General features: G+C 52.4%; 1 protein-coding gene across 2 annotated transcripts; it reads left to right on the forward strand.

Annotated features, from left to right (window-relative positions):
• Positions 1-1,763: 1,763 nt before the first annotated feature.
• Positions 1,764-112,371, forward strand: PPARGC1B (PPARG coactivator 1 beta). Of its 2 annotated transcripts, XM_059174013.1 has the most exons (12): positions 1,764-1,916; positions 80,065-80,238; positions 86,530-86,751; positions 90,143-90,259; positions 91,286-92,438; positions 93,334-93,370; positions 93,959-94,023; positions 95,145-95,937; positions 98,977-99,052; positions 101,042-101,163; positions 103,677-103,831; positions 104,755-112,371. In XM_059174013.1, exons 1-12 carry the CDS (start codon positions 1,839-1,841, stop codon positions 104,853-104,855), a joined length of 3,093 nt encoding a protein of 1,030 aa, XP_059029996.1. In that variant the 5' UTR covers positions 1,764-1,838; the 3' UTR covers positions 104,856-112,371. The 2 variants fall into 2 exon arrangements, 1 of the variants encoding a protein (XP_059029996.1); XR_009353792.1 differs by lacking the exons at positions 98,977-99,052; positions 104,755-112,371 and having other exon boundaries at positions 103,677-103,814.
• The last annotated feature ends 3,104 nt before the right edge of the window (positions 112,372-115,475 follow it).

Here is a 115,475-nt window from a genome sequence, read left to right on the forward strand (position 1 = left end):
ACCTCTTCAATCATCATAACATCTCTATGAAGTACGTAATTCTATGATCCTCACTGATGCAGATGAGGAAATCGAGGCCTGAAACTAGATGACTTGCAAAGGTTCAACATTGGGCAGTCTGACCAGGGAGCCCATGCTCTTGACTTCTTGAGTTGCCCAATATGGAGACAAGATATAGCAGGGCTGGCCCAGGATCCAGGACACCTGACTCCCAGGCTAGTGGTCCAAGGCTAGATGGAGGCTCTCTGTTGGGAATCATTGTTCCTTAAAAGCCCGCTGGCCTAAAGCCCAAAGAGTGAAATCACGCCCTGCGGTTCTGGGAACCTCAGACTGGAAAAGAAGGAAGTTCTTGCTCTGGTGTTCAAGTCTGAGCAGGTGGACTGAGGACTCTCCCCGTTTCCTCCTCTGGCTGGGAGGGAGCCCACGCAGGGTGGGCCGGGTGGGGCAGCCCTCTGGAGTGCCAGAGGGGAGGAGAGCAGGAGGCAGGCGTGCCCAATGAAATAGGCCTAAATCTTCCCGCCTTTATGCCTTTATTCAGGCGGTGCCCTCATCTGCTGCCTGGCAAACAAACAGGAGGGCATGATGGTGAGAGTTCAAGGTTGCAGTCAGGAGTCTGGTCCTGGCACCACTGACTCTGAGCAGTTTTCTTATCTGTTCAGTGTGTGGTGCCAGTGGTGGGGAATCCTAATCCTCTGGGTTTTACAGTTAGCACAGTATTTATTAAGCACCTACTATGTGCCAGGCACTGGAGACACAGCAAATGCAAAGCAGATTCATTCCCTGCTTTCATGGGTCTTAGAGTCTAGTAAGATCTAATCTTCATGGGAACAAATGTAAAATGGCAGCTGTGGCCTGTGTTTTAAGGGAAAGGTCTGCAGAGTTAAACCCATGACACCCAGGGTTGGGGGCCGGGGGGCGGGTGTGGAGAGAAGGAATGGATTGACTGTGTGAGTGGCAGTAGGGAAGGATACGCTGACGTTACTAGGTGAATGGGCTCTGTGCAGGGGACAGAACTCTGTGTGTGTAAGCCCGTTGTGAAATGGTTCATCGAAGGAACTGGGAGGCCAGGGGGCCTGGGGAAGCCGACAGGAGCTTGGGCACCTCAAGTTATTGTGGGCCATGGTAACATAAGTCATTGAAGTTTGGTGGGGGGCGGTAGGGGAGTGAAGGAAAACTTGAGGGAAACGGTCAAACTTAACAGAATATGGATCAATGCGTCCTTCGAGGTAAAGGGAAAAAAAAAAGGCCACCCCCTCTTTGAGCCTTCCCTGATTTCTCTACCTTTGACCTATGGTGTTCCTCCCTCTCTGGGCTTGCAGCTCAGGTAGAGAAACTGGAATCGTTGGGGCAGTCAGACCTGAGCTTTGTCTTCCTGCCACTGACATGCACCGTGACTTCACATACAGTCTACCTTCTCCGGCCTCAGTTTCCCCAGCTGTGCAGAAGCAGGTTGTCTCAAAGGACCCGCCCAGCGCTAACGCAACGTGATTCGCTCCGGCAGGAGCAGGGGGCTGCCCGCATTGCTGCGCAGGCATCGGGCGGCTGTCTGGGGCATCGTCACCCGGCTGCGGGCGCTTTCCTCCCGGCCGTGGGCTGCGGGCGAGGACCGCGGAGACAGACGTGGCGCAGGAAAGTGGGGGCGCGACCCCCGGCTCGCGCGGGCACCGCGCGGCCCCGCCCCCGCAGCCAGCGGCCCTGCGGCAGCCCGGGCCTGAGCTCCGCCCTCCGCCTCCCGCCGGCCTCGCTCCCTCCTCCCGCCTCCCTCCCTCCCTCCCTCGCTCCCTCCCCCCGGCCGGCTCGGCGCTGACTCCGCCGCACGCTGCAGCCGCGGCTGGAAGATGGCGGGGAACGACTGCGGCGCGCTGCTGGACGAAGAGCTCTCTTCCTTCTTCCTCAACTATCTCGCCGACACGCAGGTACGGCCAGCAGGGGCCGTGGGCCTGGGGCCAGGGGTGCTGAGCTGCGGGGGCTGCCGCCGCAGCCGCGGAGGCCGGGAGGCAGCGGTGGGCGCATTGGGGGGAACGGGGGTGCCCGCTGCAGAGCCCCCCTTCCATGCGCCCTGCGATGCTCTGTTACAGAGGCAGGGAGTCGGAGCCCCCCCCCCCCCCACGCAAGCCGGAGCGTGGGGGCCGCTACGGCCGCCGGGGAGGGTCTAGCCTCGCTCGCTTGGATTCCGCTCCCCCCGCCAGCAGAGGTGGGGGGTACCGCGTTTCCTTGGGGAGGTGGAGCAGCGCCAAGGTGTGGGGGGACCCTGAGGCTGGCCCTGGGTGCCGGAGGCGCGCCCTCAGACTCCCGGCACTTGCTGCCGTACTTTCACGTGGACTTGGGGCCCGGGCTCAGGCGCCTGTCCCCGTCCCCGGAGTGCCCTGGTCCTCGGGTCTCCCGTACCCCGCGTGCTGCTGCTGGCCCCCCGCGGCTCCCCGTCCGCGCCCGCAGCGCGGAGTTTCCTGCCAGTTGCCGGCTAAGGGCTTAGGGGGCTGCGGGGCACGTGGACATGCCGGCGGAGATAGAATCTTCCTGGTTTCGCTACCGGCGGAGCCCCCCGGGAGGAAAGCACGGCAGGATGGGGGTGGAAAGACTGTCTGGGGGCGCCTGGGTCCCCCTGCGGCGCGCGGCCCCGGTGCGCGCTCGGCGATGCTGGGGGAAGGGAACGCGAGGCGGCGTCCCGGGCTCTGGCTGCGCCTGGGAGCCCCACCGGCGACACGCGCGTGACAGGAGAGGGTGCTTTGGTGTGCCGGGGTGGGGGGGGGGTGTGTTTGCGAGGGCGCTGATGACTTAGAGACGAGGTGGGGGGGGGGGCTGCTCCTGGGACAAGCCGCCACCGAAAATGCCCGCACAAGGCGTGTGCGCCCCCCACCCCTTCCTTGGTTTTCCCCACCCCATGCCTGTTGCAAGCATAAAGTTTGGCCCCATAGTTAGGGTTTTTTCTCTGGGCGTCTGGCTGCGGGTGGCCGGGAGGCTGGGGATGCGGCGGAGGTGAGAAGGAGACCCCGGATGCGGGCGCACCGCTGGACGCGGAGAGGGGCCGCCGGGCGGAACCGGGCGCGGCTCGCGAGGGCTGGTTTGGTACCTGGAGTCGGAGCGCCGGTGCCGGCTCGTTTTGCATAACACTGGAAGGGAGGGGGAAGGCGGAGGGGGGGCGGGCGGTGGGTGGAGAGAGAGGGAAACTTTGCTTCTTGTTATAATCTGCCTGTCTTTGGGCGGCAGCAGCTGTCATGGGACCGGGTGGGCGGGGAGAGGCTTGCAAGCTGACTCCCAGCCGTGAGACGCGACTTGGAGGGGACGCAGCAAGCCGAGACGTTCAGCTCCGGGCGGCGACTCCCGGCTGGCGGCTGGGACGGCGCGGCGTGGCGGGTGTCGCCGAGAGGAAGCCCGCCACGCTCCGGAGAGGGACGGCCCTCGCTCGCTGCAGACATCCATGCGTCAGGGAGCCGCGGGGCCTCGTGGTCGGTGGCGGGCGTGCTGGAGTGGTTTCGGGGCGGGGGCCGAAGGGGTGGTGGCGTGTGATCGCGCATTCTTCGGGCCGGGGGGGTAGTGTGTGATGAGCGGTCTGCGCGCGCGGGTGTGTGTGTTTGTGTGCACACGCCGCGCGCGCCAGGCGCGTACCTTTACCTCTGACGAAACTGCAGTGGAGCTCCCGCGGCGGTCACCGGGCGCCGTCGCCAGCCCCGCGCCCACGTCTGCTCGGATGGCAGATCCCAGCCCCAGTACCACCACCGCCCTGCTGCCCGTCTCTCGTCCAGCGTCCCCTGTGCCCCCACCCTCTACCCCTGTCCGGCAGTCGGGGCTAGAGGGACTGGGTGCGGGTGGGACCGAGTTTCCCCTGGGAAAGTTCTGTCCTCAGCCCTCCCATTTGCCTGGACTGAGACTCCGGTGAAGGAAGCCTGAGATAGCTGGAGACTTGTTCAGGGACCCCTAGCAGGAGCTGTCCGTTCTGGACCCTAGTTTTAGCTCCATCTTTGTTGTTCTTTGGCTCACCAATAATTAACTATTTGTCCTCTTAGGCGCTCAGCGGGCTTACTCTGCAGGGATATTTCACCCAAGGAAACTAGAAAATTGGGTAATCAGGTGTCAGCAGAAGCAGCGCAGTGAAAGTTAATCTGGGACGTTTGCTTTTTTTATTTAACCACGTGACAGGCTGAGGCTCCTCCGGTGATCTTTGCCGGCCCAACTTGGGAAATGTAATTGATAGGGGAGCTTTGCAGCCACCCCTAGAAGGTTCATAGAGCCCAGCCGGAAGAGGACCTGGGCGGGCCATCACGTGCCTCCTCATTTTACAGTTGGGGATAGAGGCTGCGAGGGGTGAGCGGCTTTGTACAGGACCACGCAGCCAGCGGGTGACAGAGCCACCCAGGGCTCCTGACTCCAGGTCCTGTGTGTTACCTCGAAATAGCACTGGACTTGGAGTCAGAAGGCCTGAGTGGAGTCGCCTTCCCCACTCTCTGGCTGGGTGACCCCGGAGCAAGCCATTTTAACTCTCCAAGCCTCCTTTCCTCCATCTGTCAAATGGGGCTGGTGTTGCCGAAGAGAAGACCAGGTCGAGGTGGTGGGGGTGAGCAGTGCTTGCATGTGAGATGTCTGGGTGTTCCGGTGACGACTCCTCCTCCTCCAATCCCTCCCTGACCCTCCCCTCCATCTCCCCCTAGGAAGTGGTGGGGAAAGTGAATAAAAAGGTAATTTATTGTCTTTATCAGAAAGGCTTGTCTTCACTGGCTAATCCAGAGTCAGATAGAGCGAGGAATTCTGTTTAGGAGACTTAACTTTTACCCATTCAGGCCAAAGTTCAGAAATTCTGCAGACCAGGGATTGTGAAAGTTTCTTGGACAGGTTTGGGGCATGTCTCCCAGAGGACTTTGGGTTGGCTTCACCTTTGCCCAGCCTGTGCCCCTTTCCTCCAGTGCCCTCACCCCCATTCCTGCATGGCCTTCTCCAGCAGGCCTTCCTTTCCCAGCTTGCCCTGCTTTCTCTTTCTTTTGGTTTTCTTAGTCTATGTTATGCAACCAAGTACTTTTTTGTATGTGAGTCCTGTGGCCCAGTAGGAGTCTGGAGCTAGAGTGGTGCCTTTTATCTCTTTGTGCCCCCATGGCACCTGCCACCATGCTGAGTTCCTTTGCTCAGCCCTTGGCTAGGCATGTGAATTACAGACAGGGGAAGAGGCCAGGGTGGCCCTGAGACAGCTGGGCATTGAGTATGGGTAGAGAGGAATGCAGAAAGCTATAGCTGTGGGCCATGACTTTGGCTTCAGAGGCCACACAGTAAGCCCACACTAAATATGGGTTTTTTGAAGTCACTTGGGACATAGCCATAGATGCCCCAAATGTCAGAGTAGGCAGCAACTTTATAAATCATGTGGTCCAATCTCTTATCACTGAAACATATTTAATAGTAGAGTTAGAAAATACTGGCAAGTATAAAGAAAATATTGAAAACATGTAATCTTATCCAGAGGTAACCACTATTAATTTTTATATATATTTCCAGACTTTTCTTTCCTATCGATTCCTATGGATTCTTTTGGTCACACAAAAATGAAGTCTTTCATTATATATTCATTGTAACTTGGAATCATACTGTTGTATTGCTTTTTTTCTCCTCCAGACAATATGCTGTGATTGTCTTTCCACATCAATAAATACTCTACTTCATGTCTTAATATCTGAATGGTTATATAGTATTTTATTGAGGGTTGAACCACAATGTATTTAATCAGCCCTTTGTTGTTAGTCATTTAATTTGTTTATAATTTCTGTTGTGCTTGTAAGCCACGATAAACGAATGTCTCTGCATATGTCTTCTTTCCTTCATTGAAATTCCTAGAAGTGAAATTACTCTGTCAAAGGAACTTTGCAGGCTTTTGGTAAACACATTTCTGGATTGCCTTCTAGAAGAATTGTGCTAATTTACACACTTAACCAGCGTTGTGTGGGAATGCCTGGTTCCCTGTAGCCAAATAACTCTTGATATTTTAATTGTTTTTCATTTTTGCCAGTCTGTTCATCAATAAATTCTTTTACCCTTTTGTTTTAATGTGCATTTCTTTGATCACTTGTGATGCTTCCCACCCCCCCTCCCCCACCCCATAATTATGGGCCACTTTGGTTCTGTTCTGTGAAATGTCATGTTTGTGAATTTGGCCCATTTTTCATTTGGGATCCTGTCCCCCTATTATTCTGAAACTGGATCTGAGTATTCAGAAGGGGCCCCTCACCCAGAGAACTGGGCAGGTGGCTTGAACATCTAGTGTCCAGTTCCTGGGTCTGCAGTGCTGCTGTTCCCACAGCCCCTGAAGCTGGGGCTAACTTATTTTCTAAGCCAAAGTTCCTGGCTCTGGAGGGGCAGGTGGAAGGGTCGCCTTGGCTGGCTGTCTTTGCCCACCCTCCACCTGTGTGAGAACAGACCTGAGCCCAGAAGGGGACAGGTTTGTTGGCCTCCTGTACCTGAAGCAGGGGCTCCCCTCTCACTGGGGCTCCCTGGCTGGTACTGATGGTGAGGATGAACCCAGAGAGGCGATGGCCCAGCAGCAGGGCCCTGGGGCTCCTACTTCCCCTTCACCTTGGGGCTCTGCTCTCCCCAGCTGGTGCAGGCCAGCCAGAAGCTCCACCGCCATTGCTGGGGGATGAGTCACCCTTTTCCCTCTCTCTCTGGAATAATAGAAGGGATACTGGTTTGAGTCAGAAGCAGCCTTGCAATGGGGGCTTGGGCTTGGAAGTGAGGTCATAATGTGAGCGTTGCAGTGTTCACAGCTAGCTCCTCCCGCATGGTCCTCCACATTAGAGCCCCCTTTATAGATACCATGTGCACCACCAAGCCTTTTTGCATGGTTGCATTTTATCCTTGTAAAGATTCTACAAAGTGAAGGTGCCATGACTGTTACCATTTTAGAGAGGAGGATTTGACAGTTTCAGAGAACTCATTGGCTTGCTGCACATACCCTACTTGCTACCCTGCTTTGGAGTGAGTAGAATATCCAGGATCAGAGGCCCGGTTCCGGGACCACATGACTCCAAGCTCAGAAGGCAGGGGCTACTCTGTTTCTGTGCACTGTATTTCTAGCACCTCAAGCAAAGGAAGGAGCATTGCACAGAGAGAAGACAACTCATAGGCCCTCTGCTTCTCTAGGCCTCAGTGTCTCAGTCTCTGAAATGGGGATCATAGGCACTAGCTCTTAGGGTTGAGACTTAAATGTATGTAAAACGAGGAGCAGCCAGTCGGCTGCTGAGGAAACTTGAAATTCTCTTTGAACGTCCTTTAGAAGGGCAGGATTAAGTATAATGCAAACTCCCCTTCGTGCAGTCTTTTTTATGCAAAAAAGGGAAGCATAATTCCTTGCGATCTTTTTTATGTAAAAACGGGAAGCATAATTCTTATTCTGTGAAGGTGAAGGAAACCCAGATAAAGTCATTTGGAAGAGAATGAGCTGGGCCATTTCCCATTTCTCTTCCAAGGTACTCAGGTGTCACTCAATTGATGCACAATCAATTGGATTGAATGGCTTTTCGCTTCCTCTCCCCTTCCTCCCGTCTAGGTCCTTGTCCTTTCACGACTATGGGAGTCCTGCAGTTACTAGAGTGCGTGTCTGATGTCACTCCCTTTCTCACACATCACCCATGGCTGTCCAGCACTTTTACATTCAAGCCTAAACTTGAACCCTGATGTTCAAGGGCCTTCGGGTACTTGAAGCCGGGAGAGTAAGGCACTTTATCCTGATGGGTCTGCTTTCTCTTTGGGATGTGCCCACCCCATGGGTGTCATGAATATTCTTCCTGGAAGTGTGAGCTTCTCTGTCTCCGTCCTTTGCTTGGCCTCCACACTCCCTTGGAGGGCAGCCTCTTCCCGGGTCTGCTCTTTGCTGGCTGTGAGACCTTTGGTGGGTCACATAACCTCTCTGCCCTTCCATTATTTAACTGTTGTGAGAAGTCCACGCAAACCCAATGGCGACTGGATTTAAAGCACCTAACACAGTGCGTGCCGTGTAATAAGCACCAAATAATAGACATCTTTCCTGGTAGAGGTCCCATGAAGTTTAATCATTTAGGGAATCGCTCGGGATTGTCAGGCTCCACGAGGGCAAGGGTTTTTGTCTGTTTTTGTTCTCCGTTTTTCTCCCCACAGTGAATAGACAAGTGCCTGGAATTCAGGCATTCTACATTTTCTCTGAGTGAATGAGTGTGCTCCCCCCCCACACCGGAGTCCCTTCAGGGCAGACACCGCTCCTCCTTTTGTTATCTGTAGCTGGCTGTGTTCCTGAGAAGGGGGAGTGTGATAAATGGTTGTGGAAAGGCCTGGAATATGCGCCCCCGCCCCCACCATTCCACCCCCACCATTTAAAGGCATTCATAGCTCACCTGCACTTGAAGCTCCGCCCCGCTCCCCATCCCCACACCTGTCCTCTAGGGAGAGCCTAACACCAAGTGTTCTGACTCTGACTCTGACCCTCATGTGGACGCTACTTCCTGTCCCCTTGGGGTCTGCGCGCTCCGGTTGACAGTCCTGCGAGGGCAAAGAAGTAGAATTTTTATCCTGAGCTGACTCTGTGGTTACCCATTAAGTAGATGATTTTGGGGACAGAAGAATGTTTTAGATGATTAGATGTCAGGCTCTCTGAAGAAGAGTTTTATGTGAAACACGTTCCTGTGGCAGATGCCAGCACGTAGAGACGGAGCGGTGGGGTGTGTGTGTGCGTGTGTGTGTGTGTGTGTGTGTGTGTGTGTGCAGAATGGTGTAGTGAGTTCCTGTGCTCCCATCACCTGGCTTCAGCCATTTTGGACGCATGGCCACTCTTGTTCATCCACCCACACACCACGTCGTGTTATCCGTGACTGTCTCGGCGGGTATTTGTGGAGAGACTTTTTAGTACTAGCACACGGTTTCTCCCTACAGCCAGGAGGTTGGTTCTGTTGTCCCCATTTTGTAAGCGTGCCGGGATTGGGTCCACACATAGGGTTTTGCAGCACTTGAGGGGCTAACCTGGAACACTGGCCCCTGAGCTGCTCGGGAGGCTGGCTGGAGAGGATCCGTTCTCCCCCTGCCTTTTCCAGAAGAGGGTCACGGAGGCACAGAGAGAAGCCATTCTAGCTGGAGGAGGTCCATGTGCCAGGCTCTCAGATCCTTTCTGTCCTAGGATCAGGACTTGGGGGTGGTGGTGGGGTAGTCTCCGCTTTGGGGGATAGCCAGGTGGATAGTGTTCAGAGAGACACTGTTGCCCAGGTGGCCCGGTCAGAAGCCTAGGTTCACAGGACCAAGGGGAGACGTCTGACCTGAAGCCCACAGCCAGGTGGGGCACAGGGTCTGTAGGCCCATGATGGCAGCTAGGCTTCCTGGGGTCCCCACCCTGCCCTTTCTTTACTAAAAATTTTCCCGCACCCTGCCTGTTCTTCAGGGCAGGGACTGATTTGCTGCCCAGGGGTAGGGTAGGAGACCAGAGAGACTTATAAATGGGAGGCTAAGGTAATTGATTAATTATCCCCAAAGGCCTGTAATTACTGCTCGGTCTTTTAGGTAAGAAAACAAACATTTGCTCTAATTATTTGTTTAGGTGGCTGAGAGGGCTTTGAGCCCTGGGGTCTGGTCTGGCTCTGCTTGAGGCAGTCCTGTGCCCTTGACACAAGGCTTCTTTGTGTCTGGAGTGTCCCTCCTGGGAAATGGGACTCTGAGCGGAGTTTGGAGGGCTTCAGGGCTAGTTGAGATGATGCCTTTTAAAGTGCTTAGGAATGTTCAGTCAGGAGGGGCCATTGTCGGTAAGAAAACCGACACACCTTGTAGAGCCTGCCATTTATGTTCCCACTGAGCTCTAGGTCCTTGATCCTGTTGAGGCCCTGAGGTTTCTCGTTCAAAGTATTGTGTTTTCTCTCCCCCTGTGCTTCTGGGGGAGCTGAAGAGGAATCCCATCCAGCCTTAACAAGGACGCAATATTGACTTTTAGAAAACCAAATCCAGTTAGATGCTACTTGAAGAGAGAAGAAGTATCAGAAAGTGGTTAAGAGCTCTCTTACCTTTGGAGTTTAACTGCCAAGGATTTAAATCCAGGTGCCTACCACTTACTGGCTGTGTGACCTTGAGCAAGTGTCTTAACCTCTCTGACCCCAATTGACAATGTAAACACCCATGTAAAATTGAGCTCTAGGGGAGCTGGGTGGGCCTTACAGACCATCGGACTCAAGTGCCCTTACCTTGAAGTGTGGAAACCCGCTGGGAGCAGACCCTGTCCTTGGCTTCAGATCACCTAGCCGAGGTGCAGGACCGGACTTCGAGCTCCTGTCTGCGTGGGCAGGGCTGGCTCTGGATGGCAGACACTCAGCTGTCTGGGACCCACTGTCTGGGAACTCAGCCGGGCGAGCCCTGCTCATCTGAGATGGATGTTCCCCAGCAGCTCTGCGGCCGTGTTTTTTCCCTGTGCTTGCCTGGCAGAACACAGCCATTTAGCAGAGGGAGAGCGAGGAGACGTTAGAAACCAGGCCCTGAGCAGTCGCGGCAGCCGGCCCACGAGTGGCTCCCTGAGGTTGCCATGGCAAACAGCCTTGGCAACGTGGCTGCTGGAGCCTTTATTTCTGGTCCCAACCTCCTCCCAGGAAGAGTGGTACCCAGGGCCCTGTCTTGGCTCCGTGACACTGTGGATGACCGGGTCTCGGTGCTGCTGGCGATCCCAGGCTGCAGCCCCGACAGCAGAAAATGTTTGTAAGCTTACCCTGCACAGCCTGCTGAGGCGAGCTCCTGGGTCTGGCATTCAAGGCCTCAAATGCCTGTCCATCTGTCAGTCTGTTCCTCAGCTAGCGGAAGACCACACAACACTGTATCCCCTGCTGCAGGGATAGACCAATACCATATTCTTTATTTTTTTTTTTTTTAAGAGTTTATTTATTTGTCAGGGATAGAGGGAGAGAGAGCGAGCGAGCACAGGCAGAGAGACAGGCAGAGGCAGAGGGAAAAGCAGGCTCCCTTCCGAGCAAGGAGCCCGATGTGGGACTCGATCCCAGGACGCCGGGATCATGACCCGAGCCTAAGGCAGCCGCTCAACCAACTGAGCCACCCAGGCGTCCCCAATACCATATTCTTAACATGGGCCTGGGATCAGGGGCTGGCTTCAAGGTACTTGGTCTGGCCCTGAGCTAAGTTATTCACATAAATTATTCATAGTCACATGTCATCTCCTAGGAGCCCCACTAGTAGTCCCCACTCTTCATCTCACAATTGAGTAGGTTGAGGCTGACTTTGGAGGTCATGCTGTTGTGCCACTCTGCAGTTCCTTCCCTGTACCGGGGGCCACTAGGACTCCTCCCATGAGGAATCTGTCTCCTCTCCCCACCCCTTCCCGGCCCAGCACGAGTGCTGCAGCCTCTTCTTACCCCTCTTGCAGGTGTGCCCTTTCTGCACTGCGATCCCGAAGTCTGTTAGAGACCTCTCGTGTACTCTGTCCCCCTGCTGAGTTTAGACCTGCCCTCCCACCACTCCAAAGGATAGACAAGGAACTTGGCCCAAGGGGAGAGCTTTGACCATCCTGGTCAGGACTTTGCACCTGGCAGGCAATGAGGAATCAGCTAAGGTTTTCATTAATATTGTTATTAATTGCAGTACTCATAGAAGACTGCTCACGTTTGATGACCGCTTGGTACGTGCCAGGTGCTAGGCACAGCCCTTTGGGGGCATCATCTTGTTAAGTCCTCAGGTTGAATCCATCCGGTGAGGTTGGAACTATGACAAACCAAAAATGAGTGACTTACCCCACATCCCTCAGGCAGAGAGTGTGGCAAGGCTGGAACTTGAGCCTCAGGCACTGTCTTAACCTCTCTGAGCACTCAGTCTTAACCCCTGCAGTGTGGCTAATCCTGCTTGGCTCAGAGAGGGGGCTGGAATAGGGGGTATGGGTAACATCTGCACTTGGCCTCAGTTGGGGGGGGCTGGGCGGAAGTGATGTGGGATGTGGGTGAGATGGTACGGAGTGCAGGGGGCTCTGCGGTACCCCTACAGTTGAGGTAGGGGCGCTGAAGAGGAGTCGCTCTGGGGGAGGATTTGTGTGGGGAATAGGGGCCCACTGTCCCCACCCCAGCCTTCCCCAGAGCCTTGGTAAATGTGAAACTCTGGTCCCAGCTTGCGATAACCTTTGTTTATGGGTTTATTCTTGCCTGTTCTCTCTTTTACCCACTAAGGACCGGAGATCGCTAAGGAAAGGAACTTCATCCATCTGGGTCACCATCAGATCCACCCCCCCCCCCCCACCCCGGCTTAACAGCTGCAGGTACACTGTAGGCCCCCAGGAAATATTGGTCGATTGACTGACTGAATGAACAAAATGCTATTTGCTCTTTCAGGAAGTTCACCAACTGTTTGCTTGGCCCCAGAGGCCTTTTCTCTGCTTGCAACAGTGCTAGGACATGTGGGTGAGGGGAGTTGGGGGAGGTTTTGTACCAGTCCCCACAAGGGGCCTACTGCCCTTGTCTCCAAGATAAGCCTTGCACACAAAGAAATCAAAGGCAAATATTTTTTGGAGCCTCCAGAACCCCCTATCAGAACATGCCTCCCGGGGACGGGTCTTTGTAGAATGTTAAACTGCTGTTAGGAATCCAGACTGTTCCAGGGCATTGCTCTGGTTCAACTGGGGAAGGCCTCAGAGTCTTAGAATATGCTGGGAGGTGTCTGGTCAAATTTTTCCGCATCTTCCAAGGAGATTGAAACCAGCACCTTACACTGGACCTTATGTCCCTTGCCCCTCTGCTTATTCCAGAGGGCCTGGGGTGGCTGGCCTCTACTCTGGAGGAAGAAAAGAAGAAATACAGGGAGGTGAAGGACGGAGGGCACACTTGGGGACAGTGACCACACTCTGTGCCCAAGAGGATTAATTAACTCGATGTCCTATCAGTCTCGCCTGGCTCAGAAACCACTCAAGGACCCTATTCTATATAATATCACCCCTCACACTTCTTACTTAGGGCCAACTCACTCTTAGCTTACACACAGTTCTTACAGGCTTGGCGGTCCTGTCCACACCTCATGACTTCAGGAGCAGTATGACAGTTCTGTTACTGTGTGTCTGGGCAGGCATGGGATGGGCAGGGGGTAGGGGGATACAGTTCTGCCAGAGGCAGAAACATGTGGACTGCAGCACTGGGAGGCAAGGAGGCCCCTTGATGCTGAATATGCCATACGAAGTTACAAATGAGCTCATGGGTCATAGAGACAGGGTCACCCCCAAGGACAGGTACATTCTGTTCAGTGTTCTCTTTTGGAGGAAGCAAGGGAAAGTGAAATAGATTCTGGTGTTACCATCTATAACAGGAAGTCAGTGAAAAGTGGAAAGTTCCAGAGTTATCTACAAACTTCGCTTCCTGTGAGCATAAGTTATCCCCCCTCCCAGTAACGCTGGGTGAATAAGGAATTGGTCTAGCCATAAAAGCTTCTTTGAAAGTTAATGTTGTCTCTTAATGTGAGATGTTCTTTTTTGTATTTACAGGGCTGTATGAGGTAGCAGAAGTATGTAAGACTGGTTTCAAGAAATTATGTAGCCTTGGGGCACCTGGCTGGCTCAGTCAGTGCAACTCTTGATCTCAGGGTCGTGAGTTTGAGCCCTATGTTGGGTATGGAGATCACTTAAAAATACTAAAAATTGGGCGCCTGGGTGGCTCAGTGGGTTAAGTCTCTCCCTTCGGCCCAGGGTCCTGGGATCCAGCCCCACGAAGGATCCCTCTGGGGTCTGGCTCTGCTTGAGGCAGTCCTGTGGCCTTGGCATAAGGCTTCTTTATGTCTGGGGTGTCCCTCCTGGGAAATGGGACTCAGGAGCGGAGTTTGGAGGGCTTCAGAGCTAGTCGAAGCCCCTCACAACCCTCCTCTCTGCCTACTTGTGATCCCTGTCTGCCAAATAAATAAATAAAATCTTTAAAAAAAATACTTAATAAAATCTTTAAAAAAAAACCTTAAAATTTACTTAAAAATAACATTAAAAAAAAAAGATTATGTAGCCTTATGATTAATGAGAGCAAACTGTCTGCTTCAAATCTTAGCTGTGTGATCCAGGAGTTAGATGGCCTCTCTGTGCTCTAGTTAGCCAGCTCCCACATGGGAATACTAATACGTCCTACCTTCCAGGGTTGGTAGAACTAATCAGTGGTTCTCAACCATGAGTGCGTATCAGAATCAACTGTGTAATTAAAAAAAATAATAATTATACGTCTGGAGCTATCCCAGACTTGGTGAATGAGAATCTTCGAGAGCAGGCCCTTAAGTTTCTGTGTTTTTAGAAGGCTTCCTCTCATGACACCCCTGCTTTGGTCCTAAGCAATTAGATACTATTTTTAAAGTGTCTGGCATTTACTCTCATTCCCTCCCGTCTCTGTCCTTTCTGCTTAAGCCCAGGCCACAGGGTAGCACTTAGGATACAAATGATCCAGAAGCAGATAGAAGCCCCTTTCTTTCTTTCTTTCTTTCTTTTTTTTTTTTTTAAAAGATTTTTATTTACTTATTTGACAGACCGATCACAAGTAGGCGAGAGGCAGGCAGAGAGAGAGGAGGAAGCAGGCTCCCTGCAGAGCAGAGAGCCCGATGCGGGGCCCCATCCCAGGACCCTGGGATCATGACCTGAGCCGAAGGCAGAGGCTTTAACCGACTGAGCCACCCAGGCGCCCCTAGAAGCCCCTTTCTAATACCTGCATAAAGCAAGGTGGCTTCCTTATCTGGCATTTCCATTTATCTTCCCATCAAATTCTGTGCCGTAGGCAAGAGGAGGAGAGTATTCCCATTTTACAGATGGGGAAATGGAGCCTCAGAGAGTGATTTGATAGGATCCTGCAGCAAATCCGCTTTCACATATTGCCTTCATCCCTGTATCTGTCTTCCTTGATCCCCAGCCACCTACCCACTCATGGGGCCAATTAGGGAGTGGGGAGTTGGGGAGCTGGAGGAAATCATGATTACTTTGAGAGGTGGGTGGGTTGAAAGGAGAAAGGAAGGAGTTTGAGGGCGTGTAAACCATCTACAGACCCTCAGACCAGGGATCATTTGATTTATCAGGATGTTTAAAGATCAGAGTGTTGGTACATGGTCCCAGACCATATGGTATTTAGGAGAAGCAGTGGGATTTGAACCCCCGTCTTCTGATGCCCAGCTCGCTGTCCTCCCAGCTGTACGTGCTGCTTCTATGGAGTGGACAGGGTGTGGCTTGAGTGATAATAAAAGTAGTCTTTGGGTTAGTGTAGTCAGGTCTTTGCAAAGGCTGTTCCCTCTGTCAGGAATCTTCTTCCCAGGCATCATGGCTTGCTGTTCCCTCTCCTTCTAGATCTTCAGAGACATCATGTCCTCAAGAAAGACCTTCCCTGCCCCTCCAGTCCTGTCCAGTTTCTATCCCAGCACCATGTTCTCTTTTCTTTAAGGCATACACCACTCCCAGATACTTTCATGTTTATAAATTTGTACTCGTTGGTTGGTGGCCTGTCGCCCCAGTGGGAATGGAAGGCTTGGTCTGGACATCGTCTCTCTGGTTCCCACTGTATCCCTAGCACCAGGACCCAGCACATGATGGGCACTCACTGAGTATTTCTTTCTTTCTTTTTTTTTTTTTTTTCAAGATTTTATTTATTTATTTCACAGACAGAGATCACGAGTAGGCAGAGAGGCAGGCAGAGAGAGAAGGGGAAGCAGGCTCCTTGCCGAGCAGAGAGCCCGATGCAGGGCTCTATCCCAGGACCCCGTGATCATGACCTGAGCTGAAGACAGAGGCTTTAACCCACTGAGCCACCCAGGTGCCCCTCACTGAGTATTTCTTGAATAAATGAATGAATGGATGGATGGATGAATGAATTTGTACCGGCCACTGTGGTAAGCTCACTTAAGTCTCCCAGCAACCCCTGGAGATGAAGCCCCATTCTTCAGGTGAGGGGCCTGAGGCTCAGAGAGTAAGTGGTGGGGGTAGGGGATAGAGCTCCTTTACTGATCAGGCCCTCCCCATCTGGGGCCAGCAGATAGGTGTGACCAGGGCCCTGTCCTGCAGGAGTCAAGCCTGGTGTTCCAGTGACCTCATACCACTTTCTCTCTAGGGTTGGGCAATAGCCCTTCTTTGTCCCATGGGTATGGCCATGTGTACCTGCTCAGCAGCGCCCTGGGCCTCCAGCCTTCTCCAGCACTTGCTCTTTGTTCCAGTGGCTGAGGGAATGGGCTTGCCTGGCTTATACTTCGTGGACCAGCTGCCAGCAGGAATGTGGTGGTCTCCCACCTCTGGGGGTGGGGGCGGGGTGTTCTGCACCCTGGGCAGTGTAGCAGGTGGGTCTAGAGGACAATGGTGGTCTCTTGCCAGAAGCGTCTCTCCCTAGAGCCACAGTTGGCCCAGATTAGTGGATCAAGTCATGGGGAGAGCAGAGTGGGCTCAGGGATGAAATGAAAAGCATGAGAGGGAATAGGGAGGTTTAGAATCCACCCCAGAACCAGGAGAAAGGCCTCCTTTGCTCAGATGACCTCAGAGTAAGTTTTCAGTGATCCAGTTTCGGGACAATGAGAGAAGGAGCAGTACCAGCTGATTCCAGGGGATGGACTCAGCCTGGGGTTTGGGTTTGGGGGTCATCAGAAGGCAGACTTGAACAGAGGTTAGTTAAGACTACAATTTTGAGTCAGTCTGAGTGCAGGATCTTTAGCAGCAGAGCTACGTAGAGCATGTTACTTAATTTGCCCGGGCCTCAGTTTCCTTACCTGCGCAATAGATCAATCTAAGCATTTCAGTGGGTGGTTGGAATGAGAAGGCGGTGATGTTTGAAGAGAGTGCTAGGCCTGGGTGATGGTGGTATCAGTAGTAATGACAATCAGTGACAGATTGGTGGAGGAACCTGGAAGACCCTCTGAATTACAGACCGTAGGTTATCATTTGATGCCTCTTTCTTTTTCTGTCAGCGCAGCAATCACTCCCTCTCTGTAGGAAGCTGGGATCGCAGATTTGCATAAACCCTGCTCCTTGGCCTGGGGAGAACCGATGATCTGCAGATGGCCAGTGCAGAGGGAGTGTCCAGACAGCCTGTGTGGCAGACGGAGTGTGGAGGGGTGAGCTGGAGCTGGCTGACACAGTGGGGAAGGGCATCCCAGGGAGAGACCAGCTTGTCATAAGGCCCAGCATGTCCTGCGGCTGCTGAATGATCAGTGAGTGACTCGGAGGAGACAGGAGCTCCCTCCCCATAAGCGGAGGATTTGAGTTGGCCAGAGGATTCCTGGGAGGGTGAAGAGCATAAGGGATGGTCCAAGAGTCTGGAACAGTTACAAGTAGGAGCGCTGAGATTTCCAGTCTGGGAAGCTAGCGGGAGGCTGCTCAGGGTCCTGGGGAAGGTGCCTAGGGCCTCCCAGGCAGGATGGATGAGTGGCCTCACCCTGTGGTCTACAGGTGTTCAGGCCCTAGGCACGGAGCGGAGACACAAGGCAGAGGCATAGCTTCTCACCTGCGTCCTGACCAGAGGCCTTTGCCCAATAAAGCCGAGGTCCCCATCCCGGTGGGGCCAGGCCTCACCCACCCACCCAGGTACTTGCTGGACAGGGAGAAGTTTGGTAACTTAATGCAGTAAACCTTGCATAGATTTAATGATGGTAATGATAGATACTGCCATAGTAATAAGTATTCCTACTCCTCTCACCACTATAGATTTTTTTTCCAAGATTTTATTTATTTATTTGACAGAGAGAAAAGATCACAAGTAGGCAGAGAGGCAGGCAGAGAGAGAGGGGGAAGCAGGCTCCGTGCTGAGCAGAGAGCCTGATGCGCTTGATCCCAGGATCCTGAGATCATGACCTAAGCTGAAGGCAGAGGCCTAACCCACTGAGCCACCCAGGCGCCCCACCACTACTGTTACCCCTTTTAGCATATTGCTGTGAAATTCTCAGTGCATTTCACATGCATAATCCATGTCCTCAGGAGGTTTTCATTTCCATTTTACAGATTAAGAGCCTGAGGCCAGGGATGTTGAAATGTCTTGCCCAATAGGTCACCATTGCAGGAACTTGGCAGGAATGTGGGACTTGTGTCCCCCCCAAGGGGAAAGTGGACTCAGGGGACCACAAGACCCACCTGGTCAGGATGGGATGGTTTTGGAAAGGGGCTCTCAGCGCTTCCTGTCTGTGCCTTGTCTTAGACTGAGTTCCCAGGATTATTTTGAATTCTCCCTGGAGCAGTGATTCCCCCGGTCTTCTCGGAGTTGCAACATCCTTCCGTGGTGTGATTTTGCAATAGTTGCTACTCCCCCAGAAAAATGTAATTTCCATTGATTCCTCTAAGTTAGAGTTAGGGAAGAGAGTTGTTTGGAGAAGTTTGTATGGGTTCTTGGTTGGCTCAGTTGGTTAAGGGTCTGACTGACTCCATCTCAGCTCAGGTCTTGATCTCCAGGTTGTGAGTTCAAGCCCCATGTTGGGCTCCATGCTGGGTGTGAAGCTTACTTTAAAAAAATTCTATATATATATTAAATAATTAAAAAAAATTAAAAATTATGTATATACACATATATTTGGGGAAAAGTTTGTAGCTGGAGATCAAATGCCGTGGTGACAGCATTGTACTTGGAAAAAGGTCTAGGCTCGATCCCTGCCCATCTCTCTTTGCTGTGTGACTTGGACAAGTCTGTCCTCCTCTCCAGGCTGTGAGTTTCCCCATCTCTCCCATCTCTGCCATGCTGTGACTCATTATTTTTTCTACTGTGGGGGCTGTCTTACCCATTCTGCTTGGGGTGGAACTGCCAGGTACTGGAGAGAGAGGGAGAAGGTTTGTTCCTGGGGACAGATGGAGCTAGGCAACTGTCACGGTGGGCAACGTGATTTCCCTACATCCAGTAAGCAAAGCCTGGTGCAGGTTCCTAACTTCCCAGGTTGTGTCCCCTTTCTGGGTGACAGGTGCTGACTTCTCTTTGAACTGCACGTTGGAAAAAATTTATCACGGGATCATGTGCCTTAAATGAGTGGGTTTGGAAGGAGGAGAAGGCGGAGGAGGAGGAACTCCAGGCAAGAGAATCCCCGATTTCCAACCTCCCCAGTGAATCACGGAACATTGGGTTAAGTCACTCATGGGGGTGGAAAGATTGGGTGAAAAATTAAGGAACTTCGGGCCAGGTTTTTTTTTTTTTTTAAAAGGAGCAAATTATTCAGAATCCTTTACTGATAGATTATATCTAAAATTGATTTCTTCCTTTTTTCCAGAGTACTGTTTTATCCATCTTGAATGATTTTGTAGTCTATAAAATTGTCTTTTATCTCTCTTCGTTTCAGTTAAGAAATATTTTGGTAGGGGAGGGAAGGTGCCGGTGAGTTCTGAGATACTGTGGGGGTCTGCAGACACGGCCGTGGGTGCTCTTTGAGGCTGAGATGGCCATCTTTGGGCCCTGAGCCCTGGTGTCTCTCCCGCAAGCTCTTGCCCGGCTCTACCACGAGGTCTGTAGTTATTTAAGGAAAGCTCACATCAAGTGGAAAAAGAGCGACCACACTAACCATACCATGTGGCCAACAGGCAATTCAACACCAGAGCTACCCAACCCCCTCAGGCCCTCACCAGCTGCTGGATTTGCAGCCGCATGGATTAGGTGACTGCAGGCCTGACAGGCAGGGCCATATGCACACGCTGGGTGCCTGCGCGGGCAGCCTGGCCCACTTCAGCCCAGGAGACAGGATCTGCCTACATCCAGGGGGGGCTCTCTTCTGAGCCTCACAGAGCAAGTTACTGTAAAAGTTGTTTTTTTCAGGTAATAAAGGAAGCTTAAAATTGTGAGACTTAAAAACAACCATTTTATATCACTATAACTCAGATTTTTGTTTAACTGCTCCATAATTTGCTGTGTGAACCTCAGAATGTTATGAAGAGCTAACTTAAAATTCCTTTTTCCATTTTATATTTTGTTTGTTGGCTCAACAGATGTTATATACATGTATTTTTAAATTATTTTAAAATATATATATTTATAATTCTTAAATAATGTATTTTAAAACATTTTTACGTATCATGAATTTATAAATTATTATATTAAAATACATATTTTCAGTGAACATTAAAATTTTTTACTTAGAACTTTTTAAAAACAATATTTAAAAAATTTCTAACATTTGGAACTAACTCATCAGAAAAAAATAAGGTCACTGTCCTCTTGTAATCTCTTAAGAAACAACCAGTTTTAGCAATTTGGTGTGTTTAAATGCCTTTCAACCAAATATGAGATTATCTGTTTTAGTTTCATATAAATTGTATTTTCTTGTTCTGAATAAGCTGCAGGTGTTAATTTATTGAAACTTGAGAGAGTACAAATAGGCAAAAGAAAAAAAAAAGTAATCCCAGCACCCAGAAATAACCAGTCAAAAGCAGTGCCTTTTTTTTTTTCCCTTTAAAGTAACATTGTAGGTTCCCACCTCCAGCCAAGCTGCCCTCTTTGGGCATACTTTCCCTGCCTTTCAGCTGGCGTTTGTGAGCCAATTTCTGCCTGTGACCTTGAGAGGGGGAGAACCTCAGCTCCAGGCCTGGTGTGACTGTCGCCCACCATGTGACCTCTTTCAGCCTTTCATAAATGGGAACAGTCCCTGCATTGCTGTGAAAACGCACATACCATGGATTTCAAAGCTCGTTGCAAGTGGTGGAGACAGGCCACAGCAACTGCCTTTGTTTTAAGTGCAGACCGTGTCAGGTTTGGACAGTATCTGATCACCTCTAAGTATTCCACAGGACCGAGAGCTCTTATCCCAGGATTTGATCACTCCTGAGGTCTGGCTCTTGGTCCATATGACGTGCGCCGCCTCTGTCTATCTGTACATTTGTTAATATGAACAGAGCACGATTAACACCCTTGCTGGTGTAATAAAGGTATTCCAACCCAGCCTTCCTGATTTAGAATCTGTTACTCAGCTGGGCTGTTCGAAGTGTTAACTGATCCCCCTTGTGATTCGGGCTGCAGTTGGATCCTGGGCGAGGGGAAGGGATTGGTGGGGGTCCCTCGGAGCAGGCCCCCGGGAAGATTCCACTCCTTGACAAGTTCATTTCGTACTTGACAAGTTTTATAACTTGACAAGTTTCATATTCATTTCAACGTGCAGCAGCAGTGTTCAGTGGGAAAGAGACAATAGATACGCTTTTGTATTTCTTTTGAAAAGGTAATGCTCAAGCCTCCTTGAGGAAATTGTCAAAGTTACAAATGGAAGGATCACTCCTGTTTTGGTATTCCTGTGCCCTGAGGAGCCCCATTACCAATTTCTAACATGTTCTTCCAGAAAGAAACCGTGCAGACACCAGTATACATAGGGTCTGGCTTCCTACCTTCATTTTTTTGCACCAGTGGTAGCAAGCTAAGTACATTGCCGTGCAGCTTGCTTGCTTCCATTTATTTTTTTATTTGTTATTATTTTTAAAGATTTTATTGATGTGTTTGATGAGAGAGAGAGACAGGGAGAGAAGGAACACAAGCAGGGGGATTTGGAGAGGGAGAAGCAGGCTTCCCACCGAGCAGGGAGCCTGATGTGGGGCTCAACCCCAGGACCCTGGGATCATGACTGGAGCTGAAGGCAGACGTTGAACCGACTGAGCCACCCAGGAGCCCCTTTCTTCCACTTAATATTGTATCCTGATGATCGTTTCATATCAGTATATTAAAAAAGATCTGTTTCATTTTTTTGCCTCGAATGTAATTGATTTAACCAGTTCTCGGTCGAGCGTTGAAAGCTTTCCTAATTTAGGCCTGCTGCTAGTCTGCGGGGAGCATCTTTGTGTGAGCGTCGTTTTGGACGTGTGTGATGGATGTGTGGGAAAAATACCTCCCAAGGGCAGTTGCTGGGTTAAAGGGTGTGTGCATTTAAAATTTGGATAGCTGGTAACCGTTCCCTTTCATAAAATTTTACAGCTTTACATTCCCAGAGAGACGAATAAGAAATGCATGTTTCCTCACACACCTTACGGCCTTCAACTTTTTTGATCTTTGCTAATCTTGTGTTTCTTTGGAGTTTTAATTGCCGACTTTCTCGACTTTCTCTCCTGGTTAAGTCACTTGCCGTTTCCTCTCCGAAGAACTGCCTGTTGTGTTGCTGATTTTTTTCTTGATTTATATAGGTCTGCTTGTTTTCCCTCACTTACCCTCACAATACCCTGGGGTCTTGTTGGGCTCCAACCTCCCTCTGGCAGCCTGGTTGGAGGAGAAAGCCCACTGGAGCAGAGTTGGGATCCAGATCCTGGTCCTGCTACCCTCTCGCTGTGTGACCTTGACGGAGTCACTTAAAACTCTCGAGTCACGGTTTCCCACCCTGTAAGTGAGGATGTTAGTTCTACAGCAGGGTTGTTGGATGAATGAGATGATCAGAGTAGAAGTGTTTTATAAACCGTGGAAAGCCATAAAAACACAGTCCTGCATTAATATTCACTTAGTTTCAAGCAACTGATAAAGAGTTGAGATTCCTAAAACTTTAGAGGCAAATCGTCTGGTTAAACAGGTGGGGAAAGGGAGGCCTGGGGAGAATGGATCTGCGCGAGTCGTAAGGCAGAGGTGGGCCTGACTGGGAGTGGGGTCCCAGGTTGTCTTGCTGTCATCGGAGCCACGGGTGACATGCGGTTTCTTGAAGAGCATTCTGGTTTTTATAGGAAATGATCCCGACTTCCGCGGGAATGCAGTGTGGCTGAACCCTGAAAGGTTGCCCTTGAGAACTGAAAAATACCTAGATTGGGACCCCATTTCTGCCAGCTCTTTGCTGCAGCCCCTAACGCCAGGTGACTTCACTTTTTTGGGACCGCCGTTAACCTTACCTTCTCTGCGGAGGGCGGCGGAGGGATTACTGAGTCTGCAGTGGTCGAGCCCTGCCCGTCTGGCGCCTGATGGGACTTGGTAAATGGTGTCATTATCTGTTGTTTGGCTTTGCAGGAGGCTTTGCAGGAGGCGTGGCAGCTGGGGAATCAGGGGGCCAGGCTCTGACACCCGGGTTCAAGGCCTTACTCTGCCCTGCCTTGCTGGTTGGGCCGCTTACTTCACCTCTGACGTCATCACCAGAGTCCTCGCTGCAAAGCTTTGATTTGAAGAATTAGTGGACTTTGAATACAAAGTGCTTATCACGTAGGAGGTGTTTCTAAATCAGTTATGAAGAAAGGACTTGTCGAAGCACCAGGATGTGGCGGGCAGTGGCCCAGATGTTGGGGATGTGGCAGGAAAGAAGCAGGGTCGCTGGCCTCGGGGAGCTTGTGTCCCAGATTCTTGTTTATGCTGATCGTTGTTCTTGTTCATGGTAATAGCAGTCTGGTCAGTGTCCGTAGATGCTGCCTGGCCTCAGTCTAGGAGATTTAGAACACACACTCTGAGGGGATCCGGGGATTTTCCCTGCTCCTATATACTCTGTGGATGACTTACTTCCTATGAGACGCTCTTTTTCCATAACTCTAGGGAACTTGACTCAGCCTGTCCCCCTGACCCCCTTATAAGGGCTGGGGGCTGAAGCCCTGTGGTCCAGTGGCTTGTTTGACGTCCCACCAACCCTGGACCTGGCTTCCTGTCCCTTCAGCCTGGGTCTCTTTGCTTCATGCATTGTTGGGCCACCAGAAGCTCCCCTCTCATCCAGCCCCTATTGAAGTCCATTTCATGTGTGCCTGCCACTGGGCTTGGGTCTGGGACACAGCAGCGAGCTCAGTCCTGCCTGCCGGGAGCTGGCACGGGGCGGCAGGAAACAGACGAGATGATTTCAGCTCACGATGCTCCCCAAGAGAGAAGCAGTAAGGCTGAGGATCTCACCCTTGCCTCGATGGGGGTGTGTGAGCTCCAGCGAGAAGGGTGGTCTGAAGGCCCGTTTGAGTGACATTCATGCTAAGGCTGAGAAATCAGAAAGAGAGTAGGTTGCTGGAAAAAAAAGATGCTCTAGGCAGTAGGGACAGCAAGGGCTTGTCACTCCCAGAATGCACTCGCTGCCTGTGCAATCAGGATCCAAGGGGAGGCCATGTAAAGAGAGCTGGCGTGTTTGAGCATCTTTTCAGAGCAGGCAGTGAGGTTGGTATAAATCAGAGCAGGCCCCATCTGAGGGCATCGCCCTGTCCGGCTGGGTGCGGTGAGTGAGCAAATGCATTCTAGACCGTGCCTTGAGCTTCAGTATTTGGAGCTAGTAGAATCAGCAAGGCCTTCGGAAGTGGCAGAATCGAGGCATTCCTGGATTCGGAGCAGCCCTGGCAGGCCCTCCTGACAGATGAGGACTTCCTTGCCTGCTCACCACCTCATGGTGTCCGTGCCCACAGCCACCCTCGGCAAAGTCAATTTCCACTCTTGGATCTGTGATTTAATGCCCCGCTCTGCAGAGAGCTGAGGTCAGGGAGCTAATTGGGGTGCTTTGTAGGAGGGAGGTTCTTAGAATTGGAGTATCTGGGCCCCGGGCAGGGTCATGATGCAGAGAAACCAGCAGGGCTAGACCAGGGGCTGGGCTGGCCGGAGCTACTGGTCACTGAGCCAAAGTGACAGGGAATAACATGAGGCTTTGGATTCCCCAGGGACGCCACTGCTCTGGGAGGGCATCCTGGTGCCCTGGGAGTTTCTGTTTTAGAAAAAGGCCAGATGGGCAGCTTGGGGTATTTTCTGTCCTGAATTAGTCTCTCCCAGCAACAGCCTGGGTGGTGGGGACATCTTTCCTTTCCCGCCCCCCTTAGACCATGACCCTCATTCCTCATCCTGCACACGTACTGTCTGTGGTCATCTCCAGCTGCTGTTGGGGATAGAGCTACCGCAGAATGGCCACGTTAAGGTACAGTTTGTGGTAAGGCTGAAGGTCACTCGGCCAACTCCTATCTGTATCTCTCTGGGAGGACTCTGTCTGGCCAGGCAATCCCGCCCTTGTTCTAGGTCAGAATTCACTTGTTCGATCCATTCATTCATCCGTTTGCTGGTCCACCTAATCAGTCATGCATTTGTTCCTTTGTTTATTTACTATGGAGCCATAGTTCAAGTCAGGCTCTGGGTTGGGTGCTTGGGGGCACAGTCTCGACAGGGCAGACTGCTCACTGTCTCAGAGCTTAGAGTCCATGGGCTGAGAAAGAAGCAGATCTGCGCCTTGCACACATCATCATCTTCATCATCATCACGGTTACCCTTGTCACTGAAGCTGCATGTCAGTGACTGCTGGGAAATGTACCTGCAGAGACCTGTAGTGGGGCCTGGTCGAGGGATCTGAATCCATGTGAGGGATCTCCTTGTGTTCCTATGCCCCTGGCAGCTGCTGCCTTTTGGGAGCTCATTGCTGTGGGATTCCAGGATGACCCCAGGCCGGTTCTGCCCATGGACGTGGACCTTCCTTCCAGTACCAACGGTGTCTTGTGTTTTTCCGACGAGTTTATATCATGCTTTAAAAAAAATTCACCTGATGGGGCGCCTGGGTGGCTCAGTGGGTTAAGCCGCTGCCTTCGGCTCAGGTCATGATCTCAGGGTGCTGGGATCGAGTCCCACATTGGGCTCTCTGCTCAGCGGGGAGCCCGCTTCCCTCTGTCTCTCTCTGCCTGCCTCTCCATCTACTTGTGATTTCTCTCTGTCAAATAAATAAATAAATAAAATCTTAAAAAAGAAAAATTCACCTGCTATTTAAGCATTATACTTTTTTTTTTTTTTTTTGCATTTGACTTCCAGTTTTTACTTTAAAGCAGATATAATTAATTTGAAGAATTGGCTATTAATTTTATACCTTCACACAGTTCCTTTGGGTTCACATAAGGGTAGCTTGCCCTGTTTTGTTTCAAATTTTGTTTATTTAAAAAATATTTTATTTTATTTTTATATTCATTTTTAAGGATTTTATTAGACAGAGAGAGAAAGATCACAAGTACGCAGAGAGAGAGAGTGGAAAGCAGACTTCCCGCCGAGCAGAGAGCCCGATGTGGGGCTCAATCCCAGGACCCTGAGACTATGACCTGAGCTGAGGGCAGCAGCTTAACCCACTGAGCCACCCAGGCACCCGATAGAAAATATTTAATTTACTAATTTGTCAGAGAGAGAGAGAGAGAGAGCGTGCTCACACAAGCAGGAGGAGTGGCAGGCAGAGGGAGAAGCAGGCTCCCCACTGAGCAAGGAGTCCGGGTACAGGACTCCATCCCAGGATCCCAGGATTGTGAACTGAGCAGAAGGCAGACGCTTAACTGACTGAGCCACTCAGGCATCCCTCCTGCTTTTTTATTTTATTATTATTATTTTTAAAGATTTTATTTATTAATTTGACAGAGAGAAATCACAAGTAGATGGAAAGGCAGCCAGAGAGAGAGAGAGGGAAGCAGGCTCCCCGCTGAGCAGAGAGCCCGACGCAGGACCCGATCCCAGGACCCTGAGATCATGACCTGAGCTGAAGGCAGCGGCTTAACCCACTGAGCCACCCAGGCGCCCCTATTTTTATTTTTTTTTAAAGTTTTTATTTATTTATTTGGCAGAGGGAGAGAGAGATCACAAGCAGATGGAGAGGCAGGCAGAGAGAGAGGGGGAAGCAGGCTCCCTGCGGAGCAGAGAGCCCGATGAGGGACTCGATCCCAGGATACTGAGATCATGACCTGAGCTGAAGGCAGAGACTTAACCACTGAGCCACCCAGGCGCCCCATCGCCTGCTTTTTAAAAAATATAAAATAAAAATCTATGTGAACAAAAGAATTCTTTTACAAAAGAATAAAATATTTATTGAAGAAAATAACAGAAATAGACACACCCTCCCAAAAGGAACAGAAACCCTACCTAATTTCACTGTCTAGAAGTGACCACCATCAACATTTCTTTTTTCTTTCTTCCCCTATACATTTATCCTTTAAAAAAAAAGAAAAAGCAGATCCTGTTGTCTTTGTGACTTTTCCACTTAGTGTTATATTGGGTAATGTATTTTCATTAAGGTCTTACTAATCTTTATGAAGGTTTATGGAAGGTGTTTTCCATGGCCTTAAATTTTTTAACTCACCTGTTTGATGACAGCAGTGTAGTTTTCCTTGTGGCTTTAGCTCGAGATTCTGTTTTGTGGTTTGCTCTGTCTTAAGAGAGCCTGTTAAGTTCTACTCACAACTTCAGGCAAGTGGTTGAGTTCTGTTTGCTTATTTATTTCTTGGTCAAAGTCGAAACAACGGTTTCTCCCCGTTGGCGTGCACGTCCTGGTGCCTGGTGTGTGCCTGGACCACAGCTGCTATGGGGGAGCGGGCGAGGAGGGAGGAGGGCTTGGTGTCCGGGAACAGAACCTGCCCTAGAGGACTGCTGAGCCGACTTGAACTTGAGCAGCATAGAAAGGGCAGTTCAGTGTAAGGAATGGAACTCCTCCTCCTCCACTTCTCACAAATCAGAGGAAGTGCATTTGGTTAAGAATAACCCAATACTGGGTTATTTTCTGTCCTGGCATGCTTCCAGCAGCAGTGTGGGGCAGCTGCTAGGCTGCTCCTTGGGGATTGGTGAGGGGCCTGGCCTGCAGGGGCCCCCCAAACCCAGGGCCACCCACACATTTCCTGCATATGGAGGCTCAGAGAAACTGAGCTGTCGAAGTCAGGCAGGAGGTTGGTGGCAGAGCTGGGATTTGAACCCAGGATTTTCCTACCATGCCTTCCATTTTAGGCTCCTTCACCTGCTGGGACGGCACATGTGTTATATGCAAGGAGCTGTGGGGGGACAGAACTGGCGCACAACTCACGCTGGAGATATGACCATGGTCAAGGAACCCAGTAGGGGTGTCTGCTGGCTCGTTGCTTCAGTGTGAGCCGTGCCAGGCCCTGTGCTTAGCTCCGCGGACATAGCTTTGAGCACACCGACTGCTCTGACCAGTAAGCAGCAACCTGTCAGCGGGTCGAGGCTGATGAGCCCAGTGAGGGAAAGAGCGCTGTGTAGACGGCAGGAGGCTCTGGGCTGCAGGCCCTGGGAGGAATTGCTGGGGGCGGAGCTTCAGCTTGGGGTACTCGAACGGCGGTGCCCCAGCAGCTAGGGGAGGACCTTGGCGTTGAATGCCAGCCGGTGGTGGCTGGGTCTGAAGATTCTGTCAGCTGACATGCTGTGTCACCCTAGGCAAGTTGCTTGGCCTTTCTGAGCCTCCTACCCTGGTTTCAAAAGGGTGTGAGAATGAAATGATAATAAATGGACCCAGTGTATCTGCAGCAGCCGTGCTCGTCATCTCCAGCTTTGTGGCCGCGGTTCCTCGTGGCCATGGCAGCAGGTGTGCAGAATGGACCTGCCACACCAATAAGAGAGGGACTGAGGCCTGCACACTTGGCCGCCCCTTGCAAGATGAGGAGGAGAGGAGTCATTTCGGGAATGTGCCCTGAGGTCTAAGAGGATTCCAGAGGATTCCATTTGACCTGGTCCCACAGCGCACACTGAGCATTCCAGGAGAGCCTGGCGGTCCTTGAAGTAAAGGGCAGGGGGGCGGGTAGGGAGATGCGGGAAGGCTTCTGGAGCCAGGCAGTATTCTGCTGCTCTGGCTATTAAAGTCTGGGGTGGGGGGTGCCTGCGTGGCTCAGTGGGTTAAAGCCTCTGCCTTCGGCTCAGGTCATGATCCCAGTGTCCTGCGATCGAGCCCCACATCGGCCTCTCTGCTCAGCGGGGAGCCTGCTTCCTCCTCTCTCTGCCTAGTTGTGATCTCTGTCTGTCAATAAATAAATAAATAAAATCTTAAAAAAAAAAAAGTCTGGGGTGTCTGGGTGAAATCGTTAGGGACTGATGCTGGGGGGGCGGCCAGCCCGTACCCATGCTCCATAGTGCGGCTCTGCTCTGTGGGCCTGGGAGGGACCCCTCGGGGTCCAGTCCTGCTTCTATGGCCCACGCACTCGACAGGCTGTGGGTCCCCGCTGTCCGGTCTCCTCACACATAACCAGGGGAGTGCGTGGTATTCCGGGGACAGCAGCAGACACATGCCGGTGGTTCCATCCTCATCAGGGCATGGTGAAACTCAGAAAGACGAACTGCTTAAAGGACAGAGCTTAGTGCCTGCCTCTGTGAGCCTGCGGGTTTGCTCTCACGGGTAGGATTTGTGCCCGGACCCTGCTCCTGCCTCCCTAGCTCGGTCTGCTCCCCATTCTCCCTGGGTTCCCATGAGGACTTCTGTGTGTGTGTGTGGGGGGGGGGGGATTGAGAGGGGGGGTAAAGATTCCAAGGAAGAATCCAAGGGTCTCAGGAATGGAAGAGATTGTTTTATTTTATTCTATTTACTTATTTATTTGAAAGAGAGAGAGAGAGAGAGAGAGAGCAAGTGCATGAGCAGGGGTGAGGGCGGAACAAAGGGAGAGGGAGGAGCAGACTCCCCCCTGCGCAGGGAGCCAGAAATGGAGATATGGGACTCGATCCCAGGACCCCGAGATCGTGACGTGAGCCGAAGGCAGACGCTTAACTGACTGAGCCACCCAGGCGCCCCCACGGCGAGATTTTAGAGGGCATCTTATGCAACACCCCCCCAGGCAAGGCTTGGATCTTCTAGCTGCTGCTTGCGCACGTGGAAGGACGGGGTGCTCACTGTCTCTGGAGGCCCCGTTTTTGTTCGGAGGACAGTGTTGGTAATGTGTGGGTGGGTGCTGAGCTGAATCGGGTTCTTTTGTCCCCTGTCTCTCTCCATGGACTGCCCCCCCAGTCCCCTGGGGTCCCTTCTGAGAGGCGGATGGCCCTCTGGTCCTCCCTCTCCCTGGTCCTGCAGCCTCCCTCCCTCTGGCCCTTGGCCCTGGTCCTGCAGTTCCCATTCTGGGTTCTTCGGGGGAGCTGAGCCCTCACTGGGGCCCCGGGTCCTGGGGTGACTCTTGAACTTTACTTCTTTTCTCCTATTAAGGATAACTCGCTTTTGCTCTTCTGTTGAATAGAAGGCCTCGGACACTTGGTGTGATTCTTTCTTTTCTTGTGGCAGGGGATGTTGGTCATGGAGTTCAGGGAGAGGTGAGGGTGCTTTAAATCTCTTATTGAGGCCCCCTGTGCTCTGGGTCCTGAGTGTGTGAGAGAGAACCAGAAGGCTTTCAGAGACCATCTCCACCTGGGGTTTTGGCTGTTTTGGGGGCAGAGTCCCCCTTCATTCTTTATATAAGGAAGTCAAAACAGAAAGGTTGGCATGTGATTTCATGGACCCTGAATGAATGCCACATATAAGCCTGAACTAAGAGCTTCCTTCCACTTTCATTGTGCAGACAGTGAAACTGAAATTCAGAAAAGTACCCCACACTTCCACTTATTAGTCGGCTGGCAGAGAAGGCCTAGCTAGGAGGAAGCACTAGGGGCCAGAAGTGTGGGGATCAGGAGCAGAGGGGAGGTGGGGGACTCAGCTTAGCCAGAGGCAAGGGCTTGCGGGCGCGCGCACACAGGAGCAATGTTCATGGGGAGATGAACGAGGAGGACTCGGAGGAATGGAGGCCCCGCAAAGGAGGCAGGGTCAGTCCTGGAGGCTGGAGAGGAGTGGTGGGAACGGGCTAGCGATGTGGAACCGGTGAATTCGTGGTGGAATCAAGACAGACTCCAGTACAAGGATGACGTGATCCTTGGCCAGTAAAGGTGCCAGACCCAGGGAGACCAGGCATTGTGTTGGAAGACCTCAGATGCTACTGTTCAGAATTTTCCAAGGAGGGGAGCTGAGGCCAGCAAGGGCAGGAGGCCGGAATGTGCCTGTGAACGAGTAAACTCAGAGTCTTAAAGTGTGTGGCATGGGTGGTCTGCTTGGTAATTTGGGATGGCAACCTAGCACTCCAGGATGACAGATGGATTTGGCTCAGGCTGACCCCTGGGCCCTGAGGATGGGCCCCTCTTAGGGCAGAGGGTACAATCTAAGTAAGTACTCATGCTCCTCCTTTCTTTCGGGGTGGGCTGCTCCCCCAGAATGGTGCTGAGAAGGAGGTACTGGGCAGATTGGAGCTACTCAGGGGTTTTCCTCCAGGACCGGAGCCTAGGCCACTTCTAGCCCGTTGGTGCACAGTGGGCTCCGGCCACAGATGTGGGGGCTGGGGTCCAGTCTAGGTTGCCCCTAGCTCTGCTGCTGAGAAGACGGGAAGGATGGGTCCGCACCCCCTGCTGATCTGTGCCATCTGGTGGCTGGAAGAGCTCCCTAGAGCCTGTCCAGCGATGGGCTCAGGTCGGTCTCTGCTGTCTGGGCATGGAGGGCGCAGGCTGGCCACGTGGTGACCCACGGACCAGAGGCTGCCACCGGATAGATAGCCGGAGAAGGTGGAGGGGCTCTGCTTGGGAGGTCCGGTTGGTTCAGGGGGTTGATTAATTAATTAATCTTTAAAAAGATTTTATTTGAGGGAGAGAGAGTGCACACACACACAAACACACACACACGCATGCAGAAGAGAAGGGAGATGCAGACTCCCCCTTTCTCCCATCTTTAGCAAGTAGCCCTGTGCCCTGCTGGGTGACCCTGAGATGGTGACCTAAGCTGAAGGCAGAAGCTTAACGAACTAAGCCACCCAGGCAGGCGCCCCCAGGGTTTTCTTAATTAAAAAGATTACTAGTATATTTTGTTTTTGGCTTGAAGGGGGTTGGCCCAAAGAAGGAGATCCGCTGGAAAACCTAATTCTTAGGTTACAGGGCAGCCAAGAAGGATGGGCTGCCGTGTCTTTCCCAGGTTAACTACAGAATACCAGACCTGACAGAGACTTAATGATCTGCTGATTTGTGTACTTAAAGGTACCAGTTATTACGCTTTCTCTTAATAGGCCAGGCAGTTTGATTCCAGTTTCCTTCAGACTTGGCTCTAAGGGCCCCTCAGAGAGGCCTTGCCAGGCCGTCCCTGTGCACCCCTGACTCAGCCACCTCACCCTGTGGGTCTCCTTCAGGATGATGTCTGACTCACTTGTGCATTCCCTGCTCATCATCTCTCCCCCCACCAGAAGGGCTGCTTCAGGGGCTGATGGGGGAGGGGGCATGAGAAAGTGCGGAGCTCTGCATGGTGGAATCATGGTTACTGATAGCCAGAATGCTGGGGAGGGAGTTTCCTTCTAGGATCTGATAGAAGGAAGCCAAGTCAAATCTTGATTCAAGAAGTAGGGAGGTACTAAGGACGTGCCCTGAGATAATCCAGACATTTCTTTTTAAGGCAAAGGAATCCTAGGTACAAAAAGGAGGAAAGAGCCTGCTTTTTCACCTCTGTTTATTAAATAAGAGGAGACCTCCTTTGGACTGGGAAAGGACAGACCCAGGAGGCCTCACATCAGCCTGGCCTGTGTTGCTTCCCATCTGGAAGGCACTGAGGCAGCCCACCAGCATCTGGTAAATGGCAAACCAGGTTTGGTAAATGGCAAACCAAGAAGGCCAGAGGATCTTGCCTGGAGCGCTTGGGATTGGAGCCACCCAGAGCTGAGGGCAGACCCTCAGGGCAGGAGGGAAGAGGTGCTCTTTTTTTTACCTGAGTCCTTTAAGCAACACAGGGTGTGTGGCCTTGGGCATGTCACTGAACCCCTCTGAGCATTTAGTTCTTTATTTCCAAAAGATTTCCAGAAATGGCAATAATAATGCCAACTTCTACAGGGTTGTTTTTAGGATTAAATGAGATTAAGCACCTGGCAGTATCTACCAAGAAGTTGCTGGGTATATTTAAGGCTGTTATTTTAAAAAAGATATTTTAATGAATGCATGAAGAAATTTCATGATGACTGATCTGTGTTATGTGAGCAGAGCTTTACCTCTGAATTATCAAGCCAAGATGGGGCTTTATAGTAGACCTTGCCATTGAGAGATCTGCCACCTTGTAGCCACTTACCCAAATTGCAGGTTCAGTGTTTTTTGTTTTTGTTTTTGTTTTTAATTTGAAAAAGCATTTTTTAGTATTATCATTGTTATTATTGCATTTTGGTTTTGGTTTGAAAGGGGTTGGCTTAAAGAAGGAGATCAGGTGGAAGAATCTAAATTCATAGGGCTACAGGGTAACCGAGAAGGATGGGCTAAGGTATTTTTACCAGGTTAACTACAGAATACTGGACCTGGCAGAGACTTAATGTACCAGTTATTAACCTCTTCCTTAATAGGCCAGGCAATTTGATTAGCACTTTGCTACATCCTTTGTAGTCCTTTCTAGATGGCAAGGATCAGCATTATTGGTACCATTTTTCAAAAAGGGAAACTGAGGCTCAGAAGTAACCGAGTAACTTGCTTGCCAGCACAAAGCCCACGTAGAGCAGAACTGTTACTAACCAGGCAGTCTGATTCCAAAGGCCTTGTGTGATCTGAGCCTTCTTACTGCCTCTCAACCAAGAGCAGGCCAAATCCCAGTTGTACTTCTGGACCCTACACACCCCTACAGTCAGAGGGTTGTGTTCTTGGTTTCTGCCCGCAGATGACCTCAAAAAACAGTATGTCACCCTGGCACCTGGGTTTATACCCTATAGTCCTGTTTGTGTGCTTTATAGAACACCCATCAGGATTTCACTGGGTCCCACGAAGGCGGATGTGAGATGATGGAATGATCTGTTCATCTACTCGCTCCCCCCTCCACCCCCACCCCCAAGGCAGGTGGCTGGCCTCTTTGGGAAGGTGGATGTTCTGTGCAGGTTTTTTGCTTGCACTTTTGAGAACCTGAGTGTGGAACCCGCCCACCATCAGCAGGGAGGTGGCAGGAGGGTGAGAAGGAAACAAAACCAGTGTGTTTCTTTCCAAGTCTGTTTGGCGGATGGTGCAGGCCTGGCATAGCCCATGTGGAGATGAGGACCAGTCCTGCGTTGAGTGGGTGGAGAGCTGTCCTGGCAACTCCCTGGCCCCCGGCAAGGATATCCTCCTGGGCCAGGGGAGGAAGTCTGCCCCAGCTAGGCGACAACAGGCTTCTTTCTCTAAAGTTGGACGCCTCTGCCTGTTTCCCACGCTGGCTTGGCTGGCAGGGAAGGGTGTGGGCTGGGGTGTAAAGTTCATGGCAGTGGGCTGGGACCTGAGGGGGTGTTTGTGCAGAGAGGTTCAAAAGCCCAAGGAGGCAACCCTGTACCTCCAGCCTTTGCGCCTGCTTCAGGATATGTGTCTGGGTGAGGCCGGCTGGAAAGATTCCCTCGTAATAAGATAATTTTTTAGAAATGATGGTGTATTCAGAGCTCCCGGAGGGGGGGGTTGTCTTCCTGCTATTGATCTGAGTCCATGGATTCTAGAAAGCTCTGAGGATGTGTGGAGAGTTGGTACGGGGTCTCGGACTTTATTGAAGGGGAAGGTCAGATTTTACAACTTCAGGGGAATCTAGAGCCTTGCTGTCAAGGTAAAATACCTAGAAATCTAGACCCTCTTAAGTCATGAATTTATGGATCTCCTTTGGTCTGAATTTCTCCCATAGTGAGAACAATTCTCTTAGCATTCCTGGAAGACGGTGTACCCACTCATCTGTGCGCCTCCGGGGACAGAACATTCACTCCCATGGTGGAGGGGGGATCCCGTCCTTTTTGGACATCTGATAGCTTAGCTCTTCCTTTCATGGAGCTGAACTCTGCTCCCTGGAACTTTCTAGCATTTGTTTCTAGCATTCTTTTACATAACAGCTCATATTCCACTCCCCCTCCCTCCTCCCGCCACGTGGGACAGGTGGGTTCTTACGGGGACCGGAAGCCCATCGAGGATGAGGAAATCCCCGTGCTTCTCCTAGGGTCCTTGTCCACAGCTGAGTGGCCCTGGGCCTCTTCCTTCTCCCGGGCTTCAGTTTCTGTACTTGCACTTGGATTAGGGCTTGAATTAGCGTTCTATGCCGCTCTAACAATTTCACACCGACGTATGGCTTAATGCAATACACACATATTGTCTTCTCATTCTGGGGGTCAGAAGTCCAGAAGGGGTCTCACTGGGCTAACATCGAGCTTTTGGCAGACTGTTCTTCCTGGAGGCTGGAGGATAGAATCCATTTCCTTGCGTGTTCCAGCTTCTGAAGACTGTCTGTGTTCCTTGGCTTGTGGTTGCATTGCTCTTCTTGCTTAATCACACCTTCTGTGACTATGACCCTCCCCTGATTACGTGGGACCCACCAAATAATCCAGAATAATCTCCCATCTCAAGATCCTGAGCTTCTGTCTGCAAAGCCCCTTTGGCCCTGTGAGGTAACCACATTCACAGTTTCAGAGGAGGAGGACACGGACGTCTTTGGGGGATGTTGCTTGCCGTAGGGACGGACTCTGTCCATCCTCTCCAACCCCCCTCAGCTCTGCGCCAGCTCAGCGCTCCCCCTAAGCTGCTCCTTAGCCTCCTTCCTCTCTCAGGGTTGTGGGAACCCCCTTCCTTTTGCAGAGTCTGGCTTCCTAACGAGGAGAAATGCTACGGTCCTGCAGGTGCCTTCTCCAGCTGTCAGATTTTATTCAATTTCTTATGACTCAAGTCAAAAAAGGACTGCCTTCTACCTTCCTTCCAGGAGGCTGATTTCTGTTGTCTGGTAGCCCCTCGAGGTTCAAAGAAATACATTATCTCTGCTCTCAAAATAAGCCGATCATCAGTTAGGAGGAGACGTGGGCCCCCATGCAAAGTCAAGGCCATTATTCGCTATGTGACCTTGGGAGGTAACTGACCATCTCTTAAGTCTCAGTTTCTCCATCTGTTAACTGGGAATAGTAGGACCTTCCCTTCCCCCTAGGGCTGTGTTAAGATAAACATCAGAAAATATTATGGAAATAATAAGGGTTTGTTGGAATGGCGTGAGATCCTCGAGTGATATTGGAGCAGTCGTTAATGACTTAGTGATTAAATGTGACGCAGAATTCCTGTAGGGGAAGCTGGCTGTGGTTGAGGTTAATGGGGCCCCTCTTGAAGATCATCATCATTGCCAGATTTCATGTTCTTGAACCTTGAAGAAATGGGATGGCTGGTTTATTTAGGCAAAGGCGAGAGTACAAATGGAGGTCCCCCTCCTACATGGGGGGTGGTTCTCGTGCACACACATGTGGTGCCCTTGTGTGTTCAAGCCCCCGTCCGCCTTTCTCCCCGTAGCCAAGCAGTGATTAGTCACCCCTCGGGCCTAATGCGTGCCTGCCATGCAGTTGTCCCCTGGATGGTGGACCCAGGGGAGACGCCTGCACAGGGCCTAGGTTCAGTGCCATTTAGGCAGGGCATTTGGAGTCTGGCGGAGGGCCAAAGTGATGCCCTCTAAGCAGCAAAGCCCAGAGCAGGGCCCCTGATTGCCCTGGTCTGAAGAGCTGTTCAGGGGGCAGGCTGGTGGGCCGAGGCGTAGAGGCGGGCACTGGCTGGGTGTGGTCTCGGGCCTGTGAGGTTGGATTTTGAGGGTGGGGAAGAACCCACACAAAAGCATAGAGTAACTACTCATCATGTGGCCCTGTGTGCTGCATAAATTATAGTAAGAAAAGTGTTTTCTTTTCTTTCGCCAATTTTGCATAGAAAGACAGCAAGCTGTATTTCTTTTTCTTTGTTCTTTCTGTTTGCCTGTCTTGACAGCACCGAATGGACAGCCCTGTGCTTCCTCTACCTTACATTCACGGGTGTGCTGGGAAATGGGGAGCAGCCAGCTCTGGGGCGGGCTGGGGAGGTCCGAGTGTTAGGATTTGCCCGTTTCCGTGATGTAAACTTCCCTACCGTGGCTGGTTTCGTGCTGCCGATGTGATGCCACTGAATGCTTCTCCACCCCGGCCCAGCTTTCGTCTGCTTTACATGTCATTTTAATCTTTATAGCAGTCCTATGGGTAGGTGCCATTGTCCCAGATTTGCTGACAGGAAACAGACTCAGAGAGGTGAAGGTTTCTAGCCCAGGCCTGCCAGACTCTGAACCCATGGGTGCTATACTGAGCCTTACCCCTGCGGTGGGCTTCATTCCATTCCCCGCATCATTAAAATGAAGCCCTCAACCCCAGTATGGCTGGGCCTTTAGTACCGTCATGAAAGTGGGCTCTCTGCTGGGCTGGTTATCCTGATAAGAACAGCATGAGATGCCAGGGAAGAGACCGTGCACAATGCACAGCGAGAAGGCAGCTGTCCATAAGCCGACTCCTCCCCAGAAACCAGCCCTACGGGCACTGTGGTTTTAGACTTCTGGCTCCTAGAACTGTGAGAAAATAAACATTGGTTGTGTAAGGCCCCCAGTCTGTGGCCTTTTGTTATAGCCGCCCTAGCAAGTGAATCTGTTCTAGTAGTAAGGTCCTAAAGCCCCAGGGCCATAGCCTGGTATTGTCCATTGATTCATTCTGCCAGCTTTTTCCGCAGGAGGCTTGGCCTTGCAAGAGGTGCTGGGGAACATCTACGCAGCCGGGACCAACTCGGATGGTTAAGCCAGGATAGACGTCCCCATTCTACAGTCAGGGAAACTGAGGTCACCCTTTGGGTCCCTTTCTGGGTGAGTGCTGCAGCCTCTGCCAGACATTAGGCCTTCCCTCTCCCAGCCCACCAAGATGAGCCAGGGCTAGACCTCTCCCCAAAGGCACAGAGGGTTGTAGGGCCACTTCTGTCCTCAATCTACCACATGGCTCTCAGGGGGGTGGATTTAGTGTAGGAGACCCTGGGACTTTTTTTTTTAATACTCTAACCCTTCTGGTCTGCTGGCCACTTTCTGAGGTCAGCAAGGGTGACGGACGGCTGGGTGTATCTGGAGAATGTGACTGAGACTTGGGGTGCGGGTGGGGAGGAGAGGGGAAGGCAGGTCCCAGAGGGGCCAAGAGCAGCACTGGGTGGGGGGGGCAGTCAGACTGTCTGTGGCTTCTGACCTGTGGCCGTGGAGTGTGATCAGTGTGGACATCGTCCAGCGGGAGTCAGGAGTCAGCAGAGAAACACATCGGGGTCACGCTGGCCCCACACCGGTGATTGAACAGAAAGCCTTCTGAGGGCGGCACTCTCATTGGCTCTGGGTTGGGGTTGCCACGTGACCTGTGATGTGTGGGCGCATGGGCGAGGCTCGCTGTTGGGTGCGAGTGCGTTTCAGCAGCTTTGGTGGTGAAGTCCCGTGCTGTGGCTTGCCGGGTTGCTGAGGGTGTCCTGTCGCTCTGAGGGTGTTTGGGGGGCCCGTTACCTGCCTTTTGTTAACACAAACAGACCCCAAAAGAAACACAGCTGTGCCTGCCAAGCCTGATGCCCCCTAGTGTCCCTGCTATCCTGTCAGAGTCTCTGCCCCGGGGTCTTGGGTATGTGACTGAATCTGGCCGTTGCTGCCCACCAGAGGGAAAACTGCTCTGGCTCCTTCTCTGGCTCCTGGGCTGGAGTAGGGCAAGGGTGCTTCTCCTGTCCTTGCCAGGCTGCTCTGCTCCAGCCTGGCCCCTCCTGGTCCCCTCCCTATGAAGGGCAGCTCCCCCTCAGCCTTGGGAGATTTGAAATGACTGTTGAACTCCTACTCACTCTCCAAAGCCTAACTCCTCTTCCAGGAAACCTTCCCTGATGGATTTTCTTTCCCCACCTCTGATTGATCTCTGCCCATTTGGGTTTCTGTCTCCCAGCTTTGCATGTTGCCTCCCCAGTAGGATTTACTCCTTGCCTGAATAAGCAATATTTATTGAGTCCCCAGCATCTACCAGCACTGGGCAAGTGAACAAGATGGCATCCCGCCTTTGTGGAAAGGGATGGGGCGGGGGGAAGACAGACAATAATCGAGTATCCAAATCAGTGTGCGTGATGCATTGAGTGAGTGCTGCAGAGCTAACAGATGTGGTGGCGGGAGGCTGAACAGCCAGGGAGGCCCGCCGAGGTGGCCCAGGCAGGGTGGCTTTTAGCCTAGTTGGAGGCAAAGGTGAGGAGGTGGAGGCAGGTGGCGAGGTGGGATCTGCCTTTCTGGGAGGGAGCTGGCTGTGAACTTCTAAAGGAGGAGACCTGATTGCCTGGGAGTCTCTGGGACTGGGTGACAGTGGACAGGGCCTGGTGTCCCAGACCCTCCTGCCCTTCCTGGTGTTTCTCTAGGAGGCTGGTGTGCTGTCCCCAGGATCCCCCGCAGCCTGTGTGGGGCCCTCTGGCAGCTGGTGTGCCCAGTCCATCAGAAAGGAGGGGTCTGCAGGTGTGACTCAGGGCCCTAGCCCAAGCTCTGCCGTTTTGGCCATTTTAGCACCAGTTCGGAGAGCAAATGAGGGCTTTGTGCTGGGTTCCCCTTTCAGCTCTGACCTGAAACTAAGATCAGTAGGGGCATCTGAGGCCCAGTGGGAAGTCCAGGGGTGGGCGGTCCCTCGTAGCAGCCATGAAGTGGAGAGCCTGGCGAAGCCCCCTGCCCCTCTCTGTTGAGAGGGCACTGTAGTGTTGCTGCTGACTAAGTGTGTGCACTGAGCCCCAATTTCCCCACCTACAGAGTGGGACTAAAAATATTACATACTTGGGGCGCCTGGGTGGCTCAGTGGGTTAAAGCCTCTGCCTTCAGCTCAGGTCATGGTCTCAGAGTCCTGGGATTGAGCCCCACATCGGGCTCTCTGCTCCGCAGGGAGCCTGCTTCTTCCTCTCTCTCTGCCTGCCTCTCTGCCTAGTTGTGATTTCTCTCTGTCAAATAAATAAATATTTTTAAAAAATTACATACTTATTGGGGGAAGGGACATAGTTCTTGCAAAGTTTAAGGGGGATGACACCAGAAGAGCACTCATCAGGGGACTTGAGTAAGGGCTCAGGAAAGATTGGCTCCTGCCATCCTCCCTCTGGAATCTGGTCCCATGATGACCTGGGTGACCACCATTGTCAGAGCTGAGCATTACAGAGTTCTGGGGGTGATCTCGCAGTTCTGACATCGAAGCATTCATTCAGCTTGCAGGCTGCGTCCCAGGTAGAAACCAGGCCTTTCAGGGTGCCTGGTGTTTAGGGATATGCATGACTGAGGGCCTGCCCCACGTGTGAGCTGACTGCTGGGCAGGATCTAAGCCTCACCCCGTGTCCCCTCTGCCTCTCCCCTGCACTAGGCCCTGTTGGCTTGCTCAGAAAATGGCTGCAGTTCTCCACTACCTGCTCAGAGAATGGGGTTGCAGGGTTGAGAGCTGAGGGCTTTGGCCCAGGGGTTGGGTTCGATGCCCAGGTCTGAGAGTCCTCTGGAGAACTGGTTTACAGTGTGGATTCCAGGCTCCCTCCCAGGTATTTCCTTGGTCTGGCATCGGGGTTGGCCTGTGTGGGTTTATAATTCTCGTGGGTGGGTTGCTTTCATGTAGCTCCTGGTCCACAGACTGGCATTGGGAGGCCATGAATCTGCACTGAACAGAGAGGAAACTGAGGCTCAGCAGGGGAAGTGGGACTTGGCCAAGGCCCCAGAGTGGAGATTGATTGACAGAGTTAAAACCTCACTCCAAGACTTGAGGACTCCAAATCCAGTGCCCCTCGCCATCCAGCATAGCCTTTTGGAGTGGTTCCTCCACCTTCACTCCTGACAGACCAGGAGCTGTGGCCCAGCTGAGCGACCTGTCGCCCGTGTCAGAGAGCAGGGTGAGCTGCGGCTGGTGTTCGCAGCTGCTGCAGGGTGGGCCCTGGTGGTGAGCTATTTACACGGCTTCCCCTGCACTGGCCTCCCCTTTCTCCTTTGGTGGGGCGTGTTCATGCATAGTGAAGGGTGTGTGTGTGTAGGAGTGGCTCCCTGCCCCGAGGCTGCTGAGAATACATTTCTGTGGGACAGGGGCCTGGGCATGGCAGCAAATGGGGGACAGATGGAGTCTCAGGTTCTCGCCTCCTTTATCACCCACTGACTCAGGCAGTGTCCCTGGCCTTCATTTCCTTATCTTCGAAGCAGCTCAATCATCTGTGCCCTGCCCACTGCCCAGGTTGCTTGGAGGATAGAGTGAGGCCTGCAGAGGCTTCCTGGAAGGGAGAAATTCATGTCTGAGATGTCACACAAGGGGAAACTCCCCTTGCAGTGCCCGGGGCAGACAGAACTAATCAATCACTACTCTCTGTCCTCTGAGTCTGGACAGATTCCTTTGCCAAAACAGGGCTCTAGGCAGTCTTCCCAATCAATTGGAGCCGGCACTTGAGACAGTTTCTAAGAGATCTAGAAAGGGATGCTGAGTCTGCAGCTGGGCCTGTCTTGTGTTGAAGGCTTCAGCTAATGATACCCACTTTTCTTCCTGTCCTAGGATGGGAGCCAGGAAGTACTCAGGGCGCTGGGTCACTCTGTGGCTTTCTGGTCTGCATCTGTCTTTGGACCCCTTTCTTCCCTTCCCTTGTTCCCTCCCCCGTACCTCTTTCCACAGTTGGCACAGAAGGGGGTTGTGGTGCTAGGTGCACTAGACAGTCTATAAGGGAAGTAAGTCAGGTGACATGGAGACCAGTTAATAAAGATCTCCTTTCTCTCCCCACTGCCTTGCCTCCCCTTAGTGGTCTGCCAGTCCAACCAAGCTGCCTGATGCCAACATTGCCCCCTAGTGGTCAGCAGTGAGCATGCGCTGACTGCATCACGTACTCTCCATCCCTCCCTTTCTTCGCCGCCAAGCCGTGACCCCACCACTTCCCCTCCGTTTTCATTGTTGGCTTCCCTTTTGACGCCTTCTAGGCTTCCCTAACTCTGATGGGGATCACAGAAAAGATAGCAAGAGCATAGGCGATGAAGGCCACAAAGGGCTGCTGGACGGGGGTTGGGGTGAGAGGAGCTGTTGGCTCATTTCCCATTGCTGGCCTTCTGTGTGACCACGCCAGATCCCCTCTGTGGGCCTTAGTTTCCCCATCTGCACTATAAAAAGTTGGCTTATGCTCATTGTTTCCCAAAAGGGCTGTCAAAGGCTTTTTAGTCTGGACAGTTTTTCACTGCACAGGACTGCCCGTGCATTCAGGACGTTTATCATTGCAGGGCCCCAAATCATTGTGTCAGCCATGCTTGGCCTCCATAGACCAGCGGGTCTTGAGATATGTCTGAGGTGGACACCACAGCCTAGGACGCAGTGAGTTCACTCAGGGGCCTTGGGAACGGGCCTCCCAGAGGCCAGACTGGAGAGTCATAGGGAGACTGTGGCTTAGTGTTCAGACCTGTGTTCATATCTGCGCGAGCCACTTACCAGTCCTAAGTCATCAGGCAAGTTTGAACAAGACTGTGGTTCTCAGGTGAGGATGGAAATAGCCCAGTAACCTTTCCCCTTGGCAGCAGATAGGGGGTGAGGCACTCTGGGCTCCCTGTGCTCTTGCCTCGTTCCTGCCCCTGCCTCCTAACCCCCCCGCTGCCCTGCCCCTCTTCCACAGGAACAACTGTGTCTGGCGTGCTGTACTTTTTACGTGGCCAAGAGGGAGGCTGTTAATCCCATGTGCAGGTGTAGGACCTGAGGCTCAGGAGGGTGATGTGACTCGTCTTAAGGAAGCAGCAAGGTCAGGGCTAAGACTTAGTCTGAATTCATTTTTGTTGTTGTCATTATGGCTAAGGCAGTTGTGGTTTGTTTTCATCTCCTAGTTATCGAGCATTGAGTGTGTGCCCAGGACTCTAGAGTACTTTCCCAGTCATCTAAAATACACGCACACACACACACATACACACTTTCTCTCTTCTCTCTTACTCTGCCCACTTTACAGATGTGGAAGTCTCAGATTTATGCCGAGGCCTCCCAGGTGGGCCCAGCCAGGATCCAAGGCCTCTTCCTCTGTCTTCAGAGCCCTCTCTCCCTGTCCCCCCTTACCCCCATGTTCTTCCTACCTCCTTCCCAGAGCCCCCTACCCCCGGGGCCATTGCCGGGCCGCGCTCAGTAGTAAGGCCTGGCCTGAGTTGAGCTGACAGCTAGGAGTGGGAGGGGGCGTGCTGGGCTCTGTGCCCAGGAATGTGTTGGGAAATTCCTCCGCTGTCCCACGCTACCCTCCCACGCTGGAAGGGAAGAGTTAAGAGGCTGCCTCGTCCCTCATGGATCAGGGAGGCCTCTTCACTCCTTTTACAGCCTGGGTCTCCTCAGGAAACTGCCTGTGGCCCCCCCCTCCCTCTCCATCCTCACTTTTTGCCTTCTTTGGTCCTCTCTCCCCGTGAGTACTGCACCGCCCCACCCTCTCCCCGGGCTCTAGCTTCCCAAGAGGGGAACACTTGGAAATAGGGATAGAGAACTCTCTCCTGAAAACACACGTAGCGTCCAGCTGCTCACATGCACGGACCAGCCTCCACGGGCTCCCCGCACTTGCCTCGTGCTCATAGGGGTGGCATGAGGAAGGCCCTCCCCCGGACCCAGAGTGGTGAGGAGGCCCGTGTTCCCGGCAAGAAGGCTTTCACCTCTTTCTTACCCCAGCCTACGACTTGGCGGGAGGTGAAGGCTCCACCTGGACCTCCCGGGACCAGAAAGAACCCTGATGGCAGTAGGAAGAGGCTCAGAGCTGGGCTGCAGGCTCTCGGGGTCAAGGGCATTTTCAGGGCCATCTCATTGAGCCCACCCTCCAGCCGGTGCTTGCCATTCCACCAAGCAGGCTGTGTTTGCATACGCCCAGTCACAGAGCCCTCACTACCTCTAAGGCTGTCTGGAACCCTCTTGGGGCAGCTCTGGCTGTCCTGGGGCTCCCTCAGGATCAGTGAGCCCCACAGTGTCAGCTTCTACCCTGGGCCCTGGCTCAGCTTCATGGGATCTCAGAGAAAGAAGCTTACCCCTCCCGCTGCAAGTCACAGCCCTTCACACCCCATTCCTCCCAGGCCCCCCCACCAATACACTGAGGCCAGACATTCTGGATCGGTAACTGTCTGGCTGTGGCTGGCTAATCTCAGACAAAACCTGGCATTTGTGGCCTCAGTTTCCTTGTTAGAAAAAAGGGAAGGGTGACTGTGATCTCCGAACCTTCCCTCCCCATTTTCTAGGAGTCCATGGAAAGCGATTATCCAGAAGGTTCTAGAAACATCACATAGGGGAGATGGCTGGTGTCCGGTGTCTGTGTTTGACAGCGAGTCTGTCAAAGTACATGCAGACAGTCTTCTGGGGACTGGTCCTCACAAGACCTAGTGTTTGTCACAGATTTAAGGGCCTTCATAGGCCCCTCCTCAGAAGGGTCTTCCCTAGATTTCTGTCGGCTACTAGATAATTTCTGGTTCCTTCTCACAACACTAAAGGCCCGTCATGATCTGATCTTCGCCAGGCTCCAAGTCTGAGGACGCTGCCGTGAGAGAGTCCTGAGTTTTAAGTCCCGGCTCTGCTGCATCTTGGCTACACACCGCAGACAGACCGGGAAGCTTCTCTGACCTCAGAGCTCGAGTCTCCCCAACTTTTAGATGGGGTTGGGGGGGTCAGGGTTGCTCAGATTCCATGGGATGAATGCATGTTCCTTAGGTGTCCAGAAACTGGAAAGCAGCAGGTGTTCCTGGAAGGGGGGAGTGGCCTCCTTTGCCCTCACAGTCAAATTTTGGTGCCCCCTTTCTACCAGTGTCGCTGGATCGCCTCACGTACCACACAGCACTCAGGGCTTTAGGTTTTATTGAGCATCTGCTGCGTGCGGGGAGCTGAGGGTATAGTGATGCATTCACAAGCTCTCTCGAGGCCCAGAAACGAGGAAATAAATCAGGAGATCGCATGGGGGCAAGTGAGTGGTCAGGGGATACGCTGAGCCCCCTTTGTTGCAGTGTCCTGGTTCTTTGGTGCTCTCTGATGTTGCCGGAATGTAGCTAGAGCCAAGCTCCCAGGCCCTCTGCTTGGGAGCTGTCCCGTTTCCATTGGCCTTTACTAATACTCTGGTTGGCAGCACCCGAGTGACCATTTCCCTGTCCCCAGGCTGAGAGGAGATCTGGGTGAAGGGCCTTGGGTCCTGGGTGGGGTGGAGGGGAGGGACCTGCAGTGAGTGCCTGCCTGGGCCTGCAGGTGGAAAGCCTGTACCTGCTGCAGACTTTGGGGGGTGGGTGGGTAGGAGTTGGGGAGCAGAGCCATGTGAGGTTGGAACGTTGACAGTGCACATGCCCAGGAGGTCGAAGCCCCGAGCACAGATTCTACTACGGGAATGAGCCCTATGCGGAGAGCAGCTGGAGCCAAGGGTGGCCTGAGGCCTGGCCCCAAGCCTACAGGGTTCACATTCTCATCCTGGCCTGTCAACAGTTCTCAGTGTGACCCACGTTCGCTCACCTGACCTTGAGTTGGGTGCAGGATTTCAAGGCAAACATTACCCAGTGTTTGGTGGGCAGAGTCCAGGACTGGGAGGAGGATACGAGGGTTCTGGTCTGGCTCTGTCTACTCTCTTGCCATTGAAGCTGGTAGGACCCTTCTCACTCATCTGTACACGAGAGGCTTAAACGAGGGATCTCTAAGCCCCTTCTTACTCTGATACCTTGTAATTCTGGTTTATTCTAGTTTTGCAGGTTGTTGGCAGAGGAGAGGTTTTGGGGGGAGGGGAGTATATGTAGTATGAAGCATAATGAGTCTCTAAAACTTAGTGATAGTTCTAACATTTGGATATATTAATAGAAGTCTGGGCTCTAGAACTAGGGAGGAGATGGTTCTGTCACCACCATAGGCAAACAGATATGCTGTCAGAGGAGGAACATAAAGCAAGATGACTTTAAACTGTGTATTCTTCCAAAAGGTAGGGCCCATAGCCGTGTGCCACGCAGAGGAAACAAGAGTCCAGTAAGGGCATGACATTTGCCTGCAAATATTTGAAATTGGAAAGGGTGGTGCTGGTAAGTGGAGGTCGTGAGAGGTTACAGCTCAGGCTGAGGAGGAGCTTCCCAAACATCCAGAACTGCCCCCAGGTGGAGTGAGCTGGCCTGCCTTGGATGGTAGGGTGTTTCCTGTCATGGGAGATCCGAGAGAGCAGGTGGGACAGTCACCTGGCAGGCTGGCTGTCCTTTGACCTTTGGAGGACTGGACTGGATGATTCCTGCCAGTTCTGGATGGCTGCCATTCTGCGAACTCGGTTCAGGTTCAGGTCCGAGCCGGCCAGCTCCTCCTGTAGCATGACCCTGGGATATTCCCTCAACCTTCTCATGACTCAGTTTACTCACATGACAGGAGAGAGAATACCTGTGTACCCCTCAGGCTTTTTGTCCAGATCAGTTGCAGTGTAGATAGAGTCCCTTGTGTGGGGCCACCACAGATGTGAGAGCAAGAGATGATTGTCATTTTTTTTCCCATTTGCATTGTCTGCTTGCCACCACGCTGACATCGGGGCAGGGGGCTGGGAGGGAGGAACCCCTCTTTCACAGCTTAGGTGACTGATCTGTATAACCGAGTTTGGGCTTTAGGAATCTAGTCTTCAGGGGTGACAGAGTGAAGAGTAAACACTGAAATGGATAGTAAAAGCTGATCCGAGAGCTGACATGGGCACTAGCTGAAATAGACATCACCAGTCAGTCACCACATTCGTCCTTCTGATTTTGGATATGGCCTCATAATCCTTACACACATGATGATGGCAAGTACTTTTAGGATAGGGCCTGTGAGCTAAACTCTCTTTGCTACCTCTAAATAAAGGAAAGTAATTATTAATGCCGTTTTTGGTCAGTGCCAAGCAAGTGAGTCAGTAAATGCATTAAGGGGAGTGTGTGCTGGCAAGGAGTAGGGATTGGGACAGCTCTGAGCTAAAATAACTTAGGCTGGGATGGCTTCTTGGTGAAGGTGGTAGTGGGCTAAATCCAAGAGTGGTGAGAGTAAGAGAAGAAGAGAGAAGCAGCAGGGGCATTCCAGGCCATTGGCACAGTGCCAGCAGAAACCTGAGTGGCGGTGGGCTGGGAGTCTGGTCAATGATCTGCCACCCTTTCCCTGTGTGGCCTTAGGTAAGGCCCATTCCTTTTGTGTAAGGTATGGAACACGTGTTCGTCTAATGTCCTTCAAGCTGTTAAGAAGCTCTCAAAAAACATTTCTGCCAAGACCAGCATCCCTAACACACACACACACACACACACACACACACAACCCCTCTCCCCCAAGCAGTGGGTTCCTAATGAATGCCTTGTTGGTGGCAGCATATTAAAGTGTGATCCAAATGACTCAGAAATCCGGGGGCTGGAAACAGTAAGTACACCAGGATAGTTACTGGAGAAAGAAGCAGGGTGTGGGCTGAGTGGTGCTTGGGCTTGACAGATCCCTGGATTTCCAGAGGCTCGAGTATTTTCCCTGAGGTCAGCAGCAGGTTCGGGTCCGGAGCAGCTGAGCTGGGTATCTGGGCCTCGGCATCATTTCAAGGCGCCCTTTCATTCTTGGCCAAGAGCGAGGGCAGGCTGGGTATGGGCAGGGGGGCTGACAGGTTTTCATCTATTTATAGCTGGGATTTGGGGTCACGCGGTCCTGGGTGCTGGGATGGCCTGATGCCTGGCTTTGCCAGCCAGTCACAGGGCGACTGGCCCCAGGGTCCTGCACATTAGCAGGTGCCCTAATGTGAACCCACAGGGCTGGCCTGGGCTCTGGCCAGATGCTCAACATTCCCTCCTGACTCCCAGCAGGCCTCTGAGGGGCTGCCAAATGCCGGCTGGGGTAGAGGTGGGGAACAGGGCAGAACAGAAGGGAAGAAGAGCTTGTGTGAAGGCAGCTGGTGGGGCTGTCCCAGCTGATGGTTCCAAGCTTGCAGGGTTGTCAGAAAGTCAGGGTGCTAAGAGCAAAGGTCCTAGAATGGGAACTAGAGCTCCTGGGTCCCAGTATGAGAGTCACCCTGGAATAAAAGAGAGAGAGAGACACCATTAGCCTACTCAGGCCTTCCTCACCCTTAGGACACATCTTTTCCCTTCCTGCAACACTGAGCACCTCAGAGCCCAATTAATTAATTTCTGTCGAGACGCACAGCCACCAACAGGATTGGGGAACTTGTCTTGGCGGATCAGCACATCTAACCCCCATCTTGCCCTGTTGGAAATTCAGTTAAGGTTGTGCAGAGATTTTCATAGAGAGAGTAGCATGGCAGGGTAAAGAGGGTCCATTGACCTTAACAGTGACTGCCTGGAGCCTGGGAGACAAAAAGCATGGGCAGGAGTCGTGACCGAGGGGAACTCGTCCAACCTTTTTGGCTCATAGGCTCCTCATCTGTGAAATGGGGAGAACTCACTAGGATATTCTGAGGACCAGGTAAGAGAGTGTGTGGATCTGCTCTGTGGCATTAGACCGGAGTATGGCTGCAGTCACCGTCGTGCCGGACGCCCGTGCACACCTGTGCGCTCGTGCAGTCAGGGGGCGGCCTACCTGGGCAAGGTGGGTGGGAGAGATTCCCTGACGTGCCTGCCCGAGGCTGGCTGCACTGCCCTCCTGCTTTTAGGTGCCCCACACTGAGCGTGCCCAAAGCAGAGCTCCTTTTCCATTTCACTCCCTACCCCCAGCCCTGAACCAGGGAGCCCTCCTCAACTTTCCCTTCTTCCTTACTCTCCCCACAGCCCAGCTGTCACCAAGTCTGTGCACCAGAACATAGACCACCATAGGTCCAGGCCATTTGCTCCTTTTCATTTTACTTCCGCCCAGAGGCTACTATGTCACATTGGCCGATGAGACAGTCCCTCATTGGGCCTCCTGCTGCCATTTTGTCCCTGTCTCCATGTGGCAGCCAGAGCACAAATCTGTCTTGTCACTGTCCTGCAGAAGTCCCCGTCCACGGAGCCCCATGAGCTCAGGGCAAAGTCCAGTCTTAACACAGTGGTTAGAAGTCAGGGTCTGTCTGTGAGGACTTCAGTCTCATCCCTCCTGGTCTCCCTGGACCCTCACTGCGGCCAGCTTGGCTTCTCTCAGTTTCCTCTCCTTGTGTTCTGATCACCCAGGCCCAGGTCCAGGAGCGCCCCCATCTGACTAGATGGCGGGGACCCCATCTTTCTATCGCCGCTGTATCCCCGGATGCATGGCGCGGTTAACATTGAAATAACTGTTCAAGAAAAAGGAACGTGGTTATATTATATACTCCCAGGGCAACAGGGAATTCGCCATACTGATATCCAGGGTCCAGAGGTCTGGGGAGAAGCCTCACCCAGGGTTGCAGGAAGCCTGGGTCTCGTGCGGACCTCATCCTCCGAGGCCTCAGTCTCCCATCTGTACACCAAAGCATTGGATCAGGTCCCCTCATCTAAGGGCCCTTTTAGTTCTAATGGTAGGACAGAAAAAAGGCAGAGGCTGGTGTCATGGACACTATTGCCAGACAGACCCAGGTTCAAGTCTTAACTTTGATCACTTTTTGACCTTTCTGAACCTTGGTTTCTTCATCTCTGAAGGGAATGAAGATAATCATTTCTGCTGTCTCCAGTTATCAGTGCCTGACACTTAGTACACACTAGGAAGGGGGCCCCTTCCTTTTTAGTTTACAATCCGACAGTGAAACGTGGCAGTTCAAATGACTCATTAAGAAAAATTCTTTTCCCCCCTTATCTTGTAGCACTGAGTATTTGTAGAGAGGGTGCTAGGTTCCTGGTCTTGCCCTCTGCTCTGCCTCTCCTGAGATCCCGGTTCCCCTGCTCTGTACACAGGCAAAGACTTTTGTGGTTTCCTGGTGAGGCCATGGGAGTGGTCCAGCTATGTCTGTGAAGATAGTGTTGTGAATGTTGGGAGCTGGGGTTACTCCAGCCCAGGTAGTTACTCCAGCCCAGGTAGGCACTGAATGAAGACTAGAGAACCCTTGGCCCACATCTGTGAGGTTAGCTGGGCCAGGCTTGGCTCAGCGTGAAGGTGAGCCAAGGGAAGGCTGAGCCTGACCCCCATTCCTTTTTTTGGGGGGGGCAGGGGAGGTTAAGGTTTTATTTATTTGTTTATTAGAGAATACAAGCAGGAATGATGGGTAGAGGGAGAGGGAGAAGCAGACTCCCTGCTGACAAGGGAGCTGGGCTCAGGGCTTGATCCTAGGACTTTGGAATCATGACCTGAGCCGGAGGCAGATGTTTAACCCGCTGAGCCACCCAGGTGCCCCTGTGACACCCATTCTTGATGGGAAGATGCCCCAGGGGCAGGAGCTAAGACTCAAGATGGAGGCAGGTGTCTGTGCAAATGCTTCCCAGACTCCCTGTCACAGCGGTTGCCTTACGTTCAACCACAGCTGCTTGCCTGCTGCGGACTGCAGAAACTGGACGTGGAGGTGGTTGGGAAGGAAGATCTTAGGTAGTAGAAAAGGTGAAGGAGAATTCAGAGAGTTGGAATGGGGACCATTAAACAGCAGTGAATGTCAGCAAAATGAACAAAGGCACAAATGAACAAATGAATGAATAAGAGTATTTTCTCCCTGCCTTTAGAAGCAGAATCCCATCCAGGCCTCAGAAGCACAACCTTAACCCCCTTGGCTCAAGCCTCATCAATTTTATTAGGTACCTAGAGTAGAGAAAAAATGAGAAGGAAGCCATAAAGTTAAGCTCCGTGATTTTCAGACTTTATACATCCTGTCCATTGTGCATGTTGGAAGCCCAGGCTTGCTTGCTCCGCATGCGTGCCCAGGTTACCAGTTGTGGCATGGCGAGGAGAAGCTGCAATGGCCATGAACTTGCCAGATTTCTTTCTTACCCATACTGAGTATTTAACCATCAGGATTGTTTTGGGTATAGGTGACAGACTGCTGACTCAAAGTCAACCCCTAAAAAAGGAATTTGTTTGGTTCCGTAAGTGAAAATGTGGGGCTTAGGTTCAGTTGGATCTAGAAGCTCCATCTTTCAACTCTACTTTCTCCTTTGTGGAGGGTACCACTTTCATATAGGTTCTCCCCAGTCAGTGGAAGAATGGCTCCAAGGCTTCTCAAGGATCAGCGTTGTAACCATAATAGGAAGAGAGCATTTCTTTTCCAGTAGCTTCAGCTCATTGTGGGATTGACTCTGGTTGTCTGGACTGGGGGCACATGTTCACTCTGAGCCGATTATGATGGCTGGGAAACAAGGGCCTCGGATTGCCCAGGACTAGGTCATGGTGCTTGTGGAGCAAGAGTGTGTATGTGGGTTCAGCGTCACTGACCTATGGGACCTAGAATGGGAAGGTACTGTTCTCCAGAGAAATGGTTAAGGGATAAAAACTCCTCATGCCGCTGAACGGCTCCTGTTTACATTAAAAACCAAATTGTCCTCCAGACTGGGATTTTTTAAAAGGGATAATAACTAATCATCTGCCACACCTTTCACTGGCGCCATTTGCCACACAGAGGAGGCCTGCTGATGTGGAATGCTGAGAGCATCTGCTTCCCCCACAAGCTGACATGACTGCCAGTCACAAAGGCGAGGCTGTGGGGCCAACTCTAAGCAAGACGTCCATGTTGAGCAGTTTCTTGGATGTGGGGAAAGATGGATGCTGCTGGGACCCCATTCTACCCACAGGGACACTATAATCTATGACAAGGATCTGCAGGGAGGTTGACGTGTAGTGAGTGATGTGATGGCTGTGGGAACCCCCGTCTCCCGATCATAACTAGGTTTGGAAATAACCCAAGTTTGGATAGAAAAGTATCTAGACAGTAGAAGGGTTGGGCTTGATTATCCACCATCTGTGATCAATTGGTAATGACTGTCAAGAGTGCTGTGTTGGAGAGTCCGAAGATGTGCTCTGGCTCAGCAGGAAGGAGGTTGGTGATGAATTAGCATTGTCTGCCATGGGCAAAGGCATTGAAGTGGTGGTGTTCGCCATACGATGAACGTTGCTGTACTTTTTTTTTTTTTTTTAAAGCTGTCTCATTTTAGACATGAATCAACAGAACAAATGAAGGCGACATCCTTCTTCTCAAAGGAGAAACAAGTGTAAATGTGGACTTGCCTTGGGAGTGACTTGAGAATTCAGAAACCTATACCATTAGCTATGTGTTCTCGTGGAAGTCATTTTCCCTGTTGAAGTTCTCTTTTCTCCCCTGCAAATGGGACAAATGATCCTGCCCCCATGAACCAAGTAGGGTTGTTATGAGGATCAGATGAACTGAGAAATATGAAATCATTCTATCTTAGAATTATAACAGCAGTTAAGTGACACTTTTAATGTTCCCTCTGAGGTAGTTGCTCTCGCTAATCCTCCTTTTAAAGGAGACAACACTTAAGCTTGGACGTTAAATCCCGTATCCACACACAGGAGGCTTCCAGCCCAGGCAGCCTGGGTCCCAGCGGCACTGCACTGAATCCCCTCGTTATGGTGCTTCTTACTGTAAACTGTGAAGTGCTGTACCTGAAAGGGATTGCCTTTCAGGTAGAAGGGAAGAAGCAGTGCATCTAATTTCTTTCTTGCCTAGGAAATGTCCCACTAACCCACTCCCTCCTTAACACCCATGGAGGTGAAACTGGTCTGCTCTGGTCTGTTTCAGGGCTCGATGACACTTTTCCAAGACTTGGTAGGCAGGATGGAAGGGAAAGCAGTGTAAAGGGGTCAACCCCTGATCCCCAGTCAGATCTCCTGGTTCTAGCACTCCCTGGCTGGGTGACCTCGGGCCAGTTACCTAACCTCTCTGAGCCTTGGTTTTTCTCATCTGTAAATGGAGATGATGATCATATCTGCCATATGGGATCGTCGTGGGGACTACACAGCATAACATCAGAGATGTACCTGGTCACATACTAAACAGTATGCGTCGTAGGGGTAGGGACTGGGAGTGTGGGTACAGAGGCTAAAGGGGACCGGAAATGGTGGCCTGGGCTGCCCTTCCCAGGACTGGGCCAAGGACCAGGGGCTTTCTGCAGCAACATGTAGGATGCTTCCCTGGACAGCTCTGAGCAGATTATCTCCTCCTAGATGGAAGCGAGCACCCTCCACCCTCAGCCCCCAGATATGGGGCTCGCTCACCCCTCTGGAGTGTGCCTCTGCTCTCACTGGCTCTCCCCCTGCAGATGGCTGCCCCACCCCTGGTCCATGCTGCGGCAGCCCCAAACCAGCCAAATCTAGAGTGAGCTAGTCTGCAGCCTGCTCTTCCTGGGGACCTTTGAGGCTTAAACAATTCTAATAAAAGGAGCACGGTCAGAAGCGATTCTGATACTAGGTGAGGCGTCTGGGAGTGTACAAGTGCCCTTGTTCTTGGACCAGAGGTAAAAAGCAAAGCAGTAATTGTCAATGCTCATTGGTGATTTGCTTTCCCGTCAGTTGGTCTGGGTGCTTTTCCTTTTCTTGGTGGTGGGGCTCAACGACCCCACTGTGGAATGGGACCAGGCAATCTAGGGGGAAGTGTGTGAAATGGACAGCCGCCTCGGCTGGGGAGGAATCTACACAGTGGACAATAGTGGTTGCTTCACCGCTCCAGTGCTTGTTGAAATTGGACCTTCCTGGGTTGCCCGCAGAGATAGATTCAGGGCCTTTGGCTAGGGCCCAGGAAATTGCATTTTTACCAGTTTCTCCAGGAGATTCTGCAGCAGCTGGTGAGTGAACCCAGCCTTGAAAATACGGAGTCTCTTCTCAAGAATATCCTTTGATTCTCTTTAGGTTTCTCCTAGGCTCTTCTCTCTGAGCCGCCCCACCTCCAGCTCTCGGGGCAGCCGAAACACCCTGCCAGCTGCCCGGAGCTCCTGCTCTAAGAGATTCTATAGATGAGCCTCTGCTTGTGTGTGAGTTCCTCGTCTCTAGAGGTGTGCAAGGAGCTCCCGAGCATGCTTGCTCCAGACTGGGGCTTGGTGAGCCAGCCAACTGCAGCTAAGCCTCCCTTGGTGCTGTGATCCTGTGGTCTCATGGCCTGGAGAGGCTTGTCTTTTATAGCAGGACTCTGTTTGCAGAATGGGGGGCGATGAGTGTCAGAGTAGAAGGCAGTTGTTCGCCTGAGGGCTCCTTTTCTCCCCTCTGCGGACAGAACCTTAGCTACAGGCTCGCTGAGTGGGGGAGACAAGCTGAGCTGCTAGGACACATGCCAGAATCCCCCGGCCTGGGGTTCGCAGCCTCTCTGTGGGGAAAGCGATGTTAAAGCCACAGAGGGGTATAAGTAGGGCAGAGGGCGTTCTCGGGCAAAATGTGGAAGGGCAGTGCCCTGAAGACTTGGCGCAGGGAGCACAGTGGCCTGGGGGGGTGGAGCTGGGAGCAGGGTGGAATGGTAGAAGGTGGAAGGTGATACACGGAGGTACGGAAGGGGTGTTTGGAAAAGGTGGGAAGGGGCAGGCGGGAGGTCATAAAAGGGCCTGGAGTAAGAAGGCTCTGCTTCCTGCTTCGAGAGTCCTTTTGGGAGCCAGCAGGGCTCTTCCAGGTCTCCTGAGGGAGACTTCCGACCCTTCAAGGGAGAGACCTATTTTTTTTTTTTCTTTAAAAAGATTTTATTGATTGATTGATTGATTGATAGAGAGAAATCACAAGTAGGCACAGAGGCAGGCAGAGAGAGAGGGGAAGCAGGCTCCCCGCTGAGCAGAGAGCCCGATGCGGGGCTTGATCCCAGGACCCTGAGATAGATCATGACCTGAGCCGAAGGCAGAGGCTTAAACCACTGAGCCACCCAGGCGCCCCAGGAGAGACCTCTTTAAAGACGTGGGGTCCCTCACTCATCAGAGCGGCTCCCAGAGGTGGGAGGGCTCCAAGACCAAGACACTTTCCCGAAACAAATTCATTCCACTTTGGGGATTGGACTCGGATTCTGAGTGTGTTTTCAGGGATGTGATTTTATGGAGACCCTGGCACTAGGAAGCTGGACTCTACTCCTGGCTGGCTGATGGCTCTGTCTCTCTGTTACAGCCTTCTGAGCCTTCAGTGTTCCCATCTGCAAAGTGGGATGATAGTAGTTTCTACCCTGAGGATTGTGGTGAAGTCCGAGGAATATGCTGCTAGAACAGAAGAGAACACAGACTGGTCCCATGGTCATTGATTCGTTAAGGCTGTCTGCATTCTTGGGTGTGGGAGGACCCTGTGCCATGTCCATTGACAGCCTCCTTATGAATCCCAGCACAGAGGAAGTCCCCGCCTTCATTAGAACATCCTTCCTTGTATGGGAAAAAATGTGACTTCCACCCATTGGTGTCTGGGATCTGCCCTTGGGGCCCCACAAAAGAAGTTGATGTGTCTTTTCCTTGAACACCTTCAGGGATGTGTGGTGACAGTGGCCACAGCCTCGGGACCTGACATCCTCAAATACGTTATCCAGTCAAGGACACCACAGAGACAGATCACTGAGTTTGGTGTTGGGTGTGCCGTCCATTGTCTGGACCTCCTGCCCTCAGGGTTGCTGGTCTGGTGACTCCCTCACAGGCATCCTGTGGGGAGAGTTGCTGTTGCCTGCTCTTTCCCCTTTGCCTTCCTGAGAACGGGGTGGAGGCAGAGGGGAAGCTTTTCTTCGGCAAGGGAGTGCCTTTCTGCTGCCAGAAGGAGCCCCTGACTCACAGGAGATGTTTTCCTGTGAGAAGGGAGAAGTGGTTATATCACAACTCCCTCGGGAAAGACGGAAGGAAGTTGGTTCATTAGAGCATCCTCTGTCTTCCAAAAATCCAAGTGTGCTATTAATAATAGTCTGAGTGGACCCCTGTTTAAGAGAATGCGCTTGCACGGCCCCATTTGGTGTCCGTGCCACCCATGTGTGTGGGGAGGACGGGTCACACCCTAGTTTCCTCATGCCTCAGACACATGTCATCCTGCAGCCTCTGCCTTCTGGAATCTCGTCCAGAGCCTGTGGAAGCCAAAACCGTTATGATGGAGGCCAGGAGCTGTCGTTTCCTAAATGATTCTCCTTTAGAGCCCACTTGTTCTGGCCTTATTATTATTATTTTTAAAGATTTTACTTATTTATTTGAGAGGGAGAGAGCACGAGTGTGGGGGAGGAGCAGCAGGAGAGGGAGGAGCAGACTCCCTGCTGAGCAGGAATCCTGATGTGGGGCTTGATTCCAGGACCCCAGGACCACGACCTGAGCCAAAGGCAGGCGCAGAACCCACTGAGCCACCGAGGTGCCCCTTGTTCTGATTTTAGATAGAGCCTTCCTCGTGGAGATCGGGTTGACCAGTCCGCCGCAGATTAGAAATGGTACCTAAGCAGGGAGGAGTGGAACTTGGTGAAGACAACAGGCTCACAGCAGGAAAACAGGGACGCTGAGACTCCTACTGCCCATGGGAGCTGATGGTGGAGGGCGGAGGAGATGGACCAGCCCAAGACCCTGAGTCCTGAGGGAAGGGGCTGCACTGGGTCAAATGGCCGCTTTGAGGGGGACATTAGTAAAGATGAGGGCTCCAGGGGTCAGCAAACTGAGGCCCCCTGGAATGAGTCCAGTCAGCTCTTTTTGTAAATAAAGTTTTATTGGAACGCAACCACACCCATTGGTTTACACGTGGCCTGTGGCTGCTTCTACACCCCAGCCTTAGAGCTCAAATACTTCCTACCTGGCCTTTTACAGAAAATGCTTGCCAACATCTGATGATTTGAGCTATGAAGGAAGGGTTAAAGTCGGGCCTCTGTTAGAGCAAGCCCAGGAGGTGTGAAGTTTCTTGGAAAAGGTCTTCCAGACAGAGCTGCCTGTGGTCTCACTCGCCTCTTGGTGCTTTAATGAACGGAAAAGAGCCAGATTGAGTGTGCGTATTATCTGGATTTCACAGAATTATCAAACCTGAAGGCTAAGACGGATATTAGATGGTGTCTGGTTTGACTTTCATATCCATATGGGGAACCTGAGGCCTGGGGAGGCTTGGGACTTGCCTAGGAGCATGTAGTGGCAGCTCTCAGTCTCATATAGAGGCCAGAGCCCTTGTTCTGACGTGCTGTGTTGTGGCACACATATGTGCATGGATCGCACAAGCAAAAATCTCTAAACAGCAGAATGGCAGAGATGTGTCTGCTTGTAAAGGGCAGCTGCTTATTTTGTCTCTCCTGCGCCCATTGCCAGAGCGTTTGGAGAAGCGGGGCCGGGATTCCTGCTTTGCCCTATATAAGGAGGCTGTTGTCCCAGCCAGGCCCATCCCATGGCAACAGGGCTAAAATGGAAACAGGGAGCTCTGTTTAAGGCAAGCTCCTGCGCCAGCCCCCCGCCTGCTGCGGGTGGAGCGTTGTCTGCGAGCACCTGCCCTTCCTGCTGGAACCAGATTGGAACGCAGGCACAGGGGGCCGCGGTCCTGAAAGGGGTCCTTTGTGGGGCTGGTACCCCCAGTTCTGTGCCACCTGAGCACCCTGCCCTGTGTCCAGGGCCATGGGGAATTCTGCAGAGGCAGCTCGATCAGGCTGAGGGTCAGTCAGAGACTTTCCGCCCTCTGAGCCTCAGTTTCCCCCTATGGAAAATACGAGGCTCAGAGGCTGTTCTGTCTAAGGATTGTTCGTGGTATGTTGCTCCTGTGGTGAGGCTCTGAAACCCAAAGTGCTTTGTTCTTATTCTAGCATAGAGGTGAGGTAGCATGGCTCAGGTTTCTGGGTTCCCATCCCACCTCAATGACTGACTTAGCTGGGTGCCTCCCAGGGAAGTCAGCCAACCTCTCTGGGCCTTCACTCTAATCTGTAAAATGGGGACTCATCTGTACCGGGAATAAAAAGGAAACCTCCCCCATGAGGTTCCTGAAGCTCTTGTTTGGTTAAGGCTTAGGGTGGGGGTTGGGCTAATGACTGTCAAGGTCTTTCCTGCCTAGGTTTCTGTGGTTCTAATTCCAGCTCCGCAGCCTCTCAGGCAGGTGTCCCCGCTTTCCCGTTGTTGACTGGGGAATTTCCAAGCAGAGGACGCTCCACAGCTCTGGAAACCTGATCCGGAGATTAGAGGCCCGGAAAAGGCAGTTGAGGAGAAAGGAGCTGTGGGGAGTTTCCAGGGCACTGCGGGGCAAATGTGGGTCCAGGTGTGGGTGCTACATCCCTGCTGGCCAGCGCCCCTGGATGGAGTGGTCTAGGAAGGGCTTCTGAGCAGGACGAGGTTGCAGCATTGTGAGCCCTGGGGTACCATCCCTTCAGCCCCACCCCTCTGCATTTTTCTGCACCATCATCCCTCCTTTGCTTTCTTTTTGGGGATGATTTTTGGAGGGGATACAGGAGAAGGAAGTACAATACAGTGATTAAGAACCTGGCTTTGGAGTCAGATGGCCCTCAGCCAGCTAGGGAACCTCACTGGGCCTCCTCAGCTTCCTCCTGGAAAATAGAAATAATAACAGCTGTGAGGATTAAGTTACAGAATGTGTGTCAGCTCAGCCCATTTTCCTGCACAAGATAAGCTCAATCAGTAAAATCTGAAGAGCGCCTACTGTGCACCAAGATATAGTGGGAGATAAGCCAGACTAGTTTCTAGCGATCTGGAGCTTCCATTCTGGTGAGGGTGGGCAGATAACAAATACATGAACAGGACAGACAGGATCATTTCAGACAGTGATGTGGATCATGAGGAAAAGAAGACAGGGCTGGGTAGTGGACAGTGTAGTGAAGTGGGGGAAGAATACTTTATAGAATGTATGGTCAGAGAAGGCCTCATCTGGTCTTAGTGTCAGGAAGGAGCCAGCCATGCAGAAATGGCTTGTGCAAAGGCCCTGTGGCAGCGACCAACGTTTGAGTTCTAATTTATGGAAGAATGCCAAGATGTGGGGAGCATGGTGAGTGAGTCAGGAAGTGGCCAGAGAGGATGCTGGCAGTGTAGGTGAGGGCCTTATTAGCTGTGGGTGTTTGAATTCCATCCTAAGTGCAACAGGAGAGTCTTTGAAGAGTTTTGAGTAGGGAGTGGGGCAACATGGTCTGATTTACATTTTCTTTTCTTTCTTTCTTTCTTTTTTTTTTTTTTTAAGGATTTTATCTATATCTATATCTATGTATGTATGTATGTATTTGACAGAGAGAGACACAGCGAGAGAGGGAACACAAGCCAGGGTAGCAGGGTAGCGATACACAAGTAAGAGGTGCGGGCTACGGAGAAGCAGATTTCCCGCAGAGCTGGGAGGCTGATGTAGGGTTTGATCCCAGGACCCTGGGGATCATGACATGAACCAAGGCAGGCACTTAACGACTGAGCCACCCAGGCGCCCCTGATTTACATTTTTAAAAGATGATTATGGCTACTGTGGGAGAGACCTCCGCAGCCCTCTTAAAGTCTAGGTGAGAGAAGTTGGTAGCATGGGCTAGCACAGTGACAGTGGAGATGGAGAGAGAATGGACCAGACGGGCCGATGGACTGAGTGTGAGGGAAGGAGAGATGTGCCAAGTGTTGCTTCTGAGCGGTTGGGTGAGGCTTTGCCTTACTGACATGAGGAAGGCTTGAAGGAGAAATAGGCTTGGGTGGAAATAGAACTCCATTTGAACATAAGGTCAAGGTGCCAATAAACCAACCAAGGGGAGATGTCCAAGGGCAGGATTTGAAAGGGCTCCTTTGCCGGAGTAACTGAGGACACAGCTAATGTGGGAAAGGAACTGCTCGTTTTGAGCTGAGACAGCCCATGTGCACATCTAACTGGGGCTTAACCCTCTTCCAGTCTTAAGCTTCTGGATTAGCTGTAAGGACCTCCCTTACTCACTCATAGCCTTCCATGACCCATGTCCCTCCCCGGCCATTCCTGGGCTCCAGGCTCCTCTAGCCACTCCCCGGAAGGACTCCTTATGGGCACGCAGGTAAACCTTGGGCCCTGCTGTATGTGGGGGCGGAGCCCGAGTCAGTTCCAGCCAGCCAGGCATGTATGACCAGTTTTAGAACTGAGCGACTTGACTTTCATGTCCACCAACCCTAGGGGTTAGAATTTGGGGTGGGGGGGTGTCTGTGAATTTTGGTAGAAAAAAAATTATCTCTAACCTCTAAGTGAATTTTCTTTGTTATGCTAACCTCTAACTGAAATCTGGAATTTCCATTCACTATGAACATAGATGACAAACTGTGAAGATGTCAGTGGGACCTGTGACTTTGTCACCAGTGGAAGGCACAGATATTTACATATTATATTGCAGTTATCTGGAAATATTTATGCTCATTGCAGTTTGAAATGATGGGTAATTATAGGGGCAGCTGGGGGGCTCAGTCGGTTGAGTGTCTGACTCTTGATTTCAGCTCGACTTGTGATCTCAGGGTTGTGGGATTGAGTCCCTGGCCTTGAGCTCCACGCTGGGTGTGGAGCCTGCTTTGGATTCTCTCTCTCCTTCTCCTTCTGCCCCTCTCCCCCTCCCTCTTGAAAGAAAAAAAAGAGAGAGAAAGAAACTACAGGTAATTATTATACTTGCTACTAGAGCTTATTATTTAAATTGTAATAAGGAAGCATGTTCTATTACCGTAGCACAAATTTATTCTTTTTAATATTTTATAAATGTATTTTGATATTACTGCTTTCTTTTATAATACTGTTTTATTTTATACATTTTGATTACATTATACTTATTTTATGCTTTCATAAACATTCTGAAAAGTTTATAGGCCTCACCAGATTGCCAGTGGGGCCCGCCGGCTCAAAAGATAGACTCCTGCTTTACAGGCATGAGCTTATCCTCCTCATTTTATAGATAAAGAAGCTAAGTCTCAGAGAGGGTGAGTATCTTGGCCAGGGACACAGAACTGGTTGAGTGAGTGAGCTGAAATGAATGTAGACCTTTCTGATTCCAAAGTCAGCATTCTTAACAGGCCCGTTGCTGCCTCCAGAGTAGCTCTGTCAGTTAAACCGATGACTGATTTCAACAGAACCCACAGCATATAAACCATTCATATTTTATCTGAAAAGATTAATACAGCTTTTGCATTCCAGTCCCTGGTATACCTTTGTTTTTTTGTAGTAGGAGAAAGCTTTCCTTCCCAGTGAAGTGGCTTAGTCTTCCATTGTGCGAGATCTTGGGGGATGGGGTGGGGGGTAGGGGTGGAGGTCTGAGAAGAGGCCCCGAGCCTGTCCTCCACGTTTGACTATTTCTCAGTCCACCACTGCATCCCCGGTGGGCGTGTGATGAGAGACAGAGATGCCTCACAGCCCCAGCTCAGTAGACTTTCATGCTGCTTGTGGGGAGCTGCCTAGCTCACTGAACAGAGAAGAAAAGTGAGGCCTCGGGCCACTGGGGGGCATGCTTGTAGTCACAGTGCCCTAGCCCATGGAGTTTTAGTTCACGCTTTTCCCCTCGCTGCAATCTTGGTCTGGTTTCAGTATCACTAACTTAGCTGTGTGATCTCAAGCATCTTACTTACCTAGGACTCCATTTCCTCATCTGTAAAATGGACTGGCCACTGTGTCTGTCTGCCATTACTTGGTTGTTGGACAGTATCAATGAGATGTCCGTAAAGTGTGTTCCCAGAGATCCTCAGGCAGGGGCTGGGTACGGAGGAAGGCAGGGACCCCCTTGCTGCCCAGGAGGTGAGATCGCTCAGCTTGCACCAAGGCCAGGAGGCACGTCTGCTGCATGGGTCTAGTCTCAGCTACTGCCCAGGGGGCTTTCTGGGTGAGCAGTCAGGAGTGGTTGACAGGGGACAGGCTCCCTGCCTCTCATCTTTGTCTCTCTGTCCCTTCCTCAGAGCCCCAGCACCAGACGTAGTGGCTTTATTTCACGCGCCTCTATATTTAATAAGCAGGACCATGACGAGATTTGGTGACCTCAGGGCCCAAATGGACTGTCTGCTGGCATTAAGCGGCGCTTGAGTCATTTCCCAGGGATGAGTGCTGGGCAGGTTTCCAGGAGCTGAATTTACCCTCCCCAATTCTCTGCTTTCCTCTTCGCCTTCCTGCCCCCAAGCTCCATTTTTGAGTTTCCAACTTCACTGGCTTTGGGAGGCCATGGACCAAGATAGAAAATGAAAATAGTTATTCATTCACTGAGGCTCCCCAGCCCCCTGCCTCAGCAGAGGCTCCGGCTCAGTGTGGGGGAGACCTCGGAGGCCCAAGACACTGCTTCGGACTCTGGGGCTCCTGCCTAGCAGGGGTCTCCCCTATCTGTATGCACTGAAGGACACAGGCTCAGTGACCCATGTGCCTGAGAGATGCAGGGAGAATATGGTAGGGAACAGGAGGAGGGACAAGCTGGGATAATCAGGGCAGGCTTCACAGGGGAGGAGGCGGCATATGACTTGGACCTGAGAGGATGGGTTTGCAGCATGTATATGATCAAATAAAAATAAAACCTTCAAAAAGTAAAGAAAGATTTAAAATAGAAAATAAATAGTCTTGGACCTCCCCTGTCCCCAACCAGTTCCTTGTTCTCATTTCTAAACTCTTAATATTTTCTTGTGTCCTTCTAGCAACACTCTATGAATATGTGAGCTACACATCTATTTTTCCTTCCATCCATCATTTTTATTAAAAGCACAAACAAGATCGTATAATGTTAATTTCCCCTTTTCACTTAGCAACCTGTCTTGGTCATCTTCTCATGGCAGTACACCTGGGGGCAGGTTGCTTTGACCGGTGTGTGGTCCTTGCAGGGGGCTGGGAACTCACAGCGTGTGCAGGGAACTTTGGTGCGGGCACGCGGGAATCAGTATTGCCAAATGGTTGGGAACCAAGCCTGATGTTTGCATTTGGAAGATCTGGGGTTGCATCCCAGTTCTGGCACTTTCCAGCTGTGTGACCCCGGGCAAATTTCTTCACCTCTCTGAGCTTTGATATCCCCATCTTTCTACTGGAGCTAATAATGCTTCACTTTGGGAGCAGTAGGCACTTGCAGTGAAAACACGTACCACTTGCAGAGGCACTTGTCAAAAAGGAACGCCACCCGTTTTTATGGCTGTCGTTGTCACGTATCCTATGGGGCAGGAGCAGCCGAGCCCTAACAGGTAGGGCCAAGTGCACGTGGGGTGTTGCGGAGCGACATTGGAAGAGAGGAGAGCCAACACATCGATCCGAAGCTTAAAATAGCCTGGAAGTGCAAGAACAACAATAAATAAGTGGGTTCCGGATGCTTTTAAATCTTGGCATTTCCTGATCTCAGCTCAGCTGGTCCAGACAGCTTCATCAGCGTTTACTGCCGAGGCTGGTGGCGCACGCCTCCCCTGGCCATGTCCCAAAGCTGCTTTCAAGAAAATCAGATCTAGAAATGTTCAGATCTCTGGCACTGGGCCAGCGGGTCATGGGTGCAGGTTGAAGATCAGGCAGCCTTGGGGTTTGTTCCATGTGCGTGGAAAGTTAAGGCTGAGGGCGTGAGCGGGTGAGGGGGTTGCCCAGGAACAGCGTTACTCATTCACCACCTGAGTGTTTAGTAAGCACTTACTATGTGCCAGGTGCCAAGGATATAACAGTGAGCATTAAAAAGATGCCTATTCAAACAAATGTTTAATTACTGACTGTGATAAGCCCTAGAAGGCTCTGGACCTCCAGAAGGTGGTGAGAGGGTGTAGTAGGGCTCCTCGGGGGGCCTTTGGGGGTCTAGGAAAGCTTCCCCTGGGAAGTGAAGAGTGAAGGACAGATGGGACAGAGCTGGGCACAGCAGGTCTATGGGTGAGGGTGACGTAGCAGGCAGAGAGAACAGCACACTCGGGACCCTGTGTAGGAAAAGACCCTGGCAAGTGCTTGGGTGAAAAGAAGGCCGGTAGGGTCAAAAGTGGAGGTAGGGGTAGGTTAATACTGGGACAGGCAGGCAGGAGCCAGATCACATGGGGCCTTCCAGGCCTCAGGAAGGATTTAGGAGGATTCAGGGGCAGGCTGGGTCTTGGTGGGATCAGATCTGCATCTTGACAAGATGCCTCTAGCGACTTGTGTCCAGGAGCTTGGTGGGGTCTAGAGTTGCTGCCGTTCAGGTGTGAACTGATGGCAGTGTGGACTGGGTCATTGAAGGGTTAATTTAACCCAGTGACCCAGTGGTGAGGAAGCTCTTAACAGCCCAGAGAGGCTGCAGGAGTGCCGGCAATTGCTTCAGGATTCTTGTGAAATAGTCTTCCTAATGTTCATTGTCTTTTGAGCACTTACTCTGCACCAGACACTCCACAATGCCCTTCTCCTTAAACCCTCTTAAGAATATCATCCTCTGTTTTTCTGAGGCCCAGAAAGGTTAAATCACTCTGCTAAGATCACATAGATCAGCCCCCCACTGTCAAACATGGTCCCTGGATCAGCATCCTCCAGTCATGTGTGACCCTTCTCAGGGCTTGGCCTGAGCCCCCCCTGGCTTCCAACTGGAATGCTCCAGTGACTTTTGGTGTCATGTCCACCCTGGCCACAGGACCGGTGCACAGCCGACCTGGAAAGGCACTGTTACATGCTGGCCCGAGGGGACACAGCGAGTGGCTCTTGCTCCTCTGTCCCTCCTGGCCCTGTGGTTTCTCGCAGTGCTTGAGAGCCCTGGTGCAGGACGTGAGCAGAAACGGTCGCGTCTCCGGGTTTCACATGTCGCCTGCCTCCTGGGGATTCAGATGGTCTCTGCTGCATGTTTTTTATTTACTTTTTTTGCTGCTTTATTTCCTCTTCTGTCTTCCTTCCCCTCTGCTCCCACCCTGTCCCCATCTGTTGCTGCCCCGTGGGGGTCTTCTCCTCGCCTCCCAGATGCGCAGGCAGGACTCAGAACGGACGGAGAGGCCTTCTAGGAAGGAGAGGAACCAGCAGTTTGGGCCTGTTACGTGCTGGGCACTGGGCAGGCGCCATCTTACATAACCCTCACAGCCGTCCCTTGAGGGGTGCATGTCATTATCAGTCCTCTGCAGATGGGGATGCTGGGGCTCCAAGGATGGAGGTGCTGAACCCACGACCACATGCTACAACCTGACTCGTCATTTAAAAATGTTTGCAATCCAACCTTGAACGTGCCTATGAATCATCTGGGGCTCTTGTTTAAATACAGATTCTGATTCGGGAGGTCTGGGATTCGGCATGACAGTCTGCAGAATCTAGTAAGCTCCAGATGAAGCCAGTGCTGCTGGTCCGTGGGCCGTGCTTTGCATAGCAGAGTTTGGAGCTAGCAGGTCTTGTACATGCCCTCCTGTGACGACCACCATGAGCTCTATCCCTCTGTGGCCACCACTGTCTGCACCATTGTTCCCCCTTGTTTGCAGCTGCTGAGAGGGCATCTGAGGCTTTCTCAGCATGCCCAGCTCATCGTGGGCTGAATCTGCATGTCCCAAAGCCCCAGCTGACTGACCATGGTCTCCAATGTTGGCCAGTGTTGGAATATAGGGAAACTGAGGCTCAGAGAAGTAGAGGGACTCATTCAAGTAATGCATGTCAATAGTGCTGAGAATTTGGGCTTGTGATCTCCCAATCAGATTCTCCATTACTGCTTCAATGAGGAGTCCGCCATCTTGGGGTTGCGAGTCCAGCTCTCTTTAGCTTTCTTTTCTGTCCCCCCCCCCCCTTTGAAGATTTTATTTATTTGAGAGAGAAAGCCTGATTGGGGGAGGGGGAAGGAGAAACAGGCTCCCCGCTGGGCAAGAAGTCTGATGTGGGACTCGATCCCAGGACCCTGGGATCATGACCTCAGCTGAAGGCAGACACTTAACTGACTGAGCCACCCAGGTGCCCCTCTCTTCAGCTTTCTGTGTGACTTTTGGCAAATTATTTCTCCTCTCTGAATTTTAGCTTCATCTAATGGAAAAAATGGCTTAACCTTCATCTTGTTGTGAGGATCAGATGGGAGAAGGTCTAGTTTAGAGCATAGAAGATTCTTAGAAGCCTAAGACCTGCAGTCCCATTAGGGTGAGGGAAACACGCGGGGATGGTGGGAACTCCGCTCCCGGAGAGGTCTCACCATTCTGTGTTTGAGAGCTCCTCGCTTTCTGCCTGTTTGCCATCAGGCTTCGGTGATAATCGAGCATCGTCAGACGGTTTCCTGTTCCTAGTTGAGGCGTGTTAGTGCTTACGGCAGAAGCCCTGCTGTGGCCATGAAGCCGCGGACGGTCCCACCTCGTGGAACGCTGGAGAAGAAGGGAATGGACATGGGGGATTTATCCAGACCCCAAATCCGTTTTATGTTCCCAGTCAACAGACTTCTTTGGAAGTCAGGTCTACCTGTGGCTGGCAGGAGCCCGCGCCTCAGCCATGGGGGAATGTGGGGGGGGGGTGGTCTGCTAAACAGGGCTTCTTGGCCTCCCTCCTCCTCTGGTCCTTGCTGACCACATGACCGGGGAGGGCCTGCCGGGGCCAGAGAGAATCTGTTTCCCACCAGCTTTATCTGGGAGCCCATGGGTCTGGGTTTCTCATCATCTGACCCACTGGAAAAGGAAAGGCAGGAGTTTCCATAAGGGAATAAATGGATATGGAAGGAAACCACCCCCTCCCCACCCCCAGCAGAGGCAGGGAGTGAGTGGGAGACAGACTTTGCAGGGATCACAAGAATGTGAAGCACCGATGCCAGACTGGGAAATGGGGGCTCTAGCCCAACCCCCAGTCATCCGTCCCGCAGACGTTTAGTGAACACCCACTGTGTGCCAGACACCGGTCCAGGCACTGGGACTCCACAGAGGCCTCAGACAGTCCCTGGGTTTGTGCTGTGGGTAGCAGTCACTGTGAGCCGGTGAGTGTGTTGGGTGTTTGGAAAGGCCCCTCTCACTGAGACTGAATGCTGGCAACGTGGCAGGGGTCCCGGGTGGGAAGCCCAAGGCCCAGAGGGTTTTGTTGCAGCGAGAAAGTGGCCACTGTGCCTGTAGTGTGGAGAGGGTGGGACAGTCCAACAGATGGTGGGGGAGGAGGCAGGCCAGGACGCACTGGGCCTCAGAGTGTAGTGAGGGCTTCCGGTATTTGTCCAGGGCAGTGAGAAGTCTGGGAAGGCTTTTAAATAGGAGAGTAAGTGACTAACCCTCGCCTCAGCTCTGCCCCCTGCTCCCCTGCTCCCTGGTGATGGTGGAGAACCCCGGCCCCTCAGATGGGGCCTTGGCTCCCTCCTCTGTGGGTCTACACTAGCGGCTTAAAATCTGGCCTTCCTGAACCCAGAAGGATTCTCGAAGGTACTAGCAGGGCTTTGAGAACATTTTCCCCTCCCCATTGTTTCGAAGTCTAGTAGATGAACTTGAACAGAACAAGAAAAGCGCCCCCCCCACCTCCACCCCTAGTGTTACTGACAGGTGTGGTCAGCCCCAGCAGAGGCAGGGGGTGCTTGCCGCAGAGTTTGGTGGCTGGGTCTGAATTCACGTTCTGCTTAACAAAGTCCTGTTACCTCCCTGAGCCTTACTTTTTCATCTGCGAAATGGGGGAGTGCCCCCTTTGCTGGGGTCTCACATGCCCCTCGGGTACTCTGTGTGGTGGCCGCCACCTGCCTGGAGACTGACTTTTTAGGCTGAGGATTTAAGTTAACCTGTGAAAGCCCTCTCATGGCCCATGAAATAGTGTGTGTGCATAATAAGTCCGCATGAGTAGTATGGGGAAATGGAGAACTCATGTGCGAAGTATAATGTCACCATCTTTCTAATGCGAACGAAAGAAGTAGAAATTTGGCTTTTTATGTATTTGTGTTTTGCCAGGCTCCTCATGTTGAATTCACTCAGGGTCAATAGGAGTACGCTGGGTTGCCACTGTATGGTTTTTAGTTAATAAAAATGGGGAAAACGAACTAATTAACTGCCTCATAATCTCTCCCACTTCAAAGCCCGGGGCCCTGGTGGGCTGTGGGAGAGGTGATGCAGGGGGTTCCCCAGGGAGCCCAGCGTGGGAACTGCAGGACCAGATGGGCTGCGAGGCCCCTCCCCGCTCCCACGCTGTGCAGCAGCCCCAGCAGGGGCAGTTGTCGCTTGAGCTTGAGCTGCTGGAGCGGTGCTGAGTCATCTCAGCCACAGCGGGTCCTGTGTGTTGGCAGACGGAGCTGAGGCTGGTGTGCTGGGGGCTGAGCTCTGGCCTGGGCTCTTGGGGAGCTGACTTCAGCCAGGCTGGGGTGGTGGATCCTCAGCGCCCCACTACCTCTCCACCCACCCAGTGGTCCTGTCCCTGCTGGGAACCCCCAGGAGCCAGCCCCCTTCGTGCTGCCCTTCCTGGTGGGAGTGCTGCCCCAAGGCTCGTCGGCATGAGGTTGGGGGGCAGAGGGATGTGCAGGTTGCAGTCAACACTGGGCAGCACCAGCCTGGAGATGGGAGCTGGCACCTTGCTGGCCTGTTGAGCGTGACATTTCCTCAAATGCCACAAAGGGGCTGCCTGACCTTCACTCCCCTGCCAGGACCCCCTTTCTGCCTCCTTCTGGGTTATTTATAATGGTGCTAACAGGCAAAAGGCCTTGTCAGCCTAGCCCTGGCCCAGCTCTCTGCATCTCTCCTGGCAGCCGGGGTAGGAGACACATAAATAGAACCAAAGAACACGGACACTGTAGGACCCCAGAGAATACCTCCAGACGGAGTGTGCGGCTCCATTTTTTTTGGTTGTTGTTGTTTTAGATCTCTGGGACTTTTTAATACTTGTTTTTATTTTGTTGTGGTAAAATATGCATAACATAAAATTGCACATTTTTAAAGGGTCCACTTCAGAGCCGTTCAGCACATTCACAGGGTCCTACAAATATCACTACCATCTATTTCCAGAACTTTCCTGTCATCCCAAAGCCAGGTGCTGTTTCATCCATCCCACATAGGAGGGTGGCTGGTTTGTGCTAGCCACCCTTCCAGCCCACTGAGGAAATTCACATTTTGAGGAAACCCTGCAAAATGTGACAAGGAAGGAGAACGCTGGCCGGTTCAGGATGGCCACAACTTGATTAGAATGTCGGCAGTCACCCCTCTCTGCAGCACGGAGTGGGCAGTTTTCCCAGGGCGAGCTGAAACCCTCTGCCTTTCTTCCCATTCAGCAAGGGGGTCAGGATGGGAGGGGATGGCCTGGTTGCAGGGAGAACCCTGAATCTGCTCTAATAATCTCTTTCTCCCCCTGCCCCATTCCCCCTTTTAAAAGAAGATTTATTTACTTATTTTAGAGACAGTCCATGTGCATGAGTGCCCACGGTTGGGGGGGGACAGTGGGAGAGGGAGGGAGTCCCAGGTACACTCTACCCCCAGCATGGAGCCCGAGGTGGGCTCCGTCTTGCAACCCTGAGATCATGACCTAAGCCGAAATCAGGAGTCCACCACTTAACCGACTGTGTCCCGGGAGAGCCCTAATCCCTTTCTCTTCTTTTTAAAATTTTATCTATATGTTTGCTTAATTTTGACAGAGAGAGAGAGCATGTGCACATGCACAGGAGCAGGGTGGAGGGGCAGAGGCAGAGAGGGAAGTGGACTCCGCACTGAGCAGGGAGCCTGATGTGGGGACTTGATCCCAGGATGCCCCAGGATGCTGGGGTGGTGGCCTGAGCTCAAGGCAGACTCTTAACCAAGATGAGGCACCCAGGTGCCCCATCGCTTTCTTTTCGTAAGCAAAATTGATTCATTTAGCAAGCTTCACTTCTTTCATTATAAATAGGGCAAGGGTTTTGCAGCTCACTTTGGTGTGGAATGCTGCTTTCCTCCCGGTTGGGCCTCTCGGTACCTTTGATAAAAATTTCATAGCAGTTCCTCACATGCAGATGGCACTTTAGAGTTTTCCCAAACACATTGCCATCTGAAACACCACACTGGACAGGCATGGGGTAATTTCACAACCACCAGAGGGTACAGGTCCCTTTGTAGAGATGTGTAAACGGAGGCCAGAGTGACGTGATCCCCGTGATGATTGATCTCCCTTTGGTCACCGACACAGCTCGACAGCAGCTCACCATCTCTTCCAGGCTGGCGTTAGCGTGAGGCGAAGGAGACATGTGGCTCCAGCACCGAATTTCAGGAGATGCCAAAAAAAGTCAGTCATCAAGAGAAATCATATTTCTTTTTTAAGATTTTATTTATTTATTTGATGGAGAGAGAGCACAAGTAGGCAGAGCAGCAGACAGAGGGAGAAGGAGAAGCAGGCTGCCTGCTGAGCAGGGGGCCCCATGGGGGACTGGATCCCAGGACCCTCAGGTTCACAACCTGAGCTGAAGGCAGATGCTTAACCCACTGAGCCACCCAGGCATCCCAAGAGAAATCATATTTTAATGCAGTGTTTAAAAAGAATGAGTTGGCACCTGAATATCCATGCAGAACAGCCACCAAATCTTTATTTAAAGGCAGGAACAGGAAGAGTGCCATACAGAGTCACATAGGTGCCTGAAACAAAAGGGAAAAGCAGTATGACTAGCTCATCTTTATTTAGAATTCTGATATTTTGCTTATCATGGGGTTTTTGCATTAATTTTGATTTTTTCAGGGTGTTGTATTAGGTATGATCTGTCTTGATGATGGAGTTTTGTTGTTGTTGTTGTTGTTGTTTGGTGCCCAACGTGGGTGCCTCCCTGCCCTCATCCTAACTCTGGCTCTGATTCCACCTTCTGATTTCAGTGTACTAGCATGATAGGGGACCCACGTCCCGGCACGCCGTACGCCACAGCCTTTCCAGCACTACCAAGAGTGGCATTTGCTCTCCGCCGTCTATTTCTGTGCTTGCCCTTCAGGGACTGATAAAATGTTGCTCTGGGTCGAGCTAACGTGTTGACATGGTGAGTGTTCACGTCAGGTGGTTTGTGTGATCCGGTATCTTCATTCTTGACCTCAGAGAGGGGCCTGAAACCAGGAAAGAAAAGGAGCTCTTGCCAGTGTTACCCCCATAGAGTTGGACCAAACTTGAAATCGTGATCTGGTGACAGAGGTGACCGGGCATTTTGGCCTCGTCTTGGGGCTGTTTGGGAAAAAAATATATTCATGCTGCTTTCTTCTTACTTTCAGGCCTGGTTTACAAGGCACGGCCACACTGATCTCATTTTGTTTATTGAACACCTACTGTAGGCTGAGTATCTGCTCGATACTGGGGAAACAGCCAGGACCAAGACAGAAAGACAGACACAGGCCCCGCTTGTGGGGAGTGTCCAGTCAGGGGAGGTGACAGTGCAGGGGCCGGTCTGTGAAAACTGGGGATGAGTGGTGGAGGGGGTGGCGGCGGTGGCTTCATAACAGCGTTCGTGTACTCCACACCTCTGAACCTAAATGGTGAATTTTATTTCTGTATATTTTGCCACAATTTCTAAAAATTTTGAAGAAAAGCAGGGGGGAGGATCTCAGGGAACAGAAAGTGCTCCTTGAGGGATTGGCAGGGGGGCGACGTTCCAGGAAGAGGGAGACGGGGCCACTGCTGTGGGATACCGTGGTTAGGAGGCCCCTTTGGGGAGAGACGCTTAATCTGCGGTGGGGACCTGGGGACGGGAAGAAGCAACCAGATACCAGTCGAGTGACGATGCAAGGGAGAGGAGGGAGTCCAGGTGGAGGGAGTGGCAGCCGGCAGCGCAGAGGCCCCAGGCTGGAAACTCAAGCCCTACAACCATTCCGTGGGGGAGGTGGGTCTCAGGAGATGCCAGGAGGCTAGGTGACACCCCACAGCTAGCAAGGGATGAGCCAGAGCCAGCTCTGCCTCCACACATCTTAACAACAGATACCTGCACACGCTCCGCAGTTTACTGAGCACTTTTCCTGCCACTCGCCTTTGAATTCAAGAGCCCTTGAACTCGAGTGCATAAAATGGACTGCAGTTGCTGGCAGCACAATGCGTGGATCACTCTGTCCCTGGAACACCTTTGCTTGCTCACTCAAGTGGCAGAATATCCTTCAGCCTTTTCCTGTTTTAAAATCAAACATGCCATGCACCGCACCTCTCTGGGCTCAGGGGGGCATCCTGTGCCTTCTGAGAGGCAGCCCTGACAGGTGCCAGAAAGAACGAGATGGTGGGGCCCAGGCGTAGCTGCCAAGGAAGAGGCACCTGGGTCCCACACGGCCACCTGCCGGGGCATCCAAGAGCGGCTCCATCCACCCCAGGTGACCTGGCCTGGGCACAGCCCAAGAGACTTTGCAGATCTCTGTGCAGATCTCTGTAGGATAAGGGGCCGCTTGAAGACAACAGGGAAGAAAAAAGATGTAAGGGAGTAAGATAACACCCACCCCAGGAGACTTTCTACCTCAGTTTCCTTAGCTGCAGAATAAGAGATGAGTTTCTAGAAGTCTCTCTACAGGGTCCTTTAGCACCCTGGTTCTGTGCTGTGTCTGTAGTCCATCGTAAGGACTGGCTTCCAGTGCTGTGCAGGCAGCAAACCATGTACAATAGGCATCTTTATCTGATGGGAGTGGGAGCAGGAGCTGGGGGTGGCAGGGCTTGGTGGCGGCTGGAGAGGGGAATTCTTGGGAAGAAGTCATTGAAAGTGCAAAATGATGACACGGCGTAACGAAGCCACGTGACGCGCGTGTTATTTCCAGTCTTTTACTCTAGGGCTGCCTGTGGTGGTGCTAGTGCCAAAATCCTGGCCATCTCTTGCGTAGGTCATACCCACAGCACCAGGGTGCCGGTTTCCAGATTGGGGAGTCATTCTGTTGGATCAGGCATGTATAGTAACATAAGGGTTGGGGACAAAGTGTAGCTGACCCGCAGTTAAGCAAGCAGCCGAGCCAGTGGGTGCCCTAGAGAGTCCCCCCCTGTGTCTCTGGGGCTCTGTGGACATCAGTGGACGCTTTTGTCACAGGAGGAGATGAGATGGACAGTGTTAACGTGGCCAGTGAGTTCAGAGAGAGTTCTGTCCTTTTGCCCTGCCTACCGAAGGGCACTGGTATCTGGTCACCCTTCCCAGTGAGCGGGGTCCAGCCTGGACTCAGAGCCCAGTTTGGAGTCCTGGAACCCGTTTTGCTTTCCAGGTTGGAGAACGCACTCTCACTAGACCTTCTGTGGGTCGTCTTTACATGAAACCCTGAGCGGGCAGCTCAAGGCAGGGGTTGAGGGGCTTAACCTTGACTGTGTTGGTGGGAGGCCTTTCCAGTGGCCTGGTTTGTCTAAATTCTGGGTGTTTGCTCTTTTAAGATTGGCTCAAAACCCCTCAATTTTCTGGGGCACCTCGCTGGCTCAGTCGGTAAAGTGTCAGCCTTTGGCTCACGTCATGATCTTAGGGTTCTGGGATTGAGCCCCACGTTGGGCTCCCTACTTGATGGGGAGCCTGCTTCTCCTACTCTCTCTGCTGTTTCTCCCACTTGTGCTCTCTGGCTCTCTCTCTGTCAAATAAACAAATAAAATCTTTTAAAAAAATTTTTCCCACCTATTCTTTCTGGAGCTTCACTTTGTGTCTGTGACTCCTGAGTCTTATTTCAGAGGATGCTGTAACTACTTCTATGTGGACAAAGACCAGTTACTCTTCTTACTGTTCTCCTAGAAGCCTATTCAGGAGTTTTTTTTTTTTTTTTTTTTTTTTTTAAAGATTTTATTTATTTACTTGACAAGAGATCACTAGTAGGCAGAGAGGCAGACAGAGAGAGAAGAGGAAGCAGGCTCCCCGCTGAGCAGAGAGCCCAATGTGGGGCTCGATCCCAGGACCCTGAGATCATGACCTGAGCTGAAGGCAGAGGCTTTAACCCACTCAGCCACCCAGGCGCCCCAGGAGTTTTGAACTAATTTGGAAGACAGTGGGAAGATTAGATTTTTTTTTTTTTTTTTTTAGCGTAAGAGAGATGAATTAGTCGTAAATTTTTCATTGATAGGTGATAGAAACTAGTACATAATCTGGAAAGAGAACTTTCTCACTCCTATAACTGTGGAGTAAAGAGAATATGCTGGCTTCAGGCACAGCTGGATCCAGGTGTTTAAGTTATTTTATCAGTACTCTCTCTCTGCTTCTTGGCTCTACATTCCTTGAGCTGACTTCATTCTGAGGTAGGCTCTCTTCCCAAGCAGTGGCAAAGATGGCTGCCAGCCTCTCCAGAATTAAATTCAGCCAGCTGAGCCCCTAGTTTAAATGCTTTAGCAAAGTCTTGGTGTTCACTCTGATCTATCTCTGAACCAGGTGAAGCACTTGTTGTGGTCACCGGGTGAAGGCTTTTAATTAACCAGACTGTGCTTCCCTGGACCGTCTAGGTGGTACAAAGGGGCAACTTCCCCAAGAAAAATCAGTAGGCTGCCACCGGTAAGAAGGGGCATGGGTGGGAGACCAGCCATATAACAGAGGTGGGACAGAAGAAAACATTTGTTTAATGAAATGGCTTTGCAGGGACTTCATGAACATCTACCTTACTTCCTTCTTAGAAGGAAAGTATGAGTACAGAGTCATAGGTCCAGACCAGGCCAGTTCTAATTGATTAGTAGTGGCTACTAAGGCTCCATGTTGAGCAGGCTTGGGGCTCAGCAGAAAGTACAGTGGTGTGGGTGTTCGGTTAGTGGTATCCACCATGGTTAGGAAGGCAGGGAAGTTGACCCCACTGCCCACCCTAGCAGATCACATGGCTCGTCCGGCCATTCCTGATGGCAATTTAAAAGGGAAAAGTTGCCTCAGACCATCAAATACAGCTTCTTGTCAGTAGAGGAGGCTCTGTGCTGGCAGTAGTGCACCACCCTAACTACTGTCCTAATCTGGAGTCTCCATGATGGTGGTCAAGGGGTCTGTCAGGCTCAGTGGGGGGCCCTGCTCCCCTTCATCCCAGGCAGGTCTGGAAGGAGCCAGTGTAGTTTGGCTGTCAGGAAAAGGTTATTTCTCCCACAGAAACCATGAATGATGATAACACTGGGATCAGGGGGCTGGTGGAGGTTGAAGGAACCCAGAGTTGGAAGAGCCAGTAGGTTTAGGACTGAGGGAATGGGTCAGAAGACAAGGCCAAGCATTGACCTTCTGATATCCCCCGTTTTTCCATCAGTCAAATGGGGATGCTGGCCATCAACCATTTCCTGCATCTTGGAAAGGTACCAGTGAGACCATAGCTGTGAATGTCACTTGAAAGTCAACTGTAGGGACTGTATCTGTGACCACCATTCACGGGTGTCTGATGTATGCTAGGCTCCCAACCTATGCTGCTTTATCTTTGTAAGAACCCTATGAGACAGGATTCTTTGTATTTTTTTAATTTTATTTTTAAAGATTTTATTTATGTGAGAGGGAGAATGAGAGAGAGAGAGAGAGAGAGAGCATGAGAGGGGAGAAGGTCAGAGGGAGAAGCAGACTCCCTGCTGAGCAGGGAGCCCAATGTGGGACTCAATCCTGGGACTCCAGGATCATGACTTGAGCTGAAGGCAGTTGCTTAACCAACTGAGCCACCCAGTTAATCCTGTGCCAGGATTCTTTTTATTATCCCCCTTCTGTCAGTAGAAGCCGAGGCGGCCAAAGTTACACCCTGACCTCAAAAGATCAGCATTAAACAGCAAAGCTGGGGCCCAGACCTTTGTCTGTGCCTCTTTCCAAATTTCAGGACAGCTCTTCCCTCTCCACCTTTGTCTCCCCCTTGGTAAATTCATTCATTCATTAATTTATGAGTAAAGTGCCAGGTTCTACCTAGATACTTCCAAAAGCCTCTAGTTTCTGGATTTCAGAAACTAGATTAGTACAGAATTGTCCCGAATTGAGCAAGAGGGGTTCACAGAGTCTGTCTGTTGGATGCTCTTTTCTAGAGGAGGCAGTGAGGACCGAGAGGGCAGGTGACATAGTGAAGTGTGCACTCAGAGAAAGACGCACAGTGAGTGTGAACAGGCCCAGAACCTGACCTCTGTCACGGCAGGCTGCCTTCTCCCCCTCCTGCTCCCTTTAGCTCAGTAACTCTGACAATGTGCTTTAGGCCAGGGACTAAGCTTGGTTCGTTGATTGTAGTCAGGAACGTGGAGCCACCAATTTTTCCTGAAGATGCATTCTTTCTTAAGCAGCGAATCGATTTCCAACAAGATACACAGGCTTCCAGTGAAGCCACTTACGTGAATGTACAAAACACCATTAATCCACTGCGAGGGCCGTTTATCTCCCTGGCTTAGGGCAGCTGCAGCCTTTTCAGATCAGGCATGTGATGCTGCTGGAGGAATGGGTGCAGAAGGCCCAGCAACCAGAGGGGCATTCCATAGCAGGAGCGTAAGTGAACCAGTGGTGGGGACCAGAGTGGGACGTCTGCAGGAGGCCAGGGCACGGCACAGCCCCAGGCCTGTCCTTGTGCAGCCATGAACTTGCCGTGGGACTTAGATCTTTCTCAGCCCTTGTCCGAAAGCCCCTACCTCCCCATCAGTAAACGGGAATAAATGGTCTCGAATGTTGCTTTCCACTTTCAGAAGCAGATGCCAGGCAATGGCACAGACTTGGCAAGAAGCAAAGAGACTTGGCTTTGAATCTCAGCTTCACCATTCTGGGACCCTGGGTGCCATGGGTTGAGTTGTGTCTTCCAAAAGAAGATACGTTTGAGCCCCAACCCCCAGCACCTGGGAATGTGACCTGATTTGGAGACAGGGTCTCTATAGAGGTCGTCAAGTTAAGGCGAAGTCATTAGCATGGACCGTGATCCAGTCTGGCTGGTCTCCTTATCCAAAGGGGAAACGTGGACACAGAGGCAGGCACCCACAGAGGCAAGCCAATGGGAAGACGTGCAGGGAGCACCATCCACAGGCCAACAGTAGTGGCCTTAGCAGGAGACACTCCTGCCAACACCGGGAGCTCAGCCTCCCGGCCTCCAGACCCGGAGGATCAAACCTTCCTGTCATTTAGGCCCCCAGCCTCTGGTGCTTTTTATTTTTTTATTTTTTTTTAAGATTTTATTTATTTATTTGAGAGAGAGAGAGAGAGCATGAGAGGGGAGAAGGTCAGAGGGAGAAGTGGACTCCCTGCGTAGCCGGGAGCCCGATGTGGGACTCGATCCAGAGACTCCAAGATCATGACCTGAGCCGAAGGCAGTTGCTTAACCAACTGAGCCACCCAGGCACCCCTGTGGTGCTTTGTTACAAGCAGCCTGGGCAGACGCATACAAGGGACCAGGTCCCAGAGTTTCCCAAGAAGTGACGTGGGCACAGTGACACCAACCCTGCAAGGGTCACTTTAAGAATCCCGTATTGCGGCCCCTGACATTTGGTAATAATAAGCTCCGTGATGGCAGTGGCTGTCATTGCCATGCTGTGCCCTCCAGTACCACTAGGGGGCCTCCAGTGGAGGGCTGGGACCCAACAGCAAGGCTTTAAGTCAGTACCTTTCAAAGGGACCTGATTTGGAGACAGGGTCTCTATAGAGGTCATCAAGTTAAGGTGAGGTCATTAGCATGGACCGTGATCTGAAGCACCCCTTCAGAAAGCCTCTCTAAATATGGAGAAGGCCAGAGAAATCACTATTAATGCAGTGCTTAATGGTTTCGAGCCAGAGAGTGGCGTCAGCCCTAATCGACAAGGTTGTGAAGCTGAGGTTTTTTTATTTTTATGTCCTGGGTACACTTGGAGTATGTTGAGAAGCTGGGAATAATCAGTAAGTGCAGTAGTCATGGCCATTTTGTGGGTGTTTTATAAAGGAGGCAGCATGGTTCTGATGGGAAGGCCACTCCTGGATGACCCTGAGCAAATCCATTAGCCTCAGTTTCCCCATCTGCCAAGTGAAGGAGGTAGACCAGCCAGGCCCAGGATTCCTAAGCTGCTTTTGTGAAGGCCTGGAAGTTAGTGTAAGTTTCTTGCACGCACAGGCATTGCTCAGACGTTTATTTTATGGGCGTGATAAGAGCTACGCATAGCCCTTGTCTGATTCTTTTTTTTTTTTTTTTTTAAAGATTTTATTTATTTATTTTACAGACAGAGATTACGAGTAGGCAGAGAGAGAGGAGGAAGCAGGCTCCCTGCTGAGCAGAGAGCCCGATGTGGGGCTCGATCCCAGGTCTCTTGAGATCATGACCCGAGCCGAAGGCAGAGGCTTGAACCCACTGAGCCACCCAGGTGCCCCACCCTTGTCTGATTCTTGAAGAAGCCTCGGATGCCGAGATTGTCTGCAGTGGCTCTCTGGGACAGCCACTCAGGGCTGCTAATTCCTGGCAAACAGTTTGGGATTCTGGGACTCTGATTTTGAAGTCGTTTCTGAGCCTCAGGAAACAAGTCCTACAGATGTGGCTTCTCTGAGTGATGGGATGAGAGGGATCAGGGATGTATACAGGAAGGGCTTCCCAGAGCGCTCATTGCTGGGGGCTTTGCTGGCTAGGGAGACCCCGGCTGCCCAGAACTCCTGTGTCTCTGCTTTGGCCCTCCCTCTCACTCCACAGGCCCTCCCTGTGGCCAAGTGGTGCCTCCCAGTCCCGCCACCTGCCCCTCTCCTGGGTGCTGCACCCCCCTAACCCATCTGCCGGCTTGACGCCGGCCCCACCCCCATCACACTTGGAGTAAAACCCAAATCCCTTACAATCTCTGCCTGATCCGGCCTCCACCTGCCCCTCTGAAGGCATCCCCCCCCACCCCCCGCTCCCCGAGTTGCAGCCTCCCCCACTATTGGTCAGTGCATAGTGCTCTAGCCTTGGCCCACGCTCGGGTCTTTGCCTTGCTGGGCCCTCTGCCTGGAACGTTCCTCCGCATGTCTTCCACTGCCTGACTCCTCCAAGTCTCAACTCAGACGCCAGCTCTTCCAGGAAGCCTTTCCTGCCCCCCCCAACACAGACTTCCTTTCCCTCTGTTCTACTCCCTCAGTGCACCTGGCCTGTTTCCTTCAGAGCACGAACACAACCTATAAGGAAATATTTGTGTGTTTTCTTCCCTACCAAGATGTCAGCTCGTGAGGGAAGAAACGGGGTCTTCCATTGTCTCAGTGCCTGGCTCATAGTAGCATTTAATAAATGCTGGAATGCACTCACTTGCTTGGCTAAAATTAAGATGACTGACAACCGCAGGTGCTGGGGAGGGTGTGGGACAGTTGGCACACTCAGCACAGCCGGTAAGTGTGGACTATGGTAAAACAGTTCTGGAGAGCAATTTTTTTTCCTTTTTACAAAGTTACATACACTTACTGTATGACCCAGCCATGCCACTCGTAGGTTTCTGCCCAAGGGAGCTGAAGACGTATGACGTATGTCCACATAAAGACTTGAACACACACATGGCGGACCTGTTCACGATAGCCGAAGACTGGAAACAGACCATCTAGAACAGGCAGGACTGCAGCATCCCCACAGCCTGAAGGGACAGAGAGGAGAAGGAAGCTGAGGAACAATCCCCCCCCCGCCCCGCCCGGTGTTCCCTGGGCCAGGGCGGCTGAGTGGTAGTGACCGGTGGTAGTAGGGTATGTTGGATGGGGCCTGGGGTGATCCCAGGGATGTCCCCGGAGACAGAGACTCAACTGGGCACCCTGCTCCCTAGTCTAAGAGCAGGGGACCAGCCACTTGAGAGAACCTGACGCTGGTGCTGCCCGTGGATACAGGATTCTTGCAAAACGCCAATTAAGACATTTGACCCAAATTCGCATAAAAGCCTTTTTCCTGTGTCAAGTTGAGCTAATAATATACATTTGTTCATAATTTATGAGGCTTAGTAAGTGGGAACAATTAAGGAAGAGGCCTGTGCAAAGCCTATTTTTTTTTTTTAAGTGGCAGGCCTTTTCTTGTTCTCTAAGGCTGTTGCACCCTCTCTGCCCACCACGAAACACTGCTGTTTTTACCGGTGTTAGTTCTGACTTGTTGTTGGTTCCGTTAGCTACCGTTTACTGAACATCTCCAAGCCAGGCTGTAACATCGCCTTATTCAGTCTGAACTCTTCCGGGGGGGGGGGGTGGGGTTGTCATTCTAAGGCTGAGGCTGTTGGGCTTCAGAGAGGAGAAGAGCTTTGCCCAAGGTTTCCCAGCTGCAGAGTGGGGACGAGGTTTCAGGTCTGCCGGACCCCAAGGCCTGTGGTCCGCCGTTTCTGGGTCAGCCTCCTAGATCGGGCGATTTCTCAGTCTGCAGGGCAGCCCTTCTACTGGTCTTTGTTAGATGTGGGAGACCAGGGTCAGAAAGCCATTGCCTTCTGTTGCGTCGTTCCGGGCTTTGGCCTGAGAATCTGTATTGTTTCTAACATGGTCCCTGCTGGTCTTGACCCTGCCTGTCCCGGAACTGCACTTGGAGATACGCTGGTTCAGTCAGTGCTGTTACCACAGTCTCCGTGCCTCCCTCGTCGCCCGTCCACCACGGTCAGGTGCGCATAGAGACTTGTAGACTTTTTCCTGGACATGTGCATATATATTACTGTGAGCAAAGAATTGCGTAGTTTGATTTTTCTCTTTTACACATGTGACATAATAGTCTACTGGTTCTAGTCTATAGTTTAGTTTTTATTTCCATTTAATGTGTCTTGGAGAGCATATATACTGCTGCCTCATTCTTTTCAGAGGCACCGTGGTATTCTGTGCTTCAGGTGACTATAGTTTTATTTACCTGTTGTCCTCGGATGGGTGGTCTTCCACGTTTTAGACATTACACCTGGTCCTGTGAAGTCCCCGAGAACATGGATGAATGTTTCTCCAGAACATCGTCATTCCTCAATAATGTCAGCCATTCGGGACGCCTGAGTGGCTCAGTGGGTTAAAGCCTTTGCCTTCTGCTCAGGTCATGATCCTAGGGTCCTGGGATCGAGCCCTGCATCGGGCTCTCTGCTCAGCGGGGAGCCTGCTTCTTCCTCTCTTCTGCCTGCCTCTTTGCCTACTTGTGATCTCTCTGTCCAAAAAAAAAAAAAAAAAGTCAGCCGTTCTTATTGCTGGTTTTTTTTTTGTTTCATTATTGATAATTGCGTTCCAGAAATCCCCTTTCAGGTGGGGACAGTAGTGTAAATGAGGATCTATTTAAAGCTTCTAATGAAGTTTTCAACACAATAGTTCTGTTAAGAAGAGAGAGGTGCTGTGGGGAAAAAGGGCTTTGAGGGATGTGTAGGAGAGCGAAGGAGGAGGGGAGAGAACAGCAGGCAGAATTTGTATTGCCAGGGCCTGGCTTCATTTGACCATTGCTGGAGGGTGGGACATCTCTTGGTCACGTGGCAAAGTCAGGCCTTGGCCTAAGAGCTGCCAGGGTTCCAGGCTGGCAGCACCATGAGTAAGAAGGGTCCATGCCCGAATCCAGCCAGGCCCAGCTCTGACTCACCTCCTTTCCTTCCTGTCTCCTCAGGGTGGGGGGTCCGGGGAGGAGCAACTCTGCGCTGACTTTCCTGAGCTTGACCTCTCCCAGCTGGATGCCAGCGACTTTGACTCAGCCACCTGCTTCGGGGAGCTGCAGTGGTGCCCAGAGAACTCGGAGACTGAACCCAGCCAGTACAGCCCCGATGACTCCGAGCTCTTCCAGGTATGTCCTCCGAGCCTCAAGGTTATCTCTGCTCCTGAAAGGGTCTCCCTGCACCAGGGTCTCGCTGCACCACCTCTTCTGCATTTGCTCATGCGAAGAAGTCCCATCACCCCACAGCTCTTGGGACCCTGCCTCTCATCTGGGATCTGCCGTTGATCTAGGGTGGTTCTCACCTGCTCGCCGGGCCTGTTACCACCTCTGCACAGGGAGGGCTGGGAAGAGCTGCTCTTGCTATGCCCCTGCAGTCAGAAAGGAGCCCCCCAAACCCCGAGACTTCCCTTCTGTGTATTGTCTCACTGACTTCTCATCCCTGCCCTGTGAGGCAGGCACGATGATGAGCCCATTTTATAGATGAGGAGACTGAGGCTTGGGGAAGTTAAGTCACGTGCCTAGCACAATTCACCTAGTCAGTATCTGAGCTGGATGCAAACCCAGTTGGCCTCCCTCCTGAGCCAGGGCTTTGTAACCACAGCGATGCCATAATGGAGATGACTCACTTGGATAGAACAACTGCGCTGTGGCAGGATTGTCCCTGTTGTGTCTGTTAACTCATTGAATTCTCTTAACAACCCTTAGAGCGGGTACAGCTGTCTTCATTTTTCAGTTGGGGCCTAGAGATTCTTTGAAAAGAGGCAGAGCCAAGAACTGCTGTGCCTATCCATGCCTTTCCCCTTGCACACTCTGCGTCCAGTCTCGGGGGCCTGTGATGGGCGACACATCCTTTAAGAAGCCCCCGAGTACGAAATACTATGATATCTGGGATTTGCTTCAAAAATAGAGCAGGCTCTGCGTGCATTTGCAGGTTTGGGTGTGTTGGGGAGGGTAGTAGGTGAAATAAGTTGAGTGATGGGTGCAGTCAGATTTATTATTCTTTCCTTGAAATCCCTCCCCCATAAAGACTGGTGGGAGGAGGCTCGCCCTGCCCGTCTGGCCGTATGATCATATTGCCGTGTGTCAGGTGTCACGTGTCGGGTGTCGTGCTCGTGTGCTGTGAGCGTTCTCTCGGTCCTGATGCATTGTAGCGCTCCTTCTAGAAAGGGAAGCTCCTTCCATGTGTCAGGCACTGTGCTGTCTACAGTCTAGAGAGAAAACTGACCCTAGCTCCGCCAATGCAGAAACTGCGGTCATTGTAACGTGCGCACAGAAGAAATGTGCCAGGTGTGAGAAGGGGTTCTAACGACCGGGTGGTCAGGAGAGGCCTCTCTGAGGATGAGATGGAGTAGCTGTGTGAAGCTCAGGAAGCAGGACAGAGCTCTCCAGGCAGAGGAAGCAGCAAGGGCAGAGCCAGGGAGCAGGAAAGCTTGCTGTATTGGGCAACAGAAGAGCTGGTGGGTAGTAGAGGAACATACCAGGGTAGAGTCAGAAAGCTAGGCAGGGGCCAGATGCTATGCAGGGTATTGTGGGCCGTGATAAGGAGTCTGGATATTTCCCAAGTCCTTTCTAACCTATAAAAAAAGGACTATTAATGACCATTTTACAGGTGATGAAAGTGAAACTCAGAGAGGTTACGTAACTTGGCGCCAGGTCACACAGCTAGGAAAGATCCAGTGAAGACTTGAACTGAGGAAGCCGTACCTCTTGGTACTGTACGACCTCTTTGCCAGTCCTGTGCAGAGCAGCAGGGCTGGGCTTCAGGTCCGACTATGTCCAGGGACCTGCATTCTTTATTTGAACAATAAGGATGAGACCTATGCTGTGCTGCTTTCTCCCTGAGACAGGGCTAACTTCCAGGAAATGCTTTCAGGTCATGGAGAGCTGATGATGAGAGGTTTAAAGGGTCCATGGAGACCACCGCCACCTGAACTGTGCAGGCCCCTACTTCTCAGGTTGTCCAGACCCACCAGCAAGCCCCTGCCAAGATTCCCACTATGTGTGTGAAGTGGTCTTGGGCACAAGTGAGCCTGTGTGGCCCTGGGGCTCCCAGCCCAGTGAGGAAGGCATACCCCTTACAGATGGACAGCATCCTGGCCAACCTCTGCTCCCCCAGCCCCTCCCCTGTCAGGGTCTGCACACCCCACCTGCTCTCCCTAGCCCAGGCCGATTCTGCCCATTACCCATGGATGAACCCCTGTGTGTGGGATTATGGGATCGGTGCCTGCCCCCCAACGCACACAACGTCATAAACCCCATGACTATGGGGACTACGATGGCACTGGGCACTCTTATATCCCTGGGCTCTTCACTTGTGGAGTGCAAGCCTGGCACTTGCTCCGGCCTTAATAAATAGCTCTCAAGTGACTAAATCCTTCAAGGCCCAGCTCTCCTGTCGACCCCTTAGGCAGTTGGTGAGCTCCTGTCCTAGGCTCCCATCTGCATGCGTGCACACGGGCGTGCCTGTGTCTCTGTGTCCTTTAGATGGTGAGTTCCTTGAGGACAAACAGCATTGGCTTCATCTCTGGGGCCCTCACATGTCGTAAGGACTCGATCACTTGCGTTGAATGAAGGAATTGATGGAGATACTTTCTTACCTGCCAAGGACAAGATGTGGCCCATTCCACAAGCCTCAACTTGCATCATGGTTTCTCCCTCATTCACAATCCTGGTTTTCTCATTTGGCCAGTGAGAATCCTGGGGCCGTGCTGCCTGGGTCAGAGCTGTGTTCCCCCAGTCAGACAGTGCCACTGCTGTGGAAATAGACTTGGAACATGGAGGACAAGCCACTGTAACAGGGTTAACAGCCCCTCAGGGGCGGGGATGGTACCCTCCGTGTGTCTGTGTTTCCAGAATCCTCTGGCCAGGACCACAACCATCACTAAGTATTTTTGGAGGGAGCAGGCATTGGGTTGTTCTGTCAATTTGCTCTGTGGTCTTGGGCCAGTTGGTGTTGGGCTGCTGGGTGGGGCCTCAGTTTCCCCATGTGGGGAATGAGGAAGGAACGTGGTAGATTCTTGATCTGTGGTTCTTGATCCGTGGAGGGGAGCGTCATCAGGTCCTTTTAGACTCTGATGAAATCTCTGTGCCCACTGTTGGAAAAAAAGGAGGGAAAACTGATTCCCTGGCTGTTTTGGAGCGTGGTTGAATCCCCTGGACAGGGAAGATTTTGGAGTGTTCTTTTGGCTTGCATAGCAGAAATCCTATTCCATGTCCCTCTGGAATTCAGGCCCCTCCTAGGCCTTCAAAGTGAAACATTTTCCCTGGGATTTCTTGAAGATTCCTTTTCCTCTGGCTTGAGAGCTGCTCAGGAAGGCTGGGGTGGGGCCGAGGCTATTAATATCCCTTGCTTCCCTGATTAACTCTCCATTAATTTGCACTCGGCTTCTAAGCGGAGTGGGGAAAGCCTGGCCAGTGGGCCCAGGGAAGAAGAGAGGGTGGCATGGGCCCTGTGATCCATTGTCCTGGGTGCTGACGGACTCCGTGGACGCCGTGGGCAGATTGGCCTTCCTTCCCGGCAGGGTCAGGGCCTCCAACCCCGCTGGCTGTTCCTGAGCCAGAGCAGCCCGGGGACGGGGGGGAGGTCTTCCGTTACTCGCTTCGTTTTGGCCCACCCTGTTGGGTGCTTCCTGAGGTCTTGGCTGTTTTGTATCCATTTTTGCACAGTGCCTCGCACACAGTGAATCCTACCGCCACCCTGACTTGCTGTGTGACCTTGTCCAGTCTGTTTCCCGGACCTTGCCCTCGCCCCTGCTATTAAAAAATGGCATTTTATGGCATTTTTGCCATTAAAAAAATGGCAAATAGGTTTCCTCGTAAGAAAATGAGGAATGGTAATTACTGCCTGGAGGGCTCTGTTAAAGATGTTGGTGTGGGGGCACCCAGGTGATGCAGGCAGCGGAGGGTCCGACTCTTGATTTTGGCTCAGGTCATCTTCTCAGGGTCATGGGATCGAGTCCTATGTCCATCTCTGTGCTGGGCGTGGAGCCTGCTTAAGGTTTTCCTCTCTCCCTTTGCCCCTCCTCCTCCCTCTCTTAGAAAAGACACTAGTGTGGAAAGAACAAGAGCCATAGTTGGTGAGTGATAGGGGGGCGAGAGGCAGCGGCCACTCATGGGGCCCACATTTAACAGTCCTGGCCATTACATGATCCCTGAAGGATCCAGTTCTGATGTGTGTGATAATTCGTAGTATCTCTGGGCCATTGGCTGTGGTCCCTGGGAGAAAGGGAATTCTCCTAACGTCCAGTGTCGGTGATATCATTTCTGAAGAACTTCCCTCTAGAGTCTCTCCTTTGAGACGCTCATCTCGGTCTCTCCTGGTGGCCAGAATTCATTGTTTGGTGCGTTTGTTGTTCTCTTCGGCAAATCTTCCTGGAAGCCACCTGCCCCAGATGCTGAGCTAGGCTTGGGAGATTTGCTCGCAATCACCCCATGGTGGCAGAGCCCCCTGTGGTCACGCCCCAGAGTGATCACCGGGTCCCTGGTTCCAAGGTCTTACTTCACTGCCTGCCAGGCCGGACGGATTGCTCTGGGAATAGCGGGGACTCTGGCCTGAGGGGGTTGGTGGTGGCGGCGGCCGGGGAACTGGGGGGAAACAGTCAAGATGAGCCCATCGCATTCTCAGGCCAGAGTCCGCGGGTCCGGATCTGCCCTTGTGTGTCCTTCCTCTCCCCCACCCCCCACACTCCCCAGGGCCTGGGTCAGGCCCAACCAAAACCTTCTTTTGACCTTTCTTTTATTTTAGCTCTGTTCCAAAAATGACAAACGCGTTTGTTCTCTTCGCCCCACGTCCCCCCTTCGAGTTACGCAGCTGCTGCCGCGGTTGTAAGGCCTGGAACGGGCTGAGTGCAGCCAGAAGGCTGTCACGAGATGCAAATTTCAGATGCACTTCCTGAAGAAAGGATAAACAGCCTGACCTGGGATGGGAGAGAGTGCCGGCGGAGGCCTTGTGTGACCGCATGCGCCTCCGGCCAGAACAGGCCCAGCAGGCAGTGCCCACTCAGCGAGGGGCTCGCTGCCTCACCGGGGAGCTGTGCGATCGCCACGCTCCGGGGCCTCTGGTCACCGGGGCCAGCGGGCTGTGGGTGGGCGGGCTGGGTACATGCTGACCCTCATCATTTTAGATTGGAAAAGCTTAAGTCTCCGCTCATCTGGGCCATCATGGGCTTGGGGGAGTCCTCCTCTGTCTTGGATTTGCTCTGCAACCCTGGACACCTTGTTCAGCCTCCACGAGCCTCAGTTTCCCCAACTGCAAAATGGAGATTGGAGTAGAACTCCCATCATAGAGGGTCTCCCCTCCCTACCCCCGCCCAGCTAGCCTGTGAATCTTCACCACGTTCCCTCCATAGCAGCTCCCGTTTCCTTTCTCCCTAGGCTTTCGTTCTCTAAAATGCTCTTGTTTATGCCCTTGTTGGAGTCTGTTCTCCGCTGGTAAGGATGCTCCATGGGGGCAGGGGCTGCACTTGTCTGGGTGCGCAGTAGGACCGGTGCCCCGACCATGCAGGGTGCAGAATAGCCATTCAGTACGTGTGTGTGTGGGCGGGGGGAGGGAGGGAGGGAATGCCGCTGCCACCACTACTGTCATCCTAGGAGTAAAGGAGGCAGTGGTCCGGAGTGCTTCTTACACACCGGGCACCATTTGCCAGGCATCTTGATCTACATTAACTCAACTGAAGTTAGGTCCTCAACCATGACCTTAAGAAATAGATACTGTTGTTGCCTGGGACAGATGAAGAAATGAAGTCACTTGCTCGAGAACCCGTGATTGATAAGTGTGGGATCTGAGATGCAACCCCAGCCCCAGAGCCCAAGCTCCTGACCCCTCCTGATTGGTGAGCAAGGCCGAGGAACCCACTGGGAAGCGGCAGCTGTTTTATTACTGCTCTCGTTATCACTGTCATGGCCAACCCCGCAGCTTCCAGCCCGTACATGGCCAGCCTGGGCCCAAGCATCAGCGGGGCTGGGAGGCTGCCATGGGATGCCATTCCCAGAAGCAGAGAGCTGCAGGGGCCCAGGGCTGGGTCCCGGGAGTTAGAACAGGAGGCTGTGGTGTGGAGCCACTGTCCGTGGTAAAGGGGACAGCAGGTGTCTTTCAGGTGGACAGCCCTGTGCCCACATTGATGACAGCAGAGCCAGAATTGGGGCTCCCAGTCTGAGGCTCTTTCCAGGATCACCTGCTGCCTGCGTGCAAACTTCTATGATTCCTGGAGTCGATAACATATTTCTCAGGCATCTGCTGGCCCGATGATACTGAGCGATCTGAGTGGGGGGAGGGACAGGAGAGGACTTGGCAGTGGGGTGATGGTGGGGCAGTTGCCTGTGCAGACCGGATTCCCACTAAGGGGACGTGAAACCGGCCGAGCCCCGGGTGCTGACTAACCGTGTCCTTCTCTGCTCCACACTGTGCGCTCCTCACTTCAGATCATCGACAGTGAGAATGAGGCCCTCCTGGCAGCGCTCACCAGGACCCTGGACGACATCCCTGAAGATGACGTGGGTCTGGCTGCCTTCCCGGCTCTGGACGGGGAGGATGCGCCTTCCTGCACTTCGGCTTCACCCGCCCCCTCCTCTGCACCTCCCAGCCCCAGCCCCTCGCTGGAGAGGCCCCAGGCCCCGGCGCCTGAAGTGGACGAGCTCTCGCTGGTGAGCACTTGTTTCTAGTGGACGTGGTGGTGTCTGGTTGTAGGGGTCGTTGTGTGCAGGGGAGATGGCGCCAGCCCCTGCAGGGCTCTCTGTGCGCAGCCTGGAAGGGCTGCCAGGAAGGCCTCTCCGGGCCTCACCTTTCCCACCGGTACAGCTGAGCTAACTGCAGAAACTCCCCCTGTACTCTGTAGGTCCTTTGGGATTTCATGGACTCACCTTCCTTGTGTGGTTAACCCTCAGAGTCACACGTAAACCTTTTCCTAAAGGTTACGCCGTATACACGCAGTAAAAATGCAAACAGGAAATGTGGATCCTTCAAAGCAAAACCTCCTTACCCCTCCTGCAGTTGCGTTCTCCTTGCCTGGCGGTAACCATGGTTACTGATCTGTTTTGTGACTTTCCTCTTCTACTTTTTTTGTTGTTGTTGTTTAAACACTGTAAGAGAAAGTCTGCCTTATACACTGCTCTGCACCTTTTCTCAGTGAACTGTGTGCCTTGAATACTCAGATGAGCCCAGGTCTCTCTGCTCCGTCCTTTTTGTCAGCTGCATAATGTTCTTCCGTAAGGACGTACCGTAACTTGTTGAACGTGTCCCTGGTTGGTGGGGATTCATGTTGTTCCAACTCTCACTGCTGCACCGCTGTGGTCAGTGCCCTGGCACAGCCCTTTGTCTCCTCTCAGTGGAATTCCTGGGCCTACAGATACCCGATGTTTCCGTTTAGAAAGCTAGTTCCAGGTTATCCTCCACAGAGTTCAGACTGGTTGCTGCTCCCACCAGCGGAAGTTCAGTGCCGTCTGTGAGTACACGTGGAACGGGGGAATGTGCACAGGGCATTGCAGTTTTGGGGGTAGAAGCTCTCAGCTTTTATCACATCCTTAAAGGAATCCAGAGTTACTGAAAGCAGTTGCCCCTAATTCTGGCCGAGGGTTCCGGAAGCCGGAAGCTGAGAGTTCATGGGGCGTGTGAAGTCCAGCTTCACTCACCTATCTTGGGCTCCCTGCCCTGGTGCTACAGCTCCTGGGGGCTGGCAAGACCCAGCTGGAAAATCAGAGCTTATTGAGCTGGGAAGGGTTTCAGGTCATGGAAAGTTCTGAGCAGAAAGGCCTTTGGTGACTTATCAAGGGCAGCTCTAGGGAAACTGAGGCCCAGAGCAGGGAAGGAGTCTCCTCTGGCCAACATAGCAAGTCCGTGTTCTGACTTCTGGTCCAGAATCCTTATCCTTCTTTTCCACTGCCTGCAAGTTCCTTGGAGTGGCGTGAGACAATTAGTAAGCACCTGCTGTGTGCTAGGCACGAGAGAATACGTTTGGTCCCACGTTGCGGCTTCTGCTGACGGGAATCCGACTGGGTTTGAATCTCAGCCCCACCAGTTAGTGCTTGTGAGTCCTTTAGACCCCTCATCTCTCTGACTCAGCTTCCTGGTCCATAAGGTGAGGTTAATCATGGGGCTTATCTCAAAGGCTGTTAGGAGGAGTGCAGAAAATGCACGGAGAGCATTTAGAACAGTTCCTGGCACATAGAAGTTGCTCAATAAATACTATCTAAGTAATAGTGCTGGCGGTAGTACTACCAAGAGGAGTTCTCTGTGTGGGTTCTCTGGGAGAGGCATCAAACCCCAGAGAGGCAGAGAGCGACCCCTGCTGGCCACAGGGTATTTCTTCCATGCCTCAGACTGCCTTTCCCCCATGTCTGCTGCACACGTCAGGCCCTGTGCTAGACGCACAGGAAACAGACTCACTGTCTAGATTCCCAGCATACCCACAGCGTTCAGAAAGGCCCTGAGAAGGGATCCAGATGTCCAGTTCTTAATTGGGAGTCATGAATCCCAGAGAGTCCACCAGTGGACTGACTGCAACCCATCATGGACCTCTACATCTCTGTGTGTCTGAGGTCAGCAGCTTCTGTCTTACCCCATGAGAAACTCCCGAGTCAAAAAAAGGTTCATAACCAGTCATTTAGTGTTCTTGCTGCCATTATGCCCACGGAGAAACCAAGGCCTGGAGGACTCACTTAACGTCTCATAGTGAATGGGACTGAGCTGGACATAACCAGGTCCCTTCCCGCCAGCCCGGGGATCTTTCCCTGTCCATGTCAGAGAATCACAGAGCTGTCTGTGTTGGTTTGAGGTCTAGGTGGGGGTAGTGAGAAGCCTCAGCTCTTAAGGGAGTGAGGAGTGGTCTTTTCTCTGGTGCCTGAGCCTTTGATGCTCCTTGCTTGGGTGATCTGGGGGGCATATCCCCGCCCTTTTTTTTTTTAAAGATTTTATTTATTGGACAGACAGAGATCACAAGTAGGCAGAAAGGCAGGCAGAGAGAGGAGGAAACAGGCTCCCTGCTGAGCAGAGGGTCTGATGCGGGGCTTGATCCCAGGACCTTGGGATCATGACCTGAGCCGCAGGCAGAGGCTTTAACCCACTGAGCCACCCAGGTGTGGGGGTGGATATCAGTGCTGTAGTGAAAACCCAGCATGCTTCCTGACTTGTCCTCAGTCTTGCTGGGGTGGGATCCCTGGTGGAATTTTCAGGGGGTGCTCAGCTCCCTCTTTTTACCAGGGTGCACCGTGCCTCTGCCCTCTGGGTGCAGAAGTGTAAGCATCTCAGCAGTTCTTCTAGAAAAATTAGAAAAGCTACATAAGCTTGGGTATGCTTCCGCCTGTGTAAAAATAGTCAGGTGTGTCGGAGGTGATAGGTACATAACGTTTGTGTATTCGAATTCCACCTCGGGCCCGGGTCACAGGAAGGTGGTTCATAGTCATTGCCTCAGGGAAGGAGCAAGGGACACCTCAGGCAGGAGGGTGACTTGCTGCTCATCGTTTACCCTTCATATTTGTGGTGTGTGTTTTTTCACCATGGACAAGTATTACTTTTTTAATTTAAGAAATTAACTTTTAACGGTGTGATATGAGTAACCAAAAAGAGCAGCTGGAATCCCATATCAAAGAACCATTGTGTGACTTTCCAGATTGTGTGTGTGCGTGCGCACACACGTGTGTGTACTGCACGTGTATGCAGAGCCTCCCAATAAAGTTTTCATGTCAGGTTTTAACAGTAGAACGGGAAATCATTCCCTGAGATCTATGTGGATTTCTCCAAGTCACAGGTACTTCTCTGGGTTGATAACTCCAAAAAGGATTTACTTTTTATGGGGATGCCTGTGTGTGTCTTAGATTGTTAGACAGTCTGCTTTTCTGAGCTTCCCGTAATGAGAACATATTCTAGGTAGTGAAATGCCCCCCTTGTGTTCTTCCCGTGGTCCAGTGAGGACCTGGGCTCAGAGCATGCTCTGTCCCAAGAAGCTAGCTGTGGGCTCCGGCTTCTCTCCGAGACGCGCATCTCTGAGGCTCCCAGCGGAGCGCAGCCCCCATGCTCCTCTCCTCTCTGCTTCTCTCGCAGCTGCAGAAGCTCCTCCTCGCCACGTCCCACCCGACCTCAAGCTCCGACACGCAGAAGGAAGGGACCGCCTGGCGCCAGGCAGGCCTCAGGTCCAGGAGCCAGCGGCCCTGTGTCAAGGTATTTGTGCACATGTCCCCAGGCCACCAGGCCCCCAGGTGGCCTCTGAGGGGTGCACCCTTCAGCTCTTACTAGTGGGTATCAAGTTCAGTCACCTTCCAGTGGCCCTCCTTGTGTCTCACATAGCTCTTGTAGCTGGTGTGCTGGGTACTTCTGGAGGCCAGTTTGGGGTTCTGGAAAGAGCACTGGACTTCTTCTACACCTCAGTGTTCAAGGCATCATGTTAGACATGGGGTTTGAGCGGGGACAGGAAGATGTGGCCTGCTCTGAGCGGGCTTATTCTGATGGTCCTCGCTGGAGACCACAGTGAAGAGTTTGGATTTCTTCTGGGGGGAAGCCACAGGAGAGTCCACACCTCTGTCCTGAACACCAAGGAGCGAAGCAAATCCCTTTTCCTCCATGGGCTCCATCTTCCAAGACTTTCAGAGAGGTTTCAGAGGTGATTTCCCTGCAGGCCCGTGACTCAGAGCCTGCACTTAGTCCTTCCCCTTGGGCCCCTGGACACTCCTGCAGAGGACTTTAACCACAACATCATGCCCTAGAGGAAGAATCAGGATTTTTTTTTTAAACAGTTCTATGGGGGTGTCACTTAAATATCAGAAAAGGCACTGATTTTGAAAGTATAATTGGATGATTTGTATTAAATGTACACGGTTGTGCAGCCATAACCACAGTTTAGTTTTAGAACATGTGTCATCATCCCAGAAGGCTCCCCAGCACCGCTACGTACAATCCTTCGCTGTCCCCACACGCAGGCAACCACTGATGTAGTTCCCGGTGCCACTACTGAAGGGCATCGTGCAGGAGAGCAGGGTGGTCAGAGCAGGGCTGTGGCAGTGAAGCGGGAAGGGGCGAGATCCACGGCTGGAGGCCTGTGAGGAGGCTGCTGGTTCCTTCGCTCCTCGTCAGCCGAGCACTGCCACATGCCACGTGAGCCCTGACCAGTGGCTTACAGGTGTGGGGCAGAGTGGAGGGGGGCGGTGCGGGCCTCCCGCCTCACTCGGCCCTCTCTCTCTCTCTCCCTAGGTGGACGGCACCCAAGACAAGAGGGCCCCCACGACGCAGTCTCAGAGCCGGAGTTGTACCGAACTGCACAAGCACCTCACTTCGGTGCCGTCCTGCCCTCAGACTGCAGCCCGCTCCCCAGACAGGGGCGTGTGGCCCCCACCCGCCCTGAGCCCCCAGCTTCCTGCCAAGGAGGAGGAGGAAGCTGGGGAGGACTGCCCGAGCCCCCAGCCAACTCCGGCCTCGCCCCAGGCCTCCCCAGCACCGGGTGGAGCGGGCTCCGGCGCCCAGGGCTCCCGGGACGACACGCAGGCCATGGTGCAGCTCATTCACTACATGCATACGTACTGCCTGCCCCAGAGGAAGCTGCCCCCCCAGGCCCCAGAGCCAGCCCCCCAGCCCTGCGGCAGCCCCTCCACACAGGCCAAGCCCCGGCCCCGGTCCCAGCACCCTTCCAAAGGCTCCTGGGCGGAATTCTCCATCCTGAGGGAACTTCTGGCTCAAGATGTCCTCTGTGATGTCAGCAAACCTTACCGCCTGGCCACACCTGTCTATGCCTCCCTCACGCCCCGCCCCAGGCCCAGGCCCCCCAAAGACAGCCAGGCCTCCCCTGGTCACCCGTCCCCCGTGGAGGAGGTGAGGATCACAGCTTCGCCCAGGAGCACTGGGCCCAGACCCAGCCTGCGGCCCTTGCGCCTTGCGGTGAAAGGACACGCCAGCCGATCAGCCAGGCTGCGGCGGGAGGAGGAAGAGGAGGAGGAGGAGGAGGAGGAAGAAGAAAAAGAGGAGGAAGAAGAGGAAGAAGAGGAGGAGGAGGAATGGGGCCGGAAAAGACCGGGCCGAGGTCTGCCATGGACCAAGCTGGGGAGGAAGCTGGAGAACGTGGTGTGCCCCGTGCGGCGCTCCAGGAGACTGAACCCGGAGCTGGGGCCCTGGCTGGCATTCTCCGATGAGTCTCTGGTCCCTGCAGAGCCCCAAGGAGCTCTGCCGTCACTGCGCCTGGCTCCGGAGGCCTACAACGTGGAGGGGGCACTGGGCAGCCCCACGGACGAGGACAGTGGTCAAGACCAGCAGCTCCCACGGGGACCCCAGATCCCGGCTCTGGAGAGCCCCTGTGAGAGTGGGTGTGGGGACACGGATGAGGACCCCAGCTGCCCACGGCTCCCTTCCAGAGGTAGTCGGAGTTGGTGGTCTGCAAGAGAGGGGGCAGGGGTGGGGTATGGCATACTCTACTGCACTGGGAGCCAGGAGCCCTGTGCTGGGCAAGTCCCTTCCGCTCTCTGGCTCTCGACTTCCCTTCCTGTGCAATGGGCTAGTTGGGCGGATCTTCAGAAATCACCCACCCATCTCTGAGTTTTGCGTCATGCATGGGCCAGGCACCACTTTAGTGGACACAGAGCGAGATGCCTGCTTTCATGGGGCTTGTGTGTCAGTGGGCAGACAGGCAATCACAGAGTAAATTAAAAAGGGAGAGAATTACAAGTTGTGCCACGTGCTCTAAAGGAGACATCCTCGGTGATGATGTGACGAGAGGAGTGAGTCTGTAAATGCAGCTCCCTAATGACATTGAATTTTAAATGGGAGCAGTGGTGGTGATTATAACGGGTGTCTGTTGTATATTGGCTGTGTCAGGGTGCTGGTCTAAAACCTGACACAGCTTAACCCCACTGACTCCTCACAGGGGGCCTGGCATAATCTCTGTGGTCAGACCCAGAAACTGAGGCACAGAGGTATCCAGCAACCCGTTCAGCTTGCAAGTCCTACGTCCATCTGTCCACCCCCATGCTGTACTTCACTGTTTGGCCAGAAGGGGCCACCCTTGTACCTACCTGCTCTTTCCAAAACCTCCAGTAGTCAGCCTGCAGCTAATGTTGCTGAGACCCTGGGAACGAAGGTGGCATTGAGTTGTCCTGCCCTTCCCTGAAAAATGACAGAGGCCTTTGGGTCACATGCCTGCAGGGAGCCCTGCTTGGTACCAGTGAGAGTTCAGGGTTTCCTCCAGAGGGAAACGTCTCCTAGTGATGCTTTGTCAGGGAATCTCATTTTTTTCTTTTTCATCTTCTTTTCAGACTCTCCCAGGTGCCTCATGCTGGCCTTGTCACAAAGGTAGATTTTTGGAAATCACTAGTATGTTATTCCATGAGTTTTTGTCCTGATGGGTATGTGTATCGGGGGTGGGGTTGGGGTTGGGTGGCTTATCAGCCTCTGTGCCTGCCCCTGTCCCTATGCCCCTGTCCTCTTGCCATGTGGGGCTCTCCGTAACTGGGCTCCCTTACAAGGGAGGTCTCTGCAGACCCAGGGAAAGCAGGGGAATTAAGGTTTCAGGCCATTTCATCAGCTGTCCTCTCCAGGACGGGGGAGGGGGAAGGAATTCTTTTCTCTGCAGGGGAAAGCTGATCATGCTGTGTGGCCTTGGGCAAGTCTCCTCCCCTGTGCGGGCCTCAGGTGCTTGTCTGTAAAATAAGGAAGGTGATGATGCTTACCATGTGTCTGTCTCCTGTGAGGGCTATATGCGGCTTTCAGTTCCTCTAAGCCAGCATGGGGTTTTTCCAGAAAATTCTCCCCGGGACCCCCCCTCTGTGGGCAGCAGAACCAGGGTGTGTCACAGGGTCCCCCTGCCCTCCTTGCATGCTGGGGAAGTGGAGCCTGCTGCTGATTGGCCTCTTGCCTTTCTGTTCTCCCCACCTCCACCAGTGACCCTCCTTTTGGCAGGAAGAGCTTTGAGCAGACCTTGACGGTGGAGCTCTCTGGCACCGCAGGTGAGCCAGGGGCTTGGCTGGTAGGGTGCCCTTGGGGGAGCTGACACAACTCCTGGCGACGAGTCCCTCACACGAGCGGCCCCATCGAGCCCTCCCTGCCGTGGCACAGGGTCTGAAGGTACAGAGGAGGAGTGTTGTAAGGGGTGGGGGGGGCAGCCATTCAGCTACAAATGGTCGGCACATGAGCTGAGGGCAAGGTTAGGAGAAGACGAGACCCATGTCTTCTCCCAAAGGAGCCTACCACCTTCTGTAGGAGACAGACTCAGGCCACGCCGGGTTCTGTTCCAGGAACACACATTCATAAATAAGGATGTGCCCACGCTCTGGGAGCATGGAGGAAGGGGCGGGGTGGGGCGGGCAGACATGTGGCCCTGGGGAAGATCTGCAAGGCATCCAGAGCAGGGGCTTACAAGCTGGCTTGCGGGAGGAGCAGAAGTTGGGGAGATGAAGAGGCAAGAAGGAGATTCTTGGTGGTAGGAGCAAAGGCATATGGGGTGAAATCTCAGGTGCCCCCGAGGAGGCTGGTTACCTGGAGTTGCTGCTTAGCAAAAGGGGATGGGCAGGAGGGAGCAATCCGAGAGGCCGAGAGGAATGCCAGGCTGAGGGTTTGATCTTGATCCTGGAGGCTGCGGGAGACCCAGAAGGAAGAGATCTCGAGCGTTTATCAAGTTCCCTTGGGTGCACTGGGGAGGATGGAGGCCAAGGTTAGATGCAGGAAACACAGATGGCACTGTGGTGGTCCTGTCCAGGTGGGAGAATTGACCTGTGGTGCCTGCCTCCTTTCCACTCTGGGAGACATCAGAGGCAGTGGAGACGGCTTATTGAGGAGTTGGAGATACCTCAAATGACCTCAAGGTTTGGGCTGCTGTGGTCAGGCTCCAGAGGGACAGCAGGGGGATTTCATCACTTGCCTGCCCAAGATTGACCGTGGACTGTGAGAAGTCCCGGGTCCCACTCAGGCGCAGCCAGCAATGCAGTGATCGATTAGTGATGCCTGCCATTCATTCCGTTGGGGAAGTGGCGGTGTTTGTGCTGCTTACTTGCCTTCCCAAACTAGAGTCTCTGTCCATTGGAGAAGTGATCTGTCTCCACCTCACAGGGTTCTCCTCTTGCTTGGCTAGGACTCACCCCACCCACCACACCTCCATATAAGCCCACAGAGGAGGACCCCTTCAAGCCAGACATCAAACACAGCCCAGGCAAAGACAGAGCTCCCAGCCTCCCCAGCCTGGAGAGTCTCCAGCTCGGGGCCACCACGGCAGCTGCCCACAAGCTGCCAAAGAAGCACCCAGAACGGAGCGAGCTCCTGTCCCACCTGCGGCATGCTTCAGCCCAGCCAGCCTCCCAGACAGGTCAGAAGCGCCCCTTCTCCTGTTCCTTTGGAGACCACGATTACTGCCAGGTGCTCAAGCCAGAAGGCACCCTGCAGAGGAAGGTGCTGAGGTCCTGGGAGCCATCTGGGGTCCACCTTGAGGACTGGCCCCAACAGGGTGCCCCACGGGCTGAGGAGCAGGCCTCCAGCAGGGAGGAAGACAGAAGCTGTGATGGCGGTGCCCCCGCCAAGGACAGTGTGCTACTGAGAGACCACGAGATCCGTGCCAGCCTCACCAAACACTTTGGGCTCCTAGAGACCGCCCTGGAGGACGAAGACCTGGCCTCCTGTAAGAGTCCCGAATACGACACGGTCTTTGAGGACAGCAGCAGCAGCAGTGGTGAGAGCAGCTTCCTCTTGGAGGAGGAGGAGGAGGAGGACGATGATGAAGAGGACTCGGGGGTCAGTCCCCCTCGCTCTGACCACTGCCCCTACCAGAGCCCACCAAGCAAGGCCGGTCGGCAGCTCTGTTCCCGCAGCCGTTCCAGCTCTGGTTCCTCCTCCTGCCGCTCCCGGTCACCAGCCACTCGAAGGACCTTCAGGTATGGATGGGTGGCCTCAGAGGGCCTCAGATGGGTAGCTGAGGACCCTAGTTCCCAGGGTGCCTCAGAAGGGAGGAGCCCTGAAGCTATGGCTGTCTCCCTGTGTGGCCCATGTCCCGGTCAGAGGTCCCGGGGGTGGTGTCCCTGGGGGGTTGTGGGCAAGTCCCAGGGGCAGGCAAAGCTGGCTGTGTGATGGTCAGGAGTCCCCCAAATTTCTGGCCCCAGGAGAGAAAGAAAGCCCACTTCTGGCCACTCATGGCCTTATGTCTAAATGAACTTGTCCCTTACACATCTGTGTTTTCTGCTTTTATATTTGTAAATCAAATCCAGTCTTTTATCTGTGTGACATTTACACGTGAAAGGATAATCGCAGAATTCTAATCTGTGTTCTAAAAAAAAAAAAAAAACCCTGGATTTAAACCGGCCATAAGGTTTCATCCCATTTCTCGGTGCCGTCCCCCTGGAAGCTGCTTTACCTTCCCACAGCGATGATGCCTCATGAGCCCGTGTGCTCATAATATCTTGGGTCCCTGGACTGGTCCGAAAGAAGGAGCTGGTCCAAAAGTCAGCGGGGAGCCAGGCAGAAAGAGTGGAGGTTTGGCATATGTTGGTGGAGACAGGTTGCTTCTCTCCCTGATCAGAGCAGGCCCTGATTCTTCAGCAGAGGGAGGCCCCGAGGAGGGTCAGTGCAGGTCCCAAACCCTCCGCCTGAGATGAACCTGAATGACCACTAGGTGGTGGTCTTGGGTCTAGAGCCCTGCAGCAGCCACCTGACCCTTGTTCCCCTGTGGACAGAGGGCTGGACCCTTCCAGGGTCTGATTCTGTACGTCTGGGGGTGGTGGGGGAGAATCTGCATTTCTGACTAGTTCCCAGGAGATGATGATGTCCCCAGAGTGCCATACTCTGAGACCCAGAATTCAGGTAATAGAAAAATATCTTTTCTTAGAGAAACTCAGCTTTATATATCTACCCCAGCAGCTTGTATCTGTTTGAAAATCTGAATCAAGCAAATATGTGTCTTCCCTTTAAAATAGACGTAGACCTCTAACTGGGCATTCAATTTTGGGGGGTTTGTAGATTCTCCAGACACTAAGGTTAAGATTCCCTGAGCTACCTGTTACTCAAAATGAGTTCCCTCTTGATTTTTCTAAAAGCCCCTCTACGTAATAAGCCAGGGTGATTGGTCAGACCTCTCTGGGCCCTCTTTCTGGCTCCATTCTCCTTTCCCCACGGGTCACTGTGCGCTAAGTGACTTGGCATCTGCATTAGGCTGTTTCCTCTGCAACATTTAGTAGCTCAGAAGCTGCTAAGGCTGTCTTGTTTTTGAAACACATCCCCCCAAGGCTGGAGCTGGAGCTTCCTGGCCTCTGCTCCCTCCTGACCAGCTCAGGCTGTCGGGGGAAGGCCTGCATTCACGCCCTCACCTGCAGAGAGATGGGAGCCCCTCTAGAAACTCCCATGGCTTCTCCTTTTCCTTCTCTAGCTTTTGGGCCAAGTTCAGGGCTGGCTTTTTCTGCTCCCTAGAGAAAATTAATGGGTTAACTCTGGTCTTGCTCAGCTGACAGAACTTGGCGCCTGGTGAACCTGGTAAACCAGTCATCCTCTGTCTTCTCCAGACCCACATTTTTTAAAACCGGTGCTTCTAGTACTCAACATTGGTCCACAGAAGTGTTTTGAGCTGGTTTCATAACACAAACCCCACGGTACCTTCTGGTCATTCTCAGCTCTTTAGGTGGGAAACTGCCAGTCTGCAAATGGATGATGGTATTTGTTATTTATAGCACTTTTTTTTTTTTTTTTTTTTAAATCGGAGAGAGAGAGGTTGGGGCAGAGGGAGAGAGAGAATCCCAAGCGGGCTCCACGCCCAGTGTTGAGCCCTACTAGGTCTCATGACCCTGAGATCCTGACCTGAGCCAAAGTCAAGAGTCAGACACTTTCCTGACAGAAACCACTCAGGCACCCTCTGTTATTTCTAGCGCTCTGAAGATTGTGAGTCACAGCCCCTTCTGTGACCCTGTTTAGCTTCACAGATGCACTTGGAGGGCACATCTGCTTCTTATCCCCATTTTGTGGGTGAGGGAGCTAAGGCTCTAAGAGGTGCAACAGAAAGGCAAGCCAGCAGTTACTGAGCAGCTCTTGAGCTCAGCATTTTCTGATTCGTGCCTCACAAATGGCCAAGGAGGCCGTGTAGTCAGTTCTCCCCGTCTTACCGTCCTAGAACTGCAGCGAAGGGGATGTAAGTAACTAGCCCAAGGTCACCCAGCCAGGAGGCGGTAGAGCCAGGATTCAAATGCAGGCTGCCCGACTGGACAATGTGCTTATCCTGCGTGCTGAATTTCCCACAGACGCAGACGGAATGTGCAGAGCCGGGACTCCCCTCCGGCGCATGCCATGCTGTTTCCACTCCGACAGCTGGCTCCCTGGAGGAGGAGGCAGCATGCAGACAGCTGAAAGGACGCAGGCGTGTGGCATCCAGGAGTGTCCCGGGACTGTGCGGGCTGATGCACCTAATGGCCAGCATGACCGTGGGGACTGCGACAGTCGGGATCGCCTCTTGGCTGGGCACCAAGTGCTACAGAGCAGACGTCTAGGGTCAGCAGCCCTCCTTCTAGCTCTGGCTCCCCCATGTCCTAGCTTTAGGCAGATGCCATATTGAACCTGAGCCTCAGGGTTTGCCTTTGGAAAACAGGGAAACATACGACCTCATAGGTTGCTTTTCCTCCATCAGAGCAAATGCAGTAATGAAGCAAAAGGGCCCTTCCACCCCTCATGGCATAAAAAGGCAGGGCCCCGACGGGTAGCGTGCTGATGAGCGACATGGTAGTTCTCAGGGATCCAGTCCCAGAAGCTGGCCAGATTGTGCAGACCCACATGCAGCCCTGGGCCGTCGCTGCTGGCGGGGAAGCTGGGCTTCTGCTGGCGCTCTCGTGAGTGAGTTCTGAAGAAGCGTCCCTTGCTTCCTGGGGCAGCTGCCCCCCACCCACCCTGCCATGCCCCTCCTGAGAGTGAGTGCCTCTGCTTTGCTTGTTCACTGACAGATGTGAGAGCAGAGGGCCGTGTTCAGACGGAACGCCAAGCGTCCGGCATGCCAGGAAGCGGCGGGAAAAGGCCATTGTAAGTGATCTGGGGCCCCGGAGCCCGAAGCGAGTGGGGAAGAGCAGGGGCGTCAGGATGGGCCGGGGCTTCCTAGACCCGAAGCCCTTTGAGGCTGGCTGCGGCCCGCATGAGATAATTCCATTTCTCTGACTTCAAAAAGCACCAGGGTCCCCAAAGGGCATCAGAGGTGACATTGTGCAAAGTGCGGCCACCGCATTCGGGGGTGATTTTAGGGCTGAGCACTGGCAGCTTGACAGGGCCAAGAGGGCAGGCTCTGGTGGGGGAGCGGGGGAGCAGAGCTGGGCCAACCAGGCCACAGAGCAGCCCTGCTATCACCTTCTATGTGACCTTGGGCAGGTCTCCCAGCTTCCCTGAGCCCTAGTTTACTCATCCGTACACAGGCAGTTGGGCCTTGTCCTTCCCAAGACTTCCCCAGCTTGATCAGAGCTAAAGAACCAGGAGAGCCCGCTCCTTGCTTCCTACTGACCTCCCTCTTCCTCCCCCCAAGTTAGTCTGCGGGCCCAGGCTGTGCCAGGAAGCTGCAGAGGGGAGCTGGAACCAGCTCCTCCATGACACTTAGAAAGAAGGGGAGGGAAGTAAGACGGGGCACAGAAAGACAAATAGACTTGCACTTGATGGCCTTGCCCCAGGACAGGGGCTTCAGGGCGGAGGTGCGGGATTCCGTGAGGTCGTGTACCCTGGAGGCACACAGGTGTCAGCCAGCAGGCACTGACCACCACGGGCTATGCCTGGAGCATCTTCTGGAATCCGTGTGTGACCATTCGGCGGTTGTGACGTGCTTGGCATGAGCGAGACGGACGTGGTCCCCATTCCTGTGGCTGGGGCAGAACAGAGAGAAGGGTAACAGACTCATAAACAAGGAATAAACACTGTAATCAGAGATGGGGAGAGGCACGGTGGGATTAATCATGTCAGGCTGACTGTTGGGGAGGGTGTATTTATGGGGCGGTCCGGGAAAGGCATCGGCAAGGAGCTAGACGCCAGCGAGGCAGTGTTAGGACCGTGGGGCAGAGGCAGCAAAGAACCTTGTCGGTGGAAGGAGCTGCCAGGAGCCTGGGTGTGGGGGAGGGCATTCCTTCACTGAGCAGAACCCGCTTCCCTGTCGCTGACGGCGCAGCCCACCCGTGGCCCCTGGGCGTTGCTTTCCACCCCTGACTTCTGTGAGATGAGAATGGGAAGGCTCCAGAATCACTGGCGTTACCCTCTTCCCAGAGAAACCTGTCCAAACCAGAACCTGCCCGTTTTAGCCACCAGAGCACGGCTTTCCGGGAACGCCGCTAGAGCTGACCTAGTGGGTCAGAGCAGCTCTACTGCCAGCGGTGGCTTGAATGGGATCCAGTCAGAGCAGAGGAGAGGAGGGGACATTCCAGTCTGGGTTTCTCCCCACCCCTCTCTCTGCCGGACTATTCTAGGGGCCCACAGCATGGCAGCTAGCTCACCTGAAGTGATCTTAGTCCCAGTGTCTACACACGCTGTCCTGGTAAAGCAGAGGACGATGGTGGCCCTGAGCCCGAGGGCCTGCATCCCGTGGTCTTCCCTCCCCGCCCACCGTGACCCCCACGATGACCTGGTTCCCCATCCTTGCCCATTACCATCTGGGCAACTTGCCTTTCGACTACAGCCTCCCCCACTGCCAAAAAAAAAAGTCCCAGACTCAGACCACAACTCTGGAAGTAGGCAGTTCCGTGAATGATCATGAGCACCTCTCTTGTCTCTGTCCCTTCTCTGCTCATTGCCTTCAAGGGAGCTGTTGCTTCCTTTGGGAGCCATTCCCCACCCGACACTCAGCAGCCCTTCCTTCAGCAAGGCTGGTCTTCTGGGATAAGGATCGTCATCGCCCTCCCTCTGACTCCAGCCCCAGCTGCCGTCACCTGCTTGGCCAGGTGTCACGGGCTGAGGACGAGGACTCCACAGGAGCCCACCATCAAGGGGGTCCCAGGAAGCCAGACAGTGACTGGGCCTCTCTGTGTTTTTTTTCTTGAACAGGGCGAAGGCCGTGTGGTGTATGTTCAGAATCTCTCCAGTGACATGAGCTCCCGAGAGCTGAAGAGGCGCTTTGAAGTGTTCGGTGAGATAGTGGAGTGCCAGGTGCTGACCAGAAGCAAGAGGTGGGTCGGCTCAAGCTGTTGCAGGAGAGGGGGGAGGGGTGGGGAGGGGCAGGGAGTGGCAGAGGGCCCCGTCCAGGGCTGGCCACACAGAGACGCTTGAGAAGATGGGATGAAAATCTGATGATGCCGCAGCCTGGACCTGGAGTCAGGCCCCTGAGAAGGTCCGGTCACGGTCCAGCAGCAAGCCCACGGTTTGCTAAGTGCCAGGTAATTCCTGTGCATTTTCTTCAGCCTTCTGACAAGCCTGTGCCCCGGGCACTCTATCGTTCTCCCTCTTGGGGAGCTCAGACAAGTTAAGTGAGCAGCTAGTTAGTGAGTAGCAGAGCTGAGTCCGCAGCCCATGGATCTGCTTTACCTTCTCTACCCTGGGGCTGGTACAGGGCAGCAGGCAGTCCCTGAGGCTTAGCTGCACATGTGTTCTGGAACCTCCCTGCTGCTCACATCCCTCCGTTCCTCCAGAGCAGCGAGTTTCAGGCCTTTTACTCTGCTGGGAATCTTGGTTTTTTCTTCGCTCCCCTGGGGTCACAGTGGTCATCTGCCAAGGGCTCTGCCAGACCAGGTTGCGTGTAAACACACAACTTCGATGTCAAAGCTTGGTCGGTTTTGAGGTAATGCGGAAGTATCTCCCATTGCGTTTGCCAAGTAGATGATTAAGGTTTTTAAATTCTAACTTAACGCTATTTTTAGAAAGCTTCAATGAGAAAATAATTTCTGTGTAGGGATCATTACACACTTCATATTCATTAAGGCGGCTACGGAACATTCCGGGTGTTGACAAGGGTGGGCGGAAATCAGAACCCTTGCGCACGTTGGCAGGAATGCAGACTGGTGTGGCGGTGCCTGAAAAAATGAAACGGATAGTTACCGTATGATCCAGCAATCACACTGCTGGGTAAATACTTCAGAGACTGGAAAGCAAGATCTCAAAGAGATATTTGCACGCCCATGTGAATAGAAGCTTTATTCACAATAACCAAGAAGTGGAAACACTGCAAGTATCTGTTGACTCATGAACGGATAAACAAAATGTAGTCTTTGCCTACCATGGAGTATATTATTCAGCTTTAGAAAGGGAGGAAATCCTGTCTCGTGCTGCAAGCGTGGATGAACCTTGATAATCGTAACCTCTTTATGCTCCATGAAATCGGCCTTCTTAGAAAGACACAGGTTGCATGATTCCATTACGTGAGGTATCTGGAGTCAGGCAGAGTCCTGGAAACGACAAGCAGAGAGAGGGGAGGTCTGTTCTCAGCCGAGTGAATGTACTTAACACACTACTGTGTGTTAAAGCGGCTACTGAACTATCCGCTTGTTTGAGAGGTGGTATATTTTATGTTTGGTGTTTTTATCACAATTAAAAATAAAAGAGAAAGTCATTGTACAAGTAGAATCTAAAGATGGTACATTTTATGTTTGGTGTTTTTATCACAATTTAAAAAAAGAAAGTCACTGCACAGTTTGAAGTTTGAAGTTTGAAGTTTTGCGTAATCCTCAGGGCATCAGAAAGAACAAAGAACATGAAAAACAGAGCGAGCAGTCCTGGACGTTTCAGGAGGCAGAAGGGGTCCCACTTTGGCCTCGTTCAGAGAGGTGTTGGGAAATGTGATTCAGCCAAGTGTTTCTTGGGCGCCCAGTGTTGGTGAGCCTGTCCTGGGCGGTGGGGGACCTCCACCTTGTCTCTGTCCTGAGAATTATACATAGCAGAGGGACTAGCAGCCAGGATGCTTTTCCTTCCTGTTTGTGGAGCTGAACAGCTGCAGGAAGAACTGACTTCAGGTCCCCCTCGCCTCAGCATCGTCCTCGTGCAGGCTGCCCTTCAGTGGCAGAATGGCTGCCTGGAGCTCTAAGCTGACCTCCCTCCCTACCAGGGAAAGGAGGGGTCTCCCTCACAGTTCCAGCCAAGAGCTGGCATAGAGTCTTTGAAGTTCTGCTTTGGGCAGCAGGGTCATCCTCAGACGAGTCGCTGGGAGCACGGGGCGCCTTTGTCAGAGGAAGGGGAGTGGGTGCTGAGCAGGCAGAGGTGTTGAGCAGGCAGAGTTGTGTACCCCAGAGGACGAGATGTATACAAACACCGGCTATATTAGGGGAGGGGGAGGCCATGTTCGCGGCCAAGGAGGTGATGGCCAGCTCTGACTTCGAAGGAGGCAGGAGAGGTAGAGTTGGGGTAGAGATGAGGCAAATAAGCTTTCTTGGCGGGAGTCCCGAGTTTGAGTACCCTACCCTGCCTGCTGTTCACCTTTGGGCAAATTCTGAGCACGGAGCCAGTTTCCTCATCCCTGAGGGGGAGAACGAGCCAGGAGCCACTCACAGGGCAGTCTGAAGGTGGAGGCGCCCGGTCTGTGCATCACCTGCTCTGACTATTGCTGGGCTGGGATTACCGTCCTCTGTATTCGGGGACCGTGCGACAGGGTCACTGAGTCAGTGTGGGTCTCTGCTCGGCACCTCATCGTGGGTGCTCCGAGAGTGTCGACAAAGCTGACTCAGTAACGCGCTCCCCCTACCTCTCCCCACAGAGGCGAGAAGTATGGCTTCATCACCTACCGGTGTTCTGAGCATGCGGCCCTGTCTCTGAGGAAGGGCGCTGCCCTGCGGAAGCGCCATGAGCCCTCCTTCCAGCTGAGCTGCGGGGGCCTCCCGCACTTCTGCCGGCCCAGACACGCTGACTATGGTAAGTGCACAAGGCCCTGGCACACTCTGGGAACACCTAAAGCCCCCTGTGGACCCAGCTCCCACACTAAATTGTGCCGATGGGTAAAACTTCGCGGGCTGGAGGCTGCCATCTTGTTTTCCTTCTGGTCTCTGGTCCGTCTTGTCCTGTCTCAAGACTGGTACCAAGAGAGAGATTTGAGGCCCTTGTGGCCTCTTGGAAGGTCCGGTCTTAAGTTCACAGCCAGCTGGCAGAACCAGATTAACTGTCTCTCTGACCTCACAGGGCCTGTGGCTGCCCTGCTGCTTTTCGGGGGCATTCCATGGTCGCCCCAACAGGCAGCAGGCAGCCTTGTCAGTTCACGGGCCACAGCGAAATGATATCATCGCCCCACCCCTCACCATTGGGGGACGAGTTAGTGAAGAAGGACAGACACGTACCATTCAGGAGAGAACGCTCTATAGAGGGGAATCTGACACGGCCTCCATAGTATGGGGCTGAGGGAGAGGAAACGCAGAGGGCTCCTGGCCAGGCGGTGTTGCGCCTGGCTGCCCGTCCACGCACGTGGGACCTGGTTCCATCTCTGCACCATGAGGGCGTCCTAGCTTCGTAGGCCATCTTATGTGACTCTGGCAATGGTCTCCTAGTGGGCAGGAAGCTCTTAGGGAAACAGATGTATAGGATATTGGAGCCAGAGAGGAGCTCTGGGGTATGCTAGTTGGGACCACCACGTTCTGGAAACAGGGCAGCCCCAAGACACTAATGACCTGGCAGAGGAGTCCCAGTCGGCTGGCAGGGGGTAGTGCTTGCTGTCTGGTGCTGCCTGAGGCCTCGGCCACTCGTGCTCCACGGGGCTGACCCTGGTGGCAGATCTTCTGACTGTCTGGCCTCTCTGAGTTGCTCACTGCCTTCCCCTCTCCTTGACTCCTTCACCCCCTGCCCAGATTCCAATTCAGAAGAGGCCCTCCCTGCGTCCATGAAAAACAAGTACGAAGCCATGGATTTTGACAGCTTACTGAAGGAGGCCCAGCAGAGCCTGCATTGATAACAGCCTTAACCTTCGAGGAATACCTCAATACCTCAGACAAGGCCCTTCCAATATGTTTACGTTTTCAAAGAAATTAAGTATACGAGAAGGCCAGAGCGCGAGCGCGTGAGAGAGAGAGAGAGAGAGAGAGAGACTTGAAACTGCTGTCCTTTTAAAAAAAAAAAAAATCAATGTTTACATTGAACAAAGCTGCTTCTGTCTGTGAGTTTCCATGATGTTGACGTCCCACTGCCACTGTAGCGTCCTCGCTTCCGGCGGGCGGCCCCGGGCGCGCCTCCCAGTGCTGGGTCAGTCCCCCACGTCCCTTATCTCCCTGACCGACTTCCCTCGTAGACGTGCAGCCATGTTCACCATAACATTTCTTGTCCGTAGTATGTGATGATGAAATTGTTACTCGTGAATAGAATCAGGATTATATGCTCATTTTTAATTGAAGAAAAAAAATATATCCTTCAAATAATGTATTTATGGCTCAGACGTACTGTGCCTGGGATTATTGTATTGCTTCCTTGATTTTTTAACTATGCACTGTCGTGAGGTGTTTGCCACTGAGCTACTCTGCTCCCTCTGCCAGAAAGCCCTAGAGGTGCTGGGTGGCTGGTGGGTTGGTCCCCAGGGCAGTGTGGCCTGCAGCCACAACTCAGAGCAGTGGAGAGAGGCTTCTGAGACTTGCCTGCCAAGCTCTGCCCTGAGTCAAACTGAGCATGTGCAGGTCCAGTTCCAGTCAGAACCCTCACTGGACGCCAGCTGGTGCTCAGAACTTGGGCCTAGCCTGGAGTGCTGGGATCCTGGCAGACCTCATAAGGCAGGCGGGGTGAGCCGCCTGATCCTTGTTTTTCCACGTGAGGCGGGCAGTGCCCCAAGAGGTGATGGGCCTTGCCTGAGGTCCCGCAGCCAGTGACGAGGCAGAGCAGTGACCCAGCCTAGGCCTCCTGATTACTGATCCCATGCTGCTGCAGTAGCTTTGGGTAAAAAGGCACAGTTCCAGGGGCTGGTAGAGATGAGGCCAGCTATGCTGGGCCACAGGCTAGAGGCCTCTGGGCTTACTTGGAAGGTTAAGTCAGCAGCTGGCTCCCCAGCATTAGGCAGGTTTAGGCTCGGCGTGCGTCTTGACCTAGAGGGTTCTGTGGTTTGCCTACACCTGTGGACATGCCACCAGAGCTTTAGTGACACACCTGGAGTGGCACAGGCAGGTGATCAGGGAACAGTCATACTTCTGGGGCCAGCCACGACCCCATCGTCCTTCTACCAGCTCATCTTTCCCGTTCCTTCACCTGTAGGGGGGTTTGGGTAGCATGGGGCAGAGGGAGTGAGGTGGGGGCATGTGAGGACTGGGGGTGGATAAAACAATCACCAAGGTCCTTTCCAGCTTAGATAACATTCTAATTGGGCTTTACTTTAAATTTTATGTTCTTGAGTGATGTCAAACCATGTCTAGCTGGGATGCTCTGCGGGTGCATTGGGGGCCGTTTGTGAGGGCAAGTGTGGCCAGGCAGGGTATGAGCTCGTGACTGCTGCTTCAGAAAGAGCAGCTCCCAACTTTATCTTGTTCAGATGTCAGGGTTCCTTGGGAAATTTTTGTATTAAAAAGAAAGCAAAAAGTTCTGCTTGCTTTAAACATGTTTGAAATTAACTCATTAAACTCAACAAGCTAATTCAGTGTGTTGCTCCTGCCAGGCTTACAACTTTGAGAGTGGGTAGTTGATTATTACTGTTATTTTTAAGGTGATCGAATACCTGAGTAGTAATGCTGGGCCAGTGAGCATGTCCTGGGAGATGAGCATACTCCAAGCCCATGGAGAGGGCTGGAGGAAACAGGCTTTAGAAGGAATAGGGAATTTGAGCTCCCATATATCCCTCCTGGGCCCCAGTTTCCTTTTCTGTGAAATGGACTGAGGGGGAGAAGTAGGCAAGTTGATCCCTAAGGTCCTGCCAGCTCTTAGCTTCTGCAAAGGTGGTATCTAGCTCAAGATGGCAAATACATGACACATGTACCACTACTTCCACATCCTTGGCCAGTGGCAGGCATAACCAATCGACCACAGAACTCCTGTTCTTTGAGCTTGAGAGTTCATTTAGAACTCTGAGCACAGTACTCTGGACAGCCATTATTAATGGATCAGAGTTTATCATTTGACATTCTGGTCTGATCTTTTGAAAGGTTTCCATCATACAGAACCAAATGGTGGCTGGGATTCATACTGCCCATTCCTTTCTATCATGTCCTGATCTATGAGAGAAAATTTCCCTAAAGCCATTCACTGGCAGGGACTCCCAATAATACTGTGACACATAACCCTAACTTGAGTGTGGGGCAAGCGGAATAGCAGATATGATATGTTTGAGGGAGGTGGGGTTTATGAGGATGAACCAAACAAAGGGACTTCCACAGCACAGACCTGAACATTGTAAATTCCTTTTATAGCTATTCACTGCCTAGCGCACAGTAGGCACACAGTAGATGGGTATGGAATGCACTAGAGTAGAATTGAAATCTGCCTGCTGCCTCTCCTAAGTCCTAATTTGCACTGAGGAGTACACTGAGGGTTCGTCCTGTGGAAGCCGGTAGGAAGGAACTCCAGATTCAGAATCTGGAAAGCTGCGTTGAGTCTTGGCTCCACCAAGAACTTGGTGACCTTGAGTCTCACCTAAGTCACAGAATCCCTCCCCCTCCCCTCTGCTGCAGAAGGAGTTGGGCTAGAGGTTCTCTAAGCCCCTCCTACATGCTTGTTTCTAGGTTTGCCCTAAGTCAGAAATTCTTCCCTGGGCAGGTGGTAGGGGAGGGTAAAGAAAGGCAGATTTTTAGTGGAAGACCAGTGTCTCCTCCCGTGCTCTGGGTCAGCTGAGGCTCCCCATCCACTTCAGATGAATACAGGGCACTCGAAGGTACTTAGCCCCTGCCCCTAGAGCAGAGCAGAGATCCGAGCTTGGCACCGGGTGGCACTGTGCCTCAGGTCAGGGCTGGCTGCATGGGGAGAGGATCCTGGCCGGCCAAGAGCACGAGGCACTTTCTGCTTGCCGTCCCATCCCTGCAAGGCTCCAAGTTAAAAAACTGACCGAGCCTACAGACAACCTCTCTCCGGAAGACTCAATTCGGTGCTGTGTATTACAACCAAGGAGACTCCAGGGTCTCTCCAGGAAAACCAGTACACCTTGGTCTCTTGCCCACCATATTAAGGAGGAACCCAGAGGGAGCAGCTGCCACTGGCAACCACCTCACTGTAGCTGTGTCCTAGTATTTGCTCTGGATGATGTTTACATGTGATTGCCATAAAAGCTTACTGTAGACTGTGTTGACAGCCGCCCAGGCTGTACTGTCCATCTCTGTGCCGTGCTGGTGTTTCCAGAAATGTCCGATCCAATCGCTAAGTGGAATTCTTCATCTCCTTCCTCAGTCGGTACCAGGCTGAATCAGAATCCTCACTCTTGGGGGTTCTGGTTACCGAAGGAAAATGCATCAAAGAGGTAAAGAATATGAGTGGATGGAGTGCAGAGAAGCCCCCACCCCACCCACCCACCCTTAGCCCATCACACCTTGCTCCCAATCCAGGAAACAGCTTTTGAGTCAAAGAGCCACGAGTCAGATGTCCACGTCTGCTGTGGGGCCTTGCCGTGTGGCGTGCTGACCGTGCTCGGGTCGGGGGGGGTGGGGGCGCGCTTCAGGGGCAGGAGGAGAAAGGGAGGAGAGCTCTGAGCTCTCAGCACCCACGTCCTGGTGTAGGAAGAGGTGCACTTAGAAGACTTTTCATTGCGTAGAACCTGTGCTGATGGAAGTTTTGAGAGCTGTTTCTTCCAGGCATATGCGGCCTGCCCGCTGAGGCCAATGGGCGGGTAGTGAGAGGTGGTGGCATGGAAGGCCTTGATAATGTGGTCCTTGTGCAGGGATGGGGAGAACCTCACCCCAGGCCTTGGGTTCTGTTGAAATCTCAACTGAGCCTGAGAGAGCACAGACCCTGGACGGTGGGTTGCTCTGACTCACAGAGTCAGAAACCTGTAGTACTTTTCTTAGCATCTGGGATGCAGTGGTTTCCCTCAGATAGGACTAAGGAAAGGAATGGGATGCTGTACAAAAGCAAATAAAATGAACCTCATGGTTTTGTTGGCCAAAGAAGAGGGACCCCCTCACCCCTTCCCACTGGGGCAGAAAGCAAGCAGCTAGTGCTTCTGTGCAATATGTTGAAGTTGGGCCCCGAGTCCCCGGGGGGATTTGCCCGCAGAGGTGGGCTTCGGGGCGGTGTGCAGAGTCCGGAGGTACAGGGTAAATGGAAGGAGAGCTCGGGGGCTGGGAAACCCACAGACGCTGGGTCGGTGGAGGACCCCCGGGAGCCGGCCGAAGGATGCTAGGAAGTAGGCAGAGGCTGACTTTGCATTGAACCAATAAAAGCACTTTGAGAAACCACAACATTTCAGCCTGGCTCCGTGTTTCTACGCTGGCAAATACGGGTTTCCTTCGGCTGTGTGAGGTACTCTCCTAGGGCTTGGGCTGGGGTTGGGAGGGGGGCCGGTCCGAGAGGGGAGCGAGATCCCTTCCTAAATAGTGGCAGAGTCAATCCTAGGGCTAGCCCTTTGCTGGCCCTTTCGGTGGAGGCCCTCGAGGAAGGGAACAGTGAGTTTAGATCTCGGTACCTATTTTTACGTATGTATAAAAAGCTAAAATAGCCCAGCTGACGGAAATGGGTTTACAGAGCAAGTCTCCTAACTATAAGCCATCTCAGTGAGAAACCCAACACTTCTCACTTGCTGTGTGATCTGGGGCCTGTGTTCTCTCCACTAAGGAAGGAGAGCGTTGGACGGAACAAGCACCAGGGCCCCTTTTGAACTCCTGGGGTTCACACGTGGGAGCATCGTGAGTCCGTCACTTCCCTGTGAAACCGATCTCATCCTCGGGCTGCTTCCAGCTTCTTTCCCCGGGCGAGAGCTCTCCGCATGGTCACCAACCAGCAGCAGATTCAAACCCACATGGTCCTGGCCGAGTTCCCTTGTATGAAGAGGCCAGCTCCCCAGGCCAGATCTAAGCCATAGTTTCTCATGGGGATGGTGAGAGTTTTGACCGCAGCTTGGCTAGGTGGCGGTCGCACATCTCACGTTAGCCTTGTCATCGTCCCCACCGAACAGCTTTTAATCCGAATGTTGTGACCGCTTGGCTGTTTCTCTCTCGCTCTCAGACGATACTAGCAATACACTTGTTTTTTTTTTTTTTCAAAACAGCTTCACTTAGGCACTTTTCACACATTTCCTTCAAATGATTGTAAAACCTATGGGGCAACAGGAGGCACTGATCACGCTGCATATGTTTAGGGCAGCTTTTGCTTTTCGTTTCTTTAATAATCCAGCTGTGCTGGCCGAGGCTTTGAGGTCTCGGGGGACAGATTTTCAGATATTCCAGTTCTTCCAGATGATGCCATGCAGATTTTGGAAGCAGCATAGAAACCCAGCTCCACGAGCCGGGGGCTTGAAGAATACGTTTTTGTAGGTGGTCCAGCCCTGGTCAGAGCAATGCCTCAAAGACATGTTTCTATAGCTAAACCCTCTCTGTGCTGTATGTTTTGTCAAAGGATCCTGCAAGGAACCCCAACAGAGCCTCCTTTCCCACTTGGCCAGCCTTGCCCCTGGGTGACTTGTGAAGGGATTGGTCAGCGTCTGCCTCAGCACTTTGCCTTATCAACGTCTGGTCGCCCTCTAGTGGCCAAAGACTGTATCCACCAGCTACCCAGATGGAAGGCAAATAAATCCTTTGGCCACCTTGCTGACCAGCACCAGTTTGGGGAATTAAATGTCATGGCCTGAGTGAACCGTCTGTGTGCTTAGGATCTGGTGTAACACCAGTCAGAAGACTCCAGAAGCAACCACTTAGTAGACTTGCATAGACTTGAGAAGCACACTAATTACCCTGTGGGCAGAGGAGACAGGAGTGGACCCTGTGTCCAGGTGCCCATTAGGGGTTTACTGTAACCGCAATACTAGCAGCCCAGCTGCTGACCTTGTTAAGTGAACCTCTGGTAGGTGGCCTGCACTGTACCCTCGGGGTGAGCAAAGAGGTTAGGTGTGAGGATTCTAGGGCCAGGGATTGGGGGAGGGGCCTGGCCATGGCCTTTGATGTGGTCCACTGAATAGCCAAACAGGTTTGGTTTTTTGGTTTTTTTTGTTTGTTTGTTTGGTTGGTTTTGTATTTTGTATTGAAAAATGTTGTCAAATGTTTTTGTGTTAGGAATAAAAAGTCATAAACTCTTCCCAACTTTGTTTCTTGAGCGGCGTTCTGAGTCCGATGGAAACAGGTTGGAGATCTCAAGGGGAGTGTGGTCAGTGGAACAGGGAGGCGGACTGCCTGAATTTCCAGATGGTCTCTGGGGAAGACGACCATGCAGAAGTTTGCCTCAGTGCAGCCTGCTCTGGGAATTCACGCCCGCCTCCTTGTGCCCCGGTATTAGTATTGGCTTCGAGGACCTGTGTCCTCCAGGGGCGGCTGCTAAGGTTGGAACCAACACAAGACCCCTCTCTCCAACCCCAGGTTTCTAAAGAGACGATGTCTGTAGCTAGCCTTAATCGACTGGGCGAGGTGGTCCCTGTGGTCCCTTCCAGCATTTCCAAATCTTGGACTCAAATCCTTTTCTCTTGGTGTGACCATGCAGCCTAGAGAATTCTGAGCAATAGGAAGCCAGGGCTTTCCCCTGGCTCTGGGACAGGGTCAAACCAGGGAATGGCTAAACTTGTTAGGTTTGGGCATCCCCAGGGGTACTACTGTAGGGGGCATTATTTATTGGGAAGCTCAACAAGGTAACTACAGCCTGGGGTGCGTGAGCGCAAGGCTGTGTGTGTGTGTATGTCTGTGTGTGTGCGTGCGTACGTATGTCTGTCTGCTCGTGTGCGTGCCTGTGTTTGTGTGTATGTGTGGAATTACATTGATGCATTTCTTGAGAAAGGTGCAAGAATTTCACCTATACAGAGGGACACATCTGCTTTGTTATTTATAATAGAAAGCTAAATTTTAATTTTTTAAAGGACACTGCTAATGATTGAGAATCGAGTTTTTAGTTTTGCTATTTTTTTTAATTGGTAGAGGATTTTTATATATTTTTTCCATTTTGTTGGGTTGTGTCCTTATTTATATAAATACTTTATCTGTAACAGGCAAGGAAGACACCTTCTTTGCTTTTAATTATTGTGGTTGTCATCGTCCCTATTTTATTTCTGGTGTGATTTATCTGTCTTACCTTCTAAATGAGAAACCGTTTTCCTGTATTTGTACATTGTCAGATTCTATAGTTTCATAGATAATTTAACCAAATTGCTCTATGTATTATTATTCCGTGAGTATAAAGTTCTATTTTAACGTCTGTAAATACTTCAGAACTGGCTTCTTTCCTCAGACTCCTACTGTGGGGTTATTGTTTACATCACAAAAACTGTAGAATCTCTATGCTCATGTACTGTAAATAGTGAAGTGATCTGCTTATAAATAAACTTAACAAATACACTATGGAGATTAAAAAAGAAAATACCACCCACAGCCCCATCCCGGTGTGTCTTTATTTGTCGACGTGTTTGCTGAGGGACACCCTGCCCACTAAGTGGGAAAAGGATTCTGGTTTGGGGCTCACTTTCCTGGAGAAAAGCCTGGTCCAAGTGGACCCTGCAGCACTCTGAGCTCCCTCTTCCTTCCTTCTGTCACATTGCATGGAGATCATGAACCAGTCGTTCGTGCCCAGCTTCTCGTTATGACTTTTCGAAAATTCTCTCACTTTTCTGCACAAGGACTTCCTTGTCTGGCTACATCGCCTTTTTCACATGAGCGCACTAAATAAACATGCGGAAAGTGATATTTTGACATGTTTTCAAGCAAAAACACTCACCAACTGACAACTGCAAAACAGTTTCTGGTCCTCCCAAAAAAAAACAAACCAACAAAACCGACACACACAAAAAACCGTTTCTGGCCAGAGGATCTGAAGAACAGACCTGAACTGTGTGCTGCATGTGCGTGCCTTTGAGCTGTTTTCCTGTGCCCTCTTACCCCCAAAAGAGGTGAAGACGGGACTGTCCGTCTTGGACGTGGTGTCATTTCCTTGGTTTCAGGTTCTCGCAGTATAGCCTTTATTTTGCCTTAAAGCTGCTTTAGCTTTATTTTCTAGGTGCTGTTTGAGTGCAAGAGCCCCATGGATCTCCATGTGCCCACAAAGGGTGGAAACATTGGTGAAGAAAATCATAGACACATGAGAACAAGTACAATAAGCCGTTCCTTTCTATGTTCTATGCAAGCTATTTTCAAGTTGTTAATTTCCTACATAAACCCGCTCTCATTTTCTGGTGATTTATTTTTCCAGTCTGAAACGGTTTGGATTTCTGCCGTTGGAGAGGGGCCCGTCATGATAATTCCCATGCGGATGAACGGGGATGTTTCTGCTGGGCAGCAGGGTGCTGGGACTTGGGTTAGTGTTTAGAGAGGTTATCCATGGGAATGATAGCACAGTTTCTGTCGCCCTCTTGCTTGATCGTAAAGTCCAGGAAAGCAAGGCTGTTTCTCTGTTCATGGCGGGCTGCCCAGCCCTATTGCTCAGGAATTCCTGAAAGGACATGTGAGTGGATCCTATCTGTGGCCTGATGACTGGACACAGCTAGGGAGGCAGCCAAGCCATGGAGTCACGGAAATAATCCATTCAAAGATGCAGTCAATGGTGTGGGAGATTTGGAGGCTCAAGACCTGTGTTTGAGACCCAACTCTGCCACTTCTGTATTGTGCAAACTTGCGTAAGTCATCTCTTTGGCCCCTGGTTTCCCTGAGTATGAAACGAGATGATCTGCTTAGAGGTCCCTTATGTTCTCAGAAAGTTGGTTCTCAGAAGCAGTATGGTGCAGGGACAATGGTGACGAGCCAGGGTTCTGGTGTCAAGCTGTTTGGCTTTGAGTCTTGACTCCATCACTTACCAGCTGCGTGTCCTCAGGCAGCTTTCCTAACCCGAGTCGTACAGATGTGATAAATGGGGCTAGTGGTAGTTTCAGCCCCGTAGGATTGTGAGGGTGAAATTAGGCCGTGAACAGTACGTCGGACATCTTGGAAGGTGCTTAATCAATGGGTGCATCTATCCTCCTGCACGGTCTTTCTGGTGCTAACCATAGCCCCGTGAGAGGCATGGCAGGGACTGTGACTCGTGTGACAGATGGGGAAGGCTGAGGCCTGGGGAGAGCAGAGAGAACCTGCTCAGGGAATGGAACCAGGACCAGGATCTGTATGTTCCTGAGTGACATTTACCTCTCCTCTTTACTCTGCCACGTAACCGCTATGTGTGGCAGGCTTGGGGACATGTCTCTGTTTAAAGACTCTGAGAGCGTCAATTTCAGGAAGGCAGAATATCTAACTCAAGAGTTAAAAAGATGAGGGTTCCAGACCCAGCTTCTTAGTGACATCCCAAACTGCAAACATGGGCAGGGCTCGTGTGCCAGGAGCCGGGAGTGATGAGCTATGGCTGTCACAGGGCCATGTGCTGGGTACACTGTGTTCTCTGTGACTTCGGCCATCTGGACGGAAGCCAGGGGACTGCGCCACGAGCTTGGCCCAGCTCTTCACTTCACTGGCTGCCATTCCTCATTTATGTAGAAAGGGAAGTTAGAGGAGATCCCTGGTTTACATGGAGTTTGGAGAAACCTTTTGGTCCCCTCCTGCAAGCCAATGTTTTAACATATTAGCTTCTGCTTTGATACGTTCTCTCTGGGAGGAAGAGAAGTTCTAGAACTACTGCCCACCTCGAGAAGAACTGGGGACAGAGGAGCATGTCAGACACCAGTACAAGGAGGCAGACGGGTAAATACAGAATATGGGACAGCTGACTCGGTTTCTGCAATAAGTCATTGGCAAAGGAAAAAGAAGGAAGTGCTTTTGTAGGTTAAAAGAGGCTTAAGAGGGGCACCTGGGTGGCTCAGTGGGTTAAGCCGCTGCCTTTGGCTCAGGTCACGATCTTGGGGTCCTGGGATTGGTCCCGCATCGGGCTCTCTGCTCAGCGGGGAGCCTGCTTCCTCCTCTCTCTCTGCCTGCCTCTCTGCCTACTTGTGATCTCTGTCAAATGAACAAATAAAATCTTTAAAAAAACAACAAAAAAGAGGCTTAAGAGGCAGCCAGTTAAAGTGTGAAACTCGTTTGGGTTATATTCAAGCAAACCAATTAATTTGGACACTTTTGCGACTTGTGGGGCTGAGGCGATGAAGGACAGGTGTCCCCAGTTGGGTTCCCCAGAAAGAGCCTCTGTGGTGGTCTTGGTCTGCAAAGTGTTTATTAAGGAGTGGGACCAACACCCGGGGAAGGGAAGGGAAGTAGGAACGGGCAGAGGGAGAAGCTGAGCTGTGATGGAGCTCCGGTGGTGGCCTTGGTGATCCCACGAGGATCTAGTCCTGGGGCTAGGAGGGCCCTTTGCGGCACCTTAATACGAGGTATGGCCCTGTCGTTGTGTGTAGGCCATTGTGGGAGTGACCTTGGGCAAAGTGTCTCCCTACAGCTGAGGTCATGTCTGAGGGCTGTGGGACAGCACCGAGAGCTGCAGGGACCGAAAATCCTTTGCTCTTCAGGAAAGTGTACAGCTCATCACAGCCTCTGCCAGGACTGGAAGTGACATGTTCATTTGCTGCATG

The sequence above is a fragment of the Mustela lutreola genome, chromosome 5, assembly GCF_030435805.1.
Source record: "Mustela lutreola isolate mMusLut2 chromosome 5, mMusLut2.pri, whole genome shotgun sequence".
Taxonomy (NCBI): domain Eukaryota; kingdom Metazoa; phylum Chordata; class Mammalia; order Carnivora; family Mustelidae; genus Mustela; species Mustela lutreola.

What these genes read in the sequence shown, in the direction of transcription:
- PPARGC1B (XM_059174013.1), top strand. Translation starts at nt 1,839, where the DNA reads ATGGCGGGGAACGACTGCGGCGCGCTGCTGGACGAAGAGCTCTCTTCC. An exon ending in GCCAGCGGCCCTGTGTCAAG is followed by an intron (nt 90,260 to 91,285) that starts GTATTTGTGCAC and finishes CTCTCTCCCTAG; the next exon opens with GTGGACGGCACCCAAGACAA. An exon ending in CCCACGGCTCCCTTCCAGAG is followed by an intron (nt 92,439 to 93,333) that starts GTAGTCGGAGTT and finishes TCTTCTTTTCAG; the next exon opens with ACTCTCCCAGGTGCCTCATG.